General features: G+C 31.4%; 1 protein-coding gene across 3 annotated transcripts; it reads right to left on the bottom strand.

Moving 5' to 3' along the window:
- Positions 1 to 541: 541 nt before the first annotated feature.
- LOC130442391 (talin-1) lies at positions 542 to 107297 on the bottom strand. Of its 3 annotated transcripts, XM_056776458.1 has the most exons (34): positions 107165 to 107297; positions 61415 to 61565; positions 54897 to 55049; positions 53758 to 54271; positions 52709 to 53212; positions 51303 to 51394; positions 49170 to 49258; positions 48161 to 48436; positions 47911 to 48102; positions 47641 to 47857; positions 47469 to 47584; positions 46366 to 46501; positions 45346 to 45507; positions 40751 to 40968; positions 40413 to 40684; positions 39943 to 40229; positions 39549 to 39890; positions 39255 to 39494; positions 38282 to 38724; positions 37841 to 38201; positions 37518 to 37773; positions 37228 to 37454; positions 36986 to 37164; positions 32136 to 32328; positions 31702 to 31907; positions 31033 to 31447; positions 27110 to 27300; positions 20132 to 20248; positions 18708 to 19229; positions 16263 to 16518; positions 15017 to 15275; positions 13075 to 13230; positions 10740 to 10783; positions 4807 to 4928 (listed from the first exon to the last, which is right to left on the bottom strand). In XM_056776458.1, exons 2-33 carry the CDS (start codon positions 61542 to 61544, stop codon positions 10744 to 10746), a joined length of 7761 nt encoding a protein of 2586 aa, XP_056632436.1. In that variant the 5' UTR covers positions 61545 to 61565; positions 107165 to 107297; the 3' UTR covers positions 4807 to 4928; positions 10740 to 10743. The 3 variants fall into 3 exon arrangements, with proteins under 3 accessions (XP_056632435.1, XP_056632436.1, XP_056632437.1); XM_056776457.1 differs by lacking the exon at positions 10740 to 10783 and having other exon boundaries at positions 542 to 4928; XM_056776459.1 differs by lacking the exons at positions 4807 to 4928; positions 10740 to 10783; positions 13075 to 13230; ... (2 more) ...; positions 18708 to 19229; positions 20132 to 20248 and adding an exon at positions 20448 to 22534.
- Positions 107298 to 144179: the final 36882 nt, after the last annotated feature.

Here is a 144179-nt window from a genome sequence, read left to right on the forward strand (position 1 = left end):
GCTGAGGTTATATTGGGAAAATATTCAGGTTTAGTTAACCGAAAGTAGGTTATCTACAAGACAATGCAAAAGTTACAAGATCGAAGAAAGTGATATTGAACTCCTACCGTATCCAGCATTTAATTTAGACTTTGCACCGTCAACCCCAAAGAATAGTTTATATAAATATACTATACATCTTTAATTTCGAGGATGTACCACAACAAAAAAACACAAAATCGACTTTCGATAAACCCAAAGATATCCATGACTAATTAAGCACGTGCAGATCAAATATACCATATGTCTGAGATATGTTGCCACTCTTATCGTCTTATATTCTATCAATCGGCAGACGCGTCACAGTATTGAGAAATGCGTTCCCAAAAAACCGTAAATCAATATATCTTGATAGGTAACAATTTTAGCGAAAATATATGGTATAACGATATATATCGGTTTAATTACCTCTGATGACCAATAAGTGTTTTGCAGATTTCTTATTTGATCCTTGTACCGTCATTAGAATTTAGCAAGTGTGCGAAATTTTAAGTCAATTTATCAATTAGAAATAGTTTATATATTGATTGTAAAATTCTTTCAGGACCGACAACAGAGTGGATTGAATGTTTAATAAATATTGAAATTAAGTGATTGTTACAAATGAAAAACGTTTTATTTTGTTAAAATCGTTTTTATTTCATCCAACTATTACTAAAGAATAATAATATTAATTATCCAATAAAACAATCCAATTAAACAAAAATATTTAAAAAGTATACAAGTATGTAAGGCATGCTTTCATAAGTAACAGGCACCTATTAAGTCTCGTTATTTTTATACTAGAATATAAAATTTAATTACAAATTAAAAAGCAATACAATGAAGAATAGGCACTTTTGAGTTTTTATAAATACAATATCAAATGTAATGTACAGATTAATAATTAAAAATATAAACATTTCATTAAAGCTTATATTTTATTATTGGCACTTAAAAACTAAATTTTGGTTTTGGTTAAGTAAAGAAACAAGCAAAACATTAGCACCGTATTTAGTAAGGACACTTATAATTAAGAACAAATAGAATATACACTAAAAACAAATAACAGCAGTACATACAAGATGCTTCAGAGTGAAGTATTTTATATAAAATAATACAAAAAATTTATAATTAAAATACCAGTTTCGTATTCGATTTGTCGTTGACGAAGAAGAAGGCATCTTCAGAATGAGTCGTTTTAAAAAATATTAAAATATTTTATTTCTCAGTGAAAAATAAATTTTCAATTTCAACAAACAAGCTCGAAATATGAAACAATATGAATATTTCTTTAAAATCCATATACTTATGAAAACGATACACTATAATTTAGCACAATAATGGCCTGAACTACATAATAGGCTTTCGATTTCTATCTATAGACAAAAGATTCAAACTTATACTGGTCTAATCTCATTATTGACGTTATATAATAAAGTGAAATGAATCAGTAGTACTTCTCGCATAATTGTAATATTTCTATAAAGAAGAGTGATCTAATATCATGTGATATCGCGCAGTCATGACCCTTCCAAACTGTCTTGCTTTCAGGAAAAATTTTAGGGAAACATCAAAGCTATCAAAGATAATGACATCAAAATTTTAAGTGAAGGTGTATAAAATAATATGGACTTCTTAATAATGTTCCAGTTCCATCAGTCATTTCAGAATATGAATTTTGGATTGCGAAGTGGTAAAGAAAAGCCGGAGCAACACAAGAAACACATATTTCCCATTTTCTACTTAATCCAATAGAAGAATGTGACAAGACATGTTCCCAACAATTAACATTTTATTTTGTATCCTTGCCACTTTACCAGTAAGCATCGCTTCGAGCGAAGGAAGCGTTTAAACTTTACGCTCGTTAAAAAATTGGCTGCGAGAATCCATGGAAAAAAACGCCTTATAGGACTAGATCTTTAAATATTAATAGAGATATTGGTGTTGGAGCAGTAATAGGCATATTTTCAAAATACTCAAAAAGAAGATTGAAATTTCTATTATTTCGAAAAATTTAATAAATGATTCATATAAATAATATGGATTGATGGTATTTAATCAGGAAAATTTACCTATAGATAGTTCTGCTAAGTTTTTATTTTCTATTTTTAATCGACACAACCCCCTTCCCCCCAAATATAGGAGCTAAAACCCCGCCTGTGTGATCCACTCTGGTTGTTTACAACAGTGGTCTAAAATATGAAGAGCTTAATGGATCGTTCGGTGAGCTCTGTGTTTATATTTTATTTGGATAATTTCATTTATTGATCTTCACAAGAAATGGGAAATAATGTAATATCAAGATTAATAACAGAGAGATTCAATTTACATTTTCGACAACCTTGGCATAGTATAAAAATCAAATTACACTTCAGAAGGAAGTTCGCTGAAGAAAAGCTTGTTTAAAGAAGGTTTTGGCAAAGCATTAGGAAATGATACAATAATTTATTTATGCGTTTGACTCTGTTACCGTTAAAGTATGAAATCCATAATTTTATAGAATACCTAGTTTTTCCATGAAATAACTGATCGTGTCTGTTAAAGTGTGTAATATATTATTCATTTGACACTTTTACTAGTTATTTCATATAATAACGATCTGCAGCCCGTTAAAGTGTGAAATAATCTATATCCTATATCCTTTAGTATAAGGTTTACGTTTCGTTTGATGAAATGAAAAGTAGCGGAAAAATGGAAGGATTTTTCCACATGGACACAAGAAACGGTCGAATAAAACAATTATATTCCCGATCCCAGTTCAGCGAACAAAAATTAATTAAAATCGAAGAAGTACCGGATTTAGAAATATCGCTTTGTACCAACAAAAATTGTTTTTGTTTTAGAAATAATGTTCTTTGTAATTCCAAGTGTCATTTTAGTAATCCTTGTTGTAACATATGATTTTATGATATGTTTCCATAAATGCCATTTATACGCTGCATAAATTAGATAAATTATTTATTTTACACTTTAAGTATCTCTCATTAGTTAATTTATAGGATACCTAGTTATGTCATAGAATAACTAGTCAAATTAATAATATATCACCCACTATACAGACACGATTAGTTATTTCATGGATTAACTAGTTATTCTATGAAATAACTGCATTATATACTTTAACGGTAACAACTCCATTACCCGCATCAAATCTAGTTACAGGTGTTCAGAATAAACATCAGTTATAGAATATTGCTTGGATATACACAGTATAAATGGGTACAAAGAATGAGGAATAAGCATTCTGCTGTCCACATACAATTATTTTCTACCTGATATTTTTTTAAACAAGATGTAACCACCAAAAACATTTTAGCCAATATAGGATTGCACAGAGTTTCTAGTATCTTGTAACTCAACTTTTGTAGATTGAAAGAAAAAAAAACGATATTAAAATCACACCCGAAGATTGAATGAAAATCATAGGATTTGCAAATAAGAAATATCTTATATTTCAAGTAATTGATTAATGATTAAGTATGATGAAGTAATGATTAAAAATTATTTCAAATTCAAGAGGAAACCGAAACAGTAAATAATAAATAATATGAATAGAATGGTTAAGTACCAGAAACCTTGTGGATATGTAGAAGGTCCAAAGTGCATTAATTTTTTTATTTTTTGAAATTCGAAATTTTAGTGTTTACTTTGGCTAAATTATTTGTATTAAAAAGCTTAAAAATTCACACATTCTTTTTTTAAAGTTTATTTTCATAACACCTTTAAGTGGCTTAAGCCGTAATTGCACATATATAAATCTACTAAGAGTAAATCAATAAAAGAACTGTGAATATTAAAAAAATACCTTGGTATAAGTAAAATTTGTTGAAGACCTGAACAAAGACAATCCATTTTGCAAAATAATATTAAATAGATTCAACACTAGTATTAATTTTCATACCACGACCATTAAACAATACTGCAAGTAGGTACTGGTCAGGTGGAAGAAGTAAACAAAGATTTTTTTGTATTTCAACCAATTGAGGCCGGCCTTGTGATATATTTTTTATTTATCGTATATTTTAATTCTAGTAAATACTGCATGTGAAATTTTTATATTTCATAACATACATCATATAAAATCATACAAATTGAACCCACATCAAATGTTTTATCTGAGATTATTATTTGTAACGATAATAAAAAAGTATGTTGTTTGATACTGTACTAATGAAACATCTTGCATGGTTTGTATGGCAGCCAAAAACTATTCAAATCTAAAACTCTTTGTCGAAGATTCCTCCTTACTACTTTTTGTCATGGATACAGTTTTTTTCTCAATAATCTGTTGCGTCACTGATTTTTTCAACATTTTTTGTTCTAGCGTGTCATCTTCTCTAAAAAGGGGTGGTTCGTTTATGTATTCAACATTAGTTAAATAAGAATATTGAGAATCTCCATTTTTGAATGTTTCAAACGCCTTTTTGTCTCTAGGAGATGTAACTGCGGGTGAACTAGTATAATATTTTTCGCTACTAGATGAATAAGAATGTTGAGGCTGAGATTGGTAGCTCTTATACTCATATGTATTCATTTTATACCCTTCTGGTGTTTTGTACGTATTTGTTGCATATTCAGAACTGGAGTATCCATCTGAATAATATTTATTATCTAACGGTTGATAAAATGAATCTTTTGGAGGATCGTAACTTTTATAATGACTAGGAGTACTTGTGTAAGTATCTTTTGGATAAAATTTGGGCGAGTTCTGACTATATGAATTGTAATCTTGACCATACGTGTTCGTTGATCCATATGTTGCTGAGTCGAGGTCGTTTATTTCAGATTTTAGAATGTTTTTATTGCGTTCGAGCGAGTTCACTTTCTCTGGACTTTCTAATTGTGAATAGTTATCTTGATAGTATCTTTGATGTGGATTAGATTGGTAGTCGTAACTTTGATGGTACCTTAAAATTAAAAAAAAATGTATTATTAACCTTAAATATATGTGTTAATGAGGATATTTTAATGAAAGTTTAAAACAACCTACTAATTTGTAAATAAATCTAAATAGTTCATGATACACATCACATACATTTTTCTCATTATATTTGGAGATTATGGTTTTGAATCTATTTCAATTTAAAACGTGTTTTCGTACCTGGTCATTTTTTTGAGGTTTCTAGAGAAAAATACTTATTTATATGCAATATTGATAACTCCTGCCTTCATGTGAAAAAAAACCCTTCAATTTATTTTTGCGCTAGAATATAATTTTTGTTATAACAGAAATTCATTTAAATTCGAAAGTGTAAAAGATTGTTATAATAAGGCATAGAAAATGATTAAGTTAACTAAACCTTCCTCTCGAATCTATTGATGCAACTGACAAGGCAGATGAAATTATTTTAAATGAAGTGATTAACATAGCTGTCTATTTAAATTTAATGCAAGCTGTGATCGTTGAACTAGCTTTTTACATTCCATGCTTGGTATCAAATACGAGAGCTAATCTGATCGCACTGCCCCTGACCCATTTATAAATCAAACAACTATTCTAGTCTGAAACTGTTGAAGTGTGCCTGAGTAAAAGTTCGCATCTCAGTATCAAATTGGATCGTGTCGAATAACGCGCAGTTATTACATAATTGAGTTGAGAAGAATTGGTCCCAAAGCAAATTTAATTTGCAGTTACATCTGACACACTAATAAAAGGTGATGAGTTCAAATGTTCACAGTTACGAACAGATGAATATGTAGGTGGAACACTCACCAACGCTACCGCACACATTAAATGTATAAAAACTGACAACTCTGTTGAAGTGTGTCTACAGTTGAAACCCGAAATATATCTCCATAACAAAATTGACTGTTTCGAGCAACGAGAAGTCATTAAATACTGGATCTCATGTTGCAAAATAGACGTGCGACAGACAAATTTTTTAAGATAGTGGTTCCTCATACTATGTGGTACATAATATATGAACAGAAAATTATCGTCTTTTAACGCAGTATGGACCAGAAAGAGAACATTTACTTGTAAGATTAATAACATTAGATGAGCCATCAATGGATCCATAACTATAATTTAGAGATCAGAGTAATGTTTTAGCAAGGAACGTTATGATAACTGTATTTTAGGATTCCAATAATAGGCATAATTTTAGATTTCTTGCAAAATTACAGGTGCTCATGATTAGGGCTGGGCAATTATCAAAAAATATAATCAATTATATAAAATAATCGATTATTTTCGATTTTCGATTGATCGAAAATAATCGATCAATCCAAAATAATCGATAAATTGGAAATAATCGTTAATCGAAAATAATCAATTTTCGATAATTCGAAAATCGGAAATAAAGCTTCAGAAGAACGATTGTGGTTTGATTCCTACAAAAAACAAGATAAAGAGCGAGTATACCATTAGGAGTATACAGAAGACATTATGGTTTGATTCCCAATAAAAACAAACCAAATAATGAACCTACAGAAGATATTTGGAAGTAAGATTCTGATATTGAATTATATTGAAATAATTATTCAGAAAAAAAATTTTTAATCGTTGAATTGATTATTATATTATTTGATTATTTTAACGATTGTACGAAAAATAGTGTGTATGCCATAGCCGCGAAACGACCTCAAGATTATCTTATCGATATTTTTATATTTTCCGATTAATCGATATTTATTAAAAATATTAATCGATTAAATAATTAATCGATTATTTTGTCCACCCCTACTCATGCCAATTTAGAAAAACACTGAAGAAAGTGAGCTTCGTGTTGGTTGAGGAGCCGCCTTATTCTCCAGATTTGACCACCAAGGATTATTGTTACTGTTGCTAAAATTTAAATAACACTTTCACGTGTAAACGATTTTATTTGGATAATGAAATCATGTTTGCAGTACATCAGTGGTTTGCAGAGGTTGAACAATTTTTCTTTCAAGGCATATTAGAAATACTAGAACATTGATAGGAAAAATGGAGACTATATTGAAAATGGGTCAGAGGTGTAATTAATGAATTTAAATGAAAGGACTCCTTATATAAAAATTTCGTGTCATGTCATAAAAGGTATAAAATTGGTATAGCAAAATTCAAAAACACATTATTATGGAAGAATTGATCAATCGACTTAACACAAACCTTTTATTCACCTTCCTATGTAATATATCAACATTTTATTATCAATGGTAAATAATAAATAATTTATTATATAAATTAGTTTCATGAAAAAACTTCCAATCATCTGCTCTACTCACAGTCAAATATGACACGTCTCATTTGATATAAACGTTAATTACTAAATGATTTACTTACTGAACACCATGTTTACATTACTACTACACTAACACTCACAATTACACTGTCTGATGCGCGTTTCGATGACAAAGTTATCGTTTTCAGAGACTGAAGGTAAACTGTTTACCTTCAAGTGCTTATTATGCCAAGTTTGTACCAAAATTACTTGAGGCGATAGCAGTGAAACGACGGGGGAAGTTGTGTACAGGAGTTCCCTTGTATCAGGATAAGGCGTAGTCACAGGTCTGAAATTGCATTAACATACTTGGTACAGAATTTGCCATATTTTTCGGATTTGGTCCCCATAGTTTATCAGTTGTTTCATAACTTGCCTCTTTTGGCGAATAATCGCATAATCTTTCTTACAAGACGCATTAAAAATACTAGAAGTTATTTGAAGACAATAACTTAGTTATTGAAACGCACTTCAGACAGTGTTATTGTTAGTGTAGTGGTAATATAAACAGTGTGTTCGAAATTAATATCACCAACGGTTCCAGAAATTCCAACTAAAGATTTACTTATCAAAAAAAAATTTTTAAAATAGATAAGTTCAAATAGACTAAGAACAAGTTGCAGATTTTTGAGATCAATCTTCTAACTAATTTATCAGTAATTTTTATTTAAATCCTAGTTTTTTTTCAGAGAACCATGACAAACTTAGCTTGTTTCAAACTTGAAAACGTTTCTTTAGATTTTTTGAATATGGAAATGAATTACTATTTATCCCTTTGCTCAACAATTTCTCGAAAAATGAAAAATGTCGAGTTTGCACCAGTTTTTAAGCAGTCTACCTAAAAAAGCATATTTTTGGATATGCGAAACATAAGCTGTGAAGAACCCGTAGAAATGTATTGAAATATATTAGCTTATAGTAAAGTAGCGAAATAATAAACCAATTTTAGCATAAATGGTGCAGTTATCCTGTATTATTTGAATTCGGGCTCATATTCTTTAAGTTTTTATTATTAATTACGTTTTGTACGCGATACAAACAATACCACTGCATCATTTAAATTTCGTATTTGTTTTGATGGAAGAGTGACTTTTCATAGGTTGTTAAACTTCTGCTAGAGCTATTATATTGTTAGTTTTCCCATGTTTCTGATGTTGTCTGTTAAACATTTTAGATAAAACTAACAAATATATTACTTTTAATATTGATATAAAGAAAGCTGTTTCTGTCATTTGGTAGAAAAAAGAATATCGAGTGTTGATATTGTTTCTTACGAGGAAAAACTAATTGAAAAGTTACGTAAATATTGTAAGTATCCTCTGGAACTAGTCTGTATTTTATTTAGCGGTCGTCAAACAAAAGTACGTGAGATAGCTTCTTATTCTCATTTCTTCCATAATAGGTCTATCGTTTGTTCCTTATTCTGGCTCTAGGTTGTCATTTCCCCTCTTCAATGGTGGACCTCTACTTCGTGTTTTAGTTAGAGATTTACCCCTTACTAGTTTTATCAGTCTAGCGTCTGCCATTCGACTTATATATTGGTTCCATTGCTTCTTATGCTGTAATACTCATTCATCAATCTAAGTTACTTAATCGTCTGATCGTTTTCACTTTTTTCTCGGTCTAGTAGTGGTTTTCCCGAGATCCGTCTGAGAATATTCATTTCTGTGGTCTGTAAGAGTTGTTTCGTTTTTGATATTTCTAGTCTTGTTTCTGATTGTCCCATTGTCGCTTTCTAAATTCGTGCCTTTGTTTCTTGTCTCAAGTGTTTTCGCCATACTACGTTCTGAAGACATCTCGTGAGTTTATTGCTCTAGCTACTCGTCCGCTTATCTTTTCTTCTCCGTCTCTATAATGGGTTATGTCAATTCCAAGATATTTGCATTTAACGGGCTCTTTTGATGTTGTCATGCATAAGGTTTTTATCAATCGAAATTGTCATGTAGGTACTGTTTTCCTGTGAGATTAAAAGTGTTTAATAATCTTTGAAGATCATCTCCATGTTTAACCCATATCATAGCGTCATAGGCATAGCACAGGATTTAGATTTCTGTCAACCATTGCCTAGCCTACATTGAATAACATGGGACAAGGCAAGTCACCTTGTCTATTAGTATAGGTTTTATTTGCTTATTATAAATGCGAGCCTGAAATTTATTGTCTGAGTATATGTTTTCAATGATCTGGATTATATTGTACAATAGGTGAATATCATCCAGTTTAATATAGTCAAATGCTTTTGTAAGGTCAATGAAGCATAAGAATGCTGGTTTATTATATTGCATTGATTCTTCAACCAGTTGTCATAGGATAAATATTGCATCTACGCTGAATCTTCCTTATCACATCCTTGCCACTCGTCTTCTGATGCTGTGCTCCAAGTTAATTTTGTTGGTGATAATTTTTGTAATGAGTTTCATTATTGTATCCCTCAGATATTCCCTTGTAGTCAGCTGGCTCTTGATTATCTCCTTGTTTCAATTCAACATGAGTATAATTGAACTGGTTTACCATCTGTCTGGTATTTTACAGTGTAGCAGTATTCTGTGGGTAAGTTTTATAAGTTTTTATTTGAGATGTTAGCCCCCATACTTTATTACTTCATTATGGAGTCCATCCTGTCCGGGCGATTTTTTGTTTTTTAAGGTCTTTGGGGTGGGTTAACCTCTTGAATGGTGACCTCCACATTATTCCTTATGTGCAATATGTTAGTTATTTTAGTATTAACTTTTCCTTTAATAGTTTGGTAGTCTATCTATGTATCCTGCGATATTTGACTCGATTCGCAGAGCTCAGTTATTTCTTTCCGCTGTTGTTCTCAATAATCGCTTTTTATCTGTCTAACTAGTAAGTTAGTCCCGTTTCTAAATAGTCTGTACCTGTTATAAGCTTCGAAGCTAAGCTAATGTGTTTATAAGGTCTGCGCGCTAAGTAAGCTTCTCGTTTTGGCATAGATTTGACATGATATTCTTAAAGGAACCATTGAGTTGTATAAGTGTTTTTGTAGATATTGTTGTGAGATAGCTATTATATAATATTTTGCATGGAAGTTTACATATGTAAAAGCTATCTGTAGGGTAAGCTCCGCAATTGCTTAATGCTGATAAAACGTTGATTCGCATTAAAAATTCAAATTCATTTTTATATATCTTAACTCCATCCAAGTGAATTTTACTGCTCATATACTACAGAACATGAATCTTGGGTTTTACATTATACCTCAGAACCAAAAATACGGCTTTATTCCATTACGACAAATTCATTTTTAGATATCTTAACTCTATCCAAGTGAATTTTGTTGCTCATATACTACAGAACATGAATCTTGGGTTTTACATTATACCTCAGAAACAAAAATACGGCTTTATTCCATTACGACTATGCTCCATGCAAAAAATTATCCGAACTGTAGTAGAATATTTTTTTACGGTAAATTACCTTTTACAATGAGAACTCACTCTTTTCTCAAACCAAAATCAAGTTTAAATCTAAAGCATAACTAATATAACTCACCTTTTTAATGCCAGTTAGTTTCTTTAGTAACAACAACCTTCACTCTGTACATGCAAAAAACAAGCACAAATGTTAGTTAAGAAGTGAAACAAAGAACAATACTTAAGAAATCAAACTAACCAAACTAATAGCGTTTTCCTTATCTACTTTACTATTACAAAAGATGTCAATATTTTGTGCTTATAAAATATGAAAAGATGTGAGTATTAGTTGAAAAAGTATATCCTTACTCAATAATTCTACAATGTTTAATTATAAAGTTATCAAGAATAGTAATCATTAACAGTATATGCGTAAATATGTTTTTTAATTCAAAGTTATAATTTATGTTTATATTGAAATAAAATTACTTTTTTCAAGATTAATTGCAACATTTGTGATTTCTGAGAAGATTCAATCTTAGATGGGTAATCTGTCAAAGGATAATTCAACGTCTGTATAATATAAAAATTTACCTCTCTCAATACTTTGTGTTATCCATTTACCTACACTAACCAGCTAAATTATGGTCAACTCAAAAAATTGATTAATTATTTTTATAAGGTAAATTCTCAAGAAATATAGTGTTTTCAATTTTGTACAAATAGTGTAATTTTTTACTTTAACTCTAAAATCACATTTGAAGTAGAGTGTTCCTCCTTGTATTCTTTATATTTTGTTATGGTTTCTCACAATTTCTTATTTATTATAAGATTAATTTTTCTAGATACAAGAATTTAAGTAAATAGTTACATTTCTTCAATGGTAATAATAATAACTTTTCAAATTTAACAGAATACAATGAAAATGACCCGACAATGTGAAAAACATGAAAAGCTAATATGTGTTTACAAGTGTTAAATTTTGAAAATGTTTCTCGTTGTATCACAAATATGCTCAACTGAGTTTATATCTGGGGTAAGAGTAAATTAACTTAATGCTGGGATTTTTGGGACATTGTCTCCAATGATCTGTACAAAAAGAAATACATGGGTCTACTATCCTGTACATTACAACGTCGGCGCTTCAAAACTTATGCCAGCCCACACTATTATTTAGCAAATTTGGTATATCACTGACTATAGACCAGTTGCAGGTCTCTGGTATGTGTTCCAATAGAATCTATAACCTTATACTTGCATTACAGTCATTACAGTCAAATCAATTAATCATTTGTACAAAAGTAACTTTTCTTCAAAACATTTAGAGTAACTAAGCGATTATCTTAATTACTAGGAGGTTATTTTTGATATAATGTTTTTTCTTGTTGATACAATAAAATATTTTATTGCTTTTTGAACCCCACATCTTGAAATTCTGAGCACTTTGGTCTTGTGACCACCCATCCCAAACAATACTTTCGCTGCGACGGTTACAGAAAAATGCATATTTGAAACTCCCCTTCGTCAAGAAACACATTCAAAAATTTTATTGACAATTTTTAGAAAAAATAACTGGCAGTATTTCAATAACCCAATACTAGTGAAATTCGTGGAATTACTGTTATTACCATATGAAAAAAGATAAATGTACCTATTTTATTAATCGCTTGTATATTTTTCAAAAATTGTGATGTGTTTTGATAACCTAATATATGATTACAAAGTGAAATAGTAAGAAAAAGACACTTGTGTCACTCTATATAAACACGCATCCATTTTCTTTGCAATTCAAAACTTATTACTAGATTTCATTTAATAAAAAAATAATGAAATTAATTTCAAAATGATAAATTCATTCATTATAAAGAAATAAGCTTTATCAATTTTGTAAGTGGATCGATTTTTTGCTGATGAATGTGTATATGGGGGAGGGTTAATTAGTTCAAGTTTCCTGCTTCTTAAAAGAATAAAAAAATTAACTTTTGGAAAGTATATAGAGCTCAAAGGAGACTACATTGGAAAATAAACTGATTTTTTTCCAAAAATCTAAACTTTTATAAAATCGTCTCAATGTTACTCGATTGTCTTCATCGCTTCCACATCAACTTTTATTTTAAGTTGATTGATTTAAACAGCCTTTTCCTCAATATTTTTTCAAAATAATTACAACCAAAAAAACATTGTATTTTTTCATTTTTGAACTATTTTCTTCTCAGAGATGTCAAATATATGCTACTTAAGTTTATTCTTTACTCCTTTATTGTGTAAATAAACATATTTGGAACAACAAAAGTATGATGATTCAAAAAATTTATATTATAGAGTAATGCTAACACGGTTTCAAACAAGTTAGCGTAAATTACAGATGAAAACATATGATGGTCACAGATTGATTTAAACCAATACTTCAACATAGAAAACACAACAATTAATATATAGTTTATAGCACTACTCACACAGAACTTTCTACTTACCGCATAGAAGAATCCATTTCAGGTGCGGAACTAATGTAACCATCAGTATCATCGCCAGAGGTATCGTACCCTTTAAGTTTATACTTCGCTTGCCGAATGGCGCTAAGTTTATTACGAGCCTCCTCGAGTTCTCTTTCCTTTTTCAGTACTTCTGATCTGAAAATTATTTACAAATAACAAATGTTTCAATCAGAACTTTTGCACTAATATAAATATTCTAATTAATCAACAACAACAAATAGATATAAAGATTTAATATAATTGATTGAAAGTAATTGGAAAACAAAATTTTCAGCATGAGAATGTAATCATTACAGCAAACTAAGATTTTCTCAAACAATTGTTGATACTTTGTATTCTTAGCTTATACTTAAGTAATTACTAAATTACTGAGCTTACATATCAAAACTCAAAGCTGATATGGGAGATCCTAAGAAAGCTTCATGAAATAAAGAGGAATAATAGAATATATTTAGTCTATGTTCTGATTACACAGGCATCAAAGGAAAGAAAGAGGCCAATACACTTACTTGAAATGAGGTCTTTAATTATCTCGAAGTCGTTTTGTAGTGATTTTATAAAAAAAAGTTTTGAAATAAGGAATTGAAAGCACCCTGGCGATGCATTCAGGTGCTAGATTACAATGAAAAGTTTTTTCGGAAATTTGATACCTCTAGATCCAAAATGTATTAAAATATATAATAAAATCAAGATACACGTCCTCGCTGGCTTTATTCAGAAAGGACCTGATGATATTAAATCTAGCAGAAACTGACGAATTTAGATGCTGTGGGAAGTACTTGGGCATTGAATTCTAAATTTAGAATATCTCGCCATAATTGACAAACCAAAATAAAGCTTTGGACAAGGAACCTGTCAAAGCCAATACCTTATCTCCTTAAGGGGGTATTTTGGTCTAGGAATTTGAAAATATCGATTTTTTGCATATTTTCAAAGCTTAGACAAAATGTCCATAAACGGATTTTTAATAATTCGCATTATTTCTGGAGATACAGTAGATTTTATGAAATATTGTCTAAGCCGGCCGAGTGGAACGAGTTATTCTACTGGAATTGTTTCTCAAACTTTAAAAGCGTTTTTCTCTCAACTATTTATTTTGTTGAAGAGATTGGCATGGTATCTCAAGTTCTACCCGACCGATTCCTTTGAAATCTGGCGGAAATCTTTTTTATATATCTCGCGTCTTCGGAAAGATCAAAAAAAAAGAGGAAAAACTGATATTTCAAGACGACACTATTTTGTGAATTTTTTTTAGCTAAGGTCATGCCATAGAGACATGTTTAGAGATTATGTCAACTAGGGTGCACTATTTTTTTGTAGCTCCTACTTAACCAGCCTAATTTATTGAAATTCTGATTTTTTTTACATTTATAAAAATTTTAAATATTAAATAAAAAAATGGATACTAAAAATGTTTTTCATTTTTTTACGTTATAGTTATAAACGAATCCCTTACTGCCAATAACACATTAGAAGACTAAACGGCAATGTCCCAATGAACCTAAATTGAGATAGGAGTGAGAAATCAACAAAACTTGCCAAAGAACTTCCATTCCAGCAGAATAACTAATAGAAATACTTATTTTGTTAATGTACTGATTTTTGTACTGTTAGTACTTTGATTATATATTGGATGGGTATGTGTATGATAAGGAGTACTTAGTGAGACTTCTGTGTGAGACAACATGTATGAATAATAACAAACAATATTTATCAAGAAATACATTAGTTCTAATTGTGTTAATTTTTATATCAATCCTTTGTGTTAGTAAAATACATAATGGAATGTTACAACTTAGTTCTTTGACAAAGATGGCATAAACAAATATTTATCTGATTAAATTAAGAGAACAGTTTGATCACAATCACAATTTTAAATACCAGTATAAATAATTGTTTATGAAAAGAAACTTCGTTTTACCTTGCATTAATTTCCTGGGCAATACCACCAACCATTTTCTTGTTCAGAACTAAATATCTTTCTTCTTCTACGCTCTTGGCTTGTTGTGCAGCTCTTACTAAATTATCTGTGGATCTTATAACTGCATTTCCAGCAGTATGAAGTCTCCTAGTGGCTTCTGTATCACCTTCTGCTTTTACTTTACAAGCTACTAATAACTGGGCTGTAGAACTTGCTACTTGTTTTGCAGCAGCTATCAATTTATCTTCACTACCCATTCCTGAAATTAAAACGTTTTTACTATTTGTTTCAAACTTCCATTTCTACTAAAAATATTTGTCTTGGATAAAATATAATCTCTGAATTGATTCTTGTATTGTTTTATTAAATTGTTTATCTCATTCTGAATATTACCAGAATTTATTTGGACAATACTAGGTGAACTTTTCTGAAAATATTAATATTTTTAATACTTTATCAAATGAATAATTGTTAAGATATATTTTTGAGTAATATTTTCTTCTCTTCAATTGATTGGATCATAAAAATCATGATAATCCTACTTCTCTTTCCATATACGTTCACAAAAAATTACGAATCATAATAAATATTTAACTTCACTCAATTAACAAAGTTGGGATTTCTGAAATATACTATACTAAAAGCACTACTACTACACATTAATTATATCATTGTTTAACACGTCTTTTGATAACCAGTTTACGTCAGTCTATATCATTAAAGCCAAAATTTTAATTCCATAAAACAAACGTTTTCAATTGGTTAGGTTATTACTCTTTTTTTCCAATGATTCGGCCTTACCTATATAATGATACAGTTATCGAATATTCTGGAATTGTTTAAGACTGATTCGTTGGTTTTTGAAGAATTTACGAGATTATTTGAGATTGAATCAAAATTACTATGAACGTAGCAGATGACAGGAGGGATAGAAATTGATAGAATTTGGAAAAACGTAAACGTTAAGTATATAGTTATAAATCTTGATTACAGAAATATTAATTCAACCCCAGTGTGGTAAAATACTAAACACAATATAGTGTTTAAGTGGACCTTATAATTATCGCCAAAAACATATAGAAAAAGATTTTTATTGAATTAGTTATATAAAAACATTATGCAACTAATTCATTTTAACGTATAATAACAGTCAAATCCTTAGAGGTGTGCATATTAAGCGTGTGCTATGGATACCCTGCAATTAACACATTATCAAATATCTAATAGTTTTTTGTGAATCACTTACCTTGAACCAATGCGTTCGCACTTTCGACGAGACTGTGTGTGGCAGCAGCAACTAACCTTGCCGCCGAGATCAGTCCTTCTGACCACTGACCATCATCAGATGACGAAACTGGAGTACCGGACATTTTACCCGCATCAATTAATTCACGTTGTGCTGCACTGGCTGCTTTAATTAGAGCTGAAGTTGCAGCTGTGATTGATTTGGCGGCTTCAAGAATCATTTCATCAAAGTTCATTGATTCGTCCAAGTCTTGTGTCTAAAGATAAAATAATTAAATTAAAAAAATACTGACTCAAGCATATTTATTTAATACCTAATTTTTTCCATATTACTTATAAAAAATATAAAAACATCTTCAAACAAGTATGTTTTAACTATTTGATATTGCAAATTATTTAACTGATAGTTATTATTCTTCTTCTTGGGATAACTATTATTCCTAATATTGGCGATTGTTTTGAATGTCATCACTTTTTTCTCGGCCCTTTTGAATAGTTCGAAGGTAGTTTTAAAGTCATGTCCTGAAGTTGTTATGTCACGATCTCTTCATTGTCCAGGTCTTCTGTTACCATATACTTTTCCTTGAAAAATTGATCTTTGAAAAAAATGGAATTTCCTATCATTTTTAATAAGAAGTTCAAGGTTTCTAGTCTTCTTGTCTTGATAATTTGAATTACTCATTCTTTGTTCGTTCTAGTACAGTCATTTTGTTTGTCCAAAAGATCCTCGATAATGTCCTGTAAAATCACAATTTAAAGCTGAATCCTTGTCTACTTCGGTTATTGGCGAAGACTCCATTCCATAGAAAAATATGGAGAAAATATAACCTTAAAGAATCAATATTAGGTTATTAATGCTGAGGCTGGTTCTACAGTATTAAAACTGTGATACCCTCTCTAACAGTATACTTTTTGATTCTGCAATTTTTCAATTTCTATAATGTTTGTCGGTAGCAGCTGCTGAGTGTATCTCTATAATAATATGTTTGACTCCTGGGTGCTTCTAAATAACAACCAAGAATATCAAACATATCTTATAGCGATACGCAAACTCTTATTACATTTTCTTGCTTGAAGAACCACTATAGTGGAAGCTGGTTACCTGAAGATGGCTTATAAATCATGGGGTTACTAACTACTCACAAAACCATCGATAAAATATGTATTAATTTCACTTTTATCATAAAATACCACATTGGAAATTATTTTGTGGAATAAAGAAATATCAATGTGGAATCTATAGCAAACTTATTTCCTAGCTACCAATATAGTTTTATTCTGAAATGAATTAGTTCTGAAAGGAAAATGGCATATAAAGCAACCCTTTTAGAACAATAACATTCACACGAAGAATTATTTTTAACTTTTATTAACAATAAAAGTGTGTTTTTTCTAATTGTAATCAATTTCAGTGATTCAACTATAAAAGCATATTCTCAATTAGAATAGGAAATATCCATGTATTTTTTTATATTTTTAATTCACTTTATACATTGCAATAACTCGTTAAATAATATATATTCTATAAAAATATAGGTGGGTTTCTTATTATGCATCTTTTATTTTTCTATCTAGACTATACTTATGAATTTACACCCATTTTGACCACAACCAATGATAATGTGTCTATCAAATTTCTTTCTTTCTAATGATCATTTTAGACAATTGGGAAAGAATTGAAGGGGAAAATAATATTTCTACTTTAATGTCTCCGAGAATAAATTATAAAACAATAAAAGTGAATTTGAATTACATGCATATTCTCTATTTATTTGTTGAGTCATGTATGTTTTAAATTTTTCTATGAGTTCAAAGTCATGTTACGGGATTGAATATTTAATATGTGATGAGCCAATATAGTACACTCAGTTTCTCAGGCCATATCTCTATAAGGAAATCACTAATCTGATAACCTTGAGGAAAACAAATAAATTATTCAACTAGTGTAAAGTAGAAATGGCGGAGCTCTTCCATCACGTGACTCAATCTATGATTTAGTCAGTCATCCTGATTGTAAATTCCTTGTATTCACTACTGTTAACAACATTATAACTTTTGTATTTTTTTATTTGTCACGTTATTATTAGTCACGTGATGGAAGACCTCCACCGTTTCTACTTTATTGTGGTCAGAAAAAATTGATTCCAAATTCGTGAAACGATTCCTGGTGATCCTAGCAAAGATAATAGTACGAATTTATGATATTATTATACTGTCAACGGTTTATAACAAGTTTAAAATTTCGAGTGATTTCAGCTTTTACAATAAGGTTTTATACAATATCGTTTTTCACCTTAATCTGTATTTTTTTAAAGTAAGAATTTATTATAGAATTTTTTTATTCATTTTTAAAAACTGCTATATATAATATAATTAAAAAACCTAATAATTACTTGTAACATTTTATCACAAATAGTTTATTGAGTTTTTTAAATAAATGTCTTACCTTAATATTTTGACGAGGTCTTAGGCTTGCCAACTTCTTAGCTGCAGCGTCAATAGAAGCAGCAGCACCCAGTAATTCATTTTCAGCAATAACTGTAGGATCATCAGGATCAACCCAATCAGACCCTTTAAGCCTTTTTGCAACGCTCAGTAGTTCAGTAACACTTTGTGCAATTTTTCTAGATACTAATGGAAGAGTTTGTTTAACATCAGCCGATCCATTGCCTTGTAAAATTAGTAACAACAATTCTCTGAATTGTTTTGCACAATCATGTCCCGCATTCAATGTTTCGATTCTCAATTCTTGTGTTTCGGCTAAATTGTAAGCAGCACTTTTGCAAATTATTAACATATCAGAAATAGCTTTTCTCGATAGATTAGCAGCCGCGATGATGTCATCTTGTTTATTACTGATACCCGCTGAAGCACATTTTGCTGTTGCATTGGTTAAAAATTTTGTGCAGCGAATTAAATCTTCTGCTGTTACTCCTTGTTTGCAGCCATCACTACTAGAATACAGCGCCTGAAATCCAAACAAATGCAGATCAAAACATATAAGAGACAGTTTTAAACAAAAATTAGCATATAGTGGTGAAAATACATATAAGCATTGAAAAGAACTTTATATCATGGTGCTAAGTAAGGAGAGTATTTGGGAAAATAATTCACTTTCCAAAATTTCAAACGAAATACTGTTAAATGGAAAAAAACCTCTACTTAAAGTGATACAGGGGATTTGAAGATAATACCAAATACTCATTAACGGTTGATTCCCAATGTGTAAAAGGCAAAATTAAAAAAAAATACGTGGTAATAAACATGGAATGAAAATTCATTGAAGGAAAGATATCCAATTTAGTTAATTCAAATGGACTAGGCAAGAGTAACCGTTTCTTTAGTCTAGAGTCCTGGCCAGGCAAGTAAAGAGACTAAACTCACAAAGAAGGAAGTCTGAACGACTTTTATTGGTCCCAAGTGTTTCTGTGCTGTGTGGTCTTTTAATAATTTCGTAAAAAGGTGCCTCTATAGTCAGAAGTATTTGGATGTAAAACAAAACAAGCTTCTCAGTAGCTTCTTAACAGAGTACTGTCGCCTTCGGAAATAACTGATGAGATTAGGTCCCTGAATAGCTCTGATGCGAGATCAGAGTTTTAGTACATTGTACTAATTATAACACTATATATGTATTGAACAATTCATGAACTTAAGCTGTGTTATTTAGCAACATGATTATATGGGGTTGTAATTTGATGAATGTATGTATTAGAAATATACTAATTACATGATCCATTTAATCTATTACCATGTATTGTATTTAATATTCATATTAAATTGTTATACTAACAAGAAATATTGATTGGCGTTTAAGTAGGAGAAAGTAACAAAGTCAATAAAGCGTACCGAGTGAATGTTGTAAATATCTACCTTCATTTCTTGGCCAATTGCTTCAACAGTAGATTCTAATGCTCTAGTTCCTCTTGTGTGTTCATCTTCTACAGCTTTAACGGTTTTCAGTAGAGATGTGACATTTGTAACCATAACCTGTAAATAAACAAATACTATAAATTCAGTGCATATAATCTAAATAAAGACAAACATGCTTTTAGCCATACACAAAAATCTTGAAGCTGAAAGGTTGAAAGTTGTTAATGATTCGGGTATAGCCGTGATAGGAAATTAGGTAGCGCCAAAAACAAGAGCGGATATATTTATTTATTTTTTAACAATATATTTTCCCAGCATTGATCCGCTCTTGACCAGAAGAGACTATGCAAAAAAACAGATCAAACATAAAATACGTACCGAAGAATAACAGAGGAAAAATTCTTGATTTGAAACAAAAATATTTTTGATTCACACCGTTTATTAATAAACAATAAAGAAAATAGATAATTTTGTTGTGTAATAGGTATAGCAAAATATAAAAGTAAGAAAACATACCTATATGTAAACATTTTGACAAAATTTTAAAAGGGTATCAGTCAGAATACATCGTATTTGTAAAAATATCTTTGATTGATGGTTTGACGGAAAAGTCCCTTTTTAGATATTAACAACACTTTCGCTACAGTGATTATATTCCTAGTTATAAGGAAAACTTTCCATTGTTGAGTAAATATGGAGAAAAAAGAATTTTGGGTTTTAATTAGGGATTGCAATCCCGGGATCACACAGTACCGAGATATCGGAATCTCGGGTAAAAAAAACTGCCTCGAAAATCCCGAGATTAAGCCTCTTAATCCCAGGAAAAATCTTGAGATGTTATTTATATAATTATTTGCTCTATTTGCGTTTTCTGAAATGTATTGTATAATTAACGCAAAAGTCGACAACGATGCATTGCGGAAACAGCACATAGTTAAGTCAATTAGCCGGCAATCGGGAAATCACTAACCCTGCAGTATCGGAAAATTACGGAGACAAAATTGTTTGTTATAACAGATTTTCATTAACGCGCTTTAATCGAAGAGTCGAGCTGCTGTGATCTGCGATTTTATCCAAAAAGTTAGTTAAAATTTGTTAAAAAGTTAAGGCATGATTTTGTGACTAAAATAATTTAGAAAGACATTTTTTTTCTTTAGTTACAAAAATTTTTAACTATTTCATAAATTCGGACTTCGTAAACTCTAAGCAAGATGACTGCTTTAAAACCGCAAATAGCGAAGAAATCGTTAGAATTTATCGACAAATTGAAAACTAAAGAAATTGAAGATGGGGAAATTTTAATCTCCTTTGATGTAAGTTCATTATTTCTCAGCATGCCGATCTCGCAGACCTTAGAGTACCTCGAGGACTTACTGATATCTAGTTATTCACTGTATCAACAAAAATGCTTAATAAAATATGTGGCCTTGTACTTAATGGTCGTTAAATATTACAACAGAATAGATATGCAATGTTTTATTTGAAAAGTTACACATAAAAGAGCTATTAAAATTTCAAAGAAATGTAATAGACTTCATCCGGGAAACGTCCCATGAAAACAAAAACCATTTTTACTGCATTTTGGCATTACCAAAATATAATTTTGCCTATCCTTTCGTTCTCTTCTGTTGCAGAAAAATTATCCGAACTGTCAAATCCTCCATATTTCAGACAAAAATATAGAAGTAATGACAGAACACATTTACCTAATTTCCGAATGATTATTTTTTGGAAAAATTCCAAACTCTCTAAACTCAATATATGAGGACAGAAGTAAATATGAAGATTATTTTTTCATAGTAATTTTTTCCTTGAAGCTTCACTTTTCTGTCAAACCGTCCTTATATTTTTGAATTTTAACAACACTAATTTCATGTGACTACACATATGTCTTAAAGTTTGTAGCCTTAACTAACTGATATTTAATATTGTAATATTATTTACAATAACATTCACAAATTGACAGAACTATGAAAAAAATATTGACATATGATTTACATTAAAAAATGAGTAAACATATCAACGTTTCATTCAATTACACATTATTATAGTTTCTAAAGACTTAATAAAATCAAAACAAAAATATTTAAGAATATCAAATTTTACTTGGTGACAAATGTTTTGATTCATCAAATTAAAATGTCCCAATATATTGTATATAATTGTGTGGTATTCTGACTAATTTCTTTCTATTATTTCAAGGGAAGCATTACACAAATACTATAGTATTTTTTGTTACAAGAAATAAACCAGAATAAAAATAACTCAAGAAGAAGCTGTGATTAAACACTGAACAATATCTGATTGCAAGTCAGAATTAACGTTTTCCTTGCTGTCGCTCAATAGTTTCAACAATTCGTCCTCTTGATCCGAAATCCACCAATCAGTTTCAGAGTCCGTCACCTATGGGCCAATCAAAACATGTTTTTTGTTAAAATAACACCACCACATCACAATATGTGACAACCATATCGTTTAAGTTGATACTGATAAATATCTATGTATCAAACTTACACATTTATTTTATACTATAAGATCAAGGTTTATTCATTTTGAAATATTACAAACTGTGTATCAGCTTAAACTGCCACTATACATTTAGAATCCAGCAAAGTCCTTCGAATTTTTATTGAAATATTTTCACAAAAATTCAAGAAACTGAAACCATCATCTGTGGACAAATAAATTTAAGGAAGCGGTGAAAAATTATGGATTATCATTCTATTTTTAGTCTGATTTAAATTATTACAATACTTTTCAACATGCTTTACATTTAGGCATAGAAAATTTTCAATAATGTTGTTGACTCAAGGAAGCTATAATTGACCATTTAAAAAAATTTCTTTGGTACAATTTGTATATGAATAATAACTAAATAGAGAATTGCTTTAGATGTCAAAGTGCTTAGATAAAGTCATCTCTATTTTAAAAAATGATTATCATTCGTCTATGTTATAGTTATGAAGTCACGAAATTGACAATTAAAAATTTATAATTAAATTTTTACGAAGCAAGGTGAGGATTTAACTGCCTCAAAATGGTCTAAATGTCAAAGAGGATACATGCAAATATAATAAGAATGCAAAACTGTTTATTAGTTGTTTGAAGAAGAAAAGGGAAGTTGTAACAGTTACTTAAGCTGAAACTTGACTAACCAATAGGAATCAGAAGAGTGTCTTTCAGTACATAGAAAACAGTAAATCTAGTGATCAAAGTGATATCTAATAAAGATGATGTAATAGCCGGGAAATTATCGAAATGCCAAAAAAAAACGTGAATGTTATCGTGAGGATGTAGCGAAATAAAAAACTAAACCATAATTCCAAATTTTAGAGATTGTAGGAAGATAAGAATAACTAAAACAATAAGATTGTCTCAATAAATAAATATAATAGAAATACACAACTGTTTATTAGTAAATTGAGGAAAAAGAAAAGTTATAAGGGCTACTTAAGTTACTGAAACTAGACTAATCACTAGAATGAAAAGAGTGTCTCAATATAAATATGAAATTCAAAAGACAACATTCATTTATTGGTTGTTCATGAGAGAAGACCAATAAACGCCTGACACTATTGTGATTATTGCTACAAAAATGACGAATTAATCTTAGCGTTTCAGATATAATTGAAACTCCCATGTCATTGACTCAAAGCTGGCAGAGTGCCACAAAATCTTGATTGAAATAGGCAATTATAATTCCTGATCATACTGGATTGGAGAGGCCACAACACTTTTCTAAAAAAGGAGTTTATTAAACTGAAGGAGAAAAACTTTCCGGGGCATTATTACTCAAAACAAATACTACTACCAATGGTTATTCTAAAAAAGTAGCATTGAGAGTCTGGAACAAATTGTACTTCACATCAAAAAACAACACAAACACTATAAGAGTTCTGCCTCTGCATTTGAGGATATAATGTTTATTATGTCCACAGATGTATTCATAATCCTGTATACATGTTATATTTTGGTGGACTTTAAACAATCGTGACATGTTTTGATGAGCTCCATTAATGATTAAAAATATGGAGGAGTTAAATATAAAAGCATGCGCGTTATATTAATTTGATAAATATTATTACATTATTTAAAGTCCACTTGTGAAATATTGCAAAATTAGCACAACGCACATGCATTTTTTCATGTTATAATAGTAGTGGTTCTGTTAGTATTGATGGACCCAAAATACTATGATATGTTTATCTGTAGAGTACAGAGTGTATACCCAATTTAAAAGTTTATTTGAACTTACAGAATTTAATGGTAAATATATTGATTAACTTTTGTCCTAACGTCATCCTAAAACACGCACACTTAAGGATGTCATTGGCAATATCTTACAGTGTTATACTTATTTTTATATACGCCAAACACATTTCACAAACACAAATTGAAGAAATATTTATTTATTCATCACATATTTCTATAAATTGGACAAAAATAATACGATATGTAGATATATGAAAAATTAGGTTACTGAAGAATAAAAATTAATATACACTGCTCCCAAAAATTAATGCACAACACCGTCGTTCCAAAAACTTTCATTGAATTTGTTTATAATTATTGTAATAAGTTTAAATATCATAAGGCACTCATATATGATATTTATGGCAAGTTTTAATTTAGAACTGTTTGTGTTTATGGGTTATAAGTACAAAATGACAAATAAGGAATAATCAATTTACATAATTGGTTTTTGTACAGTTTAATTTGTTGGGCGAGTAATTAAATAATTTTATAACTCTTCTATGGTTATTGAATCATTATCAAGCGTAAATTTAGAAATTTCACCAGGGAGAATTGTAGGAGTATTACATGAAGAAGGTTAAAGTTATCGGAATATAAGAAAAAGGTTTGAAGTGTCCCATATATCAGTATCTCGAATGATACAAAAGTTTAGAGAAGCTGATGGTAATTCCAGAAGACCTTTCATTGTCAAAAGACGATTTGAGACATGCGGAAGCTTCCAATCTCAGGTATGTATTTTGATATTACAAAAAATGTAATTCTTGCCTCTCAGCTCGAGTGGCAAGAATTACCTGGTTGATTTTGAAATCAATACCATGGAGTTGTCAGCACGGGGACCAGACCGACTAGACCTCAATACCAATGAGCATGTTTAAACATGCTTGGTAGATACCTAAGGAATCTTGTAAGGAATCTCTTATTGAAATATGGAAGGAACAGAATGACTTAAGGTCGTTTATATTAAGAAACAATGATCCCAGGCCGTCATTCAAAGGAGAGGTGGAAATACCAAATATTAAAATTGTTATTCATTCATTCAATGTTATTTAAAATCGCTATATTTTTGTTAATTATATAGTTTTTAATGCTACTGCTATTGGCGCGTTAACTTATTGTAGCAGTGTATAATGAAAAGAAAAGTTTTCGATTTTGAGCGCATGTATAGGTATAAAATGTCTTCAGAATATTGATATTTGTTAAATCAGAATAAAAAGGATGATAAATAATATGATTGAAAAGTCTAGAATAAACTGTCGAGGATCTGAAAATAATGAACTGTAAAATATTAATCATGAAAGAAAAAAGTAAAACCTAAAAAACTGTGGAAATGTAATCGAGGAACGGTTTGTTTTAATGTTTCAATATTACACTGAAACTACCGAAGTTTATACAATAAACTTTGAATACTATTGAATATCTGCCATACTTCATTATTTATTTGAGTTTTCAGAAATATATCTTACGTTGAAATTATTGAATTATTTCGATTTTTTTATCTTAAAAAAACATTACAATGAATTTGAGCAAAAACTTTTAAATTTTCCCTTTTAAACAATATTTTATATCATAATCAATTTAACAATATTTTGTGTTAAATTATTTTTGAAAATTGCTCACGAAGGTTCTAATTGAATAATTAAAGTTTAATCAATGTTATTAATTATATTCCCTTCATTAAATTTGTTCTATCAACAGTTAGATTGAATCCTGTATATAATAAATTCCAGTTATTTTGACTTTAATGTAACATGTTTTTTCATGAAAATATTTTTCGAAGTCGATCAAAATCGTATATGATGATATCATCTGACAAAATCTCACATAAATCTGATATATAGATTATGAAAAAAAAACGAAACTTTTTACTTGTAAAAACAATCCAAGAAACCGAGCAACCGTGACGTGAGTATTATCCTGAAAGTGCTCCATTCTGTGGAAATATTTGTAAGTGGTTTTCTGCTTTCAAACAGGCCATATGAACCCGGGACCTTCATTTATTGTAATTATTCCAGAAACAGTTGATAAAATCCATATCCTTGTAGTTAGCGACCATGGAATTGAGATATGTGGAGTAAAGGTTAATATTTTAAGTGCTGAGACAGACAAAGACCCTTCCGGGAAACTATAACCTGAGAAGATCTGCTGATGAATCAGCCTAAGAAAGAACCACCTACAAATACTAACAGGAGTCATGTCGGGGCAGTATCAATGGACATGAGAAGATGCTAGACTTAGCAGATAATGCAGTGTGGAGATTTTATTGCACAAAGGACAAAACCTCTATACACGTTCTCTCGAAAGGTGAGAACATATGAATTAGAAGACAAAGAACTCTGGCAGCTACAGCCATCCCAAATTCTGAACTTTTTTAGAGGAGTGAGATTAATAGCTCAGCTATAAACACTGGCTTCCTCAGTATCGCAGCAAGAAAGAGGGACACAATAGATCCTTTGGGTAGAGGTGTACATAATATTCCAGCCTACCCCGGTTTACTTATAGAATGAAAGATATTTTTTGTTAGCATAATCATAAATACTTGACTCTATAGAGAGTATCGTTAATATTCTGTAGATTTAATGCATAATTCTCCCTGGGTTAATTAATGCTTTTTATAATTAATGCACAAACTTGCAAACAATGCTTTATTGGAAATAAAACAATTAGTCAAAAAAAAATAAAAACAGAAAATAAAAAGCTTTAACTTAAATAATTAATTCCTCGTACCTTAGCACTGTCTTTTAAATGAACCATAGCTGGATCGTTAATGGGTTTTCCACTTGCCGCTTTTGTAGCTTGAATTAGATCACCAAGTGCACTCGCTACATCACGTACTGCATTTATAAGCATAACTTGAGAGTCTGGGTTATCACTACCCAAACTGGCTGCACCAAATTTCACCACTTCCGCTAGTTGCACTAGAAATTAAAGACATAAACTACCATTTAAAAAAGTTTTCTCGTTTATAGTATTCAAAGTGATTGTAAATTGTCACAAACAATCAAGATTTATTAACCGTGTCTTAGATAAGAAATGATCATAAAGTAAATACTGAATTCACTGTTTACCTCAACACTACACCAACACTCACAATTACATTGTCTCACGGTAAACAATTTACCTTCGGTCTCTGAAGACGATAACTTGGTTATCGAAACACGCGTCAGTGTAAACAGTGTATTCAGTATAAATATCGCCAACGGTTCCAGAAATTACAAATTAATTAAGAAGATAAATGATAAAAAAGAACCAGGATTATCGTATTCAAAGTAAGAAAATATTGGTATTGACCATTGGCTCCATTACAAAATAAACGAAATGTTAATTTTTGCAACATTGAATCTAACTGACATTTTTAGTACTTATTCTTGAAGATACTAAATTATATAGTAGACATTTAATTGTTTATATTCTTATAGATTTTAATTCATCATTTTCTATAAATCGACTGTACATAACTCTTATAAAATATAAATACCATGAGCGAAGTTAATTCGTGATATTTATTTTAAAAATTAAATCGAAGAGCCTCCAATTCATCCTGTGCACTCCACAATGGTAGTAAATTTTTGGACCCAGTTGGGTGTTAGTGTGTGTTTATTTTTTTTTTCCTTGTTTAAGTACCATGTTAAATTATTCAGAACGTAAATGTAAAATAAGAAATTTACAAACAACTTGAACAACTTAAATATCGGCTGGCTATACAAACATTTGTATTAATTCAGAGATATATATTGGAAGGCATATAGCTATATTATTTTTTACAATTTAAAAAAAATGACAAAAGATATGTTTCCAAAAGTTTGAGCTCTGTTTTGTTCTTCCTCTACTCTTTTTATTATAACTCTCCATTTGTTTCTGTCCGCTGTTCTTTATCTCCACTCAGTTAATCCCACTCTTCTCAAATCCGATCTTACCTCTTCTATCCATTTCTTTTTCGCCCTGCGCCTCTTCTTCTAATTCCCACTTCCTCCATTTGTGCTCTCTGCAATTCTGTTTGCATTCATTCCGCACACATGTCCCAACCACCTGACTATTTCACACCACCAGTATTTTTCGGAGTACTTTCCTCTTCCAGATTTCTATTTTTCAGTATCTTCTTAGTTAGCACCCAGGACTCACATCCATACTGTACAGTCGGTCTGAACATTGTTTTGTACAATCTTATCTTTGTTACTTTGGAGATTACTTTTTCTTTAAGAATATTATTCACGGACCTCATTATTCTGCTACCCTTTTCTAGCTCTTTCGTCTCATGATCCATATTCGTAATCAGCACACCTAGATAATCAAAGGACTAACTGTTTGAAAATGATATTCCTGGTTTTCCGCCCTGAAACGTTTATTTTCCACCTGATCTTTTCGCCATTACAATATCACAATATTTCAAATCGAAGTCTATTGTTGCAATTGTAGACATGTGACTAGGTGTGTTATCCTGATACAAGGGAACACCTATCCCCAACTTCCCCCGTCGTTTCACTGCTATCGCCTCAAGTAATTTACTTGTCTCTGAAAACGTCAACTTTGTTATCGAAACGCACGCCAGACAGTGTAATTGGGAGTTTTGGTGTAGCGGTAGTGTAAACAGTGTGTTTAGTATGAATATCACCAACGGGTTTCCAAAATTCCAATTTAGTATATAAGGGCGATTTGAAGAAAGAATACATTTTCAGAGATTTCGCCAGTTCGTTAGTTTTTGCCATGATGTTATTCGATTTTGTGAGTGTTTGTTATTTAATATTCATTCTACTTCTCAAATAAACTCAAATACTGTTGTAGTAATTATTTACATTTTACTTTGCATGTTAAAGAAATTCAACACATTTTTTTGTATTATATTTGTATAGTTTTGACTTGTATCACCTAGGCGCTGTTGGCACTTAATATTTTATTGTTGTTATTGGTTAAGATTGGAAGACACAGATCAATTTAGAATTTTAAACATTCACATCATTTCAAAATTTTGAATATATCCACCAAAGTACACGCAGCGGTACAATAGCATGTCATAGCTAACAAGACTTATATCACAAACAGAACAAAAAGTACTATAACAGTGCCATCATGATACTAGTCATAACTAAAGTCGACTACTTAAAGTGAACTTTCCTCAATAGTAGTTATATGATCTGACCTCCATATGAAATAGACACAAATGTGCATTGATAATGTTACTGGAAATGAAGTAGATCCCAGATAATGAAAAATTATACTACCTCCACCATCCACAAAAGGCCCTATTTGTACAATGTCATCATCAAACAAACCATATCCAGGCTTCTCAAGTATATTGAACAAATTATATTTGTGAACTAAAATATAGAAAAAGAGTAAAACAATTACTTGAGCATTAATAGGTGGGGTAAAAATAATCACCTAATTGGAAAACCCTACAACTTTTGCAAAAGGTGCCAAATGTAATTCGGTTTTGACATTTGTGAAGTAAACAAGCACATAATACAAATCGACATAAAACATAAATCGGTTTAGTCCGCCAGAAAGAGGAAAAATTGTTTACATTTTTTTGCGCTACAATTCGTCGTTTGTGTTGGCACACCGAGAATTTCGTCGAATATTTTCTGGCCGTCCAACCCCAACTGGACAAACACTGCGTAGTTTGGCCACTCACTTTGAAGAAACTGAAACTACACGAGATCTTCCAAAGGCTGGTCGGCCCTGGAGCAGCCGTTCTGTTGAGAATATCGCTGGTACTGCCCAATATATCGAAAGAGAGCTCGAGACAACCACCAGATGACGTGCCACACAACTGACGGTTCCTAGGTAGCTGTTAGCTAAACGCGTGAACGTACGCTCAAGTCATCCTGAATCTCAATAAATAAAACCATTTTTTATCTAAAAGCGATGAGGTTCATTTCCATCTTAGCAATTAAGTGAATAAACAATAGTCGTTTCTTAGGAAAATTCGAATATCACCCACAAATCATTATACCCACACTGGTGTGTTGTTTAGGCTGGAGACGTAATCAGACCTTAATTACCAATGATTCTCTTCTTCAGTTGGATGGATTAGGACTGGAGAACATGTGAAATGGTGCACACTGCTAGAACCACAACCAATATTCTGAAAGAAGCATTCCCGGGTCGCTTAACCTCTGGTTTTGTTGATTTGCACTGGCCGTCCAGATAACCCGATTTAACCTTTCCAGACTTCTTTTTGTGGAGGTTTTTGATGTCTAGTGTTTACATCAACAAGTATTAGACTTAAGAAAATACTCGTCAAGAGCGCGAGATCCTATCTCCCGAAGGTCTGGCCAGAGTGATGGAAATGCCAAAAAACGAGCTCATCAACTTTGGAGACGCAACTTAGCCGAAATAATTTTCTCAACTTGTATAAATAAATTCTAATAAATTAATAAAAATGCTTTAAATGCGGAAGTTTTGCTCCTTCTTGTTTTATTATTCAAAGTATTTTGTTGTAAAGAGATTTATTATCATCATATTTAAATATCAGATACCTTTATAATAGAGTCACAATACTATTTATGGGAACCTAAAATCAGAATTAAACATACAAAATTCAAATCAATCACTAAGTTATTCGTATAATACACTATTGTACAACCAGCCGAAAATAAGAAAATACGAAGAATATATATTTTCACAACAAGTTACAAATTAGTACTCACCGATTGTAGCTACTGAATTTTGTGCAGCCACTGCCAATTGCTCTTGCGAAGAAGCAGCACCAGCAACCAAAGTTTTAGTATCTTCAACTAAAGCCTTGGCAGTTTTTAATATATTCTCTCTATGGTTAGCAAATGATTCAAGTTCATTTTCTGGATTAAGATTTCCAGCAGTGGCAAACATAATTGTAGTTTCCAGATCCCCTATAATACCGGATACGGTAGAAGCAGCGTTGATACAAGCTTGAGTACCTCTAGATTCGTTCTGCAAAGTTGCTAACACTCGAGATACTTTTTCTGTGACGTTACGAGAACAATCTCCTACTTCGCGTAGTATTATGTCATCTTTCCTGACCAAGCACTGACCCCCAGTTTGGACTAACTCCACGCATGCACTTCCTAACTGCTGTACTATTTCCTTAATGATAAATATTTAAATTAATACAAACGTTTCAAATGATTGAATTTTTGAATTGAACATTAGATAATTAATGTGACACTAAAGCTATACTTGTAATGCTTGCCAAAATAAAATATCTAGCTAGCGACGAAAGGGAAGTAGAGCTCCTTTGAATCCTGGGACATAGGAAACTCAGAGGACAATGGTGTTCGATAGATATAAGGTTTGATTAGGAAAATAATGTGCAATAAACTGATTTAATTACTACTTACTCGAAGTCTAACGGAAACCTCAGCATTTGTAGCAGCTGCGGCTGCACCAATACTATCACTTGATAATTGGGCATACTTGTGAGCTAGATCTGCTGAGAGTTGAGCAACTTTTTGAGTGTCAGTGGCAGCTTTACTGGCAATTTCTCCAGCAATTTTTGCTATGCTTTTTGCACATTCTACCATTCGAGTCTGATAGTCAACAAATCCTGTAATAATAATAACAAAAAGATTATAGATTTTGAAAAAAAGTATCAACAATCTAATATTCTTCATATTTTAGTTATAATTATTTTAATTTAAGTTTATTATTTGACTAGTACACACTACACAGTGAAAAGAAAATTAGTGATTACTCGTTGACACGTGGATAGCCCCTTTTTTATGGTAAACATTATCTTATTAGCCAAGTATGTTTGTAGCTAAAATCCACTTACCAAGATCACTATCGGAAATAATTAGAGATGCTCTGTTGTCTGATAATCGAGTCATAGATCTTGTTAAATTGTCAACCACACCTGATACAATTCCGCTTTGTGTTGAGATTGCTTCCAAACTAGTAACCAAGTCTTGAAGATTATCTCTTAATGAATTGGCACATTCATCAATATCAGGATGAATATTTACTGCCTGAAATGAAGTACAGAATTATGAATTAGCGAAAGTTACAATAATTTTAAGCTACAGATATAAAATAATGAATTTTCAAATTGTATTTGGTTATTATTTATATTAAACTATCTAGAAAAAAAAAATCTTATAAAATAAAAGCTCTGCTGTTGGGCTAGAAAAAATCGTCCTGTGAAATACCATGAGATTCAGGCATACTTGGGTATTAGTTTCAATATTGCATGAACATTTGGCTGTCAAAAAGATTTGTTCGCGTTGACTATCACATAATTGACAATCGCTCAAAAACGTTGTCGATTATTTCAAAGAAATTCTGAGAAAATTCAATCGCAGTGCTTTAAAATACGTCTATATAATCATGACAAGCGACGAATCAAATGCAACAAAAGTTGTTTGGGCACGAAGCATTTCGAAGCAAATGGTCGCTAGTTTTTTCGGAATAACTGGACATGTGGCCAGGTTTCCGTTAGATCAACATAAAACGGTCAATACTGAATGGTACACCAGCATTGGTTTGTCGGAAGGGAAACCAATCGCAGAAGACGAATCATTCTCCACCACGACAATGCGAGCTCACACACATGAGTTCAAACAAAAACACTTTTGAGCAGTCAAAACATCGAATCGATGGGTCTTCAGCCGTATAATCCTTGTTTGGCAACTATTTATTTCTTATTCCCACAGAACAAATGGCGTAGGTATATTAAACTAAAAGTATCAATTTAATCCGCCAGTGGAGTTTCAAAACAACGTCGCCGTACATTATAATAAACTTAATTGTTCTCATGGATTCCCAATTTACCAGAATAAGGATTCGTGTTTAGCTCGTTTTTGTTATTCGTCATTTGCATTGCAAATACCGAGATACTGTAATATGACAAAAAATACATAATATGAAAAAATACGGATATTGAAATAGTCTCTTGGAAGTCACTCATATTGACAAATAATTAAGTTTATTTGTAGTTATGCAGTTATATTCTGACAGTTCCTACATGATCTATTATTAGTCAAATTATCAAAAAAATGTAGTTGTATTAGGAATTATCGGAAGATCAATAATAATGATGTGAAAAATCATTCAATGAAATTTGGTAAAAGAGAGAAATACAATTGTAGAAATTAAGTTGCAGTATTCGCACCGTGGCGACTTGAAGATGTATTACGAGTTTGAACTAAATAAACAGTAGAATGTGTGTAGTTATTGTTTTTGGGAAACTGTATTTTGGAGAGAAATAAATGACAATTTTGAAACTTGGAAACAGTGTACAGATGTTTTACAGCATTTTCAGGATGAGAGTCGATGTAAGGTAAAATGAACCACGCATGAGAACCGATAACAGACAGAGTCCGAAAGCTAATCCGTTCAAATCGCCGGACATAGGAAAACAGTTGCATTTGACAAATATCACTGTTTACAGATTTTGCCTAATGACTTGGAGATCTGCACGAAAATATCTCTAAAAAATATTTCACGGGAATAAGAGAACATTGGGAGGGAAAAGTGTCTTGTCTTCTTTAATCGATTCAAATAGATCCCTATTTCTTGAAACTTGTGACAAGATTTGAGGATATCTGACGCATTTAATAACAATTTTACCAATAATTTTAGGGTACTGCATATTTACTTTTGGATTAAAAGACATTAAAGGGGGAAATACACGTTTACAATTTGTAATAAATAAAATTACGAGGATGGCCCCAGAAGTACCTGGCCCAACAAAGACAACACAAAAGGTTTAGAAAAAAGTATATTTATTTTTCAACGTTGGAAAATCTTTGACCACCGAGCCATTTTTTTGTTTGGCAACAGAAAATAATCCGAGTGGGTTAAATCTGGCAAATATGGTGCATGAGGTAACAATTCAAATTTCATTTCATTAAAAAAAAATATATTTATTTTTCAACGTTGGAAAATCTTGAACCATCGAGCCATTTTTTCAAGTCTGGGAACAGAAAATAATCCGAGGGGGCTAAAACTGGGAAATATGAAGCATGAGGTAGCAATTCAAACTCTAGTTCATTAATTTTGACCATTGCAATAACGGATTGTAAGTTGGTGCATTATCTTGATGAAACGACATTTTGTTCTTAGCCCAACGCGGACGTTTTTGTTTGATTTCTTCGCTCAAACGTTGCAATAAGTTCGCATAATACTCGCTGAAAGTTTTTCCTTTTTCAAGATAGTTAATTAAAATCATCCCAGGCGCATCCCTAAAAACCGATGCCATGACTTTGCCTCCAGATAAATCGGTATTTGCCTTCTTTGGAGCCGGTTCTCCCTTCAGTCCATTGTTTTGATTGTTCTTTTGTTTCGGGTGTGAAGTGATTGACCCACGTTTCATCCATGGTTATGAAGCAGCGTGAAAATTTGGCTTTATATCTGTGAAACATTGCCAAACACTCGATGGAAACAACTTCACAACGCTGTTTTTGTTCCATTGTGAGCAAACGCAGTACCAATCTTACTCTCAGCTTTCTCATATCGAAATTTTCAGGTAATATGCGATGTACCGCACTTTTGAAAAATGCCTACTATGTCCTGCTAGCTCGCCCACTTTCAGTTTACGATCATCCAGTACCTCTTTGTGGATTTTCTCAACATTTCTGGAATCGTCACCTCATTTGGTCGACCACTGCGATGCTGGTCTTCGCAGGTCGTACGGTCTAGTTGGAACAAAGCTACCCTACTGTTGATAACAAAGGAGCAGTGTTACCCAGAGTAGAATCTAGTTCAGCTTTTATATTTATTGGGCTAAGGCTTTTCAAATGAAAGAATTGTATCACATAACAAAGACCGATTTTTTCCATGTTTAAAAAATCACTGAAAACGTTCACTATTGACAGCTACCAAACAAATACTACTAAGCAACGTAGCGTCTTCAAACTTGAAACATATACTGTATAGATTGTATACTTTTCTAAAATGACTTTAAATAAAGCGAATATAGAAATTAATTTTTTAAATAATTTAATTCGTTTCAGAATTTAATTCGTTTCAGATTTTTTTTGCTTTATATAACTAAATACTGACGGAATTATGTAATTAATGATAAATTATAATAAACTACAATAAATTATTTTCTTTTAAATGTCTATTTTTGTAGAATATCTCAACATATGGTAGCACCATATACCGAAAATTTACGAAAATTATTGAGAAAGATTAAATTTACAGCCTCTATTGAGAGATTCATAAATTAACTATTAATTTATCTTAGTACCAATACCAATTATTGTTCTTTCATATTGGTCACTTTAAGCTGTTAATTATTTCTATAAGTTTCCAAAATGTAAGTTGAAACATCTGGACACCAAGAAATTGTACCTTCTTGATTCTTTTGTCACAGTAACGTGATTTTTAAAATATCTGGTGGTACGATCATCTGATTTTTCTTAAAATTATTATTTCTTTGCGATTGTTTAAGATCTACCAATTTTGATAAATTAAGAAAAAACAGATCCAATTTTGTGGTAGAGCCACAATTGTATACATTTGGATAATGGCTAGCTGAGATAGATATAATAAATATTTTGTACACTATTGTTTTTCATATTTATTTTTTGAAATTATCAGAATTTCTTTGTTTATACTCATGTCATCATGACAAAGAGATTTTCAAGTCAAATTATCTAACATGTTTAGTCACTAATAATTTTTTAATTTTAATTATTAGATAAAAATTCTGTGGATTCAACATACACTTCGGAGTTCTTGTTCACTATTGATAATTTTCTTCATTATTAAAATTCTAGAAAAATTATGCACACAGAATGGAATGGAAATATAATAAGTGGTGATTATATTATAATTTAATCCCGATATTTTTTGAATTTTACACAGATTTTATAACTGCAAAAGATTTTCCAAGATGTTAACCCTTCTGCTATATTGATTAAATTTTTAGCTTGCACTTGATGAAATATAATTGCTGGGTAAATATAAAGCAAAATTGTTTTTGAGAGTTGATTAAACATGAGTTTTTGCATGAGAAACGAAAGGAAAAGCTATGTGATTATTATCCTGATAACATATCCTATGATATAAATGTATGCATGTAAGTGGTTTGGTACTTTTAAACATGGCTAAATGATCACGGATAATGCAAAACGTCCAGATTCGTCGTTTACTATAACTATTAAAAAAATCCACTTTGATTTAAAGTTGGCTCGCGTTAAGCATTGAAACGAATATTTGTTTATCTCCAAACATAATCCAGTGGATGAAGATTGAGTGCACTAGTATAACCGAAAAACAAAAAATAGAGACGGAGCAGTTGATTTCATCTGAGAAACGTGCTCAATAAGCAGCAAAAAAAAACGTTTTTCGATCAATAAGGGCATGGTTATAGCATTTTGGATTTTCGAACGAGTAATATTTATTTATTATTCATAAAAAGGTAAAATGATAACAATATTATACTAATTTTGTGAAGAAGAAGAACAATGCATCTACCGCTATTGCAAAAAAATAATCAAACTGCATTATTATATAAACACATATTTTCTGAAATTTTTGAAAAATTAGTTGGTGGACGGTTTGATAAATCTCGCTGTATTTTGTATGTATTTGAAAGATTATGTAAAGAAATAAAATATTTTTTACAATAATTGAACTTTTACATATCCATCAAACAGCTCTCGTACATGTACTCACTTTAGGATTTCCACCACAATCCTTGGTCGCATAAACAAACTGTAAGGCAGATTCTGTTACAGATTTAGCTTGATCTAAAATTTGTTCCTGCTGTTTAGAGTTGGTAAGGTTAGATGCAGCTCCAATGGTACTTTCTACTAAGGGCTCAAAATACTGTATTAATTGGTTAACAGCATGACCTGCATTGGAAATAAAAAGTGTTCAATACAGAAGTACAATTTTTTATTTAATAATTAACATACCAATACTTTCAGCTTCATATTTAGCTGCATGTCGTAATGGTTCTATAGTATCAAAAAGTCCAGCAGCAGATCGTTCAACTTGTTGACTATAAACTGGAAGAGTTGCGGATTTCCTTGGCGTGAGGGATTGAGAAACAGCATCCATGTATGCAGCATCCAACGTTTTCAGATGATTATTGATGATCTGAGCAGCAGTGTCAGATTCGGTTTTACCAGGTGCTTCATTCCTTAATAAGGTAATAAAATACATAGTTAATTATGTCGAAATGGAAAGACAAATAGGTACTTACTTGATGTTGACAACTAATTGTTTTATGGCATCAGATACATTCTTGGAGCAACCAGCAAAATGTTGCCATGTGGAAGGATCTTTGGGCATAATTATAAGATTTTTGGTGGCGTTTATAACAGCACACGATGTATCAATTAGTTTACGGCCACAATCAACAATAGGTTGTTGAGCGTGACGGGCTTGAGGAGGTATTTTTGCAGGAATAGTTGCAAATTCACTGGAGCTGGCATATAGACAGAGATTTTCTACAGCATCTAAAAGAAAAAGATATATTTATATTTATATTTATCTCCATTCACTCCAGTATTATTTCTGTTTTACCTAAAAGTGGCCTAGTAGCTTCTGCACATCTAATTCGGTTTTCCTCAGAATAATCTGCATCTAGTGCCTTAATTTCTTTAACCAAAGCCGCTGTACTATTAGCGACGGCTTTAGCGCTTTGTACAAATTGTCTCTTCGCAACAGGATTTGTTGTTTTTGAACTGGCCATTCTGCAGGAGTTACACAAGGCGCTGGTGTGTTTAGCTATTAGAGTAGCGGCTTCTAATACTTGTTTTTGTGGACTTGTTGAAGACGATAGAGCTGCACAACCTTGTTGGATAGCTTGAGAAGCTCTAGCGAACTGGGCTTGATCTACTAAGCCTGGTCGACCTGCTGTACTTGATGGATCCGATACACCAATCTAAAATAATGATAATCATCAAGTTAACAATTCTTAGGAAATATGGAATTGCATAGTCAGTTCTTAAATTGCATACTTACTAGATATGCAGCTTGCGCAGAAGTTTCAATCATGGAGCAAATAGCACTGCTGTAATTTTTGACATGTTCTGTAAATTTTTCATGTTCTGAAGATTTTGCACTAGATGTGATGCCTGTTAAACCTTCGCCCAATATTTTGCTTTTCTCTATTACGGTGTCCAAAGTTTCGTAATAAGAAGAATCGTTGATAGGTTCTGTAGGATTGTCCAATAAGTACTTCATAGCTTTCATTTGTCTAATTGCATTGTCACATTCGTTTTGGCCAGGTGCGGCTGATGTACATATATTCACCAGATGGTTAATACTATCAGTCACAGCACGAGCTGCAGCTGCTAATTGATTTTTTCCATTGGGAAGATTTGGATCAGCAGATAAGGATTTCGCGGTCGTGAGAAGCGTACTTGACGATGTTGAAATGGTTTTCAAAGAATGAACTATTTCACCTGAAAACATTTATTTAAAAACTACATATCATAAATCTTTGAGTTGTATATAATATATATATATATATATATATATATATATATATATATATATATATATATATATATATATATATATATATATATATATATAATATAAGGTTCTTTTAGTCATTTTATGTGCATGCAAAAATGATTTTTCTCAAAATATGTCAAATCAAATCTGTGGTACTCGAATGGTTTTGTAAAACAATTCCAAACACATAAATTTTTGTTTACTATTACAATTGTCAAGAAGCTATCAATAGCAAGAATAACATTTTGTAACAGGCCAACTTAATCTCTTTTGAGTACCACATTGTTTTTTGCCACCATAATAATAATTTAAAACGTTGACCACATTGAGAAGACCTACAGTATAGCTTTTTGGGTAAAAATATATTGGTCCATGGTGTTGTTCATCTTTCGCCACATAAGAATTACAAACATCAGAATTTCTTATGAAATTAAAATAATTAATATTTACTGACCGAAAATCGATTTTTACTTACTTTTAACTGTAGTATCTACAGTTTGTCCTGCCATTTCCATAGTAACACCAAGTAGATCATGATACGCAGCTGCAAAATCTTTAGACGTCGATGCTAACTGAATAGAACTATATACTGATTCTACAACACTTGAACTAGCTTCATTCAAATTAGCTGCAGCCGTATTTAGTTCTTGCTGTAGTTCGCCATAGCTTTTTTTTGTGTGTGGCAAATTGTTTGTTGTCAATGATGATGACCATTCTAAAAAAATTCATTAAATAAGAAGGACAGGAAAGTACAAATAAATAAGCGTACCAATAATATTCGTAATGGATGTATCTACATCTTTCTGTCCTGGCAAACAGCTTACAGCGGCATTCAAAGCTATCGACATATCTTTGGCAGCCTTTTGAAGACCTGGGGTGATTCCAACAGTTGTTAGACTCTTTTGAGCTTCGCTAACAAGTTTTGAAGATAGTACAAGTATATCTTGACCCGAGTTTATTACTCTTTTTTGAACTTCTGGATTGTCTGATGTGGCAGCAACCATACGAACGGCATTGGTAAGATTCTTAAGGCTGTGAGCAGTATCTCTTGCAGCTTGAGATGTGTACATTTCATTACCTTGAGTTGAAGCACTTAAAAGCTGCGCTATACCTGTAAAAAAATGTAATCTCAGGTACCAATTTAAACAAATAATAGAACTTACCTTGATTAACTAGTTTCGTACTGGCAGCTAATTGTAGAGCTCCACGTTCTGGTGTATCATTTGGCAATGGTTTCAATTTGTATGCATTGACTGCTCTTTCGAATTCATTCAGTTCTTCTTGAAGATCAGCTATTAATTGTTGAGCAGCATCCATACCTAAGCCTTGACATGCTGGTTTTGCTCTGCTAATTGCACTATGTAAATCACTTAATTCTGTGTTGAATTTTTGAGTTGTACTAGATAATTGTTCACGTACAGAGTGTTCTGTTAATGTTGGTAAAGCAGATCTGCAAAAATAAAAAGTATAATAGTAATAATATAATGTACAAATTTTATGGTCAGAATTTTAAAACTATTACGTAAGATAGTCGATATACAGTTTATATTTGGAGTAAATAGTTAGTAAACTAGTTTCTCTCCATTTAAATTGAAGGTCAAGCAAGAAATTATACAATAAAATAAACACTTACTGAGAGGATTGTATGAACTGACTAGCAGGATGTAAGAACACCTCTGCGATGTACATTAATTCGACTTGACTGGTGGTATCTTCTGCATTTTGTCCATTAGCTTTGATTGATTCAACTAACAATGGTATTGTTTCTGCCAATTCCATAGTATCCTGACTTAGATTTTCTCTAGTAGTAGCGTTGGTATTGTAAGATTGGCTGGCTTGTGCAGCAGTTATACATTGAGTAGCAGAAGCGGCAGCTTTTCGGGCGCAAATTTGAACTCTATCAACCTATACAAATTAAAAAATGTTTATCAATATGAAAACAGAAGTTCTTCAAGAATTTACTTCTCTTACCAATTTAGCTCTGAGTGCAGGCGTAGTTGCAGCCACTGCCGTAACATCTCTAAGATCTTCTGCAGTTTTTCTTAACTGGTCTTGATAAACCACTTCGTGTGGATGACTTGCACATTGTCGAGCTGCTTCCACCATTTTGGCGGTTGCGTCAGCTAAAGTTTTTGCAGCACCCAGTAATCGGCGTTGTATATCTGAATCAGGCAATTTTTCTGCTTCGCCTGTAGTGATTGAATTAAATTGATTATAAGAGAATGTAAGTGATGTTGACTCAAGACTAGTCTATTGTTAGTTAAGTCATATAACATTATATACGATCGGTTTCATAATATGTGCTTAAAGACGACTTAAAGTTAAAACTGATTTTAAGAGGGCTTTAATTTGCGTGCGTTTCATAAACGTTATATTAGTTCGCTAAAGAACGAAACTGTATATTAGTCATATTGTATTTTAGTGTATTTCTTGTATATCTGATTTTATGTTGGGTACCTTTAGTTTACGTGTACTTTTTTACAATTGACAAGATTTATAGTTTTAATGCACCTAGGATTTTTTTTTTCAATTTGGCTGCTAATTATTTAATTTAAAATGTATGGTAACGGAAAAAAATTGGGAGAGCTACTTTTAGCAAAGAGGGGAAAATGTCATTGCTAATGTAAGTTAAAAAAGAGAAGCATATTGTAGAATGCAAAACTACAAATAAATTATCAACAAGTGAAATATGATTGTTAGTTGCACGATGAATTATTCTTTCCCAGAGCCGGACTTAGAGTCAAAATACTTAAGGGGCCTATTTCACCAATGAAAAGTTTTTTGGTCGGTTCGAAAACATTTGCGTTTAGTAGATGGTATTTAAAATTAATAAATTCAGACTCTATATTGGCTGCATCGAAGTCCTTAGGGTAAAAAGTACAAGATTCTGAACATTGGCTATGGATGTATTTTTTCGCTTGCATTCATATGTTTAAAAATCAATCATATGGCTCGTCGCGAGGCCCCCCCCGCAGCGGGGGCCTCCGGCGCACGCCCGGGTTGGCCCATGCCTAAGTCCGGTTCTGTTCTTTCCTCTTCTAGGAAAAAATTTGGCAAGGGATTGCTATGAATTTTGATAGCAAGAATTTTTTATTAAATAGAACTGTGGAGCAGTTAAACACCAAATTTGATCATTTAAAAACCAAAGCTATAAAAATTGTGGCAGTGAAAAAGGAAATAATAAAGGGGCAGTTGGTGGTCCTTTCCAGGGCGATGGAATAGATCAAATTGTATTGAACATTATAAATATTAAAGCAGTGGTGGAAATGGACTTTCCATTTGACAGCGACAAAATTACTGTAAATAAATTCAAAGTTAATAAATCTCTATTCTAATAACAATTATGCATTTGTATAAGGGAGTTAAATATTGTATATATTTTTGTTAGGTGGAACAGATCGTTGAAAATATTACACCCATCACAGAGGAAGGTGGACGTTTGACTGGTGCTGGTCCGGTTTATAGTACAGCTTCGTGCAAAAAATTTATAACAAAAGTGACCTCGAGAAAAACCTGTAAATTATTTACAGAGTTGTAGGTCCACCGCTAGAGGGCGTAATTAAATACCAAAAATTATAAAATGAATAATTTACAAATTTTGCCTGATTAAGATGTATCTATGATTATAGTATTCTTCAAGAAATTCAGCGTATATTTGATTTTACAAGTTTTAGTCTATCTCTTCAAATAAGAGGGGGGGAAGCGGGAACTTGATTATAAAAAACGCCTGTAAGTCCAGTTCTACTTAACCTATCTATGCAAACTTAGTCTTTTTGAAGAGAGCTCCTTTCTACCAATGTAAGAGTTATAATTTCGAAACAACCTAATGAGTAACGTATACGCTAGAGGGCGCTATTTATTTATTTTTTTAAAATCTAGCTATCCTTGAAAAATATTAAATAGAAACATACAGTTTTAATTAAGGAATATAAAAGTAGACCAAATTAGCAACAGAATAGCGAAAACCGCATGTCGATGTATTTTTCGTATTATGAGATATCTTAAGAAATGTGTAAATTTTAAGCATTTTCCTTTAAACATAAATTACTCCGGTTTGACTGAACGGATTTTAATATTTTTTGACTCCTCAAAATTGTCTTTCCTTGTTCTATTAATAATAGCTCCAATTATTATGTCAATATTACTTGTTAACCGTTTCCCGAGATATGGTCGAGAACCATTCTTATTGGGACACCCGGTACAGTTGAGTATTAGATCTAATGTGAACCTAATATAAATATTTTTCATCAGGAGATGTTGTTAAATTATGAAACCCAATGTGAGGAGACCATAAATGATTCCCATATGCATCCAACTTCAGACCTGGATTATATTAGTTTTGATGTAATGCATTTAATTATAAAAAACCAAAAAGATTAATATTATTTTGTTTTACGATATAGGCATATCTGAAATAAAGAATAGAAAGTTAACACCTACAGCTTGTGGGCAGTGCTATTAAGTGCTAAATGCGATTCAATAACATATTTATAGTTTATTTAATCTGAAGCCTTGAAAAAATCCACTTTCATTATATTTATTAAATATGTCTTCCCTGTGTCGATAGATCTTTCGTCTAAACTTGAATTTGAGTCCTATCAAAAAACATATATATGAAATGAGAACCAAGTACAATATTATGATATATTTTGGTTGTTGACTTTAACGACAAAAGAAGTGAAATCTAAATGGGTGTTAAGTTCAATAGTCAGCAAGCCAAATTTTCGGAATAATAAAATAAGAACCGACGAGTAACAGGTTTAGAACTTGTGAAGGCTATAATATAATTCATATATGAAAACTAATAAAGTGAGACCTTAGGCTACAATATATTATACTAAGTTATAAGAATAATAGTATATTATATTATAAGGATTAAAATTAATATTTATAATATTATAATTATTATTATTATAATTTTATAATAATTAATAAAAATAGGCACTATATATACTATTACTATATACTATTTTTTCTCCAACCAAGTGAAAATTAAAATAAAGTTAGTTTTATTCAAAAATCGTTAATAATTTGGTAATAAATTTGAGCACCTATTAATTATAACAGCGATATCAAGTCAGTAGTCATGGATATCTGGTATTGTTGGTAAATATCGATTGTCAAGTAGACGTACTAATCATATAATTTTTGTAGTAGTTTAGTTGTACTTTTAGTCCTAGGATTAAAAGTAGCGTTTTTAATCCTAGGGTTAAAAGTGTTGCTAAGCAACGAGCAAATTTTTGTACGGTAAGGGAATTGATGGCTTTTGCACCTGAAAATAGTACAAAAATGTCAACATTTTTTGATGGTTGGAGAAAAATGATATTTTATGTTGTAAATAAATTTCTGGATTGATTAGATTCTCGCTTCTTTTGTCATTGTCTTTGTCAAGTCAACAACCAAAGCACATATAATAATATCGAAATCGGTTCTCATTTCCTTTATGTTGTTGATAGGATATCATTATTTTTGTACATAATAGGTCAGATATCAAGAAACAACTAGACAACAAGAGGGCGCTCGCGCTTATGACTGCGGCTGCCACTCGCTCGGATAAGTTCGCGTCAAGTTTTTATGGCACCGCTCTCACCTCGCTGCTCCAGTGTCGCAATGCTCACTGCGTACCGAAATGCCTATTATTTAATTATTTATGAGTATAATGATCTTATAATATTGATGTGCGGTAAATATTAACACAATAATTAATACTAAATCCCAGATAATAACGTAATAAATACGAAAGTTGACTATTCTTTTATAAGTACTAAAACGGAAATATTTGGTTTAAATTAAGGGTGGTATTCAACTCATTATATATTCATGTGAGGACCTTAAAATCCACATAAAGACCAGCTGTCATAAGTTTTACATCTATTACCGTTGCAAGCCCTAAGTATAAGTTAGGTGTTCCTAATAGAATGAATTAAGTGAAAAATTATAATAAAATGATAAAAATTTATCTGATTTATTCCTTTGTATTCACCTAATTACCTATCTGCATGCTACATTTGAACTTTCTAGGTCATCTGGAACTGGGTTAGAGTTTTGATCTTTAGATCAATCAGTGATAAAAATGCTAATTTTTGGACGTTAATACCTAAATAACCGTTTGAAATGTGTTTATGAAATATGGAGCATATATGTATCTCACAAGTCTCAATGAGCCAAATTTGATACGTTTATGTGAAATATATTTCGAGTTATGAGGGATCAAAAGTGACTCCCAATGGTTCGTGTAATATTACACACGGTGCTGCTCGCCAGTTCTGTTACTTGAACTTGGCTATGGACAATTGGAATGGAAAGTTTGGTTGTTGTATATATAGTTAAGGTTATATTATTGATAATATACAATATTTGTAAATCACGGATATGTGCTTTATTCTTGCCTAAAATCAACTTTGAGATATAAAAGTCAAGAAATCGGGACTTTAATTTTAAAGATCGCTAAAACCGGTTTTAAGTTTGATGTTTGATTTTGAAGCGCATTCATAAAATTTAGGGATACTTTAAAATTTAGTCACTAATTTTCTATTGAACATTAACCTGTTTTCATGTTAACCTACCTTTTATGCTTTGAATTAATTGTGCGGTGGCCTGACCCAAACGTCTCGCTTGTCGGACCATTTCATTAGGGTCCCCAGATGCTGCTGAGAGTTTATCAGTAGCTGTATATATTTCCTCGACACTATGTTCTTGGATAGTTTCTTTGACTCGTTCTCGGCTCGCTAAAAATGTCATAATAATTAAATTTCAAACTGTATATTTTTGACAAGAGAATAAATGGACATCAAAACATAGCTTCTTTCTGTTTATAAGAGAAAAGGTTGTTAACAAATATTTTATAAGGTTTGTAGATTCAATTTATCCTGTCTGAATTGTAAAATAGTATGCTAATTTGTCTGATTTTTGCCAACCTGAAAATATTTTAGGTAGATAATTTTGTAACTAATACTGGTCAAACATTTTCAATAATTATTTGCTATGATTTCTCAGGAACAAGTTATCGAAATAATAAAGAATATGAATAAATATATATTCAGGGCAATACTTTGTTGCAACTATAATACAAATAAAACATTGTCACTACTTTTACAGTTACATACAATAATTAAAATATATATTTTCAGTATTTTTCATTAGAATAGTCTTTTTTTACAATTATATACGAGAGTGGTTTCACTCAACAGTGTAGGGTAGATGGAATACAACTTTAAGCTATGGTGAAGAATTCAATAAGTCAAACATAGGGTTGATATTATAACCAACGCGCAAAATTCACGGCAGAAATGATAAGAAAAGACGGAAAACTGCTAACAACTTAATACATAAAAAAATAATACAGCTAACAGAGCTGTCCTTGTTAATTTCTGTGGATCAGAGAAAGAAACTGCAAGTTACCGTACTATTCACTAGTAACAAGCTATATGAAGATTTCAGTTTACAAGCTGATAGATTTCATAATAAGAATAAAGCTGGAGAATCCACTTTGTAGAACCACGATAGATCTCAAAAGGTCTTAAGGGAATAGGTGATAGGTGATGTATCTATTTACAATTATATAATTTCGTTTCACACTTTCTCACCTAATCTCATATGATTCAATAAATCATTTAATGTCCGTGTTACTTCTGAAGCTGCGTTTTTCAATTGAGTATTTAAATCTTCGTTTGGACATGATTCATTGCACACTGCAACCAAGTTCTCAACTGCTTTAGCTACCTGTAAATGTGGATACATATTATTATGTGAAAGTGTATTAGTACTTTACATTTAAAATTAAATCAACAAGTTCACTCCTAGGTTTATGACAGCAAAGGATAGTATTAAATTGCTGCTATCTTCTAGTGCATCTGGAGATTGTGTGAGATCAGGTCATTCTCTATGAAACTGAGACTGCATAATAGTGAATATAATCTTGAAATTCATATCATGCAATGCTGGAAGAAATTTGACATAGTAAAATGCATCATTAATATAAAACAAACATTAGAAGAAACACATTGAAAACTTGCTGAGAATATATTGAGTTACTTTGAGGAGATATTAATTCTGTTCTTCATTGTCTTAGGTAGGTCTTGTGATTTGATTGCTCTGACCACTAAGGGTTCTCAGATTTATGATGGATAAGTTGTTTATACTTCTTTTTAGAAACAGCTCTTCTTATTTGTTTTTATATTGATATTGTTGTTGTAGTATTCTCGTAGTATTGCTATGAGGATTTATAGCTAATTTTGTATAATAGTTTCTTTGGCGTGATCTTATTCTGTATATCCTCTTTCAATTTCACTTACTTTTTTTCTTCCAACACTTTTGGATCAACATCTATGTTTTCCAAAGGTTTTTTGTAGTAAACAAATGTTAAAAAACGAAAAGGATGACTAAGGACTCTTACACTATCTTAATACTTGTGTTAATTAATGATTACTTGCTGATAAGACACTTTATTGAGACAACAAATGGACATTATTAAATAACCAAATCATAGTGTTATATGGATTATAAATAAATCTTTATTACAAAAAATGCAGCCAAGACTTGGAACATGAAAATCTACAGCATCATCAGCTCAATAATATGTTAGTTGAATCAGATAAGCAATTTTATTTGCCATGTTATGTCAATACCATGGGTCAGTGATATATTAGTCATGGTTGATAATATATAGTGACAATATCTTGGAACTTACCTCCCTAACAGCAGTAGTTAATTGTTCCTGACAGGCTGGCGAATGTATGGTAGGAGCGACAACTTTAGCACATGCCACTAACTGAGATGTAGCCAAAGCACATTGGGTAGCCGCACCTATAACAATCAATTGGTAATTTATCACACAGACAGGTACAGGTGAATATTTTTACCGATAACTCTATTTTGTGTTTGCTGATCGTCACAAGTCGACGCGATGTTTTTAGCTTTAAGGACAAGTGCAGCCGTAGTGTTTGCAACAGCTTTAGCTAGAGATAATAGCATATCTTGTAACTCCTTATTTTCGACAGTATCTTCTCCAATAGTAGCAAGAACTTGAGTGCTAGCTTCGCCAACTCTGGAAGCTGCGTTAAGAAGATTCTGTCTTGGCTATAAAAAATGCATTATTAATAAATACTTTCAAACGAAAATATATTTAATACCTCTTTGGATTCTGGTTCTGCAGCCTTCAGTAGGTCACTGAAAGCGAAACAGAGCTTTCTTGTAGCATCTATTAATTTTTCTCCCATATTTCCATCATCCATAAGAGCAGCAATCATTTTTACATCTTTGGTCATCTCAGGTAAATTACTTCCTATTGTTGTTATTGCAGCGCCTACAGCATTATGGTCCACCTAAAAAAATAGTAAGATATTATGACTGTACATTTGTGTAAAAAAACTAATTTATCACCTCATCTTGAGGACCTGATGTTAAGGTAACTACTTGAGCAGTAGCAGCATTCATTGCTGCAATTTGTGAACCAACATTCTGTTTCTTAGTATCTAATGTAACTTGTTTCCATTTTTTAGCAGCTGGATCTGTTCCCAGTTCTGGAATATTTGCTTTAGCTTCAAGTTCAATTTCAGATTCCTTGATTCTTGATTGAGTTGCAGTTATAGTTGATAAAAGAGCGCGTTGTGGTTCTGAGGTTACCATAGTAATTTTCGTTTGTTGGATGTTTGTAGTCTAAAATAGTTTAATATGAACAGAAGGTCTTGTAACATATTTAATATAGTTTTAGTTTGTATAATCTAATGTAAGCATTTAGAATTTGGGCTATTCACGTAAACAGAATGACAGTGAAGTTTGAAATCAATCAATTTCAAAATTATTAGTTTTTCATAGAACATAAAATTAGAATCGAAAAAAAAACTAATGTGTAAAATATTGTGAGTGTATTAAAATAATCATGTATTAAGAAAATATATAATTTTTAATACAAAAATTAGAAGACCATGCAAAAGTGCTTGTATAAAAGTATACAAAGAGCTTTGGTGCTACAAAATATATACAAAAAATTGTCTATATGTACCTACTCTCATCCCTATCCAAGTTATAGACATGGAAAAAAATATTTCATGTTAATTGTAAGGTTAAAACAGGTTACACTATATTTATTTGGATTTTATGATTTGGACGGAGAAATAATTTAAATTAATTGAAAAAAAAAATGATGAAGATAATGGTTTGCTATAGTTCACAAAATTTTGTAGCCATTGGTTAAAAACATAGTATAATAATTATTGTATTATCCGAGTATTTTCACTTGACTTGAAAGTTGAATCTTAAGTGATAATGAAGGTTAGAACTTATATACAAAATTCTATCACAAGGGTTAATTAGTTAATTACATAAAAATTTGAGGGTAAGATATATAATTTCTAGTTGATCAAATAAAAAAAAAAATAAAAAATCTTACCGTTGGTGGGGCATGCCCAACATTTACAGATCCACTAATAGTGGTCTGCATGGGACCACTCATCATGCCTACGCCATAAGGTTTTTCTCCTAATATAAAAGTAAAATAAAATAAAAACAAAAAGAAAATTTACATCGAATGCAAGAAATTATTTTCTTAAATTCTTTTATTGGAGGACATTATAAACATAATAATATATCTTCAAATTCTGACAAACAATTCATTTTTCTGGATAACATAACATAATTATTGATTGTCTTGTTTAAATATATTGAAAATTCCTTAATTTTTTAAAATTCAAATATAAAAATGTAAGAATCTTTTTCTTCTCTAGAACTCTTTATGCACTTTATAGCACCAGAGTATTGGTTAGGTTTTCAACTTTACTACTTAATTTTCTTCTTTCATCGTCCTTCTTATGCTACTTGGTAAAGACAAGTTTTCCTAAGACTCCCTTTCCTTCAGTCTTTTTATTCCTGTTCTTAATAGGCTTAGATAGATAAATCATATAACTATTTTGTTTGAGTTGAGTTTTTCTATAACTACCTCATTTTTTATCCTATCTGTCCTCGTTTTTCTGCGATTTTCTTTAGTTGTTTTATCACAAAATGTAAAAATGAAGAGGATAACACAAGATTTACAAATAATTGTACATATAATTTGAAAATCTGTAGATACTCATTATTATCCAAAAATATAAATACAAACTCGACAAATAAAACTAAAAAGCAGTGGACTTGATGTACATGACATAGTTGCGAATGAATAATTTTAACCAGTGATGTCATATAATATGTGCGCCAAAGATTAAGTCACAAGGTCATTGTGATCAATTCTATGATAAGAGTCACCTCTTTCTGAAGGTTATAATACAACTCAATAGATAAAAAACAATCCACCCCGAGATTCACTGACAATTTGGTGGGTAACAAAGTAATTAACTCTGTAGTAGTACAATTTAGTAGTATATAAGGAAGTTTTTGTAAAAGTTCCAGCTCTTTATATTCCAGAGCAAAATCTTAGGATCATACAAAGTAACTAAGCAATGTCAAAGTTATGCTATCTGTTCCCTTCATCATAGCAAAAATTAACACGACATGGTCGTATAAACATTGCATTTTGATCTCTTTTTTACAATTTTGATTGGACCGCTATGACATCGACAGGTTTATCTGGATATCACGGAGGAAAGGTTTTACAGAATCTCTCTATAACTAAATAAAATTCTCTATCAATGATTAAATATTGTTATTGGCACTTCAGCTGTTGTCTTACTTTTGTCAGTTTGTCAGTGCCAGTACGAGGAAAAAAGAATAATTACTAGTTTTCAATTTCTCTTTGTTAAATTTCTTAGTACACAAAAAATTTTCCGCAATACTAATATAGCAGATCTTTGTGTATCTTTTTTGATGAAAGACTGTATTTCTCTGAGAACGATCCTTATCTACTATTGTTTAAAAACAGATTATTCTTGGTGCTTTATCTTGACTAAAACGATATTTGACATCTTTATTCATGGCTTCTTTAGGTTACAGTTGTAACAGTAGGCAGTCATAGAACTTTGTGCATATAGACCTTCTGAGATACCCCACTAAAAAATGTCAAAGGCTGATATTCTTCAAAATATTTATCAGACAACTAGACATAAACTTTTCAACATCGCAGGAATATTTAAGGTTTGCCCTGTATTTGATGTGGTCTGCAGTTTCTTCCTCCTCATAGCACCAGCAGCATTCTGGATCGTCCTATAGTAAGGAGATAGCGTCTTAGATGTCCATATCTGGTTTAAAAAAACCAGTCGATAGTCGTATGTCGAGTCTGTTTATATGAAGCAGTTGATTGGTAAGACAGGAAGAGAGGTCATCTTTATGTGCTTTAACTTGTCTCATTTAAAGTTTTTCCATCCATCTCTTTAGAGACTTTTGGTTACACTGGCAGTTTTCCTGATCTGGGTCTGGAAAGCCTAGCTCCCTTAGTTGTTCTTCCAATTATTTATAGAATCAACTTGGTGGTATAATGTTGAAAATAATATGTGAAAAATAAATATGGATAAACAAAATAGCTATACCAATGAGAAATAATAATCATATCTGAGTGACACCTAAAATGAAATAAGAATAAAATAAAGCTTACCATCAGCAACTCTCATAACAGCAGGTTTAGCTAATGATTCAATGTTTGTTTTACCAACTTTACTCGATTCTCGCTGTTGCAGAATGGTGGCTCTAAAATATAAAGAAACCGTACATTACTGAATGCATTGAAAAGAAAACAAGATGGATAAAGGAAAATTATAAAAGTGGATACAGGGAGAAGTTGATTATTAGTTATCAATAATTAATTATTATTAACGAAATTATGTAATTTCAGAATAATCTTATGTAAAAATAGTTTCAGAATAATAAACAAAACTACTACAGATCCATTACTGCATATAATGAACTTTATCTATTTTGATAAAAAAATCAGGATATGGATTGAATAAAAAACAAAAACACAACTTTTCAGACAAAATTGTCCAAAAAATAGGTGTAGTATGTTGGAAAGGCAGACTGTGAAAAGGTATAAAGCACCGAAACTTTCAAAAAATAAATACCATACAAAAATGGCTCTAGATAACCAACACAAAAAATAATATGTATTTTACAGTGAGCTTCAATGTCATCGCCTCAAAGTTGACATAGGAGTGCCGAGTCTGGGTTCCTGGTCTCACAAGAATCAAAGGAAATGAAAAAACCAATACACTTACAAAAAAAGGAAAAAGAACATCTTTTATTTGATTGGAGACCTTCCTTGGTGCAGGAAAATACTCCTATAAGGTTTCAGAGGGAGGACATTGAAAGAGAAGTACCCTGGTAACGACTTTAACGGCTATGTCACTAAAAAAGTTCTTTCAGGTAATTTTTACTCTAGATCCAATCCAAAAAGTATTTAAATCTCAGTAGAACCAAACTAGTTTCCTTAAAAAGCTCTATGGTAGAAACTGACGATTGTAGATACTGCAAAGAGGAGAATGAGACTCCAGTTCATCTAATTACTTAATGTCATTGCAAGCTTATGTCAAAAATGCTTTGGATAAGAAACATATAGAAGCACTCTGGATTTGAAAGAAGAGTTGTAAATATACAGAACAGATCAGATAGGGAATACATTAATAAAGCTAAAAGTCGAAATTCAACGTCATCTTCAATTACATATCATATAGCTATAGAAATTGTGGTAACGACAGGTAAGATAAAAACTCAATTTAAAAAAATAGCGAAAGTTACGAGTAACAACATTTGATAATGTTCATAAGTATTGCAAGTTTTCGAAGAATTGATTATTGCACAGCAATTTTGTTTCATTGACATAAAATGATGAAAATACACATTCAAAACAATATCCAAGAAGATTTCCTCATATTTTATCTTCTCCACAATATTGAGACTGACTTTTCACTTACCATTACATGATTAATTGTTAGAGAACAGAAAAAACAATAAAGCAACATCTACAATTTTTCATCAGAATACAATTAACACAAATAAACTACTCACTTTTGCTTAGCAACGTTCTCTTCAAACATAGTAGATCCTTCATCCCCTTCAATACCAAAATGATCTTTAGCCTGTTGTTTTTTCAGGATAATATCTATATATCCAGCAATTATTTGTTGAATTTGTTCAGCTTCCGTGGTTTGGACAGAATAGTATTGATCAGAATAATCCCCAAAATCTAGAGTAAATGTATTAGGACTAGCACCCCATCGTCTCACTTGCGTTAATGGCCAAGTTTGCAAAATTTCTTTAGTTTGTTCATTAAGACGTAACACTGAATCCTTTGTTACCCCTAATAAACGAGGTACCAGCTTGTTTCTTCCTTTCATTTTCTCTTTTACTAAGAAAAATGTTACACCATAAGTTCTGAGAGAGCGAGCGTTTTTGGTGTACTTTACTTTTGCATCTAATTCACTGAGACCTTGGTTTTTTTTATGTTCAGAGAATATTTTCTTTTCAATACCCTTAATTTTTGTGTAAGACTGTGGAAGAAATTCTTTCAAGCTAAAATAATGGATGAATGGTTAAATATATCTAACTGATTCCAAATAAATAACGAATATGAAATATAATCTAGAGTAGAATTATTGCCTTATCGAATTAATTGAAATATGTTCTTTGGAATAACCATAAAAAATTACAAATTATTTATACATTAGAGTTATTTCTAGGATTACTACTTTTTAAAGACTTAAAGAATGATATATATTTGCTATTATAGCCTAAAATTATTATTACTCATGATGAAAAATGGAAAAGGCTTAACTAAAACTGTATTGTAACATATTTTAATATTAATATTCTCTATTTCAGATTAATGTATGATTAAAAAGAAATGTCTCAATTTATGTATTGAACTAGAACATACCTAAGCATACCTAAATATAAAGAGAAGAATAAAAATTTTGAAAAACCATTTAAAGTTGCTATAAGATATACCTATAGGATTTCAAATAATAGAAAAGCCTTGTTTGATAAAAACATTGATTTCACTTTTTTTTTAGAGTATAGCTGTTGAAAGAGACATTATTCAATACAATAATACATACTCTAAAAATCCAGATTTGTGTTTAGTTTCTATATGATCTCCAAACTGTATCTGGCATTGTAAACCTGCAAATTCGCAAGCTTTGTCTTGAGTAATTGGATGTGTTCCTTGTAAGATGGCATCTCTTGCTTGTACATACAACAAATTCAATTGCACTGGATCTCTGGAATCAATATTTTGATCTGAGTAGAAAAACTTTCTTCTTAATAATACTGTTTGCATTTCATCTATGCCTTGTTCTCTGAGCGTTTTTGAGGGATCTAGCCAATTGACTTCATCATCAGTGTGTAATTTTTTACGTAGTTGTTCCATTTTTGCATCTCGTTCTTTTTCCTCCTTTTTGCGTTTTAATGTTAGAGTACCATAGTTACGGTTATCTATATTTTCTTGATTTTCCAAATCTTCCAACACCAGAGAATATTCGTCGTGATTAGTTATTCCCAATTTTGTACAAATAACAACCATCAAATTAGCTATTATCTGGGAATCATCTACCATCATTGTTTTAACAGCACCTTAAAAAATATCCATTTGATCAAAAAGTTTCTTAGTGCAAATGGATCAGTTAAAAAATTGGAATGAATGGTAAATAATATTATAAAAATTACATACAAAATTAAGGCAATAAACTAAACAATAAGAATAAACCAAAAAAATTGAAGAAATATAAAGTAGAACAAAATTAATTAATTATTACCAAAGAAGAAAAAACATGATGGATTTTCTATACTTCATGAGTGAAAGAAAAATACCCAATATTTTAGACACTTTTAAATTTGATACTAATCAGATCTAAAAAAAGAAAATAGGAATTTCAAATACACCATGATAAACAGTAATAAAGTTAAATTAGAAAATTATGTTATTACCTCATTAAAATGGAATGAAAAATAAAAATACAACAGAGTAAAATGAATGACGTGTGACCTGTGCCACTGGAGCCTACAGAAAGAAGGATGAAAAAATATCTACTTATTTGACATTATGGTAGGATGCCAAGAGAATCACCAAAAGAAATTTGTACAAAAAAGAATAAAATAAGAAGATGCAATAGATCTTTAGATTGTTACAGCAATTTTCTTTAAACATATAGTAAGACCTACATTTATATGTTGGGCATAAAGGATATGAATAACTTACCATCCAACATTTTAACCCTTAAAGGTCTTAATTTCTTTCTATATTCAAGTGTGTCTCCATTTCGTAGAATATAATATTCCAGATTTCTTGCTGGTTCTAGCCACACCCCTGTCTTATTATCTTCATCCGTGAGAAACAAACCATAATCTTTAGCTGGAAAAAATTAAATGAAGCTGAATGTTACTTGAACCCTTTTTAAAAATTTTATCAAGTGTCAACGTTTAACAATATTAACCAGTATTTAAATTCACTTGAGGTCTTCCACATTTCATTTTTACCTTTTCAATATATCTAAAATAATGATACAGGATATAGGATACAGGTTTCCTCATATATGTATGTATACTGAATCAATGAAGATATGACTTTGAATCATTCCTTAAATAACTTCTAAAAAGGTATGTTCCGTTGAAAAATGAAAGGAAAATAACCCAACTTCCCCAACACCATTCCGTTGGACATCTGGATTAAAACTAAAAACAGAGCATGTACCCGAGGAAATCAAAATGGCAGTTTTAGACCATAAGCCTTTAAAAGTGATAAAAAGTTAAAAAATAAACTAAATATAATAAAATAATAATACTAGGATGAAATCTATTGTAAAAAGATGAGAATATAATAAAAATTAAAGAAAAGATAATTCACGGCCGATCTGAGGTCGGAAATGGGAACAGGGTAAGTTTTTAATAGTAAAAAACGGTTTATATCGATTTTCAGCAAAATTTATTGAAATAACCAAATTGTGGGATTTTCATTTTTATCTTTTACAACAAACATTTTTTTTTCACGAAATTTAGTGAATATTGACTAATTTATTTGATTTAAAGTATTTATTTTTCCAACTTTTTTTGACTTAATACATAAAAAGCACCCTAATATTAAATGGAAAATTCTCCTGTGAAAATATCAGCTCTTTAGATAACAAGTCAAAATATTATTAAAAAATAAATATTCCAAATCAATTAAATTACAGGACATTTGGGACATGAAAACGTAAATTTTCACAACATTTCATGAAAAAAATTTTTTGTGAAAGATAAAAATAAAATTTTATTCAAATTTTTCACATAAATTTTTAGGTTCTTTGAAGAAAGGTAAAGAAAGGATAATACACCTTTTTATTACCTATGCCTTTGCCATTTGACTTTTCCCATAGCTATATTATGAGCGGTTTCTTATTGGGAACATGGCAGCCAAACACCATACACACCAAAGTGGACTAACTTTTATATATATATATATATATATATATATATATATATATATATATATATATATATATATATATATATATATATGTATATATATATATATATATATACAGTGCTTTTTCAGATAAAAGTATCCACCTTTAAGGGGCAAGCATTATGGCTTATTTAAACTTACTGGAAAAGCCACCCCCTCACCCCTAGCAGCATCCCCTTTATTTTTTTAAATTACTTTTCATATTTTTTATGTAAAATTTGGATACTCCTCTTTCAACTGATTTCAAAAATGTATAATACTTGTAGGTTAAAGTGGTTAGTTTATGAGATAAACAATTTTTCTTTTAAGAGCACAAATTTTACTTATTATTTACTTTCACCTTATTTGCCTGTACTAAAATGGGTTGTACAACAGTTCAAACTCTTTAATCTTTTTAACTGTGCTATTTATTCTACTTAAAAAATCCAAACAACAAAAAACTCTACTTTTTATTAAAGTTTGACATTGTCAACTAGAATTTGTAGTCACTATTGATAGTGTAATTTGATACATTATTTATTTTGTTTCCCTGAAATGGTTTACTCTTTGCAAGAAAGAATTGAAATTGTAGGTTTATACTACCAAAATAATAATTGTGCAAGAGCTGCTGCTAGAATATTTAAAGAATTACATGACGGAAGACATGCAACTCATAAGTATGTAATTCTACTGATGGAGAAATTTACCACAACAGGGTCTGTTTGCAATAAAGTGCATAAGCGAGAGGGACTCGTAAATAACGAAGCAATCCAAGTGGCAATTTTAGGGCAAGTCAGCTTAGAGGCTCAACAACCCCAATCGTTGTCAACAATAAGTAGAGCGATCGGTGTTTCATCTTCTACAGTTTTCCGAGTTCTACATAAATTCAAGTACCACCCATACAAAGTTAAGTTGGTGCACGAGTTGAATGAAGATGATTTTGATCGTCGTCTAGAGTTTTGCGAATCAATGACGCAAATTATCAATAACAATCCACAATTGTTAAACAATATTTGCTTTTCTGATGAATGCTCATGGTCATTAAATGGCTTAGTAAGTAGGCATAATTGTAGATATTGGGCTGAAAGTGATCCACATATTATGCGTGAATTCCATACACAACATCTCCAAAAGTTAAACGTTTGTTGTGGTATCCTAGGTGACCACATTGTCGGACCTTTCTTCATCAACGGAAATTTAAATGGTGAATCATATCTTGAGTTACACAGGAAAGGGGTTGACCCACGTATTACAACAATAATAGAAAATGATGATAACCTTTCCGAAGATTTACTGGTATTTCAACAAGACGGAGCTCCCCCACACTATGCTATGCCTGTCCGACAATTTTTAAACGAAACAATCCCCGCTCGTTGGATAGGTAGAAGGGGGCAGATGATGGAGTGGCCACCTAGGTCACCGGATTTAACACCCCTAGACTTCTTTTTATGGGGGTATTTAAAAACAAGAGTTTATGCTACCCAACCAGAATCTCTGGATGATTTACGAGAGAGGATAGAAAATGAATGTCGACAATTAAATCCAGCCATATTAAGCAATGTCAGAGAGGCATTTCAAAATAGATTATACCATTGTATGGAAGTGAATGGTACTCATTTTGAACACTTATTGTAACTTCATAATAAATAGCACAGTTAAAAAGATTAAAGAGTTTGAACTGTTGTACAAACCATTTTAGTACAGGCAAATAAGGTGAAAGTAAATAATAAGTAAAATTTGTGCTCTTAAAAGAAAAATTGTTTATCTCATAAACTAACCACTTTAACCTAAAAGTATTATACATTTTTGAAATCAGCTCAAAGAGGAGTATCCAAATTTTACATAAAAAATATAAAAAGTAATTTAAAAAAATAAAGGGGATGCTGCTAGGGGTGAGGGGGTGGCTTTTCCAGTAAGTTTAAATAAGCCATAATGCTTGCCCCTTCCAACATAAATTGACGTGTTTTTGGATTTTTTCTAAATACCAGTATTACAAAAGTTATTAAAGGTGGATACTTTTATCTGAAAAGCACTGTATATATATAACATATATATCAGGTGATGATATTAAGATTTTCAAGGTAACGAAAGAGAATGAAGAATAAGACTTCGAAATTATAGTAAAATTAACTGTGGGTATGCGAATTACGACCGTACTTTAATAGGAATCTAAGGAATAATTAATTGTACTAATTAATACAAATACTTTTTTGGATCAAGAGATATGGTCAGCAAGTAAATAACTGAAAAGCTTGCTAGAGAAGGGACTATATGTAATTTTTGGCAACAGAAGTTGTAAAAAGAAAACGATAAGATTAGAGAACATAAAATATAAAAGATAGGCACCTTTCCAAGATTGAACCGTCTAGATAATGTTTGTGTGGTAGCATGGTTTTTTTCTTAAATATATACATATATATGAGAAAAAACCTCGTCTCCCAGAACACAGACTATTAATTCGATGTAACAGCGGATATATTCAAGTTCAGAACTCAAAACCATGAATCCTAATGTCGAAACCTTGTTATGCATGTTCTAAATAAAGTCAGATGATCAGTGAAGGGATCTTTTCTACTACATGAGACTGATATTTTCTAATCTAAAATATTTTTTCGTTTTTATTCTATTGTCTCTATTTAAAAAGTGCGTGGGAGTATTTGAGTTTATTAGAATCCAAGGTTCTTTTTTATCTGTTCTGCTATTTATGAGTGATAACATAAGCACTTACAAATGGTTTTTACTTATGGTATACAAGGGTATTTCATATTTGGTTGGATAATTAATTAGTTTATTAAATAAAAATGTTTTGGGTGTCGTATTCTACAATAAAAGAAGACCTGACATTTAACAAGACTAAATTTCTAAATTTTGAAACTACTCTTGTTTTCATAGGTTTATAAATAAATGTACTACAAATTAAAAGTGAAAATATCGAAATATATATATATATATATATATATATATATATATATATATATATATATATATATATATATATATATATATAAAATAGATTCATCATTTTTTTTCCGAAGATAGCAAAATATACGTATATAATATATATAACAGCAATCTAATTCTATGAGTAATTTTGCTAGATGTAGTCCTGTAGTCATATAATATGAGACTTTCTTAAATTCTAATATTTTGATAGTCCATAAAGCTATAATTTGAATATTCAAGTCAGCTTGACATATTGCAAGATAACGTACAAGAAATTGCAATTAAAATATTTCATAGATTAATATTGCATGTCGTTGGCCTTATGCAAGTCTCCTGCCACTTTACCATGGCTGCTCCGAACAAAAATTTTATAAACAAATTTCTGACGTCAAATTTTATTTTAATATTATGTGACCGGTTTAAAAATTAAATATAATATAGCTAAGAAAAATAAACAAGAAAAATGTGGTCAGTGAATAACTGGCAATAATTATATCTGCTGCTGCCTTGCCTGATGGACAAGTTGGTTGCTCGCCAAAAGTAACTAGACCTCTCTCTAGAATTACAGCTTGCACGCAATAAAAATGGCGCCAAATCGATAATGTTACAAGTGCAAAATTTTGCATGAAACAATCAACTGAACTTCATCTACGCATGTTTTTGATCAAGAAATATTGCGTCTGCCATTGCATTGCACGTTGAATCGCATCATGTAAAGCGTTCTTCAATGCAATAATTACAATTTCCCTTATGAATCGAAAATTGACAAACAAAAAATGATTCCGAAACCAGTAAAATACGTAGAGTAAGTCACGTCTTACCGTCCTATTAGTTCCCTAAAGTTTTTTAGAAAAGTTATAAATAAACTACATGGAATTATTCATTAAAATAATGTGATTCCAGGTTATCAGTTCAGATTCAGAAAGAAACAGGGAACTATTGAGCAGGTTAACAGAATAGTAAATCAAATAAATAGAGATATCGAGGAAGAAATATACTGCTCTACAGTATTTTTAGACATATCACAAGCCTTCGATAAGGTCTGGCATTTGAGGCTATTATCTAAATTCAAACAACTGCCATATATGTTTGAAGTATTAAAGTCTTACTTAAAGAACAGACACTTTTTAATTGAACACACAAAAGAGGATGTTAGGACCTACACTTAATTTTTTATATACGGCTGATACACATTCTAGACGCTTAACCACCGTAGCAACGTATGATGATTATACTTACCATATTTGGCATATCACACGTAGATGCATCAAGAGCATCTCACAACTTACAGACTGCAGTGGACAGAAAACAAAATTGGCAAAAAATGGAGAATAAAACAAATGGGAGTAAATATGTTCATATAACATTAAAAAATAGTTCTCCTGTAAAATTCGGTAATACACAATCAAATCACTCAAATACTGTTAATTATCTTGGCATACATGTAGATCGTAGATTGAATTAACAACAACAATATATTTGCAAAAAAAATCAATTTCATTTACAATTACATAAATTATATTTGATGATTGGCAGAAGATTCCAGTTATCCAATCCAACAGGGTTATTTTACAAAGTAGTGGCCAAGTCCATCTGTAAAGAGAATATCCAGTTATAGGAGCCATTTTGGAAAGATTTCAAAGTAAACTTTCTCGAATTGTAGTAGACGCCCAGTGGTATGTTCCAAATGACGTAATTACGACATTCTACTCGACGTTGTTTTTGCACTGCCGGAATTCCAGGGTCCCACCTTGTTCTAATTTTTGTCATATCTAAATGCTAATGTAGGATCCTTAGAGCACTTGTTTTGGAAATTCCAGTCTGTGCTACAATTTCTTTTGTTTTCAGGCGCCTGTTATTTACAATTATTCCTTCAACTAATTCAATGTTTTCTGGAATAGTCACCGTCACAGGACTTTCCTCCCGTGGGCCATCTTCTAATGATTCTCGTCCCCAGCGAAACAATTTTTAATTGTTGAAAATTATGAACACAAGTCACCGTAAACTCAATTTGATACAAGTTTTAAAACAAATGTCTGAATGGTCGTTCTAGCTCTGCTATAATATAATGGATCGAAGCAGCAAGTTCAACCATTAACTTTTGTATAAAGCCTGTTGAGTTTTGTTACTGCTGCGTGCATTTAGATTTTTGCGAAGGCACTCTATTTACTATACGAGGGCAAAAATTCATGGACCCCACTACGTATATGTTACACATACAAAGTACCCATATGTTTTTATAATTTAATGATGGCTTTTGAATGTAACTATTTTTATATATAAATATTTTTCTATGTCAAACAATTTAACTTATGAAATATTGTAGATAAATAAAATAATAATATACTCACGTTGTCCGTCATTTTCTGCACATTTATCTCTAATAATTCGGCATGCATCGTGAACTGTTGTTGTAGGGTCGAAAACGATGGTTTTAGTAACGTTTTCGTCGACGAAATTAATTTTGAGTGAAAGGGCCATCGTGATATCGGAACTACTAATCTGCAACAAATGATTCTAACATTATTTTCTTTCTCATATCACTTGTTTATTGGTTAATATGTTATTAGACATAGAAACAATCATTTAAATTTATCACTTTTTATTCAACTGAAGTTCTAAAATATACATCTTTTAAAACAATCATTTGTGTAGCAATACGTTTGCTGATTAATTTGTGATAACCTCAAAACTTAAAATGTGCAAAGAGTTTTGATTAATACGAATTAAAAACGAATATTGGATATTTATTAAGACGGTTATGTCTCATTTCAAAACCATGTAGTAAAGACCTTCAATTAAAATTGACATTCAAAATACTACTGGTCGAATAGAAAAGGAAGCTTTAGTATTACGCGAAAACAAATTTTATTGGTTTTTATTATTTGCTATGAAGACCTTCGGCAACATATAAAATTGGCTTGTTAGAACGGCGTGAACCTGGACAGATTTGACGGCTAGAAACAGAATTTCTGAAAGGTCTTACGCATTTCAATCATTTTTATTGAATAGAACCAAGTTTATGAATCGACCTTTAATATTAGAAACTGGATAGTTAATTTTAATAACTTGGGAATATTACGTGCAACTCAAAATTATACAAAAGCAATCTAATTGAGTTCAATGCAGCGAAGACAAATATGTCCTGGCATAGTCCCGTGGTCGAATTAGCTAAAGCAGCTTCACAAAAACTTGGAGCCCTCATTGAGATTAAAAAGCTATATATCCCGCAACTGCTTCTAATCCTCTACAAAACCCAGATTTGTCCAACTTTGAAGTATTGCTCGCACATTTGGAGCTTGGTTCACAAGCGTGTCTTGAGAATGCTCGACTCAATACAGAAAAGAGCAATTCGACGATCCAGAGTTGATCAGACACTTGGACAGCTAAGAGCATTGAAAAAAAGTTGCTGACTTGACTCTGTTGTACCGATACTACCTCAGTAAATGCTGGTTCGAAAAGTTGCGAGTAAGATTGAACTAGAATAACTCGGAGCAACAAGTAGCTTCTGAACAAGCCAACCGAACGAGTTTGCGAAACATTAAGTAGTACGAGGGTTTTCTGAAGTTTTCGACCTCAACTTGAAGATAAAAGCACTTATCAATTTAAGTTGGAAAATATATTCACGGATGCCTTGATAGATTCTCACTACTATGTCAGCCATTTTGGACGCTTAGTTTCTGGTTGATAAAAGTATAGTGGTTGTTATAATTGTTCTGAAAGAGGAAAAATTGGATTCACCACTACACTCCTAAAACGAAAAAAAAAACAGTCAAAGGAGTTAATTGCAAAAGAATGTGGATAAGAAAAATACAGTTTCATCTGCTACAAAAGTTTTTTGGGATAGTCATGGGATTTTTAGAATTAGTTAAGTGCTCAATGTTATACAATCTGAAAAAAATTGAATTGAAATCGAATCGGTATATTTCCTGGAGTGTGCCTTCTAGGCTATAAACGAACTTCTATATTAATACTTGATTCTGAGCATTTTGCACACTGGATTAATTTTAATATTGATTTTAATACAAATTATTACATATTTTAGGATTGACCTATATTTAATTTTATTATCTCGTTCAATCACATCATTGAATTTGTTTGGTTTTGACAATTTATGCATTTGAAAATATTCACAATTTCAAAATGTAACATCGGTATTTATTGTATTTTTTGTGTGTATATTTTATATTTCGATTTTATTTTATTTGTGTCCGTTTCGGACTTATTTACAAGCTCTTGTCTACAAATTGTAAACAATTTTATGACAATAATAACATTTTTTTTCTGTGTTGATCGCCTATCTTTAAAAAGGTAAAACAATAACTGGAGAGTATTATGCTCCATTAGTTGATAAGGGAAATGAGGAAAGAACAAAAAGTGCTTTTATATCAGAACAACACACTTTGGTGATCCCCATTACTGAAGTTCCCGAATTGCACTTCGAATTGGTTAATCACACAATGTTCACTAGATCTGACACCCAAGGACTTTTTCATGTTTCCTATCCTCAAAGTTTCACTTTGGAAAGAAATTTTAATCAGACGACGACTGTATCGCATAAGTAAACGCTTATTTTGAGGAGAGGTTTATTATTTGAGAGGCTTAAAAATGTTAAAGTATATAGATAGGGTTCACAATTGTCGCCAAATCATCAAGAAATGTCGCCAAAATCATACACATCGACGACAAATTTGTCGCCCAAAATATTTTTTAAAAAACCTATGTTTTATATTTACTGTGCTGTTTTTGCATAAAAGAATTTATATATGCCGTAAAAATATGTATAAAAGTGTGTGTAGCATGCATATGTTAATTTTTTTACTTTTGTCTACCACGTTATATTTTTGGACCACTAAATCATAACTTAGGTGGTCCTTTTGGACCACTAAATTTTCATTGCTGGTGTGAACCCTATAGTATAGGCCTATAAGGTTATGTTAAAAAATAAACATGATTATGGAAAAAAAGTCTAGTTTCTTTGTTAGGTCGGAAACTTTTCAGACAACTGTCATAAGAGATATTCGATTATGGCTTCAGATGCCAAGAAACATTCAAGCAAGGGACGACGGCCACGAAATGCTTACATAATTAACAAATCGCTTACTGTATGTCAAATCCTAATAATTAAGATTTCAGGAAAACTAGACACGATGTAACATAAGAAAAGAATAGTAAAAAATTCCTCGCATTCAAGAGAACTACGGATAACTCAAATGCATTGGTTTGTAAGTGAAAAATATAAAAAAAACAAGAACAATTAAGAAAACAAGTTTAAATGTCAAGCTGAAGATGTATTTATTTTGGACACTTCCTTTGATAGAGCCCTGGATCAATACAGTTATAGATATTCTACAAAAACGATATCCCTTATATAAACTGGGATTGGGAAACCTTAAGCAGTTGGTAATTTGTTTGTCTAGTTTCCAAATTTGTTAATTACAATGTTTTGTACGAAATGTTTTCCGCTAAAATATTTTTGATTATCATAGTTTGTTGGTCGGAAATCGATTTATTTTCTGTATATAATAATTACCAATAAATTTAAAAATTCTACGAGATTCTATGGTTTGCTTCTATGAGTCCTAGTATTATTGCTACCTAAAATAGCTAGAAAATTACAGGACCGATGACAATATAATAATTTCATAAATTTGTCCGACTAACTTTGCCATGATAACCAAGGTAGCAGGCTGCGGAATTTTTAGCTACCATTTTTCACCCATGTTAATGATTAGATTGATTTAAAATTTTGGTCCCTTTCGAAGATAGATTATAATACAATAATTTCATGAATGCGTTCCATTACCATTGTCAGTTTAACCAAGATAACATGTAATTTAATATTTGCACTTAATTTATAGCTACTTTAATACGATATACAAATTTAATAATTTTGTCTTCTGACAAATTCGAAAACAACGACTTTAATGTTAGTATTTGGGATTTGAGCATTCGGGACATGATTCCTAATTTAATATCATCTATCAATAGATTCTAATTCTTTACATCGCATCGGCAGGTTCTATATATCCCGAAAATAGTAACAATTTTTACCATCAATATTTTTCATCTTTCGCCCAATGGATTAACCTACGAAATCATACAAACGTAAGTTTTGTATTTTTTGGATTATAACGACCTTATGTTTTGTTTCTAGCGCACTTGATTTTTTCATAGAAAACTCAATCGAAAAAGCTACGAAGTTCCGTATTTTTCATTTCTCTTCTAAATATGCCAATAAGTTTACTGAAGTTTCCTTCAACATTTTTCATTCTACACCAATTGAGAACATTATGGAATAACATGTCATTTTTGCGACTTCTTCAAGATCATCAAAAATATACAGTTCATTATATTTCTCATTATGAAAGATGAATATCAAATACCAGTAAAAACGTTCAATAAAAAGCGCAAACCATGAACAATATTGATTGTTGTTGACTACAGTGATTACAGTGATTCAACGTCATCTAAGTTTTGAGATAAATATTAATATTTATAATTGAACAAATGGCTTTATAATTTTTCAAAATATTCTTCATTAAGATCAATACAATTTTGCATGCGTTTGAACCAATTGTCGAAGCATTTTTTCCATTCAGATTGAGGTAGCTCCAAAACATGTGATTTAATGGCATCAACCGCTTCATCAGGTGTAAAAAAACATTGGCTTTGAAATTTATTTTTGATCTGTGGGAATAAGAAGAAATCTGTACTGGGAATGACCCATCAATTCGATGTTTTGAGTGTTCAAAAACGTTTTAGTTTGAACTAATGTGTTAGAGCTCGCATTGTCGTGATGGGGAATTATTCGTCTTTTAGTGATTGGTTTCCCTGGTTTTTCGAACACTTCTGACAAACGAACGTTGATGTACTATTCAGAATTGATCGTGGCGATATGTCCAGTTGTTCCTAAAAAATAAGCGACCATTTGTTTGGTGTGCGCGAACAACTTAGTTGATTGTTGTTTAGTTTCGGGTGCATATGCTTAGATCCATAATTCTTCGCCTTTCACGATCTTATAGAAGTCTTTTTCTGTATTTTTTTTGCACCAATCGACACGAGCTTTTATTGAGCGATTGTCAAATTATGCGGTAATCAATGCAAACAAATCTATTCGATAGCTAAATGTTTATGTAATACGTTTTCTGGCACAACGGTCAATTTTGGAAGACCTTCACAAAATTTATCCTGTAGCGAAAGATGATTGGATTTGGAAAACCTGCGAAACACGATTGTATTTGGTAAACCGACGAAAACGGTGGCTCGAGATGGTACTTCATCACCCAAAGTCGAAGCGAGTTGATCGATACACTGTTGTTGTTTAAAATCCACGTCGGAGGTCAGAAAATCATCGCACGGAAATGTTGAGATTTAATTGCATTTTTCGACCAATTTTAAAGTTTCAAGTATCTGCCAATAACCCAAATAGTACTCGTATGACAATGCGTTCTGAGTACATTCACCATTAAAAATGTCAAACTTTATAATGGCAATGTCAGATTTGAGTAATTCACATCAGTGTTGCCATGTGTTAAAACAAAAAATTAGTATTTGAAGTTGAAATAAATATGATTTTTTCAAAATATTTTTATTTATTTAATTATCACAATAGTTTCTATTAGATTCGTGTTAAAAGTAAATTGTATTTTGTGAAAATTATCCACTCGCTTCGTTGTTTTCGTAAAATTCTTTACTCAAAAAAAATTCCTTTGAATACTCGTAAAAAGCTTTAAATCTACAGATTTTATTTGTTTAATTAGTTCATTATGAAAAACAAAAGTAGGAGAACTATTTCATTATACCAAACAAAATATGATATATGTTTACAAGATTTGTATAAAATTTCTCACTTCACTGTTGATGGTCGTACATGTAGCAATTGCAGTTTGGATCTAAAGTGAAATAATTTTGTAGCATTATTGAAAAACATACTTACTATCATTTTTGATAAACTTATTAAAAACATAGATATACATATAACCTCACAAAAACTTTTACCCATTCCAAACACTTGGTATACAAAGAATAATAGACGTAAATAAATGAAATTACGATGATTAAGGTTATGTAGGCTTCCGAACCGAAAATAAAACAACTACCCCAATCATACTCCGGTTAAAGAAAGTGGCGAAACAAAACTCCGCATGTGATCATTTTACGTTGCCCATTCATTTATCGACGTGTGTGCGAAAAGAAATAAGTCAATAAACCACTAAGAAAGGGAACATGTCGCATCTGATAATTGAATCATACGCGAAACTGAAAGGTTTGGGGAGTTGAATAAGCGCGGGGCGAGGTAGTAGATGACATGGTGTAGAGTGAAACAAGAGAAGGGATGTTGGGTTGCTGGGCAACGAACGAATTTCGACGACGACTACTGGCATTTTGACGAACCGACACTGCGGTGGCATGACAGCGTCGGCACGTGTACCCAACATAAAAGGACTGATAATTTGATATCCTTTTCAATACCCCATTATTTGCTTAAAAATTTCTATGGAAGTTATTACAGTCATTTAAAATGAAATTTGATACACTTTGGCTTAGAGATTGAAGAATTAAATTCTTAAAAGTACCAGTTTATTACAATTGATGATTTAAAATTTTTAGTCTTTTCAATCAACAAGACAAGGTAATCGCTTCTGGTAGAAAATGTCTATAATTTAAGTAGATTTTAACTAATCGGCAGAAAATGTTTTTATTTTCATAGGTAATAATAGGAGAAACAAAAGCGTGATTAATAAATTGTGGAGCAAAAATAGCATACATGTCCTCCTGTGGAATTGAAGTGGGCAATTTAACTGTACATAGGAAAACAACTAAAGGGGAAGATATAGCGAATGCCGAGCAAAAATTTCTTCAACACAATGAGATCAATTTAAATAAAATCTTTTCAAAAGCAACTGATGGAACCACAAGTATGACAGGACAAAAACAAGGGGCAACAATGATTCTCAGAGCAAAATAAACTACGAAATTTCACTGCATAATACACCAAGAAACGCTTTTTTGAGGTTATGAATTTGGTAATCAAAATTGTTAATGGCATCTTGTCAAAATCACTCTACCACCGCCAGATTAAAGAAGTGTTAAACGGAATGGAGACTCAGTATTCCGACCTCCTATCTCATAATAAAATGTGACGGCATTCCAAAGGTGAGATGTTAAAACGTTTTGCTTTGTGATTAAACGGAATAAATACATTTCTACATGAAAAATGCATTTATCATCCTGAATTAAAGAGCAACAAATAGTTGCAAAAATTCTATTTTGTGGTAGATATCACAGCGAAATTAAATGAACTAAATCTACAATTGCAAGGGAAACCCAGCCTATGTTTAAGTAGAAGAATTGGTTTATTTTTAATAAAAATTAACACTTTTTACAGAATATATTCAGAGCGGTAAATTACTCCATTTTCATTTTTTGAAGCAATATTGCGATATTACCTGCGCAACAGTTGACACGAATTACTTCAGCATAGATTTAAAAAAATTAAAGATGAATTTTTTGACAGATTTCAGCAATTCAAAACCAACCTAGCATTAAGTAAATCCTTTCAACACAAATAGTAACTGAATCCACATTGAGTCATTTGGAATTGAAACTGGATCTCTAGAAATGCAATTGATCGATTTATAAAGTAAACTTTGTGGAGTGGTAAACAGAATTGGAAAGTAAGTTGGAAAGGTTGGAGGTCCAAAAATGTACGTATATAACGCAACAAAAGTGGACAACTTTGAAAGAAATGCCGCGTGTTGACGCTCTTATATTCGACGTATGGAATAGTCTTCCAGGTTGCTTCAGTAAGGCGAAGAAGTTAGCATTTGGAGTTCTGAATATCTTCGGATCGGCAGATTAGTGCTAGCAAGAGTTCTCTTGCACGAATATAATTAAAAGTAAAGTAAAAAACCAACTAAAAAATGAAAATTTTGAGTCATGATTGAAAGTTATTAGCCAAATTTATCCAAACTTTCTAAAGCCATATAATTCTCACGCTCCCATTGAATTTGTTTGCCCCATTGTTTGTTATCGATGTAAAAGTTAGGATTGTGAGTAAATATTTGATTATTTTTTTTCAATTAAATGAAGTAATTATCTAATAAATCCGTTTAAATATGTATGTATATTATCTAATTTCTTGTGAAAAACACTGCAACTATATGATTAAATAGATATTTTTTCTTATGAATAAAAGATTTGTTTTTTTTTATTAAAAAACTTTATCTACGTGAGTACTATGTATTATTGGTAACAAAAAATTTTGTGGAACTAAATCTTTGAAATTTTGTAAATTTTTTGGCCTAACCAAAATGATTATTTAGATACTCACTAATTCTTTGGGTTCAATGAGCAGCGGATACCAAGTTGAAAATTGAGGAACCGTTAGTGATAATAGGGATTACACTGTTCAAACAACCTCTACACCAACACTCACAAATAAACTGTCTGACACGCGTTTCGATAACCAAGTTATCCTCTTCAGAGACAGAAAGTAAAATTCATGTTCAATCTGAGGAATGTGGCTACCTATTTGTACATTTATATAATACAATAGATTCAAACAACCCTTTATGTTTAATACGTAGTGTTCAATAATATAATTAACTAGGCTTTTAACTTATTACTGTGAGTTTTTGCCAATATCGAGTTAGCCTGTCATGGTGAATGAGGAAATTATTCTCATTCGTTATCTCAAGTCATGTCCATTAACTCTATACTTGAGTGAAAATGTATGTTCGTAACAATTATAATTAGACTTTTGTAATATGCTTTGTTTTGAGGATGGAGATTGAAACTGCTAGCGTGACCTAAGTGACCTTTTATTAATAGTAACAGCAACTTCCATTCCTACTGTTAGCTCGCGTACATAATAATTAGTTATCATATTTATAAAAAAGAATGTCTTCGATTGAGTATAATCTTAAAAGATGATATTTAATATGAAACCCTTGGTGTATTTTAACACGACGGCCTTACAAGATATTCTTATTTAGGAATGCTTGATAATTATAATATAAACTAGGTCGATTGGATTAATATATTGATCGTTTCATAAACCATATTATACTTTGATCAAATGTTATTCTCAAAGATTGTTATAATTTTTAGAAAAAAATAAAGATAACACCTTACACCTATTCTTACTTGGCGAATTTGTATTCATGTTTTTGGTAAGTGAATAACTGATTAATTGTTTATTAACATGTAGACGACAGCCGTCGAAGGGTATTCGACAGTGGCGCTCCTTCCTCAATGGTAGCCGTCGACAATCCGTCGAAACCTGTTAGTGCTGCTTCAATTTACTCGCTTGTAGTAGAACCCCGTTAGATTTATACATTGGAATCTAGGGCCAGACAATAAATCTCGAAACCTTTTGGAATGTGTTTTTCACACTAAATAGAAAAAAATATTTTGCACGCTCTCAATTTTTGTTATATAATAATAGTTATTAATTTTCATCAGTTTTCTATGTTTCATTTTAAATTATATTCCGAGAACGAGAAATACTAAAAACTTGTCATAGAGCCTCAAAGAACTAGGTACGAAGGTAAAAAAGGGAGGTGGGGGATATAGAAAAGACTAGACAGCTATTGGCGCCGTTCCTACCAGCTATGCTAAAATAAATTGTTATGTTATGCGCTTTTAAGAAAATATTTCTATTCTTTGTTTATTTGCAATTTGCGTATTTTTATTATTGTGCAGTTAGGGTGATAGAGGTTAATCACTGAATATTATTGTGTTTCACAAATTTGAAAATTGTAGCATACGTAATGAATATATGTTTTTTAGGTATACTACACAATTATATAAGAATATTGAAAATACTAAATTGTATATTCTAATTAAATCGATGCCACTATTTATAATACTACAAGATTATTCAACAACTATTATTATGCGAATAAGCCTTCTTCATCGAGCATAACCTTTATTTCACTGATAACCACAATAATTACTTTGTAAATGTAGTCAAAAATTTATCAAATTCTATAACTCCTTCTCATGATCCGCTTTCATATCTACCTGATGCTAATGCTAACTCCACGTTCAGAATTAGTTAAGGGCTCAATATTCTACAATGCAAAAAAATCATTTGCCAATTGAAATAAAATCGAAATCACTTTTCCCGCATTCCGCAATAATTTGAGGGCGTATTTACTGGAAAGTGCCTTCTACTCTGTAAATGACTTTTATTCTGATAATAAGATTTAATTCTGGACATGCTGCATACTTCTTTAATTTTTGCTATGGACTTATTTACTAATTATTACCTATTACTATTACCTACAAATTAGTTACTCATTATGGTTTTATCTTTATTTAGTTATTTTTATGTTTGTTTTTTAGTTTTACAAGCTTTTGTCTACAAATTGTAACAATTTTTTGACAATAAAGAATTTCTCTCTCTCTCTCTCTCTCTCTCACTTATGCGCTATTCAGCTTAGAACCGGTATCATTTACCTATCCTCGATACAAAACATAAAAAGGATTAGACTCAGTTCACACTGCACTGTGTGTCTAGTAACCAACATAATAGCCTCCTGGATGTCGGCGAAAGTGTTTTTGTGCGTGCAGGGTCTTCCACATTTTTGCTATGCTACATCTGTTCCATCCCAATTGCGAGTTCCTCGGTCAGTTTCTCCTGGCGTTTGTTGAGAAAATTGTTTTGGTATGGCTATTACACGAGAAGGGCTGAATTGTCTCTTCTATTAACTATCATGATTTCAGGTCTGGTATTCGTCACTTGTGTATCGATGATAATGAATCGATCTATCGTAATAGAGTCTAAAATTGTCATTTTTGGCTAGTACGTATAATACGGGTGTATAAGTATTGAGAAGACGAAACTTACCGGCCCCGTTCTGATGGATAATATTGCACACTTGATTATACCGGTGTAGATAGTCAGTATTAGCTAATACACTACAAGCAGATGTTATATGTGGAATATATTATTGATTCATTTCATTTCATTTCTTATTTCTATCAATTACGAAGTTTCAGTTATCAATATTATTCATATTTGCTGTTACAGGCTCGTATTGATAGATCTGTGACAAAATTGGTTCTAGTTCACAATAAACCACCGATTTAGGAATCAACGTAAAAGTTACAAGAGGAATATCAACAAAGATTACTGCTTCTGAATGAGCGGATAAAGTATCTCAATATTATATAATCGTCAATTTATCTACGTACATTCATCAATCATTTAAACTTAAAGGATACCACATCAACATGCTTTTCTACCAAGAACGGTTACATCGAGTAATTTCAATTGGAAACGTAGATGTTTTATCTGGTAAAAAAAAGCGAAAAAGGTAAAAACCAATCTTTGAGAGAAAAAAATCGGTCTTATTTCATTTAAACAGATAATAGAAAACTAAATATTGCGCAAAAAAATTGTTGAATGATTTAGTAGCTTAGGGAGCTAAATATTACGTGGATACGCATTCAAAAGGTACTACAAAATCGGCCCCAAGGGAGGAAGAAACTTTATCCTGTAGAACTACCAGTAGACGCCGCAAAGTAACGGATTTTCAAATACATTTAAGAAAACGTTGACTCCTAGATTTTACAGAATTGAAAAATATGTTAACAACTAACCATATTCCTAAGGTTAAAAAAATGAAATTAAGACTAATGAATCATTATGACAATAATATTGTAATTATAATATTAGTAGAGCTAATACGATAATATTGTCTGAAAACTCGTGAAGTTAGAAATCTGATTATTAAGAATATCGCATTTTGGAGGCTGCTGCTGAAATTTTACAACCATATATTCTGACACCGGTGTATGATAATAAAATTTATCCAGCTAGTGATAAAATGTTTGTCAACGTTCAGCAAACGATACCGAAAAGTGGATTAAATTGCTCTGTAGCCTGCAATATCAACACATGTTCGAATATTTCACCTATAATCGGAATCAATGAGACCGATGACAATGATAATGATTTATAATAACAGATGATATTTTTACAGAATTTTTGTATAATTAATGAAATTTTCATGTTTTTTTGTCGCAAAATTATTTAATTGAAATTTGAGTTACGAAACAACATAACTTAGTGGGTCTAAAGGTCTGAAACTATAATATTCACAATAAATATTTTTTCCTCTTATTTCTCAGTAAATAAAGCTTTTAACTTTGCAGTCAAGGTTTCACTTAGATTCATTGACTGGTCCTGGATACTGAGGTTTAAAAATTTTGATTCCTTAAGGCATTCGACTATTGATAAATCTCAGCCGCCCCAAATAATATCTGCTACCGCAACAGCCTAAATGTCAATGACATTGTTCAAAAAAATTGATGCCAAATAGAGGGTGTTCATTCAATCCCGAAACTGTCATTCACTCACTCACTTTTTACACATTGAATAGTACACTCTGATAAATTGTCATAGACTGAAACTAGAACAAAGCTACCACATTTATCAACTTATTAAATTCGCTAAAAATGAATTCCGTGATTTTATAGAGCACATAATTCTTTATCCAGCCGTCGAACTGTAGATAGATATCATAGTACAGGCTATTTAAATGATGCAAATTTATCATTTAAAAGGAATTAGGAATCTGCTACATACAAAATTTTGAATAAATATCTTCGCCTATACCCGGGCGAATAACAGCTACTAATGCAGAAATTTAAAGCCATTTGACCATAATATGCTCCTCTATTTTGCCGATTGAGCTTTAGAGCACTTGAAAATTAATTCGATGTTTCCATCGAGGTCAAAAACACTTATGTGCGAGGGCTGATCCCTTTGCTCTAACTCTGGCTCACGCATAAAATCATGTTCGGTTTGGTGGTAAGTATATTATGTACCACATGGTATAAGAGATAATTTAACATTTTCAACATTTTCGTGTATGGAAAGTGGTAAATGGTGCTCCAAACAGTAATACGACTGTTCCTGTTCACTATGTCATAATATTATGAAATTATTTATTAAAATTTGAGAAAACGGTCAGCTCAAACGAAACAAAATCGAAAAAGGTATTGTTGTTAAACCAATAGTTTTAAATAATTTAAGGATTTCTCGGAGAGTATGATCGGGTTAACCAGATCATGATCCGAATATTCGAAAACTAATTCGGATCATGGTCATTCTTATTCGGAAACGGATCGAGTTAATCGGGTGGTAGTCATATGTTATGATCCTTTGTTATTGTAATTTGTCTATGGTTTTTTAAACTTATGGCTGTCTACCATTAATTCTCATATACTTTTCCGCATTTCAGCATAAAAATAGCTTATTGGTATCAAACTTTAGTGCAAAATTCGTGTGAGGAGGTAATAGTTGATAACTACTCAATAACAACTGTTGAACATCTAGAATCTATTATAGCACTTAATGAATATTATGGAAAATTAATGCACAGAAGAAATGAAAATAAGAAGTTCTAGACAACCATATTTTAAATTTGAAATATTCACCGGAAATTGAACGCGAAGATCGGAAACTGTGATCTAAATCTCGATCTGGGTTAGGATCTGTAATCAGCTGATAGGTGATTTGCCTTCACCCGTGTTCTGAAAAGTCGTTTAAACTCTCGATGCCAAATCGATTATATGGACGTACAAACTATATCGGATGGTGACTACAGGTTTATTATTGTCTATCACCTTACCAAATACTAGAAGTAGCTAGGTATCTGTTAAAATTATTTGCAGACCTAAAGAATCCTCGTGTTTCACAGAACGACAATGGCCTAGATTTTGCAAACCAATTGGGTATTCTTTTAATATTTGCAAAAATGCATGTCTTGAACATGTGCGATCATTGTCAAACTACTGAAACGATAAGAGATGCATGTCACGCAAGTCTAAAAAGGCAAGCAGAAAAAATGTTGAGAGCTTCTAGGGAAAAATTTAAACCAGAAACTGTCAGCATGTCCGTAAGATTGTCCATTCCATATGAAGACCGAAGTCGATCAGATCACAGAAATAGATTAGGCGCAAGGTATTAAACAACTATATTTCCGAAATGTATGTGAAATATGCAAGCCATAATTGATTGAGCTAGAAGATGTAAAGACAGACACACCTATAAATAAACTTTATATACAACTAGTTATCACCGGGGCGCTGCTCCACACGATCTAGATTTATTTAATTGTTATGATTAGTGAATAGATTAAAATAACTTATTGATAGGTGAGAAAGTACATATGGTAAGAATGTCTGTTTCACCTTTTGTCATTTTAGATTAGTTTTGTTTGCTAATTGTTAAAATATTGATTAGGTCGAAACATCATAAATATTCTAAAAAAAAATGAATTATTCCTTAAAAGGCGCCCAAAATCATGGATATATATATAGAATTATTAATAAACAAAAAATATATATAGCACTTAAAAGTTACGTAGGAATCTGCTATTGGCGAAGTATGCCTAAATGAAGGGATGCAGACAAATTTCATATATATATGCAAATTAGACAATTTCTCGCATTTAATAGTCTCAAAAGTACCTAAGTGACGAGAACGCTGCCTTTTAATATTCATTATTCAACCCTATACACATTTATGATCAAGTTTTATATTCGTGGTTTATTACTATTGACACTAAAAATATACAGGGACAGGAGAGTTTCGTAACGATTAATTTTAAAGTATTCCATCTATATCTATATTCTATATTCCATGTATATTCCAACTAAATTCCCAAAAATTCTAATATATACAGTGCGATTCGAGAAAATTTCCACTTAACATTTTCTAGACTATACTATTAATTGATAAGAAGCTGTACATGTTTACAGTATTTTGTACAAATGCACTTAGAAAATTAACGGATTAAGCTAGTGGAAACTATGAAATTGAAACTTTTTTATAACGAATTCGGTGCATTGCCATAATTATTTTCGTAAATTTAAAAAAAAAACTGAGTGTTTTTTATATTGATTGTTTTTGGTACTAGTTATTGATCTTGTACTCAATAAATTAGTACTTTTGTATTATGTTCAAGTATGGAATCTGCTATTATGTATAATAACCCAAAATATCAGTTGAAGTATACATACTAAATGAAAATTTAATATTTTGCTAGGTTATTATTCAAAATATGTTACTTGAAATAAAATTATTTCATAAAATTTACATTCTTTTACATTTTTGCTGGGGAACTTTAAATTATTAAACAAAAATCCTACATTTATTTTTTAGATGGTATTTGAATATAACTATATTTACTTACTATTTAATTCATATTAGCAATTTTCCATAATCATTTCCAAAGATTTATTGACATTTAGGATCAATTAATCAACGTTGAAATTGTTTATTTTATACTCGTACTTTAAGGGTTTATCATTTCATAATTCATAGATTAACTAGTTAATTTGAATATACCTGTATATAACTGCAGTTTTTATGGTAATAAGTAGATATTGATACATTCTTATCTAAATGTTTATTAGAATTTAGTATGCGCACACCGAAAAAACCTGGAATACATCATGCAATATGAATGAACATACCCTACTAATCAATGTCTATACGTGGGTGAAAGGGAACAACAAATTAGTTTAATGTAAAATATAGTTAAAGGTATAAACATTTAGTGTTTTGCTAATTATTTGGTGGAATATTAGATAGAGGGTTGTTCAAATTTGTGTTAAATCCGACCGAAAAATTACTGTGAAACTAACAACAAATAACGGCTCATGTTTTTTAGGAGTTTTCTAGTCAAATGATGGGTTTCTTAGGAATTGTGTGATAATTATAGTCAACGCTAATTACAATTCCATATATCAAAGGAACCGTTAAACGGTTATACGTTACTTAAGTTTTGAGACAAATAAACACAAATATTCATAATTGGATATTGCTTTAATGTTTTTCAAAATATTCTCAATTGAGATCAATATACTTTACCTGCGTTCAAAACAATTGTCGAGCATTCTTTCCATACCGATTTAGTTACCTACAAATAATGTGATTTGAACGCATCAACCGCTTTATAGGGTGTAGAAAACCTTTGACCTCGCAATTTATTCTTAATTTGCGGGAATAAGAAGAAATCATTGGGTGACAAATATGGACTGTACGGCGGATGACCCATCAATTCGGTGTTTTGTTCAACAACGTTTTAGTTTGAACTGATGTGTGAGAGCTCACATTTTGTGGTGGATTATTTGCGAATGGATTTCCTGATTTTTTCGATAATTTCTGGCAAACAAATCCTAGTATACCATTCAGAATTGTCCGTTCTACTTTGCTCTAATGGAACGGTGGCGACATGTCCGTTTATTTCGAAAAACAGGCGACTATTTGCTTAGAAATGTTTCGTGCGCAAATAACTTTTGTTGAATTTGGTTCATCTTAAAAGACCCATACAGTCGAATGTTGTTTAATTTTGGGTTCATATGCATAGATCCATGAATCATCACCTGTCACGTTGTTAATTTGAAGCACTGCGATTGAATTTTTTCAGCATTTCTTTGCACCTGTCGATACCAGCTTTGTTTTGAGCGATTGTCAAATTGTGCGGTATTTACTACGAACAAATCTTGACAGACACATGTTTATGTAATATTGAATGTATGCGATTGGATTTATTGCACAAGTATGACTCAATCTCACGACATGTCACATGACAATCTTGCAATATCAGGTACGCACAACAGCCGGTTTTGGACAACCTCCACGAAAATCATTCTGGAAGGAAGAGCGACCACGATTGAATTCGGAAAACAAGCAAACACGGTGGCTCGAAATGATGCTTCATAACCAAAAGTCAATGCGAGTTGATTGGTATACTGTTTTTGGTTTAATCCACGTTGAAAGTCATAAAAAATCATCGCGCAAAAATTTTCGCGATTTAATTGCATTTTTTTACTAATATGAATGTTACAAGTATCTGTAAACAACTCAAATAGCACTCGTATGACAATACGTTTTGAGTACGTTCCCTATTGAAAATGTCAAACTTTATGATGACAATGTTAGAATTGACAAATTCAGATCAATGTTGCCATATCTCAAAACTTAAGTACTAGAATCCGATATTTTTAAAAACTGGTAAGAACGTATCAATATTGCTTCTTCCTTCTCATAATCTCCTATATAGACCGTTGTCATGAAAACTGTGCTATCATGAATTTTTGAATAAACTATAATTGATTCATTATGTGTTCAGCTTAGACTCGAATTCCAATGTTTCTCTAGTAACCTCAACTTCTATTACAATATTTTTTACTTTAAGTATGAAAGTATAAATTTTTTTATCTATTACATACTTGAATTATTGGTATAGCATTTTATGGAGCTACTGACTTATATTCTTCAAGGGAGACTTTTATAATATGAAGGCAGTGACCTGTTGTAAGGAAAAGACTGAAACGAATTTATACACAGTTGGAGTAGAATAATATGCTTTGTTCGCGGGTCTGATTCCGAAACAGTTTAGGACCGAATACATGCGCACTTGCAAAATTAAAAAAAAAAAGAAAAATTTCTGTCTATATCTAAATATCTGCGTGATATGAGGCAAGAAGAAGATATATTATTCAGAAGAATCAACGGAAGTTGAACTGTATATAAAATATGGGTAGACAAGATTACAACTACTATAGCTCACTCAGAAGGAGTGTCCACTGGAGTGAAACATCCGAGGAAGGCAACAGTTATGAAAGAGTTGAGAGAAGTCAATGTTCAAAAATAAAAATTATTATGGAGAAAAATGTCTTGTTTCTTTATTTGGTAAACTTTCCAGACAATCCTCGTAGCTATCAAGTACAGAGAAGCCTCATATTCCGTCAATCTATAGTACCTTAAAAGGTATTTTCATTGCAGTAGCACTTCTTACGAGGTCCCAAAAAAACCTATCCTAACCTAAGTGCTCATCCGTGGCAGAGTATGAATAAATCAAGATCGTACGGTTTGTTGTCCACGTTTATCGACAGATTTAGTAGCTTTTTCGAAGACCGCTATCGATGGCATACCTCAAAAAGGTTTACTCGACAAAACTGCAAGACCGATCTATAGCTTCGCCGGCGATAGCACAATAGTGTCGTCGTTTAAATTAACCATCCCAATAAATGAGACTAACACCTAAATCCGTAGGCAGCAACAGATCACCACCGTCAATACCGATTTTGAAAAAATTCTGGAGTGGAGTGGAAGTAATTTCATTGAGTTTGATGCAGCAACGATCCAGACTGCTGTTATTACAAAGAAGACTGGCACTGCGGCTCAGGATATGGTATTATTGGACTCCACAAATTCGGCTTTTGGGCACGCAGGCACTACTCGAAATACTCGAGTGTAATATGGTTAATCCTCTTGTGATTGCTTTTTACATTTGTTTTTGATAGCTCCCTTGACCCTTGCCTAACTGCGCCTCTAAGCCTACTACAGATTAATAATCCATTCAACATACTTAAAAGCATCCGGACATTCTGTATAAATTGTAGGAATTGTTGGTAGTACAATATAAATCAATAAATTTGTAAACATTTTTAACACACTTGATTTTATGTAAATGCGAAAACATATCGAATGTCCCTGAAATGCTTAGTTTTTTCCGAAGGCGACAAAGCAGGTGTAGGAATTTCATTAAATTGTGTAATGTCATACGTAATGGAATAAATATAACATTATCTCAACACGATGTAGAAGTGCGATATAGGAAGAAATATCAATATAACAACTAATACGGTGTGAATTTCGGAAAGTTTGATGGGGTTTAAGAAATTAAAATATATAATTTAACCCATAGAAATAGTAATTCTAGAGTGTTGAATATATATAATTCATACACTGAAAAGTTTTGCCAATTTAAGAAAGAAATAGCATCTGGTCTAAGGTAAAGCTAACTTGTTTCACTGTACGGTGAGTGGTGAAACGAGATAAGGGAGTAGAGAAATCTAACGATGGAAGGAATACGATACAATAAATTAAAAGGAATATTTGAAAAGATAGCTCTACCGTAACTTCCTTCTTATCTCATTCTACTATTGGAACACGAATTTTATTGAGAGCACAGTCTAGTATTACTTTTACCTAAATTTTTATCCAATCGATGAATTGCAGAGAACTGACAGATGGCTCAAGGTTTAATAATTTTTGTAATTAAAGTTCAGAGTCCTAGATGGATCTCCCAGCATACCAAGTTGGCGAATTTAACACAAAACTGGATAATTTAATGTTGGTTTACATTGTACAGTTTTTGTTCATGATTCATTATCGTTATGTTGTACTCGTGTACTTTTGATTATGTTTAGAGTGTTCCGGGACTTTTTTTCGACCTCTCGTTTCTTAGTTATAGGCATTTAAAGTTGCGAAATCAGAATTTATATTTAAGTATATTTTCTAAATTATACATTCGAACATTATGAATTTTTAATGGATATATACGTATATCCAAGTAGTGTGTTTGACGAAATAAATAATTCTACATTAGTATCTGAAGGCCAAGGGCGGTTCATGCCACATGGTTAACAATCCGTATATATGTATATGGAAATTGGGGTACCGTTTACACTATGACCCAAAGGATCTATTTTGTGCCCCTTCCTAGCTGTGATACTGGGGAATCCAGTGTTTGCAGCTGATCTGTTAACTTCACTCCCCTCGATTGTATAATTTAGAAAATATACTTAAATATAAGACTTTCAATAAACATTAAGAATCTATTAATAAAATGCATTTGTTTCTAAGTCCTCGTAAGGATTTACAACGTTTTAATAGATTGCTGCAGACTATAAACAATACTAAATCAACTGCAAGGGATTTGTAACGAAGTTCATGTGATAAAATTTATTAAAATTAGGTTTAATTATTTAATATGCTACATCTTAATAGGTTATGTTTGTAATATTATGTTTTAAATAAATATTTTCCTCAAGATTATTTTCACGTTATTATAATAACTCGTTTTGTTAAGGTTATTATTATAATTGAAGGATTATCATATTTCTTCCAAAACCCGATTTGTCTACATATCACTCGAGTAAGGAGAGTGCTCTTACAATAACTTCAATATTTTTCTCCTTACAAGATTGCAACTTCTAAATTTCCAAATTTATTATTTTTTTCATAATAGTTTTCGAAAATTCATCTTCTGTGATACTATATCTTGAAAATGTGTCATTTTGCGAAATTTAAACAAAAACATAAATTTGGAAGTTTATTATTTGTAACTACCTCAAATAATTTAAATTACGCGCCATTAATAAAATTCAAATTTTCCAGTATTTTATTAAGGAAGTCATATTAGTAATTCAAGTTCAGACCCCCAATCGACGTCAATTTGGTTACAAAAAATCACATTGTCGTGATCCATCTAAATATAGGTGATATAACCTAACCACGAAATGTGACTATGCTCAAATTAACAGATTTTATTTACTTTTTCAATTTTAAAGCAGACAAGACAGATTTGTTAAAACAAATTCAAAATCACTTCAATTCATGATTACAAAGGGACAGCCTCAATTTAATAAAAAAAAAGTGTAATTCCTGGTATCTGGTACCCTTGGTAAATTGAATTAATGGGGAATGTGATATTAGAAGAGGAGCTACTCGAGCATAGCACTAATGAGGAGCTGAAAGTGACATTTGGAAAAGAGTATCAAAAATTTTGGCTTTAGGTAGAAATACCCGAAAAATATCCTGGACTAAAATTGTGCAAAAGCTTCTGATTTTGTTTCCCTCGTTTTAGTGTCATTACAAACTTATTAACAAAAAAAGGAGCAGATTGCATATCACAGAACGGGGAGATTTGCGGTTATTCCTTACAAAACTAAAGCCCCATATTGATAATTTGCTGTCAATCCATCAAGTACATCTCTCTCATTAAAATTATATTTTTTTGGTAATAACCGTTGTCGAAGTTACATTACGTTTTAAGTGTTTAATTTTGATTATATCACAACCGTTATAAAAATAATAATTAATAGTGTAATAATTTATATATTGGAATAAATACTTACAATTCAAGAAAATATACTAAATTTCTTTTTACCACACCGAATGGGAAGTTTTCTAAATAAAATTTGTGAGAATTTATTTGTTATTGTGCTGTGAGCCATTGTGGATTTCAACAAAGTAAAGTTGGATGGAGTCACTTTTTCGATTGGTTAACTTTGCTTTTTTGATATCCACTAAAAGCAATTAAATTTTAATTGAAAATTTGTTTAATTGATTTTATTACTGAATAATTACCCCTATTAAGCAATTAATTCTAGCCTTATTTTTAGCAAAAAATGTTTTTTTATATAATTTTAACATAATTTCTCTCGATATTCCAATAATATATTAAAAAGAAAAGATTGCTGAAGCAAAATGGGCAGTTATATAGGACTTTCATTACTTTGTGATATATATTACATTATATACGATGAATACAGGAATAGTTCAACCTTTTTTTTAAAAGAAATGTCTATTGTTAGGTACTGTTTATAAAATGAGAAAAATATTAAGCAATCATTTAAAGACTGTTTCCTCTCTGTATAGTTATTGGCGATAGCCGATTACAGCTTTTTCTTCAGACTTATTGAAGTTCTTGGAACGATATGAAATGTACTTTCTGGTATATGTTACATAAATTTAACAGATTGATTAGTTTTAATACTCTTGTGACAACACACAATATTTAGAAATTTATTTCTAATATCGTAAGTATAATTAAAAAGAAAGGGTATCTTTACAGATTTTTTTTACTTAATATGTGAACTTCCTATTCAAAACCAATCATATATACAGTATTCTAACAAATAAATACAATACAACAGAATGATACAGCAAATCTACAGAAAACCGGTACGGTATTTGATTAATTTTTTGGTCCACATCACTTGGTGAACTTCTAATCCGATTGATTAGAGTCAATCTCTTGGAATAGAATCGAGCATTTTAACGGTCGGCCGAAATAGAGTACATCTGTTATTTGCATTGGATAGAGTTAAGCCCAGATTGTGTTCAAAAGCGGATCGAGAGAATCTTTACTGCTGAACTTAGGGAACATTTAATGGTGATTTCGTTTGAAAAAAATTGACCATTCGTAATATACAAATTATCTACAAAGGATAAAAAACTTTTTTCTTACATTAATGAGTAGTTAATGACATTGAAAACATTATCATGGGGATATTAAATAAATTGAAAATATTATGCAGTATTGTCATACAGTAAAATAAAAACCATTCCATGTTTATTCTCACGTAATAGCGTTGCGTTGCTAAAAAGATATATTCATCAAGAAAACTTGTTTTTTTGCTATTTCCATTATATATCAGATAACTTAGTTAGTATAGTTTCTTTATCGCAATACATATTTCAGTAGAATTCTTCCAGATGAATTGTAATGATAATTCTTATTAAACCATTCATAAATATCAAAGCAATCCATCTTGTCACATTGTAACCTATTATGTATAGATTCACATTAATGAATGACAAGTCTCATCCTGTTGAGGCTTTTTATGATAGAAGCCATTCGGAAGAAACACTACTATCAGAATGGATCGTGTCGAGCAACGCACGGTGATTAAGATTTAACTTTAAGACTAAGGAGTTAACTTTAATCTATTTTATGAAATATTGGGTGGATTCATTTGGGAAATCATATGACATAGTGAAAATGGGATGTCGTGAGTTTAAATGTGGCAGATAGTAGGGAATCGACAAGGATGCAGGTGAAGCACCCACAATCGCTTCCACACATGAAAATTTTTAAAAATCACGTGTTGTAAAATTGACGTGGGACTCTTAGACACAATGTTCAAAATATCAAACAATATAGTACGTAATATACTTACTGCATCAAGATTTCTTCTTATGGGGGTATCGAAAACAATTGTTTATAAAACGATATTTGGACGAATAACTGCGCGTAGAGAGCTTCGAGCACAAATTAGAGAGAAATTTGATACCAGGCTCAACACTAAAACATTTTGAAAATTCAATAGAATAGCTTCTCAAACTTTCCTTTAAGATTTTATTATTGAAATTTCTACAGGTACAGAAATCTAGATAGTGGAGCAGTTTTAAATTGACATCCCGTTTAAAGTGATTTTGTGGAACGTTCTATGATGTCCCCACTCATCCCATAATCTTGTACTATAAATTCTTATAACTCAATCCCTTTGTACAATGTTGTAGCATCCGAAGAATATACATTGAGACAGATTCCTATTTTTCTTTAATATTTTCAATTAATTCCATGTATACTGCTTAGATACACATTTTGTCTGTTAAATTATACACATAACTATAAATTAGAATTCAGTTCATACAATAACTAATATTTTCATATTAATAACAGAATATCTATAAATTTGGAAAAGCAATATAAATTATAAATAAAGCTTAGAATTATTTTGAACATTCGAAAATTAATATCCAAATTAACTACGATTAGTTGAAAACAAAATCCAGTTATATAAATGGAAAACATACTTGAAAATATTTTAATCTTACTTACGCCATTATACAGCTTTTCAAAGTAGCCGAATAGTGAAAATCTTAACTGAAAATTAACTTTAGCTTTCTGAGGAAGGATATATGAGAACCAAAACGTCGACCGAACACTACGAAGATCACTTTGAGAATGACGCAATTTTGTGTTTGCCAGACTTCCTACATTTTTACAGCCCCTGTAATAGGAAAACTAGTCTGATTGGTCGTGATATCTTTTAGGGGTGGAAACAGAGGGGAAATATACATAGAAATGCTGCCATTGGTTGCGACAGTCTGGCGCCACACTCAAATGTTTCTTATATATGTGCAGATTCCAAAAGATTCGATTTTTGCTTTGGACAAAAAATAAAAAAATAAAGATTAATGTGGAAAAGACAATTTGGCACTTTTAACTAAGAGCTATAAGTTTCCTACGGTTAGATAAATCTAAAGCTATAAATATTGTAATTTCGTTTTTAAATCGTTGTAAACTTCCATAGAATAAATTCTGACATGAGAATAGGCAGAAATCGAAAGTGAAATAAAATCGAAATGTTTGTTATTACACACACAAAGTTTGAAAGCAAGCAAATTGTTTTATATATAGCTGCTAATAGAGGCCGATTTGAGGAAACAGTATCTTTTCCATTGAAAACTTTACTAGTTCAACATAATCTCTACTTTAAAACTACACACTTTGTCTAGCGAGATTTCAATTGTTTCAGACCATCCAAAAATTTATCTTCCACAAAATACATGTTTATCTATGTAATCATCTCTTCATTTCTCTAAAATCACATTCCAATAAGCCACTTTTCTTTAGAAAAATTTTAGGAACAAGTAATTGGAGGGAAGCAGATCAGGTATATATGGCAAATGAGGCAATAAATATTAATGCAAATTAGTTCATTGTCGTGATGGAACAAAATGCTTCTTCAACAAATGCCGTTTGTTGTTTTTTTTATTTGAGCATCAAAACGTGTCAGCAGAACATAATATTGAGTTAACATTTTCTAAACGATTAATGAAGATTACACCTTTTGAATTCCAAAACTGTGAAAACGACCCACTTGGCTCAAAAAAGGTGAAACGATAATAGCTACGCAACAGAAACATTTCAAGCAATCTCGTATTCTAAAATGGAGGTGTGATTATTGGCAAACTCGAAAAGACCTTTGGAGTCGTCTTTTAACTTTGTAAAAGACAAAATAATTCAAACGATCCTTTCAACAAAGAAGCTTAAGTCTAACCGTACTTTGGGATGCTAAAGACCTACTCTCAATAGATTATCTGCAGAAGGAAGCCAAAGCTAGAAGTGCTATTAGCAAATTTAATTGTAAAATTACGTAAGGAGATAAAAGAAAAACTCCAGTGGGTCGCAAAGATGTTTCTCTTGCATCACGTTAACGCACCCTGTCACAGGTCTGCAATAGTAACAGGTTGGACAGGCTTCGAATTAGATAACAATTTACCATTTGTCCCTGATTTAACATCCAGCGATTACTAGATGTTCCCAAACTCAAAGAACACTTGTGTGGTAAACAATTTTCTTCGAATAATAAAGTTATATATCTGCGGTGATTAAACGGTTGGCAGATGTTGGCCATTCTTATTTCGAGACGCACTAGAAATGCTAAATTACCGATATAAGAAATATGTCAACAAAAATCAAGACTATATTGAAAAATAAAATATTGTTGCTATTTTTTGCTTGTTATGAGTAGAACGATCAGACCTCGTATAGTATATCTAATATTAATATGTAGACATTTAAAAAGGTTGTGAGATTATTTTCTCAAAACATTCATTTAATTTCCTTTATTCGGTAAACCCTTAGTTCGTCACGTTCTCACAAAGCTAGTTTGGACATTATCAAAAAATTTATTTGATAAATTTCATAGTTAGAAAAACGGTAATCAAAATTACAGGAAAAATAAAAAGTCCGTGTATTTTATTATACTCAAGACATAAAAATTAAACGCTAACAGCAAGGAGCCTTTTCAGTGTAGCCATGAAAATTTTACATTGCAGAGAATTCTGGTACAAAGTGAATAAACGATCCGTGGAGACTTGGGCTCAAATTATACTGAAGAAATTCAACAAATATACAAAACCAACGCCACAAGACGCAGTTTGGATTTCAGTTCGTTATCACTATAAGGAAAAAAAGAAAATCCAATCAAAGAGAAGCTAGCTAGCATCATGTGGATTTTGAGAAGATTTCTCGACGATCGTGGGCTAGTAGCTGCGATGGAAAAAGTATTATTAACTAAGAAGTACAAGGCAAGTAATGCACATCTAGAACATCGTACATGGACTGCGCGCCGTATACCAAATATAAAAGGCTGAATAGAACGGAGTTACTGGAAAGTTTACTATAACCTGTATTAACTGCAGTCCGGAAACGGATTATACCTATTCAAACAGAGAAAAATAGAAAATTCGGTCTTGCTTACCTACTGCACAACACATATTCAAATATAGGCCGAGAAAGTTGTAGAGTTTACGATGAAGAAAGAAGAGAACTAGGACGTCGTTTTACGGACAAAGAAACTAAATGATTAATCGATGAATAAACCAAGTGAAGCAATAGCAGTATACTTTGTAGTTCCTAACGTGTCATATGAAAAGTGAAAATGGAAGAACAAAGATCCTACGTAACCCTCGCGGTCGTGGTGTACAAACGATATTTTTTTTGTTGGATGTTGAGATTGGGAGCAATATGTCCTGGCATAGTCACGTGGCATCTTCACAAAAACTTGGAGCCCTCTTTAAGATCAAAAAGCAATATACTTGTTATCCTTTACCTTTTACCGATACTACCACGGCAAATGCTCCTTCAAAATGTTCAACATAATCTCAAATAGAGCAGTTTTTGCAAGACCTACTCGACAGGCAGGCGTGGATCACAAAGTTTACCTGCATACGCATAGAACGTCAATTTATCGAGACTCTTTTCTTTGGAAAAGTGCTAGCCTTTGAGATCAGCTTCCAAGACACGTCTTTCCCAAACTCTATAACCTATAGATCAATATCCACAGGCATCTCCACACGGCAGGCACCATGAATTACTCAGGTGTTGAAGGTGGCCGTGTAAATGGTTTGCATTGAGACAAACCAAATCGGTTATTTAGTTGAGTCACGTGTGTTGTGTTCACATATTTACAAAAGTTTTATATTAATTAATTTTTTTATTATATGTAACAATTCGCTGAACGATTACTCTTTGGTAACCATTTGAAACGACAGTTCTAGATCATCACCTATCGAAATCAGTCAAATAAACTTTCAATAAATGACCTTAACGATAGGACCGAATAGATAAAAAAGAATGGAATGAAGTTTAAACACAAATAAAAAGCGCCAATAATCGGAATTTCTATTATCGTAATCTTTAATGTTTTTAATTCCACTATAGTCATACGTCTTTTTAATTGTGGATCTTATCAACTTGCTTATTTTTTTAATATGGAACCACTTCAACAATTCTACAAAAACTATGTACATATTACAAATATTTTGAAGTAGCAATTACCCATCTCTACAAAGTTTCCACTACTGGAGGGAATGGATACCATCTTACAGAAGGAAAACAAGTCAGTGGGCGCCAGCCAGCCGGCCACCCACAGCTTCCGTGTTTCCATGCGTTGTGAAAATTCTCCCCGGCGTCGTACACAGTCCAGACGCTTTTTCAGAATTTTACGGCACGCGACATCGAATTAGAGATGGGAAATATTTTACTCAAATAGCATAAGACTTGTGAACATTCTAATGAGACATTTTTTTGTTGATAATAGTGAATAATAAATTTGTCTTTGGGTACGAGTTAATTGGGATACTATCGCCGGTGGCACTCATTACGTATTTCATATATGCATTGTCTCACTATTTTTTTTTTTTACTGAAAGATGCTTCTTTGTTAATGATGAATAACATAAATATTTAACTGATATATGCATTTGAATATCAATTATTGGAACGATTTGCGCTGTTATTTGTTGATAGCATCTCTATAATATAAATGAAAAATAGCGTCGTTCGTCGAGAAAGACGATAGACGAGGCGTCCTTCAGACCGAAGTTGTTTTTTCCTACAGTTGTGACAGAGAAGGTTGTGTCCTATTTTGTTAAGTATTTCGAAACCATTCACAAGACTTAACGGGGTTAGAATACTATTCTTTCATTGAGTAATGGCTTATTGTATACTGAACACAAAAAATAATACTAAATTATTCGTTCAACATCTCAATTTATAAAACTATATTTTCAACTAAAACGTTTTAAATAAATAAAAGATAAACACTTGAACAAATAAGACTATATTATATCTTTTCCCTTGTAGTCGGAAATTGAAAATATAAACTATATTTTTATGGAGTCAATAAATTTTGAAGGTTGAATTTTAGGGAAAACGTAATGTATAATAATTTTAAAATTAGTTTCGTTAATATTTATAGAAATACACAAATCAGAGCTATTTCAGCCTATTATGCCATTTTTTTCCAACTTTACATATTCTGTCGGATTTTGTTGAGGTATTATCCTTGATCTATGATTTGAGATGAAGTCAGTCGCGCGTTTCGATAACCAAGTTATCGTCTTCAGAGGCAAAAGGTAAAATAGAATTTACTTCATTTTTCCCGCATATAAGAGAACGGTTTATTAATACCCAATGACAATGATATCTAAGACCAAAAAAGGAAGTTACTTTAAGTTGTGGTTTTTATTATTTCGTTCATGAATAGTTTACATTTGCCCATTGTCTGTCCCTGGTTGATACTAAATAGTCCAGATTCTATATTTTGAAAGATTATACAAATGTTTCTTCTTTTATTGTTATTTTATTATCGACGTTAGGCTATCACTGATATTTCTTTTCTTCACACTTATTCAAAGCCATTGAATTTTCAGTATCAATAGTCCATAACCCTTTAATTCGTACTGCGATAACATATTTTACTATGACTAATGTGTTAATGTTTTAATATTATAACACTTTCCCTAAACTAAACTTAAAGAACGATTGAAGCTGCACAATGATTGATGGAAAATTATTATTCCAGTAGTTCATAAAATAAGAATTATTTTTAGACAGTGGTGGAGGTTTGATAAAAAGTATGACAGAATAAACGTAAGTAACTGTTGCGACACTCGGTAGTTGACAAATTTGATAAAATGATAAGATGGCATAATTATTGATGATAACACAAAATTTACAAAACAATAGTTCGTATAATGTTTATCGTATATTGTTTATTACCATACTGGAATTCACATTATCTTTAAATTTTTTTATGCACGAGCGAGAAATTCTACTTTCGTGCGATAATTTTCTATGACTTTCCAATAAAAATTGTTCGCACACGAAGCACTTCGAGGCAAATGCTCGCCTGTATTTAGAAAATAACTGGACATGTTGCAACCGTTCTATTAAAGCAACGTAGAACGGTCAATTCTGAATGGTGCATCAGGATTTGTTTGCCAGAAGTATTCTAAAAAATCAAGGAAGCCAATCGCAGAAGAAACATTCTCCATTACGACTATGGGAGCTCTCAAACATCAGTTCAAACAAAAACGTTTTTTAACAGTCAAATTATCTGATTGGCGAGTCTTCCTCTGTACTGTTTGGCACCCAATGATTTCTTCTTAGTCCCACAGATCAAAAATAAATTACGAGGTCAACGTTTTTCTACTCATGAAGAAGCGGTTGATGCTTTCAAATCCCATGTTTTGGAGGTACCTTAATCAGATCCAATCCAATTATAAGTATTTTTTTATAAAATATAAATGCACGTGAGTTTACACAAATTTTCGGTTTTGTATAATTGCAAGCTGTAAAGAACAATAGAAAAAGGTTTGGATAGACCAAAAGCCCCGTGTATTAAACAGTACTTAGCCGTATTATAATATTTTTTCAATAACTACCTATTTATCAATACAGATTTTTTTCATTTTATTTTCAAGAATCTCTTCTCAACAAATTTCATCGAAAATACGATTGTAATACCATTTAGTAAGGAGGTCCTAATTGTGTTTTAGTTTAGTTGCAAGGTGCGGTATATTATGAATTTTAATGTAATTATAGAAAATTTTTCTAATGGTCACATAAATGCCGAAAAATCAGACTTTTAACAAATAATGAAAAATCATTAATTTTTAATTGTTTCATTTCATTTACAGACATTTATGCGAAAGTGCCATTTACAGAGTAAAGATCCAAGAATACCAAAAGTTCAAATAGAAAATCATATGAAAGAAAGACTTTTATGGAAAGTGTATTCGTTATTCTTTACATTTGACAGTCTCGAAGCACAACTATGGAAACATTTCAAAAAATAGATTTTCGCTGAATGAAACATTCTAGAAATCCATTTTAATAGAAAGAAGCGTTGTATGGAGAAGAAATTACCCAAGGACTGTACAAGAAATGATAAAAAAAATAACAAATATATTTTATTTAGATGAAAAATTTAAATTGCTAACAACTTCAGGTAGAGGTTGGAAACTTTTTAGACAATTCTCGTATATCTAGACACACGTTCAATAAACATATCTTAAAACATTCTCTCCAGCTATTAAGGAAACATATTCATTATAATGAATGTAATTTTAGAATGAGGATTTCCTCAAAAACTTGGCAGATCATTCAACAAATGTTTACTGGTTTGATCTGAATCATTGTCACAAAAATAGATTTTACTACAAAACACCTAGGTCTTTATAACACATTGTACCACTTTCAACCAGAATTATCAGTATTCCGTTCACTGGAAATGTTTATATGAAAATTAAATGTTGAAATTCAATGAAATTGACATAATTTATTATTATCAAGTATAATTATTATAAAGCTGGACAAAATTTGGAGATGGTGTCAAACATTCTAAAATTTTAACAAATACTAGTTCAATAAAGATAGAATGGGTCCGATGTAAATGAATAAAATAGTTACTTTAGTATGGGAAACATATTTTATCCAAAGTATAGGAAAATACGTTGGAGTTAAAGTAAATGACGTTCTTTGACGTAAAACTACATCTGTGTTCATTTGTTCAGAGCAGAAAAACATTAAAAAACCATTCCATGTGTTGAACAATTTTCAGGAAGCGTATTTACGTAACTTTTCCTTGGTTTTTTAGTTTTTCCACGTAAAAAATTAATAGACACTAGAAATTCTTTGTTCTTCATATCACCCAACAATGTAAACAATTTTCTTTATGTGATAATTAAAACTAATTTATCTGTCAGATTTATGTAAAATTTCAAAAGATGATATCAGGATGATGGAAAGTAACACTTCAGCGATAGTGAAAAGTCACTAATTTGTCAAACTACCCTCAAAAAAATAGATCTAGAGAAGATATAGAGAGTAATATAGAAACAAAAAGTGCAAGAATAGTGGTATAAGCAATTGACTTATTTATATTGGTATGTATCGTTATATTTATATTAATTACAGGGTGTATAAAAAAAAGTGATCCCGTCTCTAGGATAGATAGAAAACTGAAAAATAATATTATATATATTTGTGGTTTGCTCAATCAAAAATTTCGTAAGGCCATCTGTATTCAAGATAAAAGGAGTTCAAAAAAATTATACACATTCTATGATTTTGCCGTACTACTGGCAACATTGTATTAAAATTTTATACGAATATGTTTTGAAAGCTGATACATCCAATGAATTTGTTTTTATGTCTATTCTGATAGAGGTCGCTAATTACACAGTTCGTACCAAGTAGTATTCAACATATTTTTGTCAATATTAGATTTATTAAGCAAAACTTTAAGTGAACTTAAACATCATTTAATTTTACACCAAAAAGATACTCTTGATAAAAGTCGATACCAACTACCGTTTTCGGAATATTTTGAATTAAAAATTATGAAGTAATAACCGTTGCTGGTATAAAGTATTGATAAAGTTATTAATTATTAAGCATTATTTGAATTTAAATCTTTTATCGCGTAAAAGAGACCCTATATTGCTGTTCTGGGACTCTAAGGCTCCCTACAGCTTAGTACCCATAATTATTTAACTTTGAATTATACATGGCAATAGCATTTTCTCTGAGTTTGCCATTGAGGACTGTCATTCTTTGATAGTTATGACGTTGAGTCAATAATAGTTTTCTGAAACCTTGTTTTCGTTAAATTAGATATTGTTAATCAAAATGTACTCAATTTTTGAATGCACTGCCATGTTATTAACCTTGGGCGAATGTTTAGGAAACTTTACTGTAACTGTTACGCTTTCTGCAAAAAAGTTTCCTCGAAGAAACTTACCAAGTAAAAATACATTTGAAACCATTGAACGACGTTGTCGAGAAACTGGAAATATGAGACCTAAAAAAATTAATTCTGGTAGGCCAAGAGCAACAAGAACCATTAATAAAAAAAATATAATTTTAAATTTAGTTGATCTCAATCCAAATTTTTTGAAATTGAAATAAGGATGGCATTACGAAAATTTTTTACTTAGCAAACCCCAAATATTTTTCAGTTTTCTATCTATCCTACAGACGGAATCACTTTTTTTTGAAATACCCTTTATATGATGGCATTGCCTAATAATTGTGTGTATACTTATCATTAAATTTTTAAGAGATTTTTCATCTAATATCCAGTATTCTGTTTGTTTTTAAAAATAAATTTGAGTAGTTTATATTAACAGTTTATTATTTTTCTATATGTGTTTCCCCTCAGTAAGTTATAGAATTATAGGTTGTTCCTTAGTGTTTCATAATTTACATTTCATGATGTATTATTTATATTCGAGGTTTTAAGAGTGGTTATTCTAAAATCGATAACTATAAATAATAATGAATTTTAAATTTAAATTTACTATCTTAACAATTGTCTGCAAAAATTCAAGTCTCTATTTCTCAAAAATCGAAAATTGGTGGTGTCTTCATCTCTATAGAAGGTGAGGCTATTAATATAAATTCTGATTTTGCAACTTTAATGGCCTGTAACTCAGAAACGAGGGGTCGTATGAGAAATTTTTTTTCATGTAAAAGTATTATTTTTACGTCATCTACACAATCCCGAATTTTTTGTATCAAATCGCAGAACACCTTGTATAATTTGTGAAGAATATATAGATATTACAAGGAAAAGTCGAACGAGGCTATATATGTTACCCGTTTAAATTGAAAAAAAAACTTTTGTTCATGTACATCACATGTTATTTTAATAGAGTTCATTGGTCTTGCATAATTGACGTCAACAATATGCACGTATTTCCTGATATTTATTTCTCAATTAAAAATAACTCGAGTTAAGAATATTTTATAATAAATTATTGAACAACGTCACCAGTTTTGACATTTTGATTTTTTTAATTGAAATATATCTCCTAATGCCTCATTTGAAACGAGTTTTAATAATGTAATCAGCAATTTCATACGTAACAGAGGAATACTTATTCACATATAGTAAAAATTACTTTGATACTTGCATACTTTTAAGCGAAATTGAATGTCTAAAAAGCTATCTACCAATTTCTTGATAATAAACAAATTGACGATGACATTCTTTTTGCACATTACAAATAACATCCGGAGTAACTCTAATATCCTCGTCTCTAATTAAAACTGCACAAAATCTAAAGCTATAAGATCTGAAGATATGGAAGCCACTCTATTGGTCTTTGTCTACCATTCCACCTGCTAAGAAAACTCTGGTTTTGAAAATGGCGTGCATAATGTAACCAGATACTATCATGTGGTGTTGGCAAGAAAAGGTATAACTTTTGTACACTTAAATTATAGATAACATTAATTCTTTATATAAGAAGCTGTTTCGAAGTGTACAGCTTTTTGGTCTTGAAGAAGGCTCCAAGCTTTCTGGAAACTACCTTAGCTAATTTGGTGATTATGCTAGGACATATAGCTCCCAACTTCAATACCCAGACAGACTTCTTTATAAAACAGCAGCCTGGATCTTCGTTGCATAAAACTAAATCAGCTTGTCCAACTGCGGAACGATTTATTGCCTCATCTGCCATAATTTCAAACAAATGATTTGGTGGAAAGCTAAACAAACAGAGAGGTGATTTCAAAGAAAAAAGTGTATTTTTGAAACGAATTTTTTTGGAATGCTGAAAAACAAGGGAACTAGTTGCTGGAGTTAGAAGGTGCACTCTAAGGTTAAAATATTCACTTCTGTATGTACATCATAAGTAACAAAGTAACGTGATGATAAATAATAGTTTTGATTAATAAATGAATCGAGGACGGAATGAAATCAGTCAATTTCATAACAGTTCTATATTTCAAAAATAGTAGAACACGATCTACATTTCAGTTGCAGTTTTTCCGATACACAGTTATCTCAAATGTCATCAGGAAACATCCTGTATACACGGCTGATGAAACGAAAACGCGGTAGTAATATTTGTTAATTATACCTAGACTCGTTTCCGAAGTGAAGCCTAAAAACTTGAAATAAGTACACAAATAAGTGATCGATTATTGACCAATTTAAACGAGATGCGGGATAAAACATGGAAATAGTTCAATAACCTATGAAATAACTGTGATACGTGTAATGTTATCCCTTCATGATCGCGTAGAATTATTTTATAACTACGAGTAGATACACGCATCTGGTAAGTCACAACGTAACGGGCATCTGGCATCTAATACTGAAGAGGAAGAGCAGAAGGTCAAATAAAGTTTTGTATTGACATTATCCAGTAGGCTTGTAAAATTCCTCGCGCCCCATTTGATGAAATGGTGTTGAATCTAACTGGTATTTAGAAGTAAACGTAGTTACTAATCTTTTTCTGGAACAAAACGACTGCATTTGTTGAAGAAATGAGTTTTTCTTGAATTATGTTTATTTATTTGGATGTTTAGAAACAATTGGGAACTCTCTGGACAAGAGTGTGTAGAATTAGAAGAATATTATGTTGAATACTGAAATATGTCGTTACAGCAAAGTAAATTTTCCATTGACGAATTATACTACCCTCAAACTATTCTCATAATTACTACTAATAATGCTCTCAATATACGGGATCGCGCAAAATGGCTGGGACACCGAATTTGTTCTTAATTATGATTATCATGTAAAATTGTCTTAAATAAATTTCATTGGGTCATATTTTTAATGTATTCATAATTTATTTTGCAGATATGAGATTTTTTAATTTACTGATAGCAATTTTAGTAGGTCTCTGACTTACGGATGATCTAACAACATAAAATTCAATAGTAAGGTGAAATATATTTAGTTACTACAAAAATGATTCAATACAATCATTGAAAATTTAAAATTTAATTAAAATATTTGTTTAAACTGAAAATCAATGGCTGCACGACAGTATCATAATCTAAGTTGGAATTTCTGGTTGGTGATATTCATACTGAAGAAAGTGTTTACACCCACAATTACACTAATAAAAATTCTGCGGCGAAAATTAATTCCAGCGGGAAAAAACTCCTTGGTGGGAATATTCGTGTTCATTCTTTCACTACTAAACTTTAGAGTGGACCGTAAGGAATTGGCCCTTTGTCGCTATTTAAGCTACTATTACATCTAGCGATTTCAATGCTCTCAAATGCATCCAACAATTTATTATTGGATACATTTTTTAAAAATTTTACATTACTAATATTTATGTCATGATTGTGACTGGCAGCGTGATTGGCAATACCTGATTTTCCGGTCTGTCCATATTTCAAATGAGTTATGTGCTCTTTACACCGAACAATAACGGATCTCTTAGTCTGCCCAATATACTTTCGGTCACAATCACCACAGCTTATTTCATATATACCACTCTTCCAATTTTGGTATTTTATCCTTAGGATTGCCCAACAATTTTTTTAATATATTGTTATCACAAACCTGGGAAGGCAATTAGACCTATTGTTTCAACAATTTGTACACCTAGTTCTAATATTTCCAGGTGGTTAACGAATGAGTTTGAGAACCTACCCACGAAACTTGAGAGTTTTTCAGTGAATAATTCGTTAGAGTTTATCAACAAAGTGAAGACTACACAAATTGAAAATAGGGAAATTTTAATCTCCTTTGATGTAAGTTCATTATTTCCCAGCGTGCCGATCCCGCATATCTTCGTGAACCTTGAAGACTAACTGAGATCTAATAATTTGCGAGCTAATGTGATAGAAGAATATTTACAGTTAACAAAAATATGTATGGAACAAAATTATTTCCAGTACAACAACGAATTCTACAAGCAAGACGAAGGAACAGCAATGGGAAACTGGCTATCACCGTTCATGGCTAAACTGTTCATGAGTCATGTTGAAAAGCAAATCAGTCAAGAGTTTCAGTATTTTCCCAGGATATGGTACAGGTATGTGGATGATATGTTCGCCATATTCAATATGAAGAAGGCAAACGTAGACGAATTCATATCCATCTATAAAGTTCACCTATGACATAGAAAATAATGGACAGTTACCATTTTTAGATACTTAAGTAATTGGGAATAGTAAAACACCACTACGTGCAGGTACATCCCGGCTGATTCTTTTCATTGTATCCAACATAAGATGGCCAGTCTCCATTTCCTGGTCCATTGGTTAATCCACTTTCCAATTACCATCGAGAGATACGATAAGGAGTAGTCCTTCATTAAGGATGTAGCTGTACACAACGGTTATGAAAAAAGAATTGTAAATAGGTTAATCAATAGTTATAGGTTTAAGAAATTTCCTAGTGAAACCCAAAGTGAAAAATTTGCTCTGATACCTTTCTATCCTCTTTATACAAGAGGATTGGAAAGAATATTGAGCAGAGTGGGTTTAAAAATCCAACAATACATTAAAACAATTGTTGGGCAATATGGACGGACAGGAAAGTCAGGTATTACCGATCACGCTGCCAGTCAAAATCACAGCAAAAATATTAATAATGTAAAATTGTTAAAAAATGTATCCAATAATAAATTGTTGGATGCATTTGAGAGCATTGAAATTGCTAGATATAGAAGTAGCTTAAATAGGGACAAAGGGCCAATTCCTTAGAGCCCACTTTATAGTTTAGTAGTGAAAGAATGAACATGAATATTCCCGCCGAGGAGTATTTTTTCTCGCAGTAATTAATTTTCGCGGGAGAAGGTTTATTGGTGGGAAAATTTAGTATAGAACAGGTAAGTCAAAATATTAGATTTTAGTTTACCTTCAGGCTCTGAAGACGATAACTTGGTTATCGAAACACGCGTCTGACAGTGTAATTGTGAGAATTGGTGTAGTGGTGGTGTAAACAGTGTATTCAGAAGTATCATAATCTGCTAACAAATTACCTTAGCACTGTGTTGCTAATCTTTTTTGTGCCACACTTTAGCATTCCTAAATTTGATTGAAAGATTTCAGGAAGAAATCCGTCTGACAAAATTCTCTGGACAAAAATTAAAGTAAATTGCATTCGCAAACGACCTAACCTAACCTAACCACGATATTTTTTAATATTCCTGTTAAATTTCCAGAATTTATCATGGATAGTATTACATTTTACATCTTTACTGTTTTCTACTCAATTTATTAAAAAAATTATAAATTATGGTGTTTAGTTTTTTAGAAAAAAAAAAGATGAGAACAAAAAAAATTTTTAAATTAAACGAGGATTTGAAGTTATAATTTTATTCCATTTAGCTTCATCTTAAAAAAAATTGTTGATATAAAATAATGTGAGGGTTGCTAATCACACCCCCGTATAATGTAACAGGAATATTAAAAAAATACCCGTGCCTAGTCACAAATTTTTCAAAAATTTAAACGTTCACAAATAAAAAAAAATATATCTATTCATAACTTTTTGATTTTTATAGATGTGATGCAAAATGTTGCAAAACTCGGGAATTTCCAATTTTTATATATTTTTTTAAATATACCAGGGTTAAATATACTAAAAATTTGAATTGTTTATTAAGAACTATCTAGGTATTCAAGAAAATATCTGAGAGACTCCTTCATACCTTTTCATGTTTTCAGCTATTTTCAAGAAAGCCATTTCTGAAATTAAAATTCTACATTTTGAATTATGTATACTCTAGTTATGATATATCGAATATAAACTATGTATGTGACTTCTAACTATAATATTGTTATGTTAATTTTCCGTCTAATTTATTCTAATTGCTAAATACCCATCCTACACTGCCTTGAATAACCTGTATATTATACTTTAAGCAACATACTAGTTCAAATAGTTCTAATTCAACTAAAATTTAGTTAAACGATTTAGATGCATAATATAGAATCGTATTAATACTTCCTTTTTAAAAAAATATTATGAAACACCAAAAATTTTACATTGTATCTATCACTGGGGCTTGAATAAATCATCAAAAAGTTATTATACATTATTTTTTTGTATGATCAACCATTCACGTAGTCTAGATGTAACAGAATAGAATATTCAGGCGATACTGTTCATACATTATCCAGATTAGAAATAATGGATGCTCCTATTCTATTAACACAATATTTATTTACATAAAAATGAAACAATAATTGGCCAATGAAAATTTCTTAATTTTGCGATGATACTAAAAAGTTTCATATTCCTTTCATATTTCTTGCTAAAAAAATAATAACATTGAATTCTAGAATTAATTACATTCTTCATGCCAAATAGAGTCCATTATTACAGTAAGAAAATTCAACATTTGCGTTAATGTTGTTAAGTTAATGAGTTTAAATATTGAGGTTATAGATTGGAAATAAATTACATATATGAACTTCATTCAAGAAACTGAAAATTTTGATGCCATAATTTATAGCAAAGTAACAAGTTCACCCACTTTTCAATAATGTTTATGCAAATATGGATGCTTTTGAAACATATTAATTTATTACAAACTACAACATATAACATTGTTAATAGAAGACGACCTTCACCCCAAAACTTTGTTATTATGTAAATGATTTTGACAACTTATAATGCCTGTTAATAAAGTCAGCAAAGTAGAAATTTCTTTTTTCTTAGACCTTTTGATATTGTTTATGTTTCTAGATGCTCTTGATTTTAGATCTCTTCTGTTTTAAAATTATTCTTCTTCTGTTTTTTTTTAATAATTTTTATAAGATAGAAATAAATTGACGTTTCGACTTAACTTCAGTCTTTATCAAAATATAATATTAATACTGACAATTTGCGTATTTATATTAATAAATAGATCACCTTCATCATGAATATCAAAATAAGATTAAAATCATAATAGAAATTAGTGCTAAAAAGAAAATAGTTATTTGCTTTTTAGCACATACTTTCCCGCACGCGACTGCAGTTGTCCCATGCCACTTGACCAAGCGGTCAAGTGCGGGAAAGACACTTTACGCTTGAGTTAGGAACATTATTTTTTCTACGACCGTACATACAAAAAAGTATACCAACCCATTTTTCAAAAATTATTTTATTCCAACAAACATATTAATATACAAAACTTTAACTAAATACTACTAATTATTATAAATATTTATATTGAAAACACAATTTGTTGCATTCTGTAGACTAGTAAGAATTGCCGGTCCAGTGGAGTTATTTGGTTTCAACTGGAAGGTAGATGACGTCGATGAGGATGGCATCAGTTGAAGGTCGCATAAAGATGACGATGACGGTAACGGTTTTAAGTCATTTGTAGTACAGAGAATTTTATTTGATATTTTTTTCTTCTGATTCTCGGAGCCCTCCAAATAGTCCTCAGCGACAGCAGTAGACTTCCAGTCACCGAGGCGCTTTAGGTTGAGTTATTTCTTCACCGGAGTCTGCTAGGATTGTTGCCGAAGAACGTCTGAAACTGTGTCCTGTATAACGTTCCGGATTAGGTAGGCGTAAATATGCAGCAATCTCTGCTGGCATCTTACTAAAAGTGTTTACGCCAACGCATTGAACTGAGCATTTTCCATTCTTATAATGAATAAAAAATCGGCGGTGTGGAGTGGTAGGTGGTCGTATATCTGCGTCAAATAGGTTCCATCATCTATTTCTTCAGATAAAACAAATGATCTTGACGAATGATTTTTGGAATCAGAAATTTTCACAACAATTAGGTTGCCTTTATCTTGAATGTCGTCGACAGTGATATTTACAAGCTCGGATCTGCAGAGAGCACCAGCCAGTGCAAAAATGGTACTCACTTTAATCATCAGGTATACCTCATCGAGAGCTAGCATAACCCTGGATATATCTTCATTGGTAAAAACTTGCGCTTTCTGTGCTCGAAAACCAATATTTTTTGTTTAAGAAATGACGTTAGCTTATGGAAGTTTCCTATATCCAAATTTTGTTTTATTTTTACTAAACTTTGTACCATCGAATAGCGGGACCATAATGTATTTGATTTCAAAACCTTACTTAGGTCTGAAAAATACGCCAGAAATACCTCTTCCTTATAAGTTTTGGCCCCTTTCTCCTTACACCATGTAAAAAAATGGTCGTATTGCTTCTCATACCTTAATCTGGATTTGGCAGGTAACAGCTAGGAATTAGCTTCATTTGCAGCCTTCAAAATGGCTTCGGGAAGTTCTTCGTTGGATGAATCCATTAGTTCTATAGTATCGGATTCGGTTTAATGTGGTTTAATTTAGAAGAAGATTGCACTTATTCGGTCACTTCCAAGACGTTTTGAACAACTTTGACGTTTTAGTAACAATTACACGCCTGGGTTGTCATAACAACTGATATCAAACCCGGGTGGTTTGATAGTTGTTTTGTGACACTCCTGTGAAGAATGTACATGGTTATATAGAAAATATCTTTATTATTTTATATTTCCCAAAAATTAAAAATGCTACAAAAAGCTAGAAAAGGTTTAAATTTTATTTGATGGACTATTTCGTAAATATTTATTTATTATATAGTTGTAACAATTGTTATAACCTCTGAAGTAAAAAACTATCTAAAAAGGTCAAATATTTGTCGTCGTAGAAAAATTAATTTTCCTTATTCCCTTCATCTCAAATATGTAGCATTAATCAATTAAATTATTTGTTGTTTTATTAGAATTTACAAATTATAAATTTTACTTAAATTATTTAGGTCTTTTTTTATCGTTTATTGCTTATTCAAGGCACTTGATATATATTATTACTTTTGTGTTTTGTTGTTTTAGATTTTAATTTAGTGAAATATTGGGATAACGTATTATGTCCTTTATGACTTATATCATATTTAATGAAATAATTCGATATGGTCAAGAAAAATCAAAACAAAACATTTTTCCTTACCAAGGACTTTCCCAACAATAATCGAATTATTTCAATAAATATGATATAAGTATAAGTCATAAAGCACATAAAACGTTATCCAAATAATTCACTAAATTAAAATCTAAAACACCAAAAAACAAAAGAAATAATAATAGATATCAAGTGCCTTGTACTGATTGTGATGCTGTCTAAATAGAGAAGATATCTCAGTATTTAGAAAATAGACTAAGAGGTCATCAATACGATTAAAAAAATAGAACTGCATTAACGAACCATGAAATATGAAAAAAACATCAGAAATGGTTCACATTCATAAGAACGAAAAAGCTATAAATGATAAAAAAGACCCAAATAATTTACGTAAAATTTATAGCTCTATTTTGTAAACTCTAATAAAACTACAAATAATTTAATTTATTATTTGAGATAAAATTAATTTTGATTTTATTCTTATTTTTATATTCACGATGAAGTTAATCTATTGATTAATATAAATACGCACATTGTCAGTGTCATTAACATATTTTGATAAAGATTGAAGTTAAGTAAAAATGTCAATTTATTTCTATCTTTGAAAAAGGTTTTTTCCAAATTTGGTGACCAATATGCTCCTTAATAAAGTAATATTTTGACATAAACAAAGTTTGGAAAAATTTTACCAGTGGCGCGCCGTCAGAGTTAGTTGTCACTTTTATCCCCATATTTTTTACGCCACTGGAGCAAAATCTTTTTTTCACTTTGTTTTAAATTGCCTGATTATTTTCAGTTAAAAAACTAATGACCTTTTATGGAGCTAAAATGAACGGTGTTGTAGAAATTTTCCTTTTAACAAAAGTCTGCAAGTACGTAAGTAAATAACAAATTAATTAATTATTCATTTAATTTTTAATAATAATTAAACGTAAGTAGTTCAAAACGAATAAAAATTATTCAAAATCTCAATTTCAAACAAAAATTATTATTATTACAATAATAACAAAATTGGCAATGAAAATAATAATAGCACAAATTAAATTGTTGGAGAATGTACCGTTAAATATTATACAACTCATGTGGTTTCAGCACGATGGGGCATCGTAATGTTCATTTTGCTGCATTAATTTCTTACTTAAACAGACGTTTTGGAGAAAAATGGATTGGTTGGGGTGGCCCCAATTGTTGGCCTCCAAGATCACCTGACTTAAATCCTATCGACTTTTTTATATGAGGCTATATAAGTGTACGGAACAATCATCTAATCTGAACAAGATCTCGAATAGCTCGATTCAAGTTGCAGCAAAAATCATTCAATTCCAGCCAGATTTATTCTCAGGCACGTTGTTCAATGACAAAACGGTGTAATAAGCGGCTAACAGTTTGAACAACTATTTTAACTTTGTGAATTTTGTTATTGTTGTAATATAGTGTTGTTTAAATTTAATTTGGGATATAATTATTTTTATTTTCATTTCCAATTTTGAATAATTTTTATTTGTTTTGAACTACTTAGGCTTAATTATTATTAGAAATTAAATAATTAATTAATTTGTAAATTACTTACGTGCTTGCAGACTTTTGTTAAAAGGCTAATTTGTACAACACGGTTCATTTTAGCTCCATAAAAGGTTACTAGTTGTTTAACTAAAAATAATCAGGCAATTTGAAACAAAATTAAAAAAAGAATTTGCTCCAGTGGCGTAAAAAATAAGGGGATAAAAGTGACAACTAACCCTGACAGCGCGCCACTGGTAAAATTTTTCTAAAGTTTGTTTATGTCAAAATATTCGTTTATTGAGGAGCATATTGGTGACTAAATTTGAAAAAAAAAATTAAATGCGTTCGTATTCGTATATCAAAATGAATCATTTATTGAGATCTTTCTGTGGTAGAGCGTTGTCGGTCGAATATAGAAACACCCTGTATATAAGTGACATGATACATTCCATCACACATGTATTGTAAATATAAAAAAAAACAACGGGTAGTATAACATCTAATTGAAGTTTTTTTTAAAGGTGAATGTCTTTACAACAACCCAAATATTCATTTATTTTACTGTGAAATAACTGTAGAAATATAGCAAACTAAAAAATGAGTACTGCAATAATAAGATCACATCCAAGGAATGCCAGAGCACAAGTGACCAAAGCTATTTGGCTTGATACGTTTTTCTTCAAAAATTTTGAATTCTCTTTATTTACGTATTGTGGCACAGTAGTCACTACGAATTTATTAATTCCAACTTTCGAGTTTTTGAAGGAATTAATTTGTTATCGACTTCCCACTGCATTTGATAAATTCAATAAAATCTCGAAATTGAATCAAATTTTTCCTCTACCTATGTACAAAGCAAAGGTATATTTTAGTAAATTTGTGGTGATTCTTTTCTTAATATTTACTGTTCTGCAGCTGCCAGAGAGTTTCCACCACAAAACATCCAACCCCCAGACTAGAAATTCAACTCACTCCAGCATCTGGGAATCCAGTTGTGAGCTGCAGTCATCCTAGATTTTAATAGATAATTCCCAACCTTATCTTTATTATATAAATAAGTCTGAGTTGTTTTTAATTTATAACAGCTTTAGTTTGTTGTGCTCTTTTGGATACGCAGTTAATGCGAATTTATTATGTTTTCAATAAATTTATTTGTTAACTTTTTTTCGGAATAGTTTTGAATTGTTTGATATTTATTTTCAATTTAATTCATAAAGTTTTTCCACCTTGTTTATTAATTTTTAACTTCGTTCGTTAAAAAGCTGGTGCGTCCAATTTAATATTAATTGTTCACCCCATCTGAGTACCCATTATTTATAAACTTTAACTGAGGTCGAATACCATTTCCTGAGAAAGAGTTTCCTGCCGGGGAAATTAAGGTTACAATTGTTAGATCAAATTCTGGTGAAATTGATTTGGCAGTAATACCAAGCATGAACTCTTTGTAAAATTGATGAATGTTATGTACAATACCAAGAGCTTTTATAATTGCAATATTTTTAATTTGTTAAGTGCCTTCAGCTTCAATTAAATTTTGTAATCTCATTTCATACACATTCAATTATAAACTGAGGTAAATTAGTTACTTTTTTCAAACCCCTGTATAAAATGTCTGTATTAAGTATTACTCATGTGGTTAGTTACAGTGGTTACGTTTTTAGAACATCCTGTATTTTACTGATACCTACTTGATACCTCTCATCATAGTTTGTGGTAAAAAGATAAATATTTAAATAGTTACCATGACACAGTCATATTTGTGTTAAACTTATCTCCTCTATCATTATTGTTTATATAACAAAAACGGAAAAGGAAAATTCTCCATTATTCATTATTAATCAGAAATTTGTTGCTTAGGAAATCATTTACACTGCTTCAAGAAATTAACACACCAAAAAATAATTTCAAAAAGTATCATTGGGTTTGCTTTTAACTACATAATTAGAGTAAATATCATAAAGCACTTTTATATGATATTTATGAATTTTAATGATGACAAACTGATATTATATTCATCAGTTCAAAACAAAAAATTACTTACGAGGAATTTAATTAATTCGCAAAATTGATTTTACTAACAAATTCAATTTGTTGGGCAAGTGAGCAAACAGCTGATTCTTAAATAATTATGTTCAGTAAGTCTAGAAATTTGACTAGTGAGGAACATAATGAAATAGTGGTATTGCCCGAATAAGGTTGAACTTATTGCAGTATAGAAAGAAGGTTCAGTGTATGCAATAGATCAGTAGATTGAAAAATACAAAGATCTCGGGAGTTATTATAGAAGATTTGGGTAGGGCAGACACTATATCACAACCTTCTTACAAGACCGATACTTAAGGTTATTCATGATTAGAAGATGATTTCTGACAAGAGAACCTACCAATCTCAGCTACAAGACAAAAAAGTTACATGAATTGGATCGGTTTATATTAAGTCTATTTCAGGCTGTAATTCAAAAGTTGGAAATCGTCAATATTATAAATTACAAGAAAATTTTATTTTATAACAAATTTGAAATTTTAACTTTTCTCATTGTAAATAGGTTATTTTTCAAAAAATTGATTACACTTCCAGTATTTCTTCTCCCAACCAAAATTTTGTTGCTTTCGAAGTTGTATAGAGAATAATGTGGAATAGGAGGGAAATACTTTGTTAAATAAGAAGCATTTGTAGAAACAGTGTCAAAATATTGTTCATACAAGTCCTATATGAAGCACATATGTGGATTATTAAACATACTATATGCAATAAAAATCCTTAAAAATATTTCGCTTCAACTGAAATAAAAATGCCAGGTTCATTCACTAACGACTACATTTTCAGAAGATATTTGGAAATCACAAGAAGATCTACAAAAGTAATAAGAGTTCATTATGAAGTTATTTAAAAAAAACCTGTTTGTTTTTCACACCATTTTCACAATTTTTTTTGTTTTTTTTATATAGTTTAATTGTTCTGCCTTATTTTAGTTTTTTTCAATCAGTGAACTGTCCTATAATCACTGGATATATGATGGCATGAAATTGATTATTTTAGTGTCTTATAATCAATCCCAAAATATAAACTAGATAATTTGACACATCTGAAATCTGAATGAATAATAAGGGAGATATTATTTTACAATCTTTATAGAAATGAGTGTTTAATAAAAAAATTCATTGTTCAGCTTATTGGGATGATACTTTTAAATTTTTTAATAACTATCTATTTGTCTTTGTTTAATAAAGTTACTAAACATGGCAATAATATAACAACTTTCCCTGTTTACATAACACAGAATATTAATTTGCTCAAATCCATAAATACTGGTTGTACTTTTCATATTTAATGAATTGTTTTTTTGTAAAAGTGTGTCTTTGTAACATGTGTTCACTAAAATAAACATTTATATCTGTTAAAGGGATAAAAATTTTATTTCTCTATATATGTAATGTTTCCTGAATTTTTCGAAAAAGGTAAATAAAGTTAATATGTCTTTTTAAACCCGCCTCTGGGACCTTTTAAAGTACACAGCACAGAATCAAGCAGGCCTAGAATAGGTGCGTCAGACCCGAATATAAATAAAGTCAACGTCAGATTCAGAAAATATTGATTAGCTGAAAAAATATCACTGAAATTCAACACGAAGCTTTGTTCAGTAATCGACAAATTTAGATTATTGAAATCCAAACATAATATTTTATAATTTCAATATGAGTAACCTCTACTCTTTTATGTCTATCTACAGTACTTACATTGCATCAATTTGGATATTTGGATAACTATATATATATATATACATACATATATATATATATATATATATATATATATATATATATATATATATATATATTTCAAAATACTATGAATTATAAAGCTAAACTGTTTACAATTTAAATGTATTTTTAACCCTCTATAAATGTTATGTCAAACAGATGAAACTTTAAACTTCCGTATAGCCTAAAATGGTCACTTTCTCATATCTAGTTGTTTACGAGTATTTAACGAAAGCATGTAAAATAACTGTACTTACCTCGATTAAGGGTTTATTAAGTTACATATCTAATAAAAACACTCAAAATACTCGAATTTGTAAAAGTAACACGCCCAACCCCGATTATTTAGATTTCGACTGATTTTCTGGTACTGAGCGTGGCGACTTCTTGCGACAAATTATTCAACTAACAGTTACCATAAGCGTAGATGCTAGGAATTTTTTTTTCTTAGGAAATTAGAATAGGTATACTCAAAAAATGTTTTCAAATTGCTATACAGATTAAGCAACAAATTTTTGAGGCTCACTCGAATGTGTGAGATTGAAATTTTTTCACAAAGTTTATATTATAAGTAGCAATTTTATTTGAAAATATATGCTTAACCTTTAAATCATATTTGAATCTCCGTCCCAGTGTAGATACTTATCAATTAAGGAATCATTTTAATAGAAATACATTAATAGGTGACACAAGCATATCTCTTATTATTATTATTTGGTATTTGAGATTATTATAATTGACTGTTTTGACAACATTACCAAGTGGAACTAAAAAAGTCTTATAGCATTATTTCTTAAGTTGATGAAGTGTATGTGAACTGGAAACTCATTTGCCTATAAAGTTTTTATCTTGATATTAAATGTACTATCTTACAAAACATTTAATAAGAACATAAATATAAATATAAAATATAAATTCAAATGTCGTTCTCAGAGATTCTCAAATGAAAATATTTTTAGAAAAGTTATAACTTGCCAATTCTCTAGTTTGCTTGATCAACTCTGAGACTTATCAGTCTTTTGAACTGTAACTGATTCTTGATTAGAAGATATAAGAAGCTTTTAAACTTTTTTTCTATACATAACCTAAAGGGTAGTACTTTTTCTAAATTCCTCAAAACAGTCTACCAGCATACGAGGTGTGATAAAAAATACGGTCGCTTATTTTATTAAAAATAAAGTGGAAAGGCAACATAAAATTCAAATAATTCTTCAAAGTACTACTATTGGCGTCTTGTATTATATAGAAAGGGTATACATCTCATTTTCGTGGGCTTATAAATGTCAAGAATTGTTCTCTGCTATAAATTGACTGCATTACCCAAAGAAAATTGCTCACTACGCAAGATTTTGCAGCTGTTGCATGGCAGGTGGGTTATCCTGATGCAAGAGAAGACCTCCGTGCCTTTTCACCGACGTTGTATGTTACGGCCTCACTTAGTTAATACTTAAATTGGTGTAATAAGCAATTGTCATCGTGACAGATAATTTAGTAAACTCACTCATTCAGCATTTCAAAGTACTTACCCTGTTCAATTCTCTTCAATTTTTCGGCAGTGGTCAACCTTGATGTTTCCACTTCTTACTCTTTATTTTGTGTATATGCATCTGTTAACATTAGTGATACCCATATTGCAAACGGTTTTGGTCAGATCGATCCATTTTGATGCTAATATATGACTGCCTATAATTAGGACTTCTACTGCAGGCACCATACAACAGGTTCAGACTTGTCTGTTCTTAGCATGAGTCTCTACATATTACGTTACAGTGTGACATAACGACAATTTTTTTTTATTTAAAATTAACTATAAATAGTCGTAAGTGCAGTTGTGTACTAGATCTACTTGAGAAATTCTGATTCTGTTAGTATAATATTAATAACTGCAGGATTATATCAAGGATTATATCTCATATGGTGAGGACAGGCTCTACATATCTATCTGAGAGTATTTAGAAGTCTTGTAGTACGAAGGATAATTTTTTCCTATATTTCTATATATTTTTATAATTAATAATAATGTATATGTGCACAACCGTGATGATGAGTTTGGGGTAGACGAGGATGATGATTCTATTGAAAGCGTTTCAATTAGCGAGGAATCGTTATAATTGATAGCAACATTCTAGTTGATTCAAATCATTCGAATACAGATCATGAACATGCCACTACTTAACCATCATACCGAGTTGCCATGGGAATTTTTTTTGGAGTCCCTAAACCAAGATTTAATCGATTTAACGATCCAAATACACGTGAGGTACATATAAGACGAGAAAAGGCACAGCCGATTTGCAATATACGGACAACGGTACATTCCAATTTCTCAGCACTTCACAAACCAACAGTGTTTGACAGTCCCAATAAAATTTATATCTATTAATAAGTCAAATTCACATCGGCAAAGAATTTTTTGTATGGAACCTAACACTTGTAGTAACCTAAAAAATCAAAAATTATATTTCAGTAACCAAGCTATGAAAAGTTACTATATGATTTTATGTTTCTAAAAATATTAAGTTATTATACGAGGATTGTCTAAAAAAATTTCGACCTCAACCTGAAGATGTCAGTATTTATTGAGAAATATTTGCGAATACGTTGAGAGGTGTTCACTAGAAGTGAGTCGTTATGAAAATCTCTTTAAGAATGGTAAAATTGAGTATCTAGCTATTAGTAAATATTTGTGTTTTGGAAGTCAATACGACTATGTAAATAAAAGAAAGGTTAGACACTGAGTATGGACCATTATTTACGACCGTAAAATTTTGAGTAGCTGAATTCAAATCTGTCTGTACCAGCATGTCCGACGACGTGCGTTGGGGACGCCAAAAAATGCGATATAGAGATAAAAGAGTCTATTGGCATATTAAAAGAGCATATTTGTCATATAACTAAAGAATTATACATGCTCATTGGGTGCCGCGTTTGCTCACTGAATTAAAATAGCATTAACCAAAATAAATCGGATTTTTTGCGCCGATTCATAACTATAGATGAAATCTTAATTCACCAGTACACTATTGATACGAGTCGAGACAGTCGATTACAAAGGGCGAACCTGTTCCAAAAAGGGCAAAGATAGTATCCACGACTGGAAAAGTGACGGCGAGCGTTTTTTGGAATAGTTATAGGGTTGTGTTGATTGCCTGTCCTTCAAAGAGTATCACAATAACAGAGAAGTAACATGCATCACTACTTGATAACGTAAATGGAAAAATTGCAAAAAGGGATCGCCTTTGTAGAAAAAGAAAATGCTTATCCATTGGAACAACTCACCTTCTCACACTTTATTGATGGAAAAGGCTAAAATTTCGATTGAGATATTTCGATTGGACAAGGACGTTTTGACACCCGTAAATACCTGTTTTAAGGAGAAAGATGACAACTATTATTTGCAAGGGATAGAAATTTTAGAGCATAGTTGGACCTCGTATTACTATCTCCTAACAAAAAAACATCAATTATTGTTTAATATTATAACAATACAAAAATTGGAACTGCTACAATTAATAGACCAACCGACTAATTTATATCCCCTAGCCTTTGCTTTGTTTTATAATTTGAATGTCACAAGTCTTATATGCAACATATTTTCTCAAGACACTTAAAAAATTATATAAAAAGAGAAAAGGGAACATTATTTTTTCGATATATAAATGAAGAATTATGTCGATTGTAACACGATTTTCAAAAACTCATATTATGAGAAATTTCACTCCTCGAATTACGATCGAAAGCGTCAATGCAGAACCGATTAATTCTGATATAGTTAATATTAAAAATAGAGAGAGCGAGGTATGGGAGTATGTTCAAGTAGGTTAGTATATGGGTATACCTTTTCTCCAGTCTATTCTGATTAGATGCCCATGACGTCAAAGCTTCGATTGGTGGAAGCTTCCAAAAGTATGATTCCACATTCTCTCTATCTCAATATTAACTTTATGTAAATTCTACAAGTAGAACAACAACATCAAGTAAGTCAGGTAGGTATATTGAACAGGCAGATTCCACAGGACGAAAAATTCTTGTAGGCTTATATTCTAATTGTTTAGGATATTCATAAAAAACAGAGAAACGCGAAATGTAAAAAATGTAATAAACTAGTTTGCGATGTATATCCAGAAGCATTTGGAAAATATTGAACGTGTTTTCAAGAATAACTTCAACTTCAACTTCAATTGGTTTTATTTTCTCTATATTCAGTATATATATTCACCAATCATTGCTACTCCCCAATAAGTTTCTAGAATTGTCTATATCGAACCTTTACCTTGCTTCACTTGCTTTATTTCTAAATAGGCAATTATAATAGCTATAATGTTTGTGTAGATTTCTTCCATCGGAGCTGGATGAGCAACTGGTATATATGCTCGATGTTTAAAATAAACTGATTCTTCTGTTCTATAACATTCTTTCATGAAAGTATGTTAACAGTATATGAAATACCACAGATACCACTCTTACAACCCATATGTTCAATAGGCCTAGTTCCGTACCAAATCCAGTTCAAGTTCATTTTTGTCTGAGGTTCTCTAAGCTTTGTAACTCATTTGTAAGCGTTACTGACGAAATCAGTGTCAATAAATCTTAAATGCCAATATCTTGCCAATTCAATGGTGGATTTTTGGTGGATTTGATGTAGGTAAGCCTTCGCCATGAGAACTAGTGCAAGTGGTATATTAGGATATGCAATTTTATGTATTTGCTTCTTTGAATATTCTTCCAAATTCGTTTGGCAAAAGTGTTGATTATCAAAATTATTTTTTCCACACTATACGGCCATCAAATGAAGGAGAATATGTCGCCTTCAATCTATTGAACAAGAGCCACATTGCTATGCCGTGAACTTGCCGTTTTCGATTTCCAATAATATAAAAATATGCAATCGAATTTTACAAATAATTTTCCTATTCTCGAAACCGGAAATTACTAGATAAGGCCACCATGGGTTTGTTACGCATTTGGTAGATGATTTCATTCCTTGTTAGAAAACATGTGACTTGATAGAACTTTTGAACTTGCATTTGTTTAAAAAAACATTCGACTTAGTTTTAAAAACATAATACTTTAGTTGGTGTTAGCGAAGCACTGTAGACCTTGTTCTTATGAAATCTATTGACCATTTTTTTATCCAACATAAATTCCACGGGCTATAATGACATTACCTACTTAGTTCAGTGATTTTTATGAATAAGTTACACTTAAATAGACACGCTTATTATTTTAATTCACGTATCTAAACCTGTGAGAGTTCAATCAAGTCTGTATCTGAGCCCACGTCTGCTGAAATTTGCGTTGGCGCCATTTATATGGGGCATGAAAGTCATGAATATTTGCTTGTGTAACGTGGTTCTACTTTTATAGCATTGTGGCGACAACATCCTTTCCATCGTTGGCGATTTGAGCTTCCCATTTCAACGAATATATATATATATATATATATATATATATATATATATATATATATATATATATAACACAGGGTGTTTACTTTCTAGTCTCTTTACTGTTTTCCACTCCTCAATTTATTAGAAAAATTATAAATTATATATTTATATTTTTTCTGTAGGTATTGGTTTTGGGAAAAAATTGGAGAATAAAAAATATTTTTGATTAAAAAAGGATTTTAAGTTATAATTTTATATCATAAAATTTCATCTTGAAAAAAAGTTTTGTTATGAGAAAATGTAAGGGCTGCTAATTTCACTTCTGTACAATGGAAAAGGCATATTGAGAAAATATCCGTTGTTAGTTTCTTGCTAGTGCACGAAAATTACAGTTTTTAGAATTCATTTTTAATCACAACCTTTTAAGGGTGATATCATGGAGAGGGGGGTGCTGCGCAAATTTTGTTATAGGGAAGATCAATCTTAAATTTCATCACCTGAATTTTGTGAAGATCGTGCCACTTAGTGTTCGCTGGGAAATGTTTAACTACATGTACCAAATGCGACGTTCTTTGACATTGTCTACAGTTCGGGTCTCAAGCCCGAACGAGGATTGTTAAACTGCTCCTCTGATGAGACGTAATAACGTCAAAACTAGTCAATAGTTACACCCTCTCCTTGCAATTGCGAGCCAATATATATATATATATAAATAAAACAGCGTTTCGAATCACGAAGTATCAAAAAAACATACATTCAATTATAAAGATTCAAAAATTCTTGAATATATATATATATATATTATATATATATATATATATATATATATATATATATATATATATATATATATATATATCTTTATAATTGAATGTATGTTTTTTTGATAGTTCGTGGTTCGTAAATGCTGTTTTATTTTTTTAATCGTATTGATGACCTGAGATGTCTACCCTATGTAGACAGCGTCACAATCATTACAAGGTATTTGATATTACAGTTTTTAAAGGTATACAATTTTCAATAGTTGCATATTCATTACAACATTCGATACGAGCTAAAACTCATTCTTTCCATATCTTGCTTATGTGTTTTTAATAAATAATATGTTGGGATACGGGATAGAAATATAGTAATTAGATACAGCGGGTCGGACATATAGTAATAACTAATAACAACTTCTCCAATAGGCTATCCAGTAAGTACTCATTTATTCCTTTCCCCTACTTCAAATGTGCACTTGTATAATTCTCGAAAATGATCATGTATCAAACGACGACGCGGAAAATACCATCAAACAACTTTTAATTAAGATCTCTTCAATGCATCTCTGACTAACGATTCTATAATTATAATGAGTTGAATTGTTGATGTAATAAACCGTCCCCAGCAATATTTGTAAGTGGAAACCCTTGTAGAAAAACGACCCTAGCTGTCACATAGCCCGGCAGTCCCTATTCCCGAATTTAACCTCTTTGTTATTCATATTTATGTATTTATATTGATGAGTTTACTGATGTGCTCCTCGAACAAGTAGTTTGGAAGTAATTCGAAAATTTTCAATGGGATCTCTAAATTGACACAAAATATTCACATATTTGATACTAAAAGTATTGATTGTTTCTTATTTACAAGATTGGAAAATATTTGTTAAAGAAAAAGTTATTTTTTGATTTCTATAATGAGTAGTTTAAACAAAAAAAAGAAATAACTAATAATATTGCTGTTCACCTTTCTTAGATATTTATCAGGAATAAATTTGTGAGTAATATGGAAGAATTTTGTTCATTTTATATACGAGGGTGGTTTGAACGGAAAAGGGACCTTCTAGAAGTTAACGCTATAGTGGTTATGATATTTCCGCCATGTTTTTAATATCATCTGACAAGATTTTACATTACAAGTTTAGTTGATACATTATTTCCAAGAAATGATTGAAATGCTACTTACATTAATGTTTCTATCAGAAGATGTAACCGTCTCACCTTTTTTTGTTGCATAAAGTGATTAAAAAATTTGAAAAAGGAAATAAAAGATATTTGATAATTTTAATATGTTAATGATTTTCCTTTAGAAATTCTTCCTTACGGATTCATTTTCAATACTATACGTTCGTCACGTTTGTCTTTTCAATGAATTTGGTACAAAGTTTCCATTAATAAAGCTAATAAAATGTTGTATGTTCTTTTTTTTCATTTATCCCTTTACAAATTATCTTAAACAATCAATAGTCATAATAAAGAGATTTCATTGCCTTGTTTGAATGGTATGATGTATGGATCGCAATGGAACAAGTCAATATAACCATTTTCTTAAACTAGATAATCATGCAATCAACTTGAGAAATTAGGTGTGGCTTTAGAACTATTAATAGATTATTTATCAAAAAGAAGCGTGAATGAAGGTGATGCGAAAAACTTCAAATTAAAGACAGGTATTTCACTAAGAATAGTATTGGCTCTTATTATTTTTCTCTGATCAAATTATCTGCTAGGTAAACAGCTATAATTTTCACTGATGGGTATTGGAAAGATGTTTAACTCACCGCAAAAACAGCATTGCGACAGATAATTTTATGGCTAAATGAAATCTAATAACTTTGAAGATATCAAAAGCAAAATGCATCACTTTTCAGCTCAATGACTGACAAAGACTATCAATTCCATTATCATAGGTACAGCATTTAGACGCATGTTTTAGTTACATGTAATCAAATGATAAACCTTTTTAATTAAATTAAACTTTCAAAGATTACAATGTTTTAAAAGGCAGGAGGAAGGTCTAAATTGTCATTGCGGGTGCAACAGATTAGATCCAACCATTTCAAATCAATGACAAACTTATAAATCTGTTAATTGTGATACATGTAATAAATGATGTTTTCATATTTTTGAGATGTTTAAGTAACCATGAAAAACTTTTGACCAAATCGAGGATACAACATCAAATTATCGTGGGTGCAACCTGTGTAATATCAATTAGTATCTTGCTGTTTTGCAGTTTTTGGATTGGTAGCTTAGTTTTTCTTCTTCACCCCAACATTCTTAAATCTGACTGTACAAAATATTTTCAAATCTACCATTACCATACCATATCTCCATTTTCTTTTTCATTACTTCCCTCTGTTTTGGATCAAGATCATTTTCCCGACGGAAGTGTTCAGCATGAAGCACATGATTTTCTTTTAATTTCCGCCTATATTTCTGCGAAGAAGTTTCCTTGTTTTGCTCTGTTTTGATTTTATTCGATACTTCTGTAATACATACAGAATATAAATACACATATTATATGTATATCATCAATTGTATTAAGTATATAATATTAGTCAAGGCATATAAAAAATACAACAATCGTTATTCTCTTAAAGATTATTAATTTTGATTGAGTTTTGCTTTCTCTTCTTTCTTCTCACTTTTACATTGTTTCGGGATATAAGTTCTTATGCTACAATTATACTATCCGGGATGCTGGTATCCGGAAGGTTAGTTGGGCATTAAATCAAATGGGAGCGATTAGACTAGGGATTCCAGCAACAGATGCTAAAACAGCCACCCGGAGGCTCGCATTTTGTGCATCCCGGCTGGGATGCTGAAATGCGAGCAGCCGGTCGCTTTTTGCATCCCGGGATGCACAAAATCGGTTCAAATGCGGCGCATTATACTAGACTGCTAGCATCCGAGCAGGTGCTCTATTTGGTATATGCGCGCGCACGCAGTTTGATCAGGGTTATGACTAGTTTCTATTCGGGTGAAATTGGTCTGAGGAATCTTGTATCTCGTTTAGAGATGTCGCTTTGGATGTAGCCTAGAAGCTCTTTGAAAGAAGGAACTGACATTCTAAAGTAATTAAAAAATCTTGTTTCACTATTGCACAGTTCATCGAATAATGTAAAATACAGACTTTTAACACGACGGACAGCTAAAAAGGGGTCCATACTAAGCTTCCTTTTTGCACGACGTCTTCTTTTCTTAAATAGTAACATCAGCCACAACATTTCTTTATTTGTTGGGACCATATTGACGACTGGCAAAAAATTAAAATAAAATAGCAGTCCGGAATGCTAGCATTCCAACACAAATTCGACTCAAAGTGGGATGCTAGCATCCCGGATGCCAGCATGCCGGTTGCTAGAATTCTAGTATAATGCATTAATTGCTGTGAGAAAAGTAAACTTTCTCATATTTTGTATGGCGGGTGCAACACGTTAATAATGTATTCTAGTTCTTCATAATGCTTAGTAAATAACATCGTATATCCATATTTTTTTAATCAAAAAGATACCTAAATGGACATTTTCACTTCAAATTTAACGGGTTAAACATATTCCTCAAACTGCCAGCACAACTTTTCGCGTTAGTATTAGGTCAGGTATCATTTTCAGTTTGTACCCAAGTCTTTGGATGGTAATTTTTTCAAACCGTCCAAATAATTTAGCATTGGAAAAATCGATGAAAAAATTATTAAATTTCGACTTCCTTGTTTGCACTATTCGTAAAAAAAACTAATAGCGTGATTAGAAACTTAGTGTCGGTTATCGTCTATAGCGGAATCGCTCAATTGCCAATTAATAAATAAGATCTCCAAAATAAAAAAAAATAGGTGTGATACTTAACCAAGACCTACGTCAGAACATATTATAAAGGATTATAAAGTCTTTCTTCGAATTGTCTCCTCATTCTATTATTATTATCATTAGTATTGAAATATAATAATTTAATACAGTATTTAATATCTATACAATATAAAATGTAACGCCTGATTGAGAAAAATAGAACAGTCAGAAATGCCTAGGTTTTTCACGCTAAACTAGGTGTCTGGAAGTATATATATATATATATATATATATATATATATATATATATATATATATATATATATATATATATATATATAATAAAACAGTTGGCCTTGCCGATATTTACAAGAATCTTATCATGTGTAAAAGATTATACATTTTCGGATTTTGTATTGCGATGTAAAGGTTAATTTTCTTGTATATTGGAATTATGAAAGGATTAATTGATAATGATATGTAGTTTTCATTCAAATAATAATGAAATATCATAAGGAAACAATAGAGATCTTTTCAAAATAGACTTACTAACATATCAGCTCATTTAGAAGGGAATGTGTTTACAATTCTTGAAGAAAAGTGTTGGATTATGTCCGGACCGGATCAAATCCTGAGCTGCAGTGCCAGCCTTCTTTGTGAAAACAGCAGTCTGATTATTTGCTGCATATCGGTGAAGCTAAAAATCGGGTTTGCAGTTTTGTCGAGTAGATCGGTTGATGTATTGGAGAAATAAATTAGGTGACAATATGCATCCCTGGGAAACATAAGCGTTTACCTGAAACCTTTCTGAAGTCCGTCGATAGCGATCTGGATGGCTCGACCCAACAAGTATGCCTTTTCTTTTGCGGTCACTGCGATTGATCCATCTTCTCCAGTCAATGGTTAAATTCTTAATTTACAAAAGCCTTTGCTAACGGCTTTTGTTACAGACTATTTGGATAATATAGAAGTTTATTTTTACTCCCTCATTATATCATTTCTTGCAAGCAGCTATGGTCTACTTGCAGGTATTTCTTAAGACAAAGTTTATACGATTTTCGACACTAGGATTTGAGCGCCATTTGCGATAAGCAGTATTTTTTGTTGACTGCTCTAGTGCATCTTTTATTAAACAATGGATTGCTGTCGGTAAAGGACTTAAAGGAATAAGGAATGTAGGCTGCCGAGATTACTTCCTAAATCTCGTTTGCACACATGAAAGGGTCATTGTAATTGAAGCAAACATCATTTCAATCAAACATTAAAAAGAAATCCTTTAGATTACATTTGGCCGATTTATAATGCCAAACTTTACGTGGTCTTGGTGGATTCTGAGTTTGGATTTTTAGTTGATGTAATTAAATTGTGATCTGATGTTCCGAGTGATGCATTTACGGTCGTTGTACAGGTCAGAGTATCTTGTTAGAAACAAGTCTAAAAGGCTAGCAAAGTCACCATCTCGATCGGGATTCGTTGATAAGTTAGTCCGTGGCAAAATATTCATCTTTCCGCCCCTCATCGTCAGTCCTGTTTGAAAAATTTAACCAGCTGACGTAATGAATATTAAAGAACATTAATATCTACTTTTGGACGGTTTCAATTGTAGGTGCAATAATATTTTTATTTGTTGAAGGTTAAATCATTATACGAGCTAAATTCGGTTACTTTGATTTGAGTCAAATTCACAATTTTTCTCGTGAAAAACATATTAGAAAGTGCTAGTTATTTTAGATGAGATGTAGGAGGTATTTAGACTCATATTTTCAATGAAGATACCAAAACATTGGATATATTCGTATTTATTGATAAAATGCTTTCAAGACACCATTCACGTAGATTTATTGTAGCCAAAATTTATTAAGACAAATGAATCTCCTTTTCACATGTTTTATTTGAACTTTATCTCATAATTGTAGAGAATAGAGAAAAAGCATAGATACCCAGATCATGTGAATAAGACGGGTGTAGGAACAAATCGTAACACAGTATAAGGTGAAAAAATTTGGTCGTTTTTGAAGTTATGCATCAAAACGTGTCAATAAATCAACATAATATTTGCCAGTTATGAGTCTCTTTTTCGAAATATAAATAAATTAATACTTGTGAAATCCCAAAACATCTTGACCATGACTTTATTAGTAAAACGTTCCTCGAATAATGTTTATTGTTTCTACTGATTTTTTGTATATTTACTCATGTTTCATCAGATCATTATATTTAGATTGAAAGAATTCACTTGTATTTGAATATATCCAAACATTCATTTGAGTTTTTAATGCGAGTGGGCTTCTGATCAACAATAAGTATTCGTGGTTACCAACTTGTAATTGCTTTTTCATATGTAACTAAAAATAAAATCACTCAAGTGTTAAGCTCTGAAAAGTCATTCTTCCGTCAAACCACAATCGTATCTCAAATAATATTAATCGTACACCCTTTTTAAAGAATAAAATGTATATTGCACATCTAGACATTTTCTGTATGAGTCAACATGGACCCTTCTTGTATAAGATTTATAAATGTTTGCATTGGATTTTATCAATCAAATTTGTCGGTAAATGTGCTGTTATCGTTCAATATGCGGAATTGCTTCCATTTTATCATATTTGCTATACTCGTCGCATAGATAGAAAAACTGAGTTATACAATCAAGTTGAAATGCGGGAGTAGAAAATTACTTTGATTAAAAGGGCGATAAAGATGATACGAAATAAATCTTACGATTTTAACGATATTGTTGATGTCTAGTTACTGTTACCAAAATATTATCAAATTTGGATTCTTTTGATTGTTTTTGTAATTAAATCGTAAGATAAAGAGCTCAAAGTGAATGGAATAAAATTGCTTTTCAAATATTCAAATTAAATACTAAGATTTATCTTGATAAACACAAACAATTTGATAACATAACGAAGTCTTAAAAACCATATAAAATCTCACAAAACAAAAATAAAAAGAATAATTAAACAACCAGTGAAAAAGTAGTCTCTAGGCGGGAGAGACTATAAAGCATTTTTTAACTTTAGCAATCAGAAAATATTAATAAAAAACTTAATTCGGTTGTTGATAGACCTTGATAAAAATATCTAAAAAGTATGATATATTATCGTGATTTAACACATTTTTGATCTATAGAAAGTTTAAATGAAATTTTGTATAGGAAAAATCATATTTTAGTTAATATCATTTTTTCCTAATAATGCCCACAATTTCTCCCGTTTCGGCACATCTACAACTATACAAATACAAAAAAGCCAAGCTCGCTACATGCTTCCTGTGAAGAGATACTGCTGCTACAGACAAACGGACGGACTAAACAATATACAGTAATAGCGCATTATTTTTGTAAAAAATGCGCTAAACAATAAAGAAATACGAGGCTTAAATCTTGAGGTAGACAAATAAAAACAAATATTTCTAATCGGATATGGCTTTATTGTCTTTGAAAATATTCTCCATTCAGATCAATACATTTTTGCATGCGTTTGAACCAATTGTAGAAGCATTTTTTCAAAACATAATTTGAACGTATCAACCGCTTCTTTAGGTGTAGAAAAACGTTGACTTCGCAATTTATGTTTGATCTGTGAGAATAAAAAGAAATCCTTGAGATGGACCATCAATTCGATGCTTTGACTATTCAAAAATATTTATGTTCGAACTGATGTGTGAGAGCTCGCATTGTCGTGATGGAGAATGATTTGTCTTCTGCGAGGTTTCCCTGATTTTTTCGAACACTTCTGGTAAACAAATACTGGGTACTATTCAAAATTGACCGTCCAATGTTGCTCTAACGTGTCCAGTTATTCCGAAAAAATAAGCAACCATTTGCTTCGAAATGTTTCGTGTGCGGACAACTTTTGTTGGATTTGGCTCGTCTTGTAACACCCATACAATCGATTGTTGTTTATTTTCGGGTTTATATGCATAGATCCCTGATTCATCGCCTGTCAGGATCTCTTGAAAGAGACGAGACACGAGATTTTTTTGGACATTGTCAAATTATGCGGTAACCATCGCGAACAGATCTTTTTGATAGCCAAACCTCCATACAATATTGAATATATGCAAGTGGCCCATGTGGCATGTAGCAAAGTATGACTACGAATGAATTCGGAAAACCAGCGAAACGCCGTGGCTCGAGATGGTGCTTCATTATCAAAAGTCGAAGCGAGCTGGTCGGTAAACTACTGTTGCTTTAATTCTCGTCAAAGGTGATAGAAAGCCATCGCACGAAAATTGAATATTCCAAGTATCGGTAGACAACACATGTTCAGAGTACCTTCACCGTTAAAAATGTCAAACTTTATTATGCAAATGTCAGATTTGACATTTTTACGTCACTGTTGCCATATTTCAAAATTTGAGTAGCAGGCCTCGAACCTGTCACTCCATTACTAAATAACAGATATGTCAAATATCTTCAACGTTGTACCAATTTTAATAGGAATAATTGACATTTAGATGGATGTATATAAAATTATCAAAAAATAAGTGTTATTATATACTTGCAATTTTGTGAGAAAAAGGATCAACCGATGTAATTTATGGTAATACATAGTATAGAAAGTGCTACGAATTATACACAAAGTATATCCAAAGTAAAAACTTTGGATTAAGTAACAAACCCGATCGAAAAAGGTATTGTCATAAATGAAAATGTGCGACTACCCAACGAAGATAGCTTACAGAAAATTGAAAAAAGGGAAACCAAATACCTGGAATTTCATTAGTCAAATGTATTGAAACATGAGCAGATGAAAGCTAGAATACACGATCAGTACACGAAAAGAGTAAAATAACTTTGAATGTCCGCATTAAATGCAGTTTAGTTTTAACTCTTGGAATCCTGAAATAGACGAAAATAGGGCTAGAGTTATTCAGAGGTTACCACGAACAATAGAACAAGAATAAAATAACATCTACCATAGGAAACCGGAAATCTCAGCAGTACATCGGATTATATCCAAGGCGGATAAGGATTACTCACCCGTGAACCTCGGCTAGATAAAATCTTAAAGATAGTTTTAAACATCGAGAAGCTGGGACAATCGTCACAAAAGGCATTACACGGTAGACACCATTGACTTCAACCAGTTGGCTATTAGCAAATAAGCTCTGAACAGATGGTTTACTAACAGAACTTTCTTAAGAGAAGAATTTATAATAGCTATTCCGGATCAAGGTATCAACACTAAAACTTTCTAGAAGAATGTGATTGAAGATCTGAACACTAAAACTGACATGTACAGAGAATGTCAGCAAACATCAGATACCGTTAAACATATAACATCTGCTTGAAGTGTGTTAGTTAATACTAACTATCTATACCGACATAATTAAGTGTGCAGCATCATCCACCAGAAACTGGTCAAAAAGCTTCGTCTTCTCAATACTTATACAGTATTACTAGTACTAGCTGCAGAAGTTGCTCGAAAATGACAATTTTAGACTCTTCTGCTATATATCCATTATCACCGATAGACAGTTGACGAATAACAATGGTGGTGGTTAATAGAAGAGTCAATTCAGTCCTATTTATTCATGCAGCCGTACTGAACACACCAATTTTTTCAACAAACACCAGGAAAAATTGGAAGAATACACGGATCTCGCAATTGAGATTGAACAGATGTGGCACAGCGAAAATGTAGAAATCAACCAAGTTATTACGTCAGCAAAGGGCGTCGTGCCCAATACCCTGCAACCTGTACGATAGCATCGCCAAACTGAGATTATTAAAAATACCTTCGCCGTCATCGATATGGCTGTGATATTGAATACTCTCCACACAGTTTATTACGTGAACTGAGCCTCATCCGGGAGAGGTAAATGATACAGTTATGAGAAGCCGCCAAGGTTGGTTGGAAAATACGACAGCCTAATCGAAGTTATCGGGAAAATAAATACCCTGATACACAAAAATCAGTGCCCAGTCAATGAGTTGGCAACCCATTAACTAAGAAATTTTTGACCGAAGATATTTAGGTAGGCCGAAACCACAGGAACCGAATCGAAAACTGTGTCATGATGATCTAAAAAAGCTCTAGGTGCCAGTAGTGTGCGGTAACATAATCCATGTTTTCTTCTGATAAATTGATGATTCGGCATTTTACATTTTCCAGGTTCTCTTTCAATATCGCTTCTTGTGGAGTTTTGTTGTTTGGATATTGAATCGCATTGATGAATCATTCAGTTTCGTTTAATATATTACTTTGTGGGAGTTATGCAAGTGATGCAGTTTCATCCGTTTAATGATTTTTGCAGGATATCTTCCATGTGGGGTTTTGCTCCTCCATAATTAAACAAGCTGTTCAGTTGTGGGATTTTCGATACTAAGATTTTTTACTGCAAGAAATGTTCCTTTTTTGTCTATTTTTACTATTGTCCTGTGCAACGCACTTCATTAAGATTTTTTATAGTTTCAGGCTTTATGTCTGGTATTCCTCCACCTCTTACAGAATTCTTCCCTTGTTATTATATTTGTATCTCGGAGATCAGTTTTTTATAATCTGATTATGCAAAAGCTGTAGCTTAAGGCACATACAGCGTAGTTATCCATTGCCTTTGCGATAGCTTAGAGTAGAAAATTAAACGTATTCGTTCTAAATATGTATCTAAGATTGCTCTTAGCTTATTTACGATGTGGCTTGTCGATAGCCTTAATATTCATATTTTTCTCCTCCCATCTCCTCCTTGTTGTTCACTCATCTTTAGCCTTCTATGTTGTATCGATTCGTCATGTTGTACCCTTGGTTTTCCGTATTTGAAAGTTGGGTTAGTGATAGAAGAGTAGAATAGAGCCTTATAAAATCTCTATGAAAAATACCCCTTCTATTTTAGAGATCTTTTATAAGGAAGGATGTAACCGAGGGAGAAAAAAAAACACCTTACAAAAGGAGCGCACGTAATGACTCAACTCCAACAAGCCTAGCACCTGAAAATGTAGAAAAACATCAGCATTAAGTAAAGTTGAATTATCAATTCTATATTATATGTATTAATGAAAATGTCAATTAATACAATATCTATTGGCATATACATCCTGTAAAAAGGGATTTTCAAAGTACTTTACGTAGTTAACTTATCCACGAAATTAATAAAAATAAACTCGATATAATCCAGAATAGATCTCTAATTCAGTATAATGTGTATGGAGAGCAATAAAGGGGAACCATTTTTATTGTTCCGTGTTAGATTTTACGACCATAAATAACCCATTAGGGTTGCATCGAAATGCCCCTCGAGGACCATGACAAAGTGAGCTTTCGCGATATTATCTTGTCGTCGAATTGTAAAATACATCCCTATATCAAAATGATTCTCATAAATTAATCACATGACATTTACGGGGTTTTTAGGGATGAGCAAAACTTTATTCTCTGTTCAAAGATGCGATAAAATAAATAATTTAGTTGCCAATATCGACATAGAATGTTAATTTCTATTTTTCACGATTTCATAGAAGGATATTTGGAATTAACCTTATTTAACAGTAAAATAATGTTGTTTCTAAATAGGCAGAAGCTTTTAATATTACGAATAATTCAAACTGTTATATTACCATTTATATAAATAAGTGAAAATAAATAAAATATGTATGCCTATTTTAAAAAATAATCATATTATTTAGCTAAACGTGGCACTCATAACCTATTCTGCTCGCTTCAATTCCAAATATTTTCGCAAGTATTTTTGAACCGGGCGATTTCAGAAAAAATATAATATTTTACACAACACTAAGATTTGTTCCTGTCACTCGTCTGTCTTTACTAAACGCCTCGGCAACTAATAGCAACAAAAGTATGATATTCGTGCCTTGATAGATAGATAACTATTATCTACGACCACCTTTAAAAACAAGCATTTAAAAACTCATATAAATACGTGAAATTGCATATTGTACATACGTCATCGTAATGATTATTAAGCTAAATAAATTTGAGAGAAGAATCTGATTGCATTCCTGAAATTGCGTACAATGTAACTCAAAATCTGCTTCCGAAAAAGTCAAGAAAAATATACATGAGGTCATATGGCGATTTTTTAGATTGGTGTAGTACTAAAAAAATAAAAAATCACACGGAAAATGTTCTTATTACATATTTCTCAGAAAAGTCAAGCCCATGTCAATCAATCAACGTTATGGTCCCATTTTTAATATATTTGTGAATTTTATAAACTTATTGTATGTAATCATTAATAATATAAACAGATGTCCAAATATCACTGTAAATATTAATTCGAGTAATTAAAATCAGTTTTTATGTGAGATTGCTAGTTTACGTAACTAAAGTTGTGAAATCTTGTCACAAATATACAGGATGTTTCTATATTCGATCGACAACGCTCTACCACAGAGAAATCTTAATAAATGATTCATTTTGATTTAGGAATACAAAATTTAATATCAAAATCAAAAATTTGCCATAAATCAAGAACGCCTTAAAATTTTTTTTTTCAAATTTATTCACCAATATGCTCCTTAATAAACTAATATTTTGACATAATCAAACTTTAGAAAAATTTTACCAGTGGCGCGCTGTCAGGGTTAGTTGTCACTTTTATCCCCTTATTTTTTACGCCACTGGAGCAAATTCTTTTTTTCATTTTGTTTTAAATTTCCTGATTATTTTTAATTGAAAAACTAAAAAACTTTTATGGAGCTAAAATGAACGTTATTGTAGAAATTTGCCTCTAAACAAAAGTATGCAAGTACGTAAGTAATATACAAATTAATTAATTATTCATTCAATTTCGAATAATGATTAAGCGTAAGTAGTTCAAAATAAATGAAAAGTATTCTGGTTATTATTCACTACAGAATGTCTACTATACTGCGAAACGCGATTGGTTCGTCTCAATTCGGATTTAGAAGAGGTCTTAGTACGAGAGAGGTAATAGCTGCAACCCAAGTACTGGTTCAAAACTGCTTTTGACAGAGTGCAACACTATGAGGTCGCAAATACGGAGGCTACCCAACATAAATCAGAAAGATATATCCTATATTGAAAACTTGTATTGGAACCAATCAGCTGCAGTTGACAACGAGCTTTTAAAGGTACAGAGTTGTTAGTTAGGGATATGTCCTCTCCCCACTCCCCTTTTTTTCGAAAGACATCTTTCAAGAAGCCCTCGAGGGTCAACAATTAGGTATCAAAGAAAATGGCACATGGATCAAGAATATCCAATGACACAGTCCTGATAGTAGATAACTTGAATGACCTACAAAGGGTCCTGGATATAGATGAGCTCCAGAATGTAAAATTATCATCAATAGTGAAGATATTATGCGGGTAACAAAGTTTAACTTGTTGGGAACTTGGTTATGTAAAGATTGGTCATCAGACGTAGAAATTAAGTGCCCGTTAGAAAAAGCAAGGAGCTCATTCATGAAATTCAAAAGCATGTTTACAAACTTTGAGTTTGACCACAACCTCAGAATAAAATTCACAAAATGCTACAGTATGTGTAAGAGTATGGTCTCTGCTATTGAATTGTATGGAAGGCTAGACATTGAAAGTTAACACACTGAAAAGATTGGAGGCATTTGAGATGTGAATCTACTGAAGAAGTTTGAGAGTTCCATGGACGACAAGAAAACCTTACGAAGAAATTCTGAGGAGAATAAGAAAAAAAAGTGAATTGCTGGGCACGATAAAATGTAGGAGAACAGTAGGTACCGTTTGTTTCAAGGAGATTGGGTAGAAAGAGGATGTCGTGGCTCCTCAATATTAAAAATTGACTAGGGATAAAAACCATCCTATCTATGCTATCCATCCATTAATGGATGGATAGCAGAAGAAGAAGAAGAAGAAGAAAAGGAAGAAGAAGATATTGCTTTGGCTCCGGAACTATCAAACACAAATGGGGAGTGCCTTTTCCTATCGTATTTATATATAGTAATAGTGGGTTTATGATTTGAGTATTTACAGAAAAAGCGTGAATTAAAGTAAAGGGGATTATTTCATTGAAATTAGTTAATATGGTTATGGTTTATTATTTGGAATTTATGCTTCTCAAATTATTCAAATCAGAAGGTTACATATATTTCAAAAAAAGTAGCAACGTTTCCTATAAAGTATTTTCCATTTCTATACCGCGCCCTTGATTTCAACTCATTTGACAAAGGTGATGGGATTTATATTTTTAGTTTCTTCTCTAGGTATGACAAAAAGACTGGCTTATTGAAGTTTCTTTAACGTCTTTTATTTCACACTCTTTGATAATGAGCGTCAGCTGTGAACAAGATTTTTTTTTGACGATTTATGTGATTTAGTGTTATCTAACATGAGGGGTGGGGTATTGGGAAACTATGTTAATCCGATCATAATTCGATTGTTCGAAAGTAATTCGGAATTTGTTTAATATTGTTCGTAACTGATCGATCTAATCGGTGCGTTCATCAAATATATCGTGAGTGAGTGCGATCAGCAAATGGTTTTTTTGTGTTTTTAATGTTTCAATTGTAAAATTTATGAATTCCCGTTATTTGGTTATCTACGAATAATTCTGATGAGCAGTGTGATTAACAATTCACTCAGGATTACGATTTTTTTTACTTGGCTGGCTTTTCGTCATAATAACGATTTATTTGTATTAAAATTTTGGTATAAAATAACAAAAAAAGACAAAGGTGCGCAGATTACTGATGCGACCATTAAGTATTTTTGGTATTGGAGCACACAAAATATTGAAAATATGAGAAAATACTCCCCACCTATGGAAAAGCAAAAAATTCTGCTTGGTAAACGAAAAAAGCTCTGAAATGCGCAATATACGTAGAACTTAGCTGTGTAGAGAATAACACTCAATAATTTGAAGTACAGTGAAACGGTGAAATAAGCTGGAACTATTACTCATGTAATCAGATAGATTTCATTGCTATTTAATAACAATTGCATAATTTTCAGAATGTTTTTAATTTTTTTGTTGATATAACAATGGAATTGATTAAAGTATTAATAAGACTGAAAACAATAGTAAATATAATAACTGACTTTAATACTCCATTTAATTTGAATTTTTATTCTCTTTCTGTGCATTTTATGAAAATAAGAATTACTGATTGATCTCTGTCTCTCTCTCTGCACTGCAACATCTGGAATAAGGACTTGCACAAACTTTACAGCATTTTACGAATCCGTTGCTAAAAGTAATTTTACCACTCTCTACTGAAAGAGAAATATTTAATTGTCACTTGTGTTCCTTTAAGGTTGGGTTCTTGTAGCATATATTTTAGTCGTTTTAGTATTGAGAACTATTTATGACTATTTAGTTTGAGTGACGAGTATTGTCTGAAAAGTTTCCAATCTAATAAACAAAGAAGACATTTTTTCCAAGTATTTTTATTTTATTTTTTTAAACCTCTTAAATAATAGTGCCTTTCTCCTAAAAATAAACATTTACTTATACAATGAAGTTCTCGTCTGATAAAAATCTCTATCCTGCAAGTGGAATTTCAGGGTTAGGTTAGGTTAGGTTAGGTTATCCAGCAATGATGCACAATACTCTTCTGTTATTGTTTTTGAAGATAGTCGATGAACACATTCCCAGAATGAAATGAAATCGTTTTTACCTTTTTTAGAGCGGGTTGCCCCTTTGCAGTCCATTATTTTGATGGGTTTTTCAATTCAGAAGTGTACTGATGGTTCCCGGTTCCATCTAGTTATGAATCGATGCAAACAAGCTCACTCATTTTGCTTAAACAGCATCAATACGACTTGGGAGTTGTTATTTTGAATGAAAGCGTGTTTTATAGTTTTTCACAACTATAATTTATTTTCGACAGATATGTGGCATATGATATTTGAAAATGTTGAAAACTATTAATTTTGAGCTCGACATGTCACTGACAACCTATCAATCCAAACTTTTTTATTTTGTAGCTTCAATTATAAAAAAAAACACATTATGATGTAACAAGAAAACCACCCATTTCCATTTCTTTTGTGTTTGTATAATGTATGTCAAATGTCAAATTTATTTTGAAAGTAGAGATTTAATTTATGTATACATTTTTTGTGCAATATTTTTAGTTATCGGCATCCGTTTCGCTTATGACGCTATCTTTAAATGAATATTATATTACTGGTGAGTATATTTATTAAACTGATACTTTGCAAGGAGTTGAAGTACATTAAAGTGAATGGAGAGCAGACAGAGTAACAGCAGCTGAGTTATATAGTTGTGAGAGTATTACCAGCTTACTAAGTGAAGATGATGCTGCATTTTGAACGTAATAAGTTACCAGACGCTGTTTAACATTAATTTGAGGAATTTCAACAAAATTTCGATATCAATTAATAATCATTTTCACTTTTTTAGGACTACATTTCAATATCTTTGCAAGTAGTCAATAGAAAGTTTTGCATATCAACATAATGCTTCTCAAGTGATAAATAATCATTACAAATAGAAGAAACAAGGGTAGTATCATGAATATTATCAATAGTGAAACAATGTTAACCCACACCTCTGCTCTTAACCCTCCAATACTCAGATTCGGTCTTTTCATGTTTCTTATTAACGAGCTCCTGTGTAACCATACGCTTTAGCACGATTAATTTTGTTTTACAGAAAAACAATACTCTATGACGAAAATTGTATAAGATTGATTATGAGCAATAAAAAAATATAATTACCAAGAAAGTATTACAATTAGAGCAATTCCCAACAATATATTGTATCAAATAGCCTCTTTCTCATGGTTTAATAATTAAAAAACCCATTTTTACTAAACGCTTTTTTTCGAAACTACGAGCTACGAATTTATCAAAAATAGTATGTTTATTCACTCCTAATTTTCACAATTTTGATGAATCAATCAGTCTAAATATCAGACTATTTAATTACAAAATATCGAGACCCCACAAAACATAGTTGCTTGAGTCTATTAACATTGATTCATATACGTTAAGAGATTTAAATATACTAAAAAATCATAACCTTAAGATAGATAACCAATAGGCTTCTTTATCTTTTTTACACCTCCGACCTACTTATATGTATTTTTCTGATAAATCGTCGTGGTTCTAGATCTGTTTTGATAGAAAATTAGTTTAAATCAGGTAAAAATTGGAGTTTCGACCTATTTTTTGGAATGCATTTTCTATTAAAAGGGACCTAAAGTTAAGACTATTTACCAAGAATAACCCATAGATTAATACCAGAGGTAGTAAGAAATATTCAATAGATAAATCAAGGAATTACAATTTCTATTATTAATATGTCTGAAAGAAAACGTGTAATATTTTAAAATTGATTTTGAACGTTCATTGTCAACTAGTTGTACTATATAATTTATATCATTCCCATGGTTTTCTTCGCTTTTTATAGGAAAACAACAATGATTTGGTTACTTAGTTGGTTAATTTGCGGATTGAGTAACAACCCAACATCTGATCAATGGGGTACTTGCATGGTTTGAGAAAAAAATAGTTTTGGATAGTTTATATTCAAAAATGAGTATATTGAAAATTCGAAAATTTTGTAGGTAGTTTAGTAAGGCCGCCATATTGCGTGACGTCATAGGTATAAAATAAACACTGAATATATGATACAAAGTAAATAAGACATTTATTCTGTCGGTTATTCTAAAATAAGTGTTATTATTGAACATTGATTAATCTGAAAAATGGTATATAAATCGTGTTTTATGCGAGGATATAAGAATACCAAGACTAAATCATCTGATAGATGATCTTATCCAAATCCCATGTAATTTATTCTACACCGAAAAACAGTACAACTACATACTTTCAAAGTCTGTTTCCTAAAAATATCTGTAATCTGTAATTATCTTTGTTGCCAGGACTATTTTAATATGAGTAAGATTCAAATTTAACTTATTTAAATATTTTATAGTAATTAAGTTTATTATGTGTCTAATTTTCAACATGATTATGTAGTAATGTAAAAACTTAACCTATAAAAGGTTCATTCACTAATTCTTATATTTTGAAAAATGTTTTATTTATTAAAATTTCTTGAGCTCTTAGGTTGATTTATATGTAATTAATAAATAAAAACGGTTCTATAAAAGTTCACGCTATGTTGCTCATCAAGGAGACAGCTGCTCAATATTTTTATTAATCCTATGACGTCACAACTGAAAACGAATGAGGATCGTTTTCTTATGTAGTTAAAAATTTAAAATATTTGCGATTTTCAATGAAATATTTAGATATTAGGTAGAGTAGATATCGTACAGTTAACTCTTGCAGCTTGATTTATCTTGAGGCCAGTTTCCAATTTGCAGATGTAAATTAGCTTTTTCAATGAATATCAATTTTCTGTGTCGCTTATCCACCATACTTTGCTTGCTTTGTTGGTACATACTAGGAAAATTTAGATCGCCCATTATATGGATAATATTAGTCACCCACTGGCAAGTTATTTGTTGGTTTTTGAAGTGCTGATAAATTGGGATCCAATATTGTCTATGTAACGCGGTTTAGTGCTGACTTACCTTAATTTTTACATAGATGTATTTGCAGATTCACTACATCTTAGTACATTCTAAAATATTTTGGTGTCTATAACCGCTATGGATAATGGATAGATTGCCCTCCATATAAGAGGATATATTGAAAAATTTTTAGCCTACTATAGAACCAAACGAAATTTCAATGTCAAAATATTTTACTACTCAACATATTCTCCTCTAAATTGGATACATTTATTACAGCGAATCTGCAAAGTCTCTAGACCTTTAAAAAAAATGTTTCTTCTTGTTCTGCAAACCAGACCTCCACAGTTTTTATTACCTTGTTGGAAGAAAATTTACGACATTTTAAACTTTTTTTCAGTTGAGGAAAAAGATGATAGTCGGACGGAGCCAAATCTGGTGAATAAGGAGGGTGTTCTAGTAATTCAAACCCTAAATCATGAATTTTTTGTATGGCAACATGACATTTGTATGCAGGGGCGTTGTCCTGCAAAAACAAAACACCTTTGGATAGCTTTCCGCGTCTTTTCTCTTTTTTTCCTGTAAAGTGTCGAATAGTAATCTCCAGTTATTACTCCATGGCAATCCCAAAAAACTGAAGCAAGAACTTTTCCAGTAGATTTTTGGAAACTTCTTAGGTCTTGGAGAATCAGAGTGTCGCCATTCCATCGATTGTTGCTTTGTTTCTGGATCGTACCCAAGTCTCATCCATAGTAACAATTCGGTTTAAGAAGTCTACATCGTTTTCAAATCAAGCACAGATCAAAAGCGATGCTTCTACCTTTGCACGCTTTTGGTCAACAATCAAACATTTGGGGATCCATTTTGCAGCAATTTTTCTCATGTCCAAATTGACGTGAACTATATGATGAACGCGTTGGTATGAAATATTAAGTGCTTCAGATATCCGTTTTACCCCAATTCGACGGTCTGATAAAATCATGCATCGATATTTTCGGGGACTGACACAGAAACTGGACTTCAGGATCGATCATCATCTCAATGGAAAATTAACCTCTTTTGAAGCTTGCAGTCCAATTTTTTACGGTCGCATACGAAGGACCTTGATCACCAAGGGTATTAAGCATATCTTTTTTTTCTTTTAATTTATTGCGTAACTCTGGTTTACTTTTTTTAAGTCAAACTTCGCACTGAAACTTCTAATAAGTTATTGTTAGTTGCTATGGTAACGCAATATTTTGTTTATGTATGGAACTGGTCTAGTGTAACTAGATATCAATACATCCTCGTATATGTTGTACGATCAATGAATGATTCGCATCTTACATTATCAGATATCAAGTGAATGCCTAGAACCATTGTATAGTTAAAATTTTCAGCGACTATTGCTTTCTTAAAGAATTGTTCCTGTTGTATGAATTAGATACATCAATAACTGTCTTTTTGTTGGTTTAACGAACAATTCCATCGACCATTTCAATAGTGAAAGCTCTTTTGATTGTTTCACTAATTGATGAAATCTCGAAATTTCTATAGTATTTTCTGTTTTTGGTGTTGAATAAATGGTTGTGTTTTAGAGCAATGTTGCAGTAAATTTAAATTACTTTCAAGATTTTTCACTAAACAAATAAATGTGGTATAAATTATATAAATAACATAATATAATCTAAAATATTTTTTAATATAGAAATATAAGAAAAAATAATACCTTTTACAGTTATGTAGTCCTCGTCCGTCGTAACTATCCGAAACATAATCCACGACAGCAAAATATTTTTGAATATTCTTCTCCTCAACTGCCAATATGTTCGATTATAAATTCTTCGATTATAAAATAAGTGTTAATGAGGGTGAAAATAAATCTGCTACATAAAGCAATTATCAAACAGTTTTTAATTTTATATAACAATTAGGGCGCTATCCTAACAAATGTAGAAATAGATGCGGAATAATTTTTCATCTCATGGCTTTTTTATAGTGGAATTGAAAACGGATAGTTCTCAGTAGCATTAATTTTTAAGGCGCATAAAATGATTCCTCACAGACTAACAATACTCCTGGAAGATGATTCTAATACAAGACTGCAGTTCTGTGAACACATTATAGATCAACCAGACACAAACAACATTTATTTATAAGTTTATCGAATTCAGGAAAATGTAACGATGTGTTAAGCCACGAATCGACCAGAGCGCGAACCATGCTGATATTCGGAACTCTAGGCAGACCAGCTGTCACTATTTACTACATCCGTTAAAAAAAAATAGATAAATATGCTTCACGAAACATGCTGCGTAGCAAAAACCAAAAACAGTTCATATGTAAATGTAAAAGATATAGGTATTATTATTATTATTTTCGTTTCAGTTAGGATACGTGTTGAGAGGATAATGTAACGTCTGAAACTCAATCAAATATTTAATATGATACCTATTTTCGGTGATATGGATGATATTTCACAAAATGGTTGGGTATGTATGAATGAATAGTTTCTAGCCTAACAAAGAAACAAGATATTTTTTTTATAATACGTTTTATTCGTCAACATAGTCTCGTAGTCCAGCGATGCTCTAACCTTTTTAACCTTTCCAAATAATAGTTGTCGTGTTTCACTCAATATAGGCATTTACGTGCTCGTCTAATAAAAATATCTTTTCTGCAAGTCGCTGGGGGGAATACATGACGATAATCAAAGTGTGAGAAGGTGCGTTGTCCTGGAAATGTGACACTCTGTAGCAATATGTTCCTTCACTTCACTATGCTTAAACCGCATCAATATGGCTTGAAAAATGTTCTTTTTCATCCTAAGTGAGCAAATCCGGCACGTGGATAATTATTCAGCTAGTATATTGAAAATATTTTCTATTGATATAGCTTCCATATCTCTAAACTTAATTTGGTAAATTTTGTCGATTATATTAATACCGCATATGTTTGAATGCAGCTACCCAAAATTTTACTGTGGTAGATGATAGTGCCGAGCTTCCCTGTCTAACTTCTTATTTATTAACAGCTCGAGCTTCATTTGCGAAAGTGTATCTTTCAAAAACAAATATACGGATACTTAATTTTTCCTCGTTTAGAAAAATCTTTATAACTATTCACTTATAACATTATAAAATAGAAACTAAGTGTCAAAATTGCTAAATTTAGCATAAAACTCACAACGCATCCGCGAATATATGTCCCAATTTACACTGATAAGCACTGATATCTTCAGGTTAAGGCTAGAAACTTTTCAAACGTTCCTCAAATTTGTATAATTTCTTATATTTTCATCGCGTACTGAGAAAGATCGGGTAAAGTGTTGTTGTTACTCTAACTAGGTAGACTATATCCCAGGGAAGAAACCTATTCTCGAAACTATCCCCAAAAATTACCATTGTTCAACTGGATTCTAGATAAGTAGAAAGAAGGTATTGTTAATGTTTTTCCTTCCTATTTCCTTCTGTGTTTGGCAAATTTCCATGTTTAGTTGTCTCGATATTTTTTGTCCATGTTCATACAGCTTTGTCTCTTTTTTTTATTCTGCCTGTTTTATTATAGTTTGATGCTTATTTGGTTATGTTTGTTGCTAGTTTCCGTAGTGTATGAACTATCCATCTTCATTTTAGCTTCGTAATCATTACGCCCATTTTCGCTTTTCAGTTATGTTCTAAAGGTGTTCATTACTTATCCTGTTTGGTCAATAAATTTTTCATATAACTCGTTTGCCTTTGGTGAATAACAATAGAATTTTATGGAACATCTGTATATTATATTTTCAAGCTTCGAACCCCTATAACAGAGCAGATTTTACGTTGTATCATGAATAAAAGTAGCAGGTTATTTTGTCGAGATTTAATTAAATTACTAATCATTTTTTCTATATTAAAATCGATAACAAATACATTTAATATCAATTCTAATTGTAGTTTATTCTTATTTTGAACAAGAATTTCTTCATAAAAGCACTACTTTGACCCCCTTGTAAACTCCAATATTAATCAATCAACATAAAAACAAGTCAGGCTATAAATCCATAAAGATAAAATATGGACCGTTATGGAAGATATGAAAAACTTTACTGGAGTTAACCCTCTAGTCAACATGCACATAAAAGAAATCACTAAATATCTAGAGAACGGGGAAACTAACTCCGCTAAAACCATAGGCGGGGCAAATGATAATCACTGTACTATACCAAAAATGTACTATCTTAATTAATATTCTCTGTGTACTCGATTAAATTGTGAATAAAAAATATTTTGAGTAAGTACCAATATATGTGCTATATTTTTCTATTAAGAACATACGTCATCATCAAAATAAATTGATTGGCGCAGTAAGAGGAAATTAACAGCTATTCGAGAAGATACCATTGGATGGAATTATACTACAGTGGATATCAATTTGCTTTATAGATAAGAGCTTAAGCACTTGAAGTGTGCTGATATTAAAGAAGAATTTATTGCTCTTCTACATTAGACCAATTCTACATTGGAACATTTACATATTCACATATATCATATAAAAATTATTACTGTTGAAAGGAGTATATTTGTTTAGGTAAATTGACTTTTTATATTACTTTATTCTGCTTGAGAGATAGAGAGACACGTTATTGTCAAAAATTTGTTTTCAATTTGTAGACAAAAACTTGTAAAGAACTAAGAAACAAACATACAAATAACTACATAAAGACACAAATAGAATAAAATCTAAATATAAAGTATATACAAGAAAACAACAATGAATAAAGAAATTACCCGTTAAAATGTTCATGTGAAAGTTTTTATATGTAAATAAGTGAGAATTTGTATTGAAAATCAATAACAATATTAAAACAATGGCCAGCATGCTCCGAATTAACTATTAGTATTAGAATAAAAGTCGTAGAAAGTAGAAAGCACTTTCCAATAAACATGCTCTCAAATTATTGCGAAATGCGGGAAAATATGTAACAGATTTGATTTAAATGGGCAAATGATTTTGCATTGTAAAGTATTGAACCGTTAACAAACTCTCAGTAGAGTAGATAGATAAAAGTCGTGCACCGCGTTTCTAAGTGGATAGCTGTGCAATGATCTTTCTAAAATTGGAAGCCGAATAGTGCAGTTATTGTCATTGCGATTTCATCTATATAGTCTATTGTGCCGAAGCACGCCATACGAATTGATCATCCGAGGTATAGCAAATACTCGTAGCTTCAAGATACACCTGTTAATATGCTTATACTATATTGTCTTTTGGATCCACCGTCCCTGTTAGTGATTTCTTTCACTGGAGACGACTGTTTGATCTAGTGCAGAGAACAGCGACATGACTGGGTTTGGTGATGGAAGATATTTTGTCAGATCTATTGAAGTGATATTTAGAAGGCTATTGTTTATGATAACCGATCATCACTTGTGTTTATTTAAGGCGGTTTGAGAGCTGACCAATATATGTTGTCATAGAAACAACTTCACACTTTTATCTAAGTAGGAGTTTCTTTGTTAGCACACATCAATCACCAAAAAACTGGCATTGATGTAGCATATATTGTTTCAGCTAGGAATCGCCAACTCATTGTTAATTTTTATATCCCTATACATGTACAAGTGTATCAAAATAATCCAATTCTATTTTTCATATAAGAATATCAAATTACTAAATAATCAAAAAAGGTTTAAAACGGAATTTTACGAATAAATTTGAATATAATGGCGTCTTATTCCTAGTTTCAGGTCTGCCTATGCTTGTACATATATCTAAGTTAACAGTAAAACTGATTCTGACTAGGGAAAATCAGTTCGCATAGACGATTCACTTGTTTCTCTCTCGCGATATCCGGTTGCTGACGCATTTCCGGAAGAGGCTGCCATCAAGTGATCCATGACTTTTTCTATTGTTGGGTGATAGAAACAAATTTCCAAGAACGGGAAATCTGGTATCATGGAAACTGTTTTTAATATTCAGAAAATGGGGAGAATATTTATAAGGCTAAATAAAAAAGGAATAATGGAGAGGATGTACGATAATGTATAGCATTAGTTTGATATGTGGATAACAAAACGTAAAATTTGTAAGGGGAAGAAAAATATCACTGTAATAGCCTTACCGCAATGATATATTAACAAAAATGATTTCAATATGTATTTCTTATTACATATTATACATATGAAATGAAATTAAAACATTTTGTTATATTGCCTTTTCAAATGATCACTGCCTCTATTCGTCTTGACATACTATCAACTAACGTGTGATATGCCATTAGGCTTGTTAAGTTTTTCTTCAAACATTTTGAATATTCCTTTGTTCACTTATTGTGACACAGAAGTCACTTCTGATTCATTTATTTCAACAGTTTTTGAGGAAATTAATTTGTTAGCGACTCAATTCTAAGAATTCAATAAAACTCCAGTTTTGTTGCTAAATCATCCTCTATCTATGTACAATCTACATTCTAAAATTGTTCAAATCAAAGTAAATTTAATAAAATTTTTGGTGTTATTACTCTTTATATCACAAAATTCCAGGTATTCTTATTAATTTCCTGTTGGTTTAAGCAAATTTTGTTTAATAGTTTCCCTGTAAATTCGTGTTTTTTATTTATTTGTGGAATAGAATAGAATAGATTCTCATTTGGTTATATTTTAGAAAAATATAAATTCTTTTTTTTATACGTTAGAGCATAAACTGCTTTTTATCCAAATATGTTCTACCTATTTGTTTCTTCTTCAGTAATTTCCATGTGTGTTTCTGTTTCCCATTTCAATTTAATTTATTTCTCCTTAATTCTATAGCTGCAAGTTTGGGGTGCAACCACACGAAGGACTCAACCAGTATACCACCATGTCATTAAATTCACCTCACCTCAACAATGGGAGCTCAGTTGAGGACTCCAACCATCCCGGTTTTCCATAGCTCCAGTCTTATCTTTGATATACATAAATCTGAGTTATTTTTAATTTATAACTGCTTTTATTCGTTGGGTTCTTTTGGATACAAAATTGATGCCAATTTATTTTTTTTTTAATACATTTATTTGATGCTGAAACTTTTTTTATGTTCCAGTTTTCCACCTTTTCTTCTTTACTTTTAACGTCATTTGTTAAAAAGCTGGTGGCGCCCAATTTAATATTATTTGTTCATCCCATCTGAGTACCAGTTATTTATATACTCTAACTGAGGCTGAATATCCCTTCCTGAGGAAGTCTCCATTCGGGGAAGTATGGTTATAATTGTTTGGGAGTGGAACTATTCCAAATTTCTTGGAAGCAGTTTCCCATTTTTTTAGCGCCGTATGCCAAGCGGCACTATCTTGCTGGAAAATTTATTCGGAATTATTTTTACGCATGTTTTATTTTGAAATGTTACATTACATCTTCAACCTTTTAAAAATAACTTGTCAATAAACATTTGAAGAAACGTCTCAATGAGAAATTATTGAATCAAAAGAACCATCCGTGGCTTTCCTTAAATACTGATCTCTCAACTTGCTGATTTAAAATCCTAGGAAAATAACTTGGGGTTACTCGAAAATAAAAGTTCTTGTAATAAATAATATCCCGGACTGGTTTTTTATATTTATTTTGATTTAACAAATGGTAACAGATTGAGATGAAGCAGTTTTATTTTTATATGAATCTTAAAAACTATGAGCGAGTTACACACTTCATATCATTATGCGAATTTGTTATCTTGTTATAAATGTATACTTTTTAATTGTGACGTAGGAAAGATTCATTTCAATTTTTTTACCAGAAAAATTGTTCAGTAATTAGATTTTAATGTATTATGTTTTTTCTCAAAAATAACTTTTTAAAGAAAAACAAAATTGGAGCAATTTGTTGATGTAATTAATCATACATCAATCATCGTTCAATAGTAATATTACATTTTTTCAAGCACGCCCACATTATAAACCAAAGTATGTTTATACCTTTAAACCTATATGTTAAAGTAGATTATGATTGTAACTGATATTACGAGTAGAAGGAAATAGAATTTGATGAGGTTGATGTGAAGAGCGAAGTTTAGTTCGACAAAAATTTCTAGATGGCCGAGTTTTTCCAAAACAAATAGTAGAAATAGAAGTTGTTTCAGGTGACTGCTCTTTTGTTAGATAGTCTGAGAAATTCCTTTCTTGGCTTTTAACCTACCGGTGTCAAAAGAATATGGGTGTTTTAGAAAGCTTCTGTGCTGGCAGACCCAGGAGCAAATATAACGGTAATAATAGAGCATGGAAGTTATTAACAACAGCTGAGAGCTAGATCGAACAATCTATTACACCTACAATGTTAACTGCTGTTATTTTCTCGACTGCACACTGCAGGATATATCTAGTGCATTCCATTAATTTACTGTTGATATTGGTTAAATTAGTAAATCTGCTAGTCTAAAATATACTTAATTGCAATGTATTGATATAATTTCTCTATCCATCTTAACGTCCATATAATGAAATACATAATATGTTATATACAGAGGTCAGCATAAGTCAGAAAAAAATTTGCATCAAATGAAAAAGTGCGGCGTCAAAATGAATTAATTGGAAAAAATTACAAAAGGGATTCGAAAAAGGTTTACTGTGCTGATTCCTATCCTGATCAATGCATTTACGGCAAAGTTTCTTAAAGGAGAGGCAGGTGGTCCTCTTGCAAAAACGCTGATTTTGAGAAGGTCCCACAGGGTATCAGGTCACATGACCGTGCGGTCCACTTAACCTTAATCCTCGTCTGCCTATCCATTCTCCAAAATGAGCATTTAGGTTCTCTTACACACATAACGCGTAGTGCGGCGAAGCGCCATCCTGCATGAAATGACGTATGTTCGTGAGTGTGGGATCATTGTCTATTTGCCTACGTAAATCTTCCAGCATTTCCAGAAACTTTGACCCGTCATATGACTCCAAAAACACACACAAGTTATGCCGACCACAAAATAAAATACTGGAACTGTGTCCAAAGTACCACTCGCAAAATTCTAATCTGTGATAGAAATCATTAGTAATTATATCGTTTAACCCTCACACCTCCGATGACCTTGAAAATTTAGTATGTTGTACAGTTTTTTATGCTGATTGCAGTCCAGAACACGGCGAGTCGGCAATAGAGCCCTTTTTTAAAAATTTCTTCTTTTGATTATCATTAAAAATGTCACTTTAATGATAGTAATAAATGACTATTTTTTTTAAAATAATTATCTTATTCAGCTGTGTATCAAAACGCAGCCGTCATAACCTATTCTGCTCGCCTCAATTCTAAATATTTCCGCCAGTATTTTTGAATCTGGTCGATAACGAAAAAAATATAATATGTAACTATTTCATATAAATCGAAATCAGTAAGGCAAAGTTATCTTTGATGTCTTCTATCAATTATTGAAAACGTGTGCACGAAGGTATATTTTGAGTTTTGTTATAGAAAAAGTAGATGGTAGGAACATACAAGGAAATAAGTTGAGATGCTATTCTTACGTTTTCATTCGTAACCATTATTTTCCAACGACTTCGAATCTTCCTCCTTCATTAACACCAGAGAATATTTGTTGTTAGTTTGTTAGTACGGAAATAGTTTTCTTTAAAAATGCAATATTTCAATTATGTACAAAAGTTCTTTACACTATTTATTCTGAAGGATCTGGAGTAAGCCATGTCTTATTGACGCTATTTCTTTTACTGGAAAAGCATTTTTTTCGAATTTGTATGATTCGAATTTGGCTTATTATATATTACAAATATTGTGTAGAATATTTATTTATGAAAACTATGATTTATCTATGTTAAATACTATAATATTTCTTCACTGAATATCAAGTTTTTCTTCTTCTTCTTCTTCTTGTAGTAGGACGAGGTCCTGTCAGGTCTGTCATCTGCCCTCTTGCGACGCCGATGTCCAGCTATCGTACCAGCGTTTTGGGGGCCTACCAATTGGGCGTCTTGTGTCTGGTTTCTGTGTTTTGGCCCATTTGGCAATCCGTTCTGGGGCCATTCGTTCTACATGGTCTCTCCATTGTCGGCGTCTTGCTCTTACCCATCTAACGACATCTTGTACTCCCAGTTCTCTATCGTGGAGTGTGGTACCCTTTATTGTTCGTAATATCTTCATCTCTGCTGTTTTCATTTTTCTCTTTGTTTGTGTTGTGTCTGCCCTTGTTTCTGCGGCATAGGTTAGTATGGGTCTGATACAGGTCTTGTAGATTCGCGTCTTACTTTCTATGCTCATATATTTATTTCTCCATATAATGTCCCGTAAATATCCCGATATTCTAGTTGTTTTCTTGATCTGCTTATCTACCTCGTCCGTTATATTTCTGCTGCTCGTTGTTTCTACGCCCAAGTAGTTGAAATTCATTACTTGCTCTATAATGCGCTCATTTACTACCAACTTGCATCTTATTGGGTCTTTGGATATTACCATGCTTTGTGTTTTCTCGCATGAGATTTGCATGTTAAGTCTCTGTGCCGTCAGGTTAAATTTATGAAGGAGGCGTTGTAGATCGTCTTCATTTTCAGCTATAAGTATAGCGTCATCTGCGTAGCAAAGGATTCTCAGGCGACGGTTATTCATTTCGAATCCTGCATTAACTTCGTTTACGCTCTCAATTATTTGGTCCATTATTACGTTGAAAAGGCATGGGCTGAGGCCATCTCCCTGTCTTATGCCGGATGAGACTTTGAGTTCTCTTGTTAGCCCACAGTCTGTTTTTATTCTTGTTTTGGTGTTGATGTTAAGTTGCCTTACTAGATTTGTATAATGCTTCTTGACGCTTTTTTGGTTTAGTCGGTGGATTACATCGTTGAGTTTTACACTATCGAATGCTTGCTTTAGATCTACGAAACATGTGTACATGGGTTTATTGTATTCTATGGATTTCTCTATCAACTAGCGTAATATAAATATTGCGTCTATAGTGGATCTGTTTGGGCGGAAGCCTTGTTGCACTTCTGAGATGCCTACCTTAGCAGTTATCTTATTTGCAAGTATCTTGGTAAATAACTTTAACACACTACTAAGTAGCGTTATGCCTCTGTAATTCTTCGGATCTGATTTTAAACCTTTCTTGTATATAGGTATAGTTATACTAGTTCTCCATTCTTCGGGTATTACTCCAGTTCTTTCTATTTTATTGTACAGTTTTATTAATTCTTTCTCGATTTCTGGGCCCCCGTTCTTCAGTAGTTCATTTGGGATATTGTCTATACCAGGTGATTTTCTATTCTTTAGTTTCTTTATGGTTGTTTGTATTTCTTCTAATGTGATGGTTTCTTCCTGTTCGTTTGGGGATGGCGGGTTTGCGACTTCTTCTTCGTCCCTGTTTCCGTTGTTATCATATAGGATCTCAAAAATGTGCTGCCCATGTTTCCTGATTTATAACATTTATCACTACCTCCTCGTTGATTGGTTTCTTCCTTTTTCGTATCATGTTCCATATTTTTTTCTATCCTCCGTACAAATCATGTTCCATTTCCACTGAGAAATTTTCCCAGTATGTTTTTTTCAGTTCTTTTATTGTGTTGGTTGTTCTATTTCTCACTCTTTTATAGACTTCGTATTTTTCTTTCTTTCTTTTTTTCATTTGCCAGTTCCTTAATTTCTAGAGTGAACCAGGGTTTATTGTGTGTTCTATTCATGTCTATTGTTCTTTCTCCTAGGGATTCCTTTGCGCTGTTCTTTATGTTATTCTTTAGTTTCTCCCAGGCGGCTTCTACGTTGTCGGTTTCTTTTATAGGGTTTTGGACATTTTTTTCGCGGAATCTGTTTTGATAGAGGTATTTAATGCTTTCATCCTTAAGCGACTCTATATTAAATTTCGATACGTAGTTGGGTGTTTTTCTTTTCTTTATTATGTGGGATACGCGGTATTTACACAATATTAAACCGTGTTGTGTGCCGATATTTGCCGATGTTAATACCCGTACGTCAAGTATCTGGGAGGGGTGGACTTTCCTGTTTGTAATTATGTAGTCAATAGTTGATTTTTGGCCTCTCGTGTTAGCGAAGGTGTACTTTTGTTGTTCCTTATGATCAAAATATGTCTTGTTGATACGTAATTCGTTGAGGGCGCATACATCTATCAATATATCTCCGTTATCATTCACTGCTTCTTCGTTGAAACTATGCATGATTCCTGGGATAACTGTGTTTCCAATTCTTGAGTTAAAGTCGCCCATAATAAACACTTTGTATTTACTGGGTATTTTGTCTAACGTAGCTTGCAAGGCATAAAAAAAGCTTCCCTTTCTTCTTTCGGTTTGCTTACATCCGGTGCATATATACTTAGTAGGTGTGTTCTTTCGTTGGCCAGCTCTACTGTTATCTGTATGATGCTATGACTTATATACTGTACTTCCTTAATATCTTTTTCAAATTTTTTATTCACTAGTAACCCTACTCCTCCCCGTGCTCGCAAGTTCTTGTCGACTCCACTATAAAACAGTATGTAGTTTTGGTACCTTTGACTGCCATTGCCTTTCTTCTTGGTCTCTGAAAGTGCGCAGAAATCTATTTTGTTTTTCTCTATTTCTAAGACCACCTCATAGTCTTTGTTGCTCCATGATGTAATGTTCCAACTTCCGAGTCTTACTATGTTTTCTTTCCATACTCGTTTTTTCCGTTTTCGTGCCGTGTCGTTGTCAATGCTCCGTCCAGTTTCCGAGGCTAATGTGATAGTTCTGTGAGCGTTTTTTCTTTTTACGAGGGGCAGGTTGCTGGCCTCACCCCTTAACTCTCCTCCTTTATCCGGGCTTGGGACCGGCAGTGATAGTCAATGGGCTACTCAATCCACCCATCAACCACCCTAGGCGGAGTTAATATCAAGTTTTTGATGAATAAAAGTCAATGAACAATTTTAATAAAGTTACAAAACAATATCAATATTGACTTGTTAATTTCTTATAAAATTATATTAGTTGTAGTTTCTAAGAATACTATATTTAATCAGAAGTCTGGAAA

This window comes from Diorhabda sublineata, chromosome 4, assembly GCF_026230105.1.
Source record: "Diorhabda sublineata isolate icDioSubl1.1 chromosome 4, icDioSubl1.1, whole genome shotgun sequence".
Taxonomy (NCBI): domain Eukaryota; kingdom Metazoa; phylum Arthropoda; class Insecta; order Coleoptera; family Chrysomelidae; genus Diorhabda; species Diorhabda sublineata.

Excerpts from the sequence above, each read along its gene's own strand:
- LOC130442391 (XM_056776457.1), bottom strand. The coding sequence starts at position 61,544 with ATGGCCCTTTCACTCAAAATTAATTTCGTCGACGAAAACGTTACTAAA. Across the intron at positions 40,685-40,750 it reads CTGCACTCAGAGCTAAATTG|GTTGATAGAGTTCAAATTTG; the intron begins GTAAGAGAAGTA and ends TAATTTGTATAG. Across the intron at positions 38,202-38,281 it reads CTGCGCAAGCTGCATATCTA|ATTGGTGTATCGGATCCATC; the intron begins GTAAGTATGCAA and ends TCATTATTTTAG.